The sequence below is a fragment of the Mya arenaria genome, chromosome 9, assembly GCF_026914265.1.
Source record: "Mya arenaria isolate MELC-2E11 chromosome 9, ASM2691426v1".
NCBI classification, from domain to species: Eukaryota; Metazoa; Mollusca; class Bivalvia; order Myida; family Myidae; genus Mya; species Mya arenaria.
In genome coordinates, this window is record NC_069130.1 from 47,694,685 (window position 1) to 47,800,610 (window position 105,926).

The 105,926-nt window shown below is 36.5% G+C and overlaps 4 protein-coding genes across 7 annotated transcripts; 1 reads left to right on the forward strand and 3 right to left on the reverse strand.

The window, feature by feature from the left end:
• Positions 1–24,422: 24,422 nt before the first annotated feature.
• Positions 24,423–46,120, reverse strand: LOC128202854 (metabotropic glutamate receptor 7-like). Its single transcript, XM_052904012.1, has 13 exons — positions 45,244–46,120; positions 44,847–44,988; positions 42,640–42,739; positions 38,436–38,548; positions 37,320–37,448; positions 36,360–36,439; positions 35,278–35,488; positions 31,386–31,549; positions 29,396–29,581; positions 29,153–29,275; positions 27,225–27,394; positions 25,929–26,895; positions 24,423–25,008 (listed from the first exon to the last, which is right to left on the reverse strand). The coding sequence occupies exons 1-13, from the start codon at positions 45,494–45,496 to the stop codon at positions 24,515–24,517; spliced, it is 3,132 nt and encodes a 1,043-aa protein (XP_052759972.1). The 5' UTR covers positions 45,497–46,120; the 3' UTR covers positions 24,423–24,514.
• Positions 46,121–51,358: 5,238 nt separating this feature from the next.
• Positions 51,359–61,100, reverse strand: LOC128246940 (chromodomain-helicase-DNA-binding protein Mi-2 homolog). Of its 3 annotated transcripts, XM_052965503.1 has the most exons (12): positions 60,983–61,100; positions 60,531–60,649; positions 59,875–59,937; positions 58,664–58,878; positions 57,428–57,489; positions 56,928–57,060; positions 56,379–56,574; positions 55,513–55,704; positions 54,873–54,938; positions 54,160–54,370; positions 53,369–53,408; positions 51,359–52,375 (listed from the first exon to the last, which is right to left on the reverse strand). In XM_052965503.1, the coding sequence occupies exons 1-10, from the start codon at positions 60,988–60,990 to the stop codon at positions 54,201–54,203; spliced, it is 1,224 nt and encodes a 407-aa protein (XP_052821463.1). In that variant the 5' UTR covers positions 60,991–61,100; the 3' UTR covers positions 51,359–52,375; positions 53,369–53,408; positions 54,160–54,200. The 3 variants fall into 3 exon arrangements, with proteins under 3 accessions (XP_052821463.1, XP_052821465.1, XP_052821464.1); XM_052965505.1 differs by lacking the exon at positions 54,160–54,370; XM_052965504.1 differs by lacking the exons at positions 53,369–53,408; positions 54,160–54,370.
• Positions 61,101–61,151: 51 nt separating this feature from the next.
• On the reverse strand, positions 61,152–86,980 carry LOC128246939 (chromodomain-helicase-DNA-binding protein Mi-2 homolog). 2 transcript variants are annotated; one of them, XM_052965502.1, is made up of 32 exons: positions 86,814–86,980; positions 83,881–83,987; positions 83,417–83,497; positions 83,111–83,269; positions 82,354–82,513; positions 81,784–81,984; positions 79,744–79,877; positions 79,002–79,092; positions 77,394–77,584; positions 76,680–76,823; positions 76,154–76,357; positions 75,703–75,810; positions 74,662–74,742; positions 73,966–74,174; positions 73,406–73,534; positions 73,029–73,158; positions 72,476–72,667; positions 71,878–72,014; positions 71,210–71,414; positions 70,517–70,638; positions 68,892–69,065; positions 68,216–68,354; positions 66,541–66,672; positions 66,014–66,131; positions 65,592–65,716; positions 65,176–65,268; positions 64,653–64,788; positions 63,587–63,747; positions 63,006–63,303; positions 62,431–62,602; positions 61,900–62,086; positions 61,152–61,436 (listed from the first exon to the last, which is right to left on the reverse strand). In XM_052965502.1, the coding sequence occupies exons 1-32, from the start codon at positions 86,878–86,880 to the stop codon at positions 61,164–61,166; spliced, it is 4,860 nt and encodes a 1,619-aa protein (XP_052821462.1). In that variant the 5' UTR covers positions 86,881–86,980; the 3' UTR covers positions 61,152–61,163. The 2 variants fall into 2 exon arrangements, with proteins under 2 accessions (XP_052821462.1, XP_052821460.1); XM_052965500.1 differs by having other exon boundaries at positions 77,394–77,585; positions 78,994–79,092.
• Positions 86,981–89,745: 2,765 nt separating this feature from the next.
• LOC128246111 (uncharacterized protein K02A2.6-like) lies at positions 89,746–92,672 on the forward strand. Its single transcript, XM_052964313.1, has 2 exons — positions 89,746–89,925; positions 90,372–92,672. The coding sequence occupies exons 1-2, from the start codon at positions 89,746–89,748 to the stop codon at positions 92,670–92,672; spliced, it is 2,481 nt and encodes an 826-aa protein (XP_052820273.1).
• Positions 92,673–105,926: the final 13,254 nt, after the last annotated feature.

Below are 105,926 nucleotides of genomic sequence, written 5' to 3' on the forward strand. Positions count from 1 at the left end.
TAGTTTTAAACGTTTATATATTACAGTTGATAATAACTAAAATAGAGATGTTATTTCAACCATGAAGTAACGTTATCTTTAACTGAGTCTCCTCCCACTACCACAGTTGTCCCAACCTGTGCTGATATCGACACTCAGGCGTGTGAGCTGATGCATGCCGGGAATCCCAACATATGTGATGAGCCGAGTATTGCCGAGATCGCTTGTAAAAGCTTCTGTGGAAAATGCGGTAGGTTTGTCTCGTGATAAAAGAGTTGTCGTGAAACAATTATAACTATTATACGGGAACGTGTACGTGTAGTGATCTTTTTGTGTAGTTCGCCATCTCATTTTGTGCATCGAATTAGAATCGTATAAAGAAAAAACGTGTTATGCTAAAAAGTGAGTCTACATGTAGATGTTTGAGGATAAATGTCGCAAACTTCATTTAAATCCAATCGCAACTTGCACCAGTACATGTATCTTTACGCATAAATTCACATACATATACGTAAAAGTTAACAAACCTATCCTTACCGGTCCACATACCTACACGTAAAAGTGAACGTTCACACATATACAAATAAACGTACCTACACGTACATGTTCACATACCTACAAGTTCAAGTTCCTGTACCTACATATAGAAGTTCACGTACCTTCACGTACACATTCATGTACCTACACATACAAGATTACGTTCCTACACGTACAAGTTCCCGTTCATTCACGTACAATTTTGCCTACACGTACAAGTCCACGTACATACACACAGAAATTTCCCGTTCCAACACGTACAAGTTTACGTACCTACACGTACAAGTTCACGTACCTACACATAGAATTTCCCGTTCCAACACGTAGAAGTTTACGTTCCTTCACGTACAAATTCACGTACCTACACGTTCAAGTTCACGTACCTACACATAGAATTTCCCGTTCCTACACGTACAAGTTCACGTACCTACACGTACAAGTTTACTTAACTACACGTACATGTTCATGTACCTAAAAGTACACGAATTTTCACTTACAAGCTCACGTAACTACACGTACAGGTTCAGGTAACTACACATACCGGTTCACGTGAAAGTCCGGTTTTGCAACCTCTCCTATAATATAATGACCAGTACAGGGACGATACATTTCGCTTGCTGATAGTTGAACTACTAGCATTCAGTTTGTGATACTAAAACAGACGTTACTTACCCTTTGGAAATTAAGCAATTCCGTAGTAAGTTAAGGGCATGCGCTGAAATTGTTCCCATAGTAGTTCTCAGTTAATTCTTGGTCTTTATATTATTATTTTTTAAATGCCAACTTTCACGGTTTTCGATCTGAGCAAGGCACAACTGTAGATACGAGAAAAGACTTTCATTCTAAAAATAAACTAATTCTAACATATACGTAGTTCCATATCTAATTGAACCACGTGGCATTCAAATACAGACGTGATGGTGTTTTCTAGCATTGTAATTAACATTTATATTGAAACAGCTCTGACGTGCCATTCCTGTCACAGCCTTGTGGACAATATGTCACAGTGCACTCAGACGGAAGTGTGTCAAATGGACCAGGTTCGTTTATCCATTCATATAGTTACATGCACATTTATTCAGAAGTGGTTTTTGTCCAACAGTATAAAGAATGTCTGGATATAAATTACCAGGCTTTAATTTACTGTTTATTTCCCTGGTGTCACAGCACTATGGCAGTTGCGTTGCGTTTGCATTTTGGTAAATCACCAGCAGGATGAAAGTTATGTTGCACTTACATTTTGGTCAATTAACAGCAGGTTATGTGGCACTAACATTTTGGTCAATTACCAGCAGGATGAAAGTTTTGTTGCTCTTACATTTTGGTCAATTAACAGCAGGATGACAGTTATGTTGCACTTACATTTTGGTCAATTACCAGCAGGATGAAAGTTTTGTTGCGCTTATATTTTGGTCAATTACCGGCAGGATGAAAATTTTGGTCAATTACCAGCAGGATGGAAGTTATGCTGCACTAACATTTTGGTAAATTACCGGCATGATGAATCTTTTGTTGCACTTACTTTTTGGTAAATTAACAGCAGGATGAAAGTTTTGTTGCTCCACCATTTTGGTCAATTACCAGCTGGATGAACGTTTTGTGCACTTACATTTGGTCAATTACCAGCAGGATGGAAGTTATGCTGCACTAACACTTTGGTAAATTACCGGCATGATGAATCTTTTGTTGCACTTACTTTTTGGTAAATTAATAGCAGGATGAAAGTTTTGTTGCTCTACCATTTTGGTCAATTACCAGCTGGATGAAAGTTTTGTTGCACTTACATTTTGGTAAATTACCAGCAGGATGAAAGTTATATTGCTCTAGCATTTTGGTCATTTGGTTTTTACAGTCGAAGTCAAACCGACGCTGCAATGTTAAACCTTACAGTGTATTTTTTTTTATCAATGACATACAGTGAAACTGCGATCGCTCGAGGACGCCGGGGACCGAGCTTAAACATCTAGTGATCCGATGCTTCGAATGACCCTAGTTTCCATTGTAGTCCGTTATGAAATGCCTATCAATGTATTTTCAAAAAGTGAAGTCGTCATACTGGTTGTTTACGTTGTGGAAATCGCTGATATGTTTAAAGGCTGTCGTAATTTATTCGTCGCTCATGAGCGCATATACGTTATTAAAAAAGTATTTAGTTTAAAATCAAATCTTTAAGAAGCAGCACTTAGTTTCGAGGATCAAACGAGAATACAGAAAAGAGCAAATTCAGTAACACTTAATATCATATGAGGGGGGAAAACTACAAATCATTTTGACAAAATGACGTCTAGAAACTCACCCTTCATTGTTTCGTAAGCCAAACATCTCAGGATTGTTTCAGGATTGTTACACGATGGAAGTTTTTGATTTCAACAAGTCACATGGCTTTCGAGGCGGATGTATATCCAAGGACGTAAGTAATGACTTTATCTTCAATGAGACATACATTGTTTTCAACGTATTGTATAATCTAAGACAAGGAATGTTTTTATATATTTGATGACACGGCGTATTTTCTCGTACATCTGTATGTACTCGCCACTTGTTGGAAAGCGAATCATTGCACAGCGTGACCGTTATAAAAGTCGCACGGTGTTCCTTCTACTGTGTAGATCTTTATTTTGTGCAGTTGGAACTCCTCGGCCATTTTCAATCGAAAACAACCTAAGATATATGTCGGTACATCAGTAGAAATAGTTCGTAAAATTTAAAAAAAATATTATTAATTAATTCTAGTGATTAAACGTTAATTTTGTATTACTAATTTTAAATTGATTGCCAGTGAAGTGTAGTATTGCATTAATAATTAAAAATCAATGTCATTAAGTTAAACTGCTAAATGAAAATTACTACGCGATCTACTTGCAACGTAGTTAAATGTAAAGATTTCTGACACTGTAAACTGTCCATATACACCCGAAGCTGTTTTCGCTTGAAAATGCCGTTAAGTTCCGAATCTTGTTTTTGTTTTGAAAATTGCCGAGGAATTCCGAATGTTGTTTTCGTTTCAAAATAGCCGAGGAGTTCCGAATATGGTTTCCGTTTGAAAATTGCCAAGGAGTTCCGAATGTTGTTTTCGTTTGAAAATGGCCGAGGAGTTCCGAATGTATGTTTTTGGTCCTTCGAGATGCTTGAAACTAGAATGCCACTCCGGTCGGTGCTAGGAGCGTTGCCAGTGTTTTATACCATTGCGGTATTTCTGTTCATAACCACTCAAAATCAAACAAACCGATATTGCTATCTTCATATTTTGAATACATTTGTCACTGTCAAAATAAACGTTTTTCACCCTTCAGTTATGTGTGCCTCAAAGCTACGACCCGGAAGTCTTTGGACGCAGCACAAGCACGGTGAAAATGACATGTTGTGACACGAACAGGTGCAATAAAGGTATACAAGAGATTTCAGGTAACATTGTGGAAAATCAACAAATTTCACTCCACTTTAAAAAAGGTCTCGAATTACCATTATCCTGCGGATAATGTCGGAGACAATGCTCAATTTGTAATTACCACCCGGACTATCGTGCAACTCGTGTCATTTACGGTTGGAACAAAATTTCACAGAATGCACACATTGCTATGAACATCGGGTGGAGACCAAGCAGTTACAACTCTTTCTAACTTTCAATTCTTCTTTTCCAGAAATAGCAACAACAACATCATCAACAACAACAACAACTACTACTTCTACTACTACTACAACTGCAAAACCAACAACAAGACCTACCAAACCTACAACAACTAAAAGTTACTGGAGCCATCACAATTGGGGACGTAAAAGAAATGCATAAACTCAAATGCATTAACTCATGTTATTCCTTGCATATTCCTTCCCTTTATAATGGAAAGTTATACCGTACTTATTTGTTTTGGGTAGTATTGATAGTTTGAATTATTGCCGTTAACTTTCACTGAAATATTATGTTTACGTTTTTTATTAGAATTAAAACATAGAATATAGGCTTTGTTGTTTTAAGTATTTCATGGGCTCTGGGGTTAATCTTATGAACACGTTTGAACATACCATCGCCAGTGTGTGTATACCACGTGATAAATGACGTCATAAATGCTACATCGGAAGGCAAAAAATTTGCTTAAAATGAAGACTTAAATCAAAGATAACTTTTCATATACAACACCATTTTAAATGAAACAAAGGGCAGTCTATGCTGCTTAAAGAGCCCCGCATTTGTTTTATTACCAAAATTTGATGAGGTCATTAGTTTCATCAAACACTTCGACAAACCTGTTTCCAAAATAATGTTTTGACAGTGCTCCGTCAGACGGCCGTATTGTGAAAAGGTTTGTCGAAGTGTCTTAAGAAACTAAACTTTCGATAAAATTCTGGTAAAAGACCGAAGGTGGGGCTCCGTAAGAAGCGTAGACTTCGCTATGTTTCATTTAAAATGGTGGAGAAATAGTGAAGTTATCTTTGTCTTTTTTTCAAATCAAAATATTGCCTTCCGACGTAGCATTTATGACGCAATTTATCACGTGGTATACACATACTGATCGCTGTTCTTAAGGGAATAATACAATACAATTGCATCATTAATCTTCGTTGAATTAATGAAAATTATTACCTTTCTTGGAACATTTGTTAAAGCTTTGCCCGCAAGCTACTAGAAACTCCGTAGAGTTTGAAGACCACATGTTTCTGGTAAACTTTGTACCAAAATGTGAAATCTGGTTACCTGGCGACGCCATATTAGTTTTGACATTTTAAAGAGTTTTTTACGTGTAGAAAAAAATCCCGTAAGATATATTAAAAGCGGATATCGCAAAAAGGTTTATATAACATGTTTGTAATCAGTTATAGTTACCATTTTAAATGATACAAAAATAATTATCACACTTTATCATTAAGAATAACATGACACAACGACAATCTTGGTCGGTTGTCCGGTAAGCGCAGTGGTTAGCGCTCTCGCTTCTCACCAAGGCGTCCCGGGTTTGATTCCTGGCTTTGGTGCATGTGAGATTGGTTAATGGTCACCAAGTCTGACAAATGGGTTTTCTCCGGGTACTCCGGTTTCCCCACAACACAAGACCACACTGTCGCGCAACATCGTGCCAACAAGAAAGTGACTTAGTAAAAGTTATCATAATTCTTTTCACAATCTTTGTAAGATTATAATGTTTAAACTAACGAAAATCTTATTTGTACATCGGAATTCTTAGATGAAAGGGGTTCACTTTATACTATGTGTATAAACAACACACACTATTTTTATGATAATACACGTTATTTACTAAATTGAAGTGACACGCAAGTCCGCTTTAAAGATTATTAATATCATTTACGTGTATAAATACTTATAAGATGACAAACAGTAACACATTAAACGATTTTTATGCTCTACAGATGGTTTATGAATACAAATAATCAGTTTTTGTGTTCACATTTGCTCTTTCTTTCAAGGAAAACCAAGGCAATGCAGTCATACCATTAATTAGATAAAACAACAACAACACATAACCACAACTACGTAAACAAATTGCTTAAACATATTTGCTTTAAAGGGACTAGACACCATATGGTTCCAAAATTGGCACAGTATGTCCTTAAAACAAGCCTAAAATTGCCAATACGAACTAGTATGAGGCCGATAATACATAATATTAAATGATTAAAAAATATTTTTTCACTGTCTCAGCTGAGTTGACCCTCTTAAAAATTGTGCATAATGGTTTCCCAGTTTATAGTGTGTATATTTAGCATGTGAAAACACGTGATTATTGCACATGCATATGCCGACGCTAATTTTAAATAAACTGGGAATTATCTAGTATATTTTCGAATTGGAAAAATACGCAAAAACTTTGAAAAGTCCATATGTCGTTGGCGTCATGAAAATATGTTGGACATTTATTTAAAAAAACAACAGTTAAAGACTACTCCCATATGAATGTATTCAAAACTTTAAAACTTACAATACCAGAGTTAAACCCTTTCATTGTTTATCATAAGTTATGAGGCCAAACTAGATGTTGACTTCTGCTCCTTGAGTAATAGAATAGCGTGAGGATCCGAATATAAAACCAAAATATCATAACATTGATATTCCTCACTCTGATGTATTTCTGTACTCGTCCAATAAACCACAATGATAAAATTATTTGGATTTGTTTTATTTCACAAAAGAACAATTAAGCTGTATATCAAGGTATGGCATAGATATTGACGTTCACAACAGCTATTGGTAAGTATAAAACAAGTACGCACGTAACGTTTACACGGACACGCGAGATTGTTTAATGTGACGCTCTTATTCAAAACCATTTCATACACATGTATAACAAACATAAATTTTGAGTGATAAACCTTTAACTACTTACTAAGTAATGCATTTATGGAAAATAGTAACAACTGATATCAAGAGTGTAACCGTGTATTAAAAAGCAGAAACTGCAAAAATTAAATGATTGGTGTTTGCTAAAATATTTACTGTGTTCTACTATAGTCTCATAAGGTAGAAATACTGTGATTTAAGCTCATTCTATTCAAATTAAACTCTGTATCCTTCATAAGAACCATTGATTTGAACATTTATTCATCATTTTTGGAATACTAAAACAATATTATTAATTGTAGTAAATCTTTAAAAGTACATCTTTAATATTATGTATGGTTCAAAATCGCTTTCATGAATGTTAAACAAACCAACTTTTAGATGAACAAATACAAAATAAACTCATTTATAATTAATATATATTTTCAATATTCGTTAACAATAACAGAACCCAACGCCGGTGAGAGGCGGACTGCCACCTCAACCATTAGACCTCTCTCACGAGTCTGAAACGTCTCTAAGCCCATGATACCATCCCTTTATCGTACAAGAAACACGTTCTTCTGATGTTGCGCTTCTATACCACTCCTGTTTGCATCCACCACAATAGTTGGCTCTACAATATAATCATTAGTGCAAACAAATATGAACTTAAATAATTATGAATAGTTTCTCTTCATGTGATGTATTTCAGTGAAAAGAACATCAATATTTCGTTACCATTAAGATAATAAATGATGACCTACTTTGTCACAAAAATGGTGTATGTACTGGAGTGTTATAGGTATAACAATAAGACGATTCAGAAAAAATACTGTTAGACATAAAGGGACGTCACAAAAAAGACGTATACAGGGAAAGATACTCAGAGTAAATAGATCTAAATAGTAAATCTCAGAAAAACTATGAAAAATTCACGGCGAACCCCAGTAGACTACAAATTGATAAATAGCATGTTTAAAGAAATAAGAACCAAGGACAAACAAACACCAAACACAAGTCACATAACAACAAAACAATAAAAAACAAACTATAGCCACCACGCAATCATTGATACAGACACAAAGCAAAAGTCACCACGCAACAATACAACACACTATACACAAAGAAACGACGCAACAACACAAACACACAGACAAGGTGAAATTCTTCTTCAATATCATTGGAATTACAACAAAGACGATATCGTTGGTTTCGTACAATATTATTTCTGGCATATCTACCGGTCTGAATACGAAGTGGGTGCACAGAAAGTCGTAGTCTACAAAAGAAAAATCGTAAACTTACTGCCTCCGCTGAGACCGTTGCTATATTCGCGACATACTTGCCACCGCTGCGACGTTGCAATTTTTTCAACCGTCTGTCGACCACTAAGACCGTTGCAGCATATGCGACAGATTGTCGACCGCTGAGAGCGTTGCAACATTACCGGTACACTGTCGACAGCTGTGACTGTTGAAACAGTTGCGCAATACTGTCGATTATTAAGACCGTTGCAACATTAAAGGTATACTGTCGATCGCTGATTTGTTGACCACTGAGACAATTGCAACAGTTGCGCCATACTGTCGACCGCTGAAACCGTTGCGACATTTGCAACCAACTGTACACCGCTGAAACCGTTGCGACATTTGCAACCAACTGTACACCGCTGAGACCGTTGCGACATTTGCAACCAACTGTACACCGCTGAGACCGTTGCGACATTTGCAACCAACTGTACACCGCTGAAACCGTTGCAACATTTGCAACCAACTGTACACCGCTGAAACCGTTGCAACATTTGCAACCAACTGTACACCGCTGAAACCGTTGCAACATTTGCAACCAACTGTACACCGCTGAAACCGTTGGAACATTTGCAACAAACTGTACACCGCTGAAACCGTTGGAACATTTGCAACCAACTGAACACCGCTGAAACCGTTGGAACATTTGCAACCAACTGTACACCGCTGAAACCGTTGGAACATTTGCAACCAACTTTACACCGCTGAGACCGTTGAAACATTTGCAACCAACTGTACACCGCTGAGACCGTTGGAACATTTGCAACCAACTGTACACCGCTAAGACCGTTGCGACATTTGCAACCAACTGTACACCGCTGAAACCGTTGCGACATTTGCAACCAACTGTACACCGATAAACAGTTGCATCATATTGAAAAGACAGGTGACCGCTAAGATTGTTGCAACATTTGCAACCAACTGTACACAGCTGAGACCGTTGCAACATTTGCAACCAACTGTACACCGCTGATACCGCTGCAACATTTGCAACCAACTGTACACCGCTGAGACCGTTGCAACAGTTGCAACCAACTGTACACAGCTGAAACCGTTGCAACATTTGCAACCAACTGTACAACGATAAATAGTTGCATCAACTGTACACCGCTAAGACCGTTGCAACATTTGCAACCAACTGTACACCGCTAAGACCGTTGCAACATTTACAACCAACTGTACACAGCTGAGACCGTTGCAACATTTGCAACCAACTGTACACCGCTGAGACCGTTGCAACATTTGCAACCAACTGTACACAGCTGAGACCGTTGCAACATTTACAACCAACTGTACACAGCTGAGACCGTTTCAACATTTGCAACCAACTGTACACAGCTGAGACCGTTGCAACATTTGCAACCAACTGTACACCGCTGAGACCGTTGCAACATTTACAACCAACTGTACACAGCTGAGACCGTTGCAACATTTGCAACCAACTGTACACAGCTGAGACCGTTGCAACATTTGACACCAACTGTACACAGCTGAAACCGTTGCAACAATTGCAACCACCTGTACACCGATGAAACAGTGGCATCATATTGAAAACACAGGTGACCGCTAAGATTGTTGCAACATTTGCAATAGACTGTCGACCGCTAAGACCGTTGCAACATTTGCAACCAACTGTACACAGCTGAGACCGTTGCAACATTTGCAACCAACTGTACACCGCTGAAACCGTTGCGACATTTGCAACCAACTGTACACCGCTGAAACCGTTGCGACATTTGCAACCAACTGTACACCGCTGAAACCGTTGCGACATTTGCAACCAACTGTACACCGCTGAAACCGTTGCGACATTTGCAACCAACTGTACACCGCTGAAACCGTTGCGACATTTGCAACCAACTGTACACCGCTGAGACCGTTGCGACATTTGCAACCAACTGTACACCGCTGAGACCGTTGTGACATTTGCAACCAACTGTACACCGCTGAGACCGTTGCGACATTTGCAACCTACTGTACACCGCTGAAACCGTTGCAACATTTGCAACCAACTGTACACCGCTGAAACCGTTGCAACATTTGCAACCAACTGTACACCGCTGAAACCGTTAGAACATTTGCAACAAACTGTACACCGCTGAAACCGTTGGAACATTTGCAACCAACTATACACCGCTGAAACCGTTGGAACATTTGCAACAAACTGTACACCGCTGAAACCGTTGCGACATTTGCAACCAACTGAACACCGCTGAAACCGTTGGAACATTTGCAACCAACTGTACACCGCTGAAACCGTTGGAACATTTGCAACCAACTGTACACCGCTGAGACCGTTGCAACATTTGCAACCAACTGTACACCGCTGAGACCGTTGCAACATTTGCAACCAACTGTACACCGCTAAGACCGTTGCGACATTTGCAACCAACTGTACACCGCTGAAACCGTTGCGACATTTGCAACCAACTGTACACCGATAAACAGTTGCATCATATTGAAAAGACAGGTGACCGCTAAGATTGTTGCAACATTTGCAACCAACTGTACACAGCTGAGACCGTTGCAACATTTGCAACCAACTGTACACCGCTGATACCGCTGCAACATTTGCAACCAACTGTACACCGCTGAGACCGTTGCAACATTTGCAACCAACTGTACACAGCTGAAACCGTTGCAACATTTGCAACCAACTGTACACCGATAAATAGTTGCATCAACTGTACACCGCTAAGACCGTTGCAACATTTGCAACCAACTGTACACCGCTGAGACCGTTGCAACATTTACAACCAACTGTACACCGCTGAGACCGTTGCAACATTTGCAACCAACTGTACACCGCTGAGACCGTTGCAACATTTGCAACCAACTGTACACAGCTGAGACCGTTGCAACATTTACAACCAACTGTACACAGCTGAGACCGTTTCAACATTTGCAACCAACTGTACACAGCTGAGACCGTTGCAACATTTGCAACCAACTTTACACCGCTGAGACCGTTGCAACATTTGCAACCAACTGTACACCGCTGAGACCGTTGCAACATTTGCAACCAACTGTACACAGCTGAGACCGTTGCAACATTTGCAACCAACTGTACACAGCTGAAACCGTTGCAACATTTGCAACCAACTGTACACCGATGAAACAGTTGCATCATATTGAAAAGACAGGTGACCGCTAAGATTGTTGCAACATTTGCAATAGACTGTCGACCGCTAAGACCGTTTCAACATTTGCAACCAACTGTACACCGCTGAGACCGTTGCAACATTTGCAACCAACTGTACACCGCTGAGAGCGTTGTAACATTTACAATCAACTGTACACCGCTGAGACCGTTGCAACATTTGCAACCAACTGTACACCGCTGAGACCGTTGCAACATTTGCAACCAACTGTACACAGCTGAAACCGTTGCAACATTTGCAACCAACTGTACACCGATGAAACTGTTGCATCATATTGAAAAGACAGGTGACCGCTAAGATTGTTGCAACATTTGCGATAGACTGTCGACCGCTGAGACCGTTGCAACATTTACAATCAACTGTACACCTCTGAGACCGTTGCAACATTTACAATCAACTGTACACCTCTGAGACCGTTGCAACATTTACAATCAACTGTACACCGCTGAGACCGTTGCAACATTTGCAACCAACTGTAAACCGCTGAAACCGTTGCATTATATTGAGTAGACAGGTCACCACTAACATTGTTGCAACATTTGCGATAGACTGTTGACCGCTGAGAGCGTTTAAACATTTGCGATAGACTGTCGACCGCGAAGACCGTTACATCATTTGCGACATACTGGGGACCGCTAAGACCGTTGCATTATATGCGACAGATGGGTGACCGCTGAGCGTTTGCAACATTTGCGGTAGACTGTCGATCGCCAACATGTTGCAACATAAGCGATAGACTTCCAACACTGAGTGCGTTGCAACAGTTGCAGCCGAATGTCCACCGGTGAGACCATTGCAACATTTGCGACATACTTGGGACAACTGAGACCGTTAACACATTTGCAACCAACTGTCGATCGCGGATACCGTTGCAGTATTTGCGACATACTGACGACAAATGAGATTGTTGCAATATTTACAGCCGACTGTTGACCACTGAGATCTTAGCGGTAGACTGTTGACCGCTGAGACCTTTGCAACATTAGCGACATACTGTCAACCGCTGAGACCGTTGAAACATTTGAAATAGACTGGTGACTGGTGAGACCACTGCACCATTGACGACATAGAATTATTATAGAATATGTAATAAAAACGCTTGAATACGTTTGGAATATCCCAAACGAGCGATGTCAACATTTGCGCTCTTTCTTTTTTAACGTTGAATCTGATATCATTTTCAAAATCTGTATTTCAGTTCTGAAATGGGTGTTTTATCAATTCACGGACATCAAAACGGTTCCTTTACAATATGGTTTAAGAAAGGTGAACGAAAGTGATATTGACAAGTTGAGAAGTATTCAGTTCTCTTACAATCTATTGTGAACATGTATCTTATAGACGTGGTCTTCGGGTTGCGTCTAATAACTGTAACTGTGAAAACATTTGCGAATAATGAAATAAAATCAGATGAAATTTCTTAATCGAAATACAATTTTATTTCTTTGCGAAAACATGGAATACGGTTTACCGCAGAACTTTCAGCGCTTTGATTATATAATGATATAGTGGATTGTAAGTTTCAATTAAACCACACGCAAGTTTTATTATTTCTAAGAATAAAAACTATTTTTACTTTAACAGTTTAAAAGTTGCTTTCATGTCGTGAAAAGCATGTATCATTTGACCCTTTGACGTCACTTTACTTTAACCAATGTTATTGAATCAGAAATTAACCTATGGAAGTTCGGTGTACTGAAATGATATTTGATATGACGAACAGTCTCCCTGACAAGCATTATGATAAAAGTATTTGTTTGAATTCCGCTGTATAAGTTTTTTTTAAGAAAAAACTCTATGAAGTTATTGAACACACCTCGTAGTAATTATCATTGAATGTATTTAGCTTACAGTAAGGTAGAAGAGGAAATTCGGGAATTAGCCACTGTTGAGTCAACTGGTAGTGGCACGAAACAGAGATAGCTGCATTGTGCTTTATTCTCAACACACACCAATGTTCTATGTATTTCGCATATATTGGACTTTACAAATTAAATGATCCTCACTTTCGTGTTTATATGCATGTTTCTCATTAATTTGGATTAAAAAATAAATCAAATTCCCATCATCAATATCATAAATAATTTAACAACTTCCAAAAAAGATAGAAACAGAGGAAATATGAGACATATGAGCGATCTTATCGTACAATTGACTTTTCGAAACGTTAATTATCGTTCTATCTATTTTTCGAACATTTATTTATTTTTCGATCGCTTTTTCGAATCGATATTTATCGTTTGATCGCTTTTTCGAACCGATGTTTATCGTTCGATCGCTTTTTTTCGAATCGATATTTACCGTTCGGTCGCACTTTCGAATCGATATTTATCGCTTGATCGCTTTTTCGAATCGCTATTTTAATGAAGTAAGTATATATATTTCTAAAGTAAAAGCTACATTTATCAGTTCAAACCAAGTTTATTTTATGTTGTAACACTGGCATAATTAATGTTTCACTGAAAAACACGATCTTATTTTCGTACGTCAATGGAATGGATCTTTTATACCGTTGGTGATGTTGAATAATAAATGCATTGTTCGTAAATTACTTCCTCATCAAGATATATCTAATCTAAAATAGCTCTGTTCTTTTTTTAGTATGAATCATCCGAAGCAAATCACGTTCAACAATGTAAACAATGTTTGCATGTTATACTTAGTGTAACTTTTGGTCTACTGAGCAATTAAGTTGGCAGGCCGGGCGCAGCTTGTCGAAGTATATTTATATATATATATCAGGGAAAATCACAATAACAATAAAATATATTATGTAATAGCAATGGGTGGAGTGAGCGTAGCGAACGATCCCCTCTTTATCATTAAGAAAATACTTCAGGTCATCTAACTGACTTAGAATACAACCTCATTGTCTGATACACTGACAAAGCAAAATCTGACGCAGGGAATGTGTATCGGATAAGTGACAGTAGGCGGACCTCTAAACACCCGCGATAGGTGAAATTCTTAATGATAAACTCTAGTACTTAATGATTGCCTATCTGCAATTGAATTGGCTTAAAATGTAGGTTGTATTCTAAATATATACAGGATTTGCCCTGATAAGCATGATGCAAAAATGGTTGGCAAAAAAATAAAGGATAAACCAATGTATATACTTTTATTTGCATTTAAGGTAGCACACCCCTAATGTGCACCATTTCAAACTATGATCAGCTTGATAATTTCTTAATGTGTAAACTTTCAAAAACAAAATTAAAAATAAATTTACCGTCAAATAACAATTTTATTTAAATTTGAATTACCCTACCCCCATTTCAGAATTGTTGATAAAAACGGCATCGCCCAAGGGACAAAAACAATCCTTTAATTATTTTTTTTTAACATTTTGGTAATAATTTGGTATCAGAGTAACAATAAATAGAATTGCTTTCAGAAATAATACATTATTGATCACAGCGCCAACAAATATAATATTACCGTACTGAAACAGCCATATGGTATTTCAATATTAACATACTGTTTTGACCGCGTAAAATTGGAACATCAATGTTTAAAAGCAAAAATAAATAAGTTCTAGAAATACTAATGACCTGTTCTTTATCAATAATTATCTTCAATCTTTTGGGAACATTATGCCAAAAAATCAAAATGTTTTACCGTCTCATTTAAAAAAAAATAAAGTTTGTAATTCCCAACCACCTATTTCAGCCGTGCCTGCAAGTTAAAAAATATTCACAGAAGCTAATATATATGTGTAAAAATGTATTTAATTACTTTTTACTAAAAAACAATATTAACTTTTGTAAAAAAATGTTGGCTAATGAAAACAAAGAAGAAGAAAATATTTGTGCTTCTGGGTAAATTCTAACCACTTCCTTGAAACCGTCAAAAAATTTGTAGTCCTGAGCTTAACAACATAGGCTAAAGCATTAAAATTGAAGTGTTTCAAGTGAAGGTTTTCATTAGGAGTGTGCTACCTTAAAATTTGATTTTATTATATCATCTTATATTTCTATTATTTAATATATTTTATTATATAACCATATCTCATTATATAATTATATTTAAATAAGGAGTGTGTCAATGTTGGATTATAAAAATAACTATCGAAAAAGAACAAGTAAAAACATTTATATATACAATTGTATATATTTGTCAATCTTGTTTAGACAAAAACATTTAAATAATTGATTGTAAGTCGTTCTCTTAGCGCATGCAGTTTGACGTAAAATAAAACCAAACAAATCACAAACATTACAGAAATAAGCTGTCAAGTTCTTCTTTGCTTAAATGAAGATGTAAAATGTACGTAAGATATATTTGCCTCCAGTGTATAAAACGTTTAAAATCGTGAATGTGTTGAACAAAGTCGTTGCGTGCAGTTTACAACGTATAAACCGGATCTTAAATATATATGTATAATACTTAAATACTCTTTCGCATCTTGATTAACAAATATAGTCTTCACAACGTTTTTACAATGCGATCCATCGTTCTTATATTTAGTTTGTGTGCCATTTCAGGTAAGTTATTCATTTAATCTAATATTTTTTTTTATTTTGATATTATTGATTGATGGATTGATTGAGTGAGTGATTGACTGAGTAATCGATTGATTGATTGACTGTTTGACTTACTATCTGATTGACAAAAATGATTGGTTGTCTATATAATCAAATTGATTTTTCGATGAATGTAAGACTGTTTATTGATTGATGGCTAGTAGTTAACTGAATATCTAAATATAATCTATCGTTTGTCATAGCGGCTACAGGCTACTAAATAAATTCCCTGTATATTTTATTGTCATTTAATTAATTTGCATGCGATATAACACTGACTGCTTATGTTTCACGACCCCCAACACAATATATATCGAAGACTGTTGATTCCATCTACGACCATTGACTTCTTTCTTATTTTTAGATTTTAAAGCTATATGGGAAGAAAGTTCCACATGTGTACTAAACACAACGTTAGAAAAAAATAAGTTTCTAATATTAAAGATAAAATTGGTTGAACGTAACCACGGCGTAAAAATAGTGACGATATCCGGTGCAGGAGTACAAAAATGCGGTGAAAACGTAAACCCAAAAAAAGTAGATCAAGTAGATCCAGCATGTTAAGGCACTTCCGAATTGGTGAACTCTGCCCTTCACATTGCAATTATGCACCGATCAAGGAATCAGGTCGCCGAAAAGGCTTTGCTTACTTTTGTATGCGACAAATCGCAACTTCTTTATCCAGCGTAAACTTGGGGAGAGGCTGTATGTATAGGTTATTTTGTTATTTGAAGGTATTTATGGAAATTAAATTGGCAGGCCTAGCACAGCTTGGCAAACGTTTATTTTTTTATGTAAAGGACCTCCATATATGATAATGATAGCGTGTAAAATGTTTAAAATCATTTCAGGGGCCAAATTCATAAAGAATTCCTAACTGAATTCTATTTGTTAGAATGTTCATAGTCAAATGAAAAGAAATGTATAAAAGTTGTTAACATTTAGGTATGTTCTTTTCCAATAGGGTGAATAAAAATAATCAATTTCAGAAATTCAGAATCATCATATCACCACAGAGATATTAAATAAAGGGTAAATGACTTAAAGGCTTAGTTAATGAATGTTTGGCATGACAATCCCCTGCTGTGCATCTCCAGCTAATTGCACTGGTGTCACAGTAGGGGCCAATTTCCTGTGTATTCGGTTATTGGCTCAGTGCCATTTAGGGTCCATTTCTATAATAAAACTTCTAAAACTGCAATCAATGCAAGTAGATTAAGATCAATTAACAGAGGTTGTGTACTATACACAGTTTTTTAGGGGTCACTTATAGAAGGCTTAAACTAGACCTTTAATTGACTTATGAATACCAGCCCTGTTCACTGATAAGCCACGCCTCTTTCAAACGAACATGCCTCCGCTGAAATATGTACGAGTAAAAACGGAAGCAATTTGGAAACATGCACGTACTATGTTTTGAAATTACAACATGTCTGGTGTTTGACATATTCTTTTCTTCTTTGTTTATTAAGCTTTGAGATACAAACTACATTTTCAGCTAATGAAATTGTAGATAGGCAATCATGAATACTAGCCTTAATCAGAATTTTGACTTATGCTGGTACTAGTTTAAACGTCCGCCAATTGGCTGTCGTTCGATACACACTCCCTGTGTCAGATTTGGCGTAGATAATGTTTTAGCCACTGACGTTGTATTTTAAGTCAGTAAAATGACCTGAGGTAAAATCATTATGATTTAGAGGGGCAAGTTCGCTCACTCCGCCCATTCTTTATCATTAAGATTTTACTTCGTATCGTATCTTACGAAATACGTAGTCATTGAAATAAGATTGGGATCTTTATTGACTTTACCGCATTAAACAATGTTGCTGTGTTGTTGTTTTTCAAGATAATCTTCTAAGGGCTCGTCTTTCAGGCATAACAGCCACGCTGGCATTGTTGTCGCCATGAAAAGATGTTGAGCGTTAACAGTTAATGACCTGTCACATTACTAAGACTAAAACGAAAATGTTCCATATAAGTGCTCCTTGACTTACGGCATTCAGAACCCCTCGGCTATTTTCCATCGAAAACAACCTCAGATGTATATGGACGTTTTACAGTTTCAGAAATCTTTACGCTGCAAGTAGATCGCATAGTAATTATAATTTAGCAGTTTAACTTAATGACTTCAACCTTGTGAATCCAGGCCCCAATTTCTCGAAACTTCTTAAGCTTAACAGGCTTAAGTCGCTTATTTCAATTAGCCAAAATACATACTGAAAATGGATTTTGATAAATGAAAAATGGTTTATTCTGATAATCATACAGATTTTTCCTACATAATTTCTGAAAATTCTTTAAGAAGTAAATAGAACACATTTTATAGAACAACAAAAATAGTGAGATTAGCTTAATCCTGTTATAAGGGACTTAAGAAGTTTCGAGAAATTGGGGGCTGATAATTTATGCAATAACATATTTCACTGGCAATCATGTTAACTATTAAGTATAAGACCACGCCCACTTTAATCCAACCAATCAGCAGTCGCTATTTCATTGCTCCATTTCTCATATACACGTTGCCTCTTACCATCAGAAGTATCTATACAACTCCTAAAACACGATTTCCTCGACGCAAAATGGATCTCATTTGATGAACTGTTAAGCATGAAACTGTATTCATAGGCCAAGAAAAATAATATGTAATTTATCAGGCACCTACTTTTAAAACTTCTTTCATGGTCTAATAAAAATCATTGAATATATTTTAAAAGCATGTTTTGGTTGAACGAACTTTATACAAACTGGAAACACTATTTCATATTGGAACAAACTAAAATGGGACGTAAATAAAGGAATACGGTGGTACCTGAGTGGCTAAACATTATTTTATATGGTCTCCACTATTTAAGTGTCTAAAAATTAGTTGTTACCTCTTGTGGTTTAGTTACTTATTCAAAAAAGGTTCAATGCTAATTACTATTATCATAATTTACATTATAGTTCATACAGTTCACATTCCTAAATTGTATTGATTTATGTATATGCTTATAATGAAAACTTTAAGTTTTATGGTTTGACCGTTCATCAGTAGGTATCTGTTTCGTCTCAATGAAACCTTAATACTGTAAACAGCGGCTATATAAGATAAAGAACAATGAAAAAAGATCCACTGCCACTTGCAAATTGATTATATTGATCGTGGTGAATTCCATCTAAAAGTGTAATATGAAAAGTATTATGACACACGTATTGTTATCAAAACCCTTACTCGGGTCGTTCACGACAAAACTATTATTTAAGAGTACGTAATGCACCTACAGATGTTTTGCCCCACCAGGTAAGGGTCGGGGCATAGTGAGTGTGGCTGGAACGCATAGGATATTTAGACAACCAGATGATTGCGTAAAATCCTCTAGGCATTAAGAAAGTCCAAGGACGGCGTTCTCAATCCCGCCTGTGGTGTATCGTCCGATGTATAAATATCAAGTTCACTTTATCCCCCAAAGACCACCATCCCCCGTCAACTGCACTAACCATTGTGCCATATTTACGAAAAACACTGACTTGTGCATTAGCCTTTTCTCATTTTAGACATGTTTTACTTATCTCTATTAGTAGACACTAGCGTTGGTAACTAGTTCAATGGCGATAATTATACATCCAAACAACAGTTACTTATACTGAAATAAACACACTTTTATTTGTAAGGCCATACCAAATCACGTTTTCGGTTAGTTTTAGTCCAACATCTGAAAACCTTTGCACGCGTAAATAAAATAAAACCATCCAAAACATGAACCCTTTTTGATGTAAAAGAAAATAATAGGGGTACTTTTAATATCGTTGTCAAAAAGAATTATATTAATGCAGAAAATAATGTTCAATTTAGTATTTCGACCACCCGTTTCATAACCAATCTGTCCTTGGACTCTGAACGGAATTCCGATATGGTCGCTGCGCTCGGGTGTATATGACATAGATACGTCCCCTCGTTGTCTATCCTATACATACAAAATAAATGTTAAAACACTCCGATTAATTAAGACTTATATGTCAAATTTTACGAACTACTTTTACTGATGTACCGGGATACATCCGAAGTGGTTTCGATGGAAAATGGCCGAGGAGTTCCGAATGGACTAACGGAAAAGCGTTGTCTGAATGCAGCACTCGTGTCTTTGGTTATTCAGTCGTAGTTTTATAAGTCAGAATCAACACAAAACGAATTTTGAATTTTGAAATATTATGTAATCTACGAGTATCAAGCAGAATCGCATTATGGCAAAAATTCTCGTACTACTTACTTGTTACACTGTGATAGAGGTTAAAAACTTGCGTCATAAAATATTTTTTCAGTCAAATTATTCCGTTTCAAATTTCCTGTGAACGCCTAATAGTTCAGCGACTCAACCACTAATTACGACACGTAAATCGTCGATCAATATGGAATTTAAAAATCGAAACTTTTAAAAAAAAATATACTTCAATGATGAGTTAAACCAGTTATTCCTTGTTTGTATGCCTTAGCTTGCACTCTTGTGCACCTGACTTATGCTATGAGGCCCATTCTTTGATGTCAACTGTCAGGATTTCAGTTATTAATTAGGTGTTATTGGTTTTGGATTAGGACACCATTCTTTGTCTTACGTCTGATTGTTTTGGAGACCAAAAACTATCCATGTATAAGATAAATAACACGTATTCAACTTTGATTATTTCAAAATGTTAAGTTTTGGTAAATATTTACAGTTAATTTAAATGGATTCGCTGTTTTTCCCGGATATGCATCTGAAACACTTATTATAACTATTTAACTCTTTGGTACCGAATTTGCAGAAAAGAAGTAGACTTAAAGCATGAAACAAATATTCTGGTTTTAGTGGGAAGCGATCCAACACCGGTACATTCAAGGAAATATTGAAAATCTGACAATAAAACCACACACCCACAAGGACTCAAACACAAGCATAAAGATAACTTAACCTTTAAGCCTTTTGTTAAAAAGCGTTGATAACGATATTCAAAATCGTGGAGTTCAAGGACAATATTTGAGCATACATCAACGTTTGTTGAATGGTTCAAGCCGTCGGTATCTTAGTTTTAACACTCCTAATGATTTGCCGCACTTAATTTCGTCATACACAAAAAAACGTATTTTACAAAATCATATGCGAGTCCCTTAAATTATGTTTTGAAAGACGTATAAATTCATTTATACAGTTTAACTTTGAAACATTTTGAACCTTCAAAGGTTTAAATACACTGCTTGAAATCTTATATTTCATAAGTTTTGCATATGTAACCCTGTCGAAAGATGATATTAAGACGTTTTATTTTCAACATTTCCTTGTTTTAGTATAAAAATAAAGATGGGCTCTCATTTGACACTTAGATCGTGTGTATTTTAAATGACGGATGGGGCATTACTTCCAAGATAATTTCCCGATAGCTGTTGTGGCTTTTATTGTGGTTGTTGTTTTTTGTTGTTGTTTTCTTTTGTGAAAGCAGGCCAGTTAATTTTTGATTAAATGCTAGGTTAAAGCTGCACTCTCACAGATTAACTGTTTTTATTGTGTTTTGGTATGAGCCAATTAGTGTGTAGTATTAGTAGTAGTATGGGAACCAATAATATAAGATTGCTGAAAAAAGATCGCAGGTATTCATAATTACGTTGCAAAAAGATGTTTAAGGCCAAAAATATATAAATAGAAAAACACGTTTTGCAATAAAACATTATATTTCTAACGTAAATATGGAAACTGCGAGCTATTCTTTTATCAGCAATCTTATATCACGGTTTCCAGACGTTGACGCAAAAATTGGCATATTCCAAGACAAAAATAAAATCAGTTGTCAAAACAGCTTTAATCCTAGTGTAATCAAATTTAAATCTTTCATGTTTATGTACCAACTAATTGTCCAAATATGGAAAGTTGTTCCAGTTTTTGTAATTTTAAACACGCATTAACACTGTCAATATGATTATATTTAAATGTTAACATCAATAAAGAATATCTTTATATTATAAATAGCTCATTTTTGTTGTATAAAGCATTGTTAAACATATGTCCCACATGCTACATTTCGCTTTGTACGAGTATATTTGTGTGTTCCATGATTTTTTTTTTTAAAATAGCCTCGTACTTATTATGTATTTTCGTCTCATATACTCATACTGTCATCCCATCATGAACTTAGTTCTTTGAATAAACTTTGAATTTGTATTGGAAAAGAAATACACATGTAGTACCTTAACTTACATGCACGAATTGCACTAATTTCACGAATCTCACATTTTTGCAAATCTCACATTTTCACGAATCTCACAATTTCACGAATCTCACAATTTAAAGAATCTTATAATTTCAAGAAATTCCACAATTTCACGAATCTCACAATTTCACGAATCTCACAATTATGCGAATCCCACAATTTCACGAATCCCACAATTTCACGAATCCCACAATATTGCGAATATCACAATGTCGTGAATCTCACAATTGTGCCGATGTGTTATTCTTACCCTTTTTTCTCCTTTCAGGTGTGTTCGGAAAACCAAAGAGTGAATGTCCGCCATCAACGCCTGTCGTCCGGTGTAAAGAGAGCCCATGCGCGAACTATGTATGCAAGGACCCAGAAGGGCTCGTTTGCAGGTAAGCCTATTGAAGACAAGATTTAAAGCCCAATATTTTACTTTTAAAAGTTAATTAACACCAGAAATTTGACAGACTATTAAAATGATACGAGCGACACATGTATCATCGTTTTCATGTGAAGCGCATACATAGTTTTATGTAGGAAACAGGAGATTTATGGGGAAACCAACTTGTCCGGCCTTGTGACCGCTAACGAAACTCACATATGCCCAGGTGGAAACTTGAACTCGGGACGCCTAAGTGAGAAGATAGCGCACTGATTTCTGCTTTTACGTTTCTTTACATCATTGGCTTTTATCTATAGCATTGTCTAATATATTTCATTCTTTGTTGTTGTTTTTTTCTGTTTTCAAGGGAGAACTTTTGTGGAAGTTGCAATCGACATTGGTACAAGCGATTATACTTGGGATTGATACGAGAAGTTTGTAATCAAGAAGAGTACATTTCAACACCAACGCAGTGATCTTCCCTAGCTTACGCAGTGATCTCCCCTAGCGTACGCAGTTATCTCCCCTAGCCAACGCAGTGATCTTCTCTAGCTTACGCAGTGATCTCCCCTAACAAACGCAGTGATCTCTCCTAACCAACGTAGTGATCTCCCCAGCCAACACAGTGATATTCTCAAACAAACAGTTTTCTCCCCTAAACTTACGCAGTGAACTCCCCTAACAAACACAGTGATATCCCCTAACCAACACAGTGATCTCACCTAACCAACGCAGTGATCTTCCTTATCCAAAGTAGTGATATCCCTGACCAACGCACTGATCTCCCCTAGCCAACACAGTGATCTCTCCTAGCCAAAATATGAAATCTCACGTATGTCTGACTCATTTTGACTTGACGATACATAATATGTAATTTTTGACAAAGAAGCATGTGTTAAAAGTTCGGAATTCATGTACTTTCCTTTTAAGGACAGAAAGTAATCCCTTCTGCAGCCAACTGTATAAAATTGGATAAACCATCTACTAACAACACTGTTTGGTTGTATAAACATTGATTAATATATACAATTGATTTGACAATAAACTTTTTTATTTAAAAGGAGGCATCATCCCATAAGCTAAAAATAGATCTACTGCTAAGCTCACCCTAGAAACAGAAACAAACGTATGACGTTTTCTCCTATCTATATAGGTTTTCATTATCATCCCCGCAGAACCGAATGTATCGGGAGGGGAATATTGTGTTGGCGTTGTCCATCCGTGCCTTTTTTATTTTGTAGGGATTGGTCAGATATTGTTCAAACTTGGTCAATTATTGTCCTTGATAAAATTTCGACCGCTTATAAAAATGAGTCATGGGATCAAAATAGGTCACTAGGTCAAATCTTAGAGAAGCATTTTCACAACACAATAACATTATATCAAACCAATATTGATGAAATTTTAACAGAATGTTTTCTTTGATGAACTCTTTGATGAGCCCTTGGACAAATTTAAAACTGAGTCACATGTGATAAAAATGTAGCTCATAAGATCACATCTTAGATTATATTTACCATATCATGGTAATGCTTGGTCAGATTATATTCAAACTTGGAAAAACAGAGATAATATATCCGCTCCAATCTTCATGAAACTTATACAAAAAAAAATTCTCGATGGATTATTTTGGAATCAGGTCACACGTGGTCAAAAACTAGGTACGTCTGTACGTCAAATCTTACAAAAACCTTACAAAAACCTTGTGAACATTATTGATGCTATACATTTTCAATGTTTCTGTCCAATACGCATGAAACTTCGCTGGAATGTTTTCCGTGATGAAATATTGTATTTGTATGATACTGGGTAACATCGGTTTCAGAAAGCAGGTTACTAGGTCAAATATAAATGGTACACTGTAAAAAATATTTTATTTTAAACAATTGCAAACATTTCAACATCAGCTTAAGTCTGTGAATGAGTTATTGTGGGCGTGAGGTTTTGTTTTTTATTTTTTCCTTGACTAAACCGGCATGGGTTCGCTACCAAATAAACACGGTGCACGGTGGTTTCGACCGGTACCGACTTTCAAGACACCAGTCTGTAGATAACATGAATTTTATTGCAAAATAAATATGTATATATACTAGTAGGTAATTTATAAAATGGTATGATGATACAATACAATGCAAAGTTTGTCAGAGATGAATAACTCTGACCATTTTAGAATTATCTTCCTGCGACGGACACGTGACCATAATATTTGGCAAATGAGCGGCATCCATACTGCGTGTCCTCTTTACCGTCCGTCGCTGCTTCCGGCGGGATCTGAATGTCCTTAAGGAGCGTCTCGGGACGCCTGTACTGATACCGTTTCCGGTATCGGCCTCTTCATCAATGTCCGAGTGTGAATCGATACTGTTTTCTAGAAATTGTTGTAATCTTTCGTCGCCCAAGTCTGTGGAATTTCTCGCCGCGAATTGTGTTACTTCGTCTTCCGTAAACGGTCGATGCACTGGCGGGGCTGATTTAGTGGAACGATCCGAGTAGAGGCTATTATTTGATTGGTTGAGGATGTTTACGGAAAGAGCCGAAACAGACAATGCAGTCCCGAAACATTGCGGGGGTTGTCCGTTCATAATGGAGGAATTATCGGATCCAGTATTTGGATGCACCGAGTGCCAAGTGGAAACTGTAAAAAATAATAAAATGAATGATTGGTAATAACGTTATTCTGTTTCATATGAGTTGTTATCGAATTTGATCAATCGATTAAGTAAAATAAATATAAATATCGCTTATACATTTAAACAACCTGCTTTATATGACATAATAACTATTGTGACGTTAAGACAATGAAGAATGCTGATAGAGAAAGCTTTAAAATGTAAATCGAACCGTTTGAACACCTTCATGTTTTGAACATTGCCATTGTGAGCGTTGCCATTGAGAACATTTAAGGCAGTAAATTTGGAAAACAAAACATTAATCATGTGAATATTGAGATTATTGAAATACGTAATAGAAGGTAATAAAGAGCGTTCTATTTGCTATAGTTGAACTATGTCGATGTAGGAAAAATGACAATTTCGCTTAAAGAATTGTTGTGATTATTAACGTTTAGATACGTCATTGTAAAATTTGTAATTGTGTAATTACGTGTTCCTTGCAATAGTTAGATTTTGTTGAGATTACGAACGTTAAATATGTAAACGTTGACCTCGAGACCGTCATCATTAGGAATGAAATCGTTAGCATTTCTAATGTAAACGTTCATGTGTGAACGTGGACATATTGAGGTAACAAACTTTCCACATTAAACGTGAAGTTCCTTTGAGAATTACATTTTCATTTGTGCGAGAACACTGAAAGCTTACTAAACCTAATTCAACTATCAAATACCTGCATTGGTCATGAACGACTTTGTTAGCATTGACAATGTGAACGTTGACGTGTGAACGTTGACGATTGAACGTTGACATATTGAGATATCAAGCTTTAAGACATTATACGTTGAGGTAAGCTTCAAAGGGCATGTACATACATGTATACATATACGCGATCACTTCAAGCTTACCAAACCAAATTTAGAAGTTTCCAATTGCTAAATACCTGCACTGGCCATTCTACTGAGGTTACTCAGGTTGTTAATGCTGACCGTCTCGTAGCTCTGGGTGCGGCGCCTTGACATCACATTTTCTCGGGTGTTTTTCTGGGGTCGGAAAAGGACCACGTACACTTTTGTGATGAACAGCGTAATTAACGTCACAGTAGCGTTGATAAATGATGAAAAACACAGCGCCACTATCCTGATAGTGTTATCAGTCACTGAGAAGTAAATTGAAATGAAGGCTATCCAGAGGACGCAAAAGGAGTATGATCCAAATGTGATATAGCGAGTTTCGTTAAACCCGTCGGGTGTTTTTCTAGTCTTAAATGCGTAATAGATGCAAACTATCATCAATAAGAAAGGATACACTAACGCTCCAAGATAAGTAAAGTCTTTTGCATCCTCACAAACTCGCACGTTGTCCGCACGTGTCGGGTGCTCGTGAATCACTGCTGGTCTGTCTGATATCAGCCACGTGACAAGGGCAGCTAACTCTACAGAAACAATCGCTGACGTAATAAGAAGCTGCGATTTCGCACTTATGTATTTAACTTTTTTTGGCTTGCTAGTGTGTATATTGAACACTCGATAAATTCTGTTAGTCTTCACTAAGATGGCCGCGTAACAAACAGTGTAGCTCATCCCTAGCATAAACCGTGTCGTACCGCAGGACACTGGCGTAGGGTAAGCAACGAATGCGAACGTGGAAAGGTAGGACATTAAAACACCGAAAAGTAGTACAAAACTAAGTTCTTTCCCCGATGCCATAATAAGAGGTGTTTCCCTTTGCCAGTGGAACAATGCGGCGATGAGGCAGGTGATTATCGCCCCTAGGCATGACATTATGATCGCTACTATGGCAACCACGTGACTCATGTCAATCGTATCTTCCGGTATATCCGAACATCCGGTTTTCGACTGGTTCGTCTGTTTGCCAGGAGGACAGTCTAGACACGACTGGTTATATGTCTGAAAAGGACGGTTTTTGTAAATTTATTTGAGCAGTATGTATTCAAACAATTTAAGCAATTATAATATTTTAAAAAAAGAAGTTAAGAATTAAGGAGTAAATTAAAGGCTTATTCGACGCATCTCTACTACAGAAAATGTTAAAATGAACAAAAGGTGGAAAGAATAGTTTCATTATATGCAAATGCTATGAATCCCACAGGGACCGATCTGCCGTATACCTCAAACGGGCCTTAAAAATGTTTCTTCTTAAACTGGGCACCATCTTTGTAATAACCTTTTGCCGAATCGGAACTCCACGGCCATTTTTTTAATTATCAAGCACTTACGTTGAGATATTGATATTCCGGGCACGTGTGACACGTCCAGCAGCACTTCCGGTTTGGTAGCGTATGTGTCGCCTGGCCGGCTACGCATGGTCTAGAACAGACCGAAGGGCGGTAGAGCGAGGAAATGTCCTTAAGCCAACGTATGTTCTTTTTGAATCGGCGCCGGTTCTCTGGAGAAAAGATGTTTTTAACCGAATGAAATAAAGGAACCAAAGGCTTCAAGGGCATTGAGGGAAATGTATGGGTTATCACGGATTAATGGGAGAGGAGGTGGGGTGCACACGATATGCGTCTCATCTTAAACTGACATAGTGATTTTTCCTGTAAATCCAGTCCTGTTAGTCCAGTGACTAATTGAATGTTATATTTAGGGTGTGTAGGGTACTACTTCTTGATGACCGTTGGCACACGTTCGTCTTTGTACGATATATATTTAGTTTGTAATTGTTTCTAATAGAAGAACATTTCAAACGAATATATATCACCCCTATTTAACTTGACCTGTATTCAAAGAGAAGGGACGCGACCATTGAAAAGGCGCTTATATTTTGAAATATTAGTATTATCTAACCTTATCAAATGCTCAGTCTGTCAAACGCTATATTTCGTTTGTAAGTGAACGTGATTTTATGGTATTTATAAGCATTTTTAGATTGTAGTTTGCATTTCTTGCATGACAGTGTTTTAAAATTATCAACATTTTCCCTTTGCTTAACATTAAGTAAAATTAAGAATGTCAAAAATATGTATTTCGGATATGCTTTCAAGTTCGGACAATATACGACTATACGGGAAACATATCTGATCTGCAACTTATACTTTACTTCATAATTGTTCAAAAGAACAGTTTATATGGGTTGCAGTGCTATATATGTTCGATTCAACTGATGTCAAATCATTATTTTATTCTGTGACATTTTACTGTAAGAATCATGTAACTAGTCAACTAAAACTGTCATCCTTTAAATGCTAAAGTGCATTTTCGGTGTAAAAGTGCCAAAATAGTTCCAGCAAATATTTCACATATTAAGTTTGCCTGGAAAGGTACCATATTCCGTCGTGGAAAGTAGATGTAACTAAACTCTCGTTTCGAATATTTTACTGAATTTCGGTAAACCTCGTTTTCGTAAAATATCTTGTTCTCGATTCGTTTACATCTATAATCCATCAACTGCATGTTTCAATCTAAATTCAACAAAACTGTATCGGAGGAGGTACTCCAATTATCCATACCGCATTTGGAGCCTACCTTGTTCATTCTGGGCCGGGGGTGGGGCACTTATTGCACCACCTCCAAGTGCACCCCTTAAATTACCAAGCCTGGAGCCGCCCACGTTAACATCCCCAAATAAGGAAAGAAAGTGTGCCTTTGAAGTACATAACTCAGACAAAAAAGTGTTGGATCAATGGTGTTAAAACAATGTTATTCCGGTGTCCTTCTATACCGTACCTTAACCAAAGGCTTAAACATAAAGGCGAGTCTAACCGTCAATGAATCCAAGACTAAACATAAGGACGAGCCTTACCGTCAATGAATCCAAGACTAAACAAAAGGACGAACCTTACCGTCAATGTATCCAAGACTAAACAAAAGGACGAGCCTTACCATCAATGTATCCAAGACTAAACATAAGGACGAGTCCTACCGTCAATGTCTCCAAGACTAAACATAAGGACGAGAGCCTTACCGTCAATAACTCCAAGACTAAACATAAGGACGAGCCGTACCATCAATGTATCCAAGACAAAACATAAGGACGAGCCTTACCGCCATTTTCTCCAAGACTAAACATAAGGACGAGCCCTACCGTCAATGTCTCCAAGACTAAACATAAGGACGAGCCTTACCGTAAATGTCTCCAAGACTAAACATAAGGACGAGCCTTACCGTCAATGTATCCAAGAATAAACATAAGGACGAGCCTTACCGTCAATGTCTCCAACCTCTTCCCATTTATACGTGTTGGTTGTTTTGTTATGAATGTACTGCATGATGCTGTACCGTGCCGGGCCACTACTGTTGTGGAACTTAAAGCGGAAACCAGCAGGGTCTGTTAAAAAGTTAAAAATCAATTTAAAACTATATCGAAGAATATAAGCATCGCAAATTGCAACAAGGTAGACGACTGCATGGTTTTGGGTCAATCAACTTTCATTCATTCAACACTCACCGTCAAAGGAGACGTTCTTTAGGTAACCTTTTGTCATAAGGTCTTCAGCTTTTGCTTCTTGAAGTTGGTAACAGATAGTATTGTCTATGGTTCCGCACACACCTTCATGCCAGGCCTTCAGCGCATACGCAAAAGCGTACACCGCGTCCATTACAGCGTACGTGTTCAAGTTCCGGTTGTAAGTGCCTTACATTGAGAAAGATAATTTAGATAACCAGTTAAATTGTCAATGAATTAATAAACAATGGATAATAAAATCTCGGAAATGCTATTGGTAGTATATGAATCCCAACAATGTTTTAAAGATAAATTGAAATCACTTATACTTTGTATACCGAGAGTCAATATGACACGTAACGTTCACTTTGTTAAAGCGGGACACGGTCATGGTTTTGGACCAAAAATTAGTTTTCCCGGTAATGCATCTGAAAACACTTATTTTATCATTATTTTACTCTATGATACGGAAATTGCAGGAAAAAGTGCAATGAAAATATAAAAAAATGGTTCAAGTCAGGTGCTGACCTACGCCTGTAGAGTCAAGAAAAAACTAGAAAACCGATGCTTAACCCACTAGGCGACGTGGATTTTATACGCCCGGAGGGCCTCCATCGTCTGTCCGTCTGTCTGTCCGTCCGTTAGCAATTCCGTGTCCGGGCAATAACTTGGTAACTAATAAAGCGATTTTCAAATAACTTTATACAAATCATCACTACATTAAAAGGATGTGTCGCGCGCAATTTCCAGGTCCATACCTCAAAGACTAGAATCACCATGGGGTTGCGTTAGCAAATCCGTGTCCGGGCCACAACTTGGTCACTAATAAAGTCATTTTCAAATAACTTTATACAAAGCATCATTACATTAAAAGGATGTGTCGCGCGCAATTTCCAGGTCCATACCTCAAACACTAGAATCACCATGGGGGGACGTTAGCAATTCCATGTCCAGGCCATAACTGGGTTACTACTAAAGCAATTTTCAAATAACTTTATACAAATCATCTCTACATTAAAAGGATTTGTCAAGCATGCTTTCCAGGTCCGTACCTCAAAGGCTAATTTCACTGGGGGGCGTTAGCAATTCCGTGTCCGGGCCATAACTTGTTAACTAATAAAGCGATTTTCAAATAACTTTATACAAATCATCACTACATTAAAAGGATGTGTCGCGCGCAATTTCCAGGTCCATACCTCAAAGACTAGAATCACCATGGGGGTGCGTAAGCAAATCCGTGTCCGGGTCACAACTTGGTCACTAATAAAGTCATTTTCAAATAACTTTATACAAAGCATCATTACATTAAAAGGATGTGTCGCGCGCAATTTCCAGGTCCATACCTCAAACACTAGAATCACCATGGGGGACGTTAGCAATTCCATGTCCAGGCCATAACTGGGTTACTACTATAGCAATTTTCAAATAACTTTATACAAATCATCTCTACATTAAAAGGATTTGTCAAGCATGCTTTCCAGGTCCGTACCTCAAAGGCTAATTTCACTGGGGGGCGTTAGCAATTCCGTTTCAATATTGGAAGTTTAAGCCTTTGTTGTAAACACTTCACACCTAGTAAGCAGTATACTAGCATAACCTAAATGTTTATTAAAGACCTCAAGCCGAATCTTCTTCGGGCGTATAATGCTCCGTTTCGCGGTGCTCTTGTTTTATAACACTATACGGATATTTTGACGCGTTAAGAATACAAAAACATCGATAATATCACGTGATCATAGTCAATCAACCAATCACGCTACAACGAACCGCTAAATCCTGTAAGTAACGCCATTGAAAATTGTGGATTTCAAAGACAATATTTGAGCTTGTATCAACATTTGTTGAAGGGTTCCAGTCGACAGTATTTTAGTTTTAACACTCCTCATGATTTGCCACTCTTTATTTCTTAATTAAAAAAAACGTTAAGTGCATTTTACAAACCATGAACGGGTCCCTTTAACAACAATGTTTGAATGAAGTGTAAAATCACAACCTCTCTCCTCAGACAGGTTCAGTTTTGGATTACATGTTCTTGCTAAATGGGGCGTGTGTTTTTTCCCCGTGTCGATGGTCTCATTTGCCTGGGTTGAGCAGTTGAATACTTGGTCCCAATACTCCCTGAACCAGGGGTCTTGTTTGTGGCTGTCAGGGCGTAGTCTGGACATCAAACAAAGAACGTATATATATATGAAGGTTTGGCCCCTCTCGGGGTCCGATATACCAAATACTTCGAGAGGAAGCGGACCTACCTTTTATATCAATATCGAATCAATAAAAAGTATCGATTATATAATCGATGATTGATCGAAATGGCTATTCTGATTAGGCATTCAGATCACATACATAAAGCCTTTACAAATTTGTGGCAGGTATTCAGATCCCTTACATAAAGCCCTTACACATTTGTGGCAGGCATTTAGACCCCTTACATAAAGCCCTTACACATTTGTGGCAGGCAATTAGACCCCTTACATAAAGCCCTTACACATTTGTGGCAGGCATTCAGACCCCTTACATAAAGCCTTTACAGATTTGTGGCAGGCATTTAGATCCCATACATAAAGCCCTTACACGTGTATGACAGGCATTCTGACCGCTTACATAAAGCCCTTACACATTTGTGGCAGGCATTCAGATCCCTTATATAAAGCCCTTACAGATTTGTGACAGGCATTCAGATCCCTTACATAAAGCCCTTACACGTGTGTGACAGGCATTCAGATCCCATACATAAAGCCCTTACACGTGTGTGACAGGCATTCAGATCCCATACATAAAGCCCTTACAGATTTGCGGCAGGCATTCAGATCCCTTACATAAAGCCCTTACAGATTTGTGACAGGCATTCTGACCCCTTACATAAAGCCCTTACACGTGTGTGACAGGCATTATGACCCCTTACATAAAGCCCTTACACGTGTGTGACAGGCATTATGACCCCTTACATAAAGCCCTTACACGTGTATGACAGGCATTCTGACCCCTTACATAAAGCCCTTACACGTGTATGACAGGCATTCTGATCCCATACATAAAGCCCTTACACGTGTATGACAGGCATTCTGACCCCTTACATAAAGCCCTTACACGTGTGAGACAGGCATTCTGACCACTTACATAAAGCCCTTACACGTGTGTGACAGGCATTCTGACCCCTTACATAAAGCCCTTACACATGTGTGACAGGCATTCTTCTGACCCCTTACATAAAGCCTTTACAGATTTGTGACAGGCATTCAGACCCCTTACATAAAGCCCTTACACGTGTATGACAGGCATTCTGACCCCTTACATAAAGCCCTTACACGTGTGTGGCAGGCTTTCAGACCCCATACATAAAGCCCTTACACGTGTGTGACAGGCATTCAGACCCCTTACATAAAGCCCTTACACGTGTATGACAGGCATTCAGATCCCATACATAAAGCCCTTACACGTGTGTGACAGGCATTCAGACCCATACATAAAGCCCTTACACGTGTATGGCAGGCATTCTGACCCCTTACATAAAGCCCTTACACATGTGTGACAGGCATTCTTCTGACCCATTACATAAAGCCTTAACAGGTTTGTGACAGGCATTCAGACCCCTTACATAAAGCCCTTACACGTGTATGACAGGCATTCTGACCCCTTACATAAAGCCCTTACACGTGTGTGGCAGGCTTTCAGACCCCATACATAAAGCCCTTACACGTGTGTGACAGGCATTCAGACCCCTTACATAAAGCCCTTTCACGTGTATGACAGGCATTCAGATCCCATACATAAAGCCCTTACACGTGTGTGACAGGCATTCAGACCCATACATAAAGCCCTTACACGTGTGTGACAGGCATTATGACCCCTTACATAAAGCCCTTACACGTGTATGACAGGCATTTTGACCCCTTACATAAAGCCCTTACACGTGTATGACAGGCATTCTGATCCCATACATAAAGCCCTTACACGTGTATGACAGTCATTCTGACCCCTTACATAAAGCCCTTACACGTGTGAGACAGGCATTCTGACCCCTTACATAAAGCCCTTACACGTGTGTGACAGGCATTCTGACCCCTTACATAAAGCCCTTACACGTGTATGACAGGCATGTTGACCCCTTACATAAAACCCTTACAGATTTGTGACATGCATTCAGATCCCATACATAAAGCCGTTACACGTGTATGACAGGCATTCTGACCCCTTACATAAAGCCCTTACACGTGTGTGACAGGCATTCTGACCCCTTACATATAGCCCTTACACGTGTGTGACAGGCATTCTGACCCCATACAAAAAGCCCTGACACGTGTATGACAGGCATTCTGACCCCATACATAAAGCCCCTTACACGTGTGTGACAGGAATTCAGACCCATTACATAAGCCCCTTACACGTGTATGACATGCATTCTGACCCCGTACATAAGCCCCTTACACGTGTGTGACAGGCATTCTGACCCCTTACATAAAGCCCTTACACGTGTATGACAGGCATTCTGACCCCTTACATAAAGCCCTTACACGTGTGTGACAGGCTTTCTGACCCCTTACATAAAGCCCTTACACGTGTGTGACAGGCATTCTGACCACTTACATAAAGCCCTTACACGTGTATGACAGGCATTCTGACCCATTACATAAAGCCCTTACACGTGTATGACAGGCATTCTGACCCATTACATAAAGCCCTTACACATGTATGACAGGCATTCAGATCCCTTACATAAAGCCCTTACACGTCTGTGACAGGCATTCTGACCCCATACATAAAGCCCTTACACGTGTATGACAGACATTCTGACCCCATACATAAAGCCCCTTACACGTGTGTGACAGGAATTCTGACCCCTTACATAAGCCCCTTACACGTGTATGACATGCATTCTGACCCCTAACATAAGCCCGTTACACGTGTTTGACAGGCATTCTGACCCTTTACATAAGCCCCTTACACGTGTATGACAGGCATTCTGACCCCTTACATAAAGCCCTTACAGATTTGTGACAGGCATTCAGATCCCATACATAAAGCCCTTTCACGTGTATGACAGGCATTCAGACCCCATACATAAAGCCCTTTCACGTGTGTGGCAGGCATTCAGACCCCAGACATAAAGCCCTTACAGAATTGTGAAAGGCATTCAGACCCCTTACATAAAGCCCTTTCACGTGTATGACAGGCATTCTGACCCCTTACATAAAGCCCTTACACGTGTGTGACAGGCATTCTGACCACTTACATAAAGCCCTTACACGTGTATGACAGGCATTCTGACCCCTTACATAAAGCCCTTACACGTGTGTGACAGGCATTCTGACCCCTTACATAAAGCCCTTACACATTGAGACCCCATACATGAATCCCTTTCACGTGTGTGACAGGCATTCAGACCCCATACATGAATCCCTTTCACGTGTGTGACAGGCATTCAGATCCTATACATAAAGCCCTTACACATTTGTGGCAGGCATTCAGACCCCTTACATAAAGCCCTTACACATTTGTGACAGGAATTCAGATCCCTTACATAAAGCCCTTACACATTTGTGACAGGCATTCAGACCCCTTACATGAAGCCCTAACACATTTGTGACAGGCATTCAGGCCCCATATCCATGTAACTATCAATACCTAATGTAACATTCATAGCAGGTGTTACGATTTTTAGATGGTGTTGTGACAGGCATTCTGATTTGAATTATATCCTTACAAATTGGCAGGCATTGGAGTTTTGTAAATATGGCAGACATTTATATCCCTAATATAAACTACATACATTCGTGGCAGGCGTTCGCATTAATATGCTTACCGTTTGTGGCAGTTATTTCGGACCAATAAGCCACATGCACGCCAGGCTTATACTCAATAACAGTACAATTTTAAACTGTACTCACCCCAAAAAGTATTTGTCAAAATCAGGCACTTTTACTATTTTCGGCTGCACCCCGATAGCTCCCTCGGCGACTTGACTTGATCGGACCGTTCTTCCAGTCCATGCGTCACTCCCCACCCACCGGAAACGGTTCTTGAGATTGAGGTCAGAGGTCACACTGAATACTGACTCTACAATGTCATCGGAGGCGAACAGAATCACCACTGTCTTACCTGTAATATGGTTTAACTTAAATGTAAAAAATGACAGAATATAGCTATTAACGGTCGGACCCCATTGGCTCGAACTCGTTTGGTTCGATTTTTTCTTTGGCTCGAACTGGATGTAAATTACCGATTTCTTTATACTGAAGAAAAGCATTCCCGTTTTGTTCGAATTTTTCGTGCTCGAGATACTTTCGCTGGTCCCTAGGAGTTCGAGCCAACGGGGGTTCGATTGATGTATAAAATATCCAACCTCATACTTGTCCCAACATTTATCAACAAAGTGTTTACATGTGCGATAGATTGATTACAAACGAGGACATCGCAAACAATATCCATGTACGACCAAGGAACAATTACAAATGTTACAAATTGTTCATTGTTAAATATTGGGTCAAGCCTTGGAATGGTCAATGAAAACACGGTCAATGGCAAAGTAATTTTACCCCTAATGTCAAGGGAAATAACCAATACATTTTTTGTCTTATCTGGTCTGTTTTGAACGACTGATAAGTCTGGAAATGTTTTAGGAACCACATTTCTTAGAATTCAAAATGTCATAGTTACATGATTGACATTTTGTTCGACTCCCTGGATGTCCAGGTTCATACATCAGGGGCGTCTCCAGGAATTGACGTTAGAGGGGGCGTAACTTAGGGGCGAAAGTACATGGCATAAACCGTTTGCATGTAGATTTGGGGTTACTCAATCAAGAAAATTTTAACAATTTGTCGTCGAAAATGATGCATTATAGGCGTATTTTTTTTTTCTCTATTATATTGACATAAAAAGTAAACTTGGACGATTTTAAATCCGCTAGTGGACATCATGAGCAAATGATTACATCCGAATTAAATATTTATTTGAATTTGTTACTTGCCTTCAGTGTTGTTGTGGACAAGTAGAGATTTTACCACGTCTTCTATTTCCGCTCGGTTGATGTCCTCCGAATCAATAAATCTGCAAAGGAATTAAATACTTGAATATACAATTCAATTCCAAACGTTATCAAAGAACTGACAAATTACGTTCTGCAATGACATACGGTCATGAGTAAATCACACTAATAGAAAAGCAATATTGTGATGGTGTAACATGGATGATAATTAAGTTCCTTATTCCTTTTTCGAAAAGGAATGAAAAAGAATAATGAACTAACTTATCATCCGTAGGCGTAACTTAAAGTTGCTAGTCTCTGCATCCCAGCGTATCATAACCTGGGATGATACGCGGCACCCCAGCGTATCATAACCTGGGATGATACGCGGCACCCCAGCGTATCATAACCTGGGATGATACGCTGGGGTGTCGAAGATGAGTCTCTGAAGATTTCACAGTGTGCACAATTGTGCAATATCATGGAAATCGGGAATATGGGACTTAAAAAGTGCCGTTTAATTCCTGAAATGTTGTTTCCTACAGTAATGCCTTCATGGTTTCAACAATGTGGGTTTATTCATCTTTATGTTTACCCGGTGCTAGTTCAGGCACTTTTTGAGACCTAATTCCATTTAATAGGCACGTACATGTATATATAATGCCATGTTGTATGACATATTGAAGAAAGAAGAAGTTATAATTATACCCCTTTGTTTTAAATGGGAAATACAGAAGTCAATAAACCTTTTGAGAACGTCAGGGCTAGTATTCAATGTTGGATCTAAGAACGATGTAGCTAATCGGATTACTTGTTATTGATAATAAACGAATGGGATGAATGACGTATGACCATAAAATTAACATAAGTTGTATTTTGAATACCAAACAGGTGAAATATGAATTCTAGTGCTTTACCTTAAAGGACACGTTTTGTGACATGTTTAAGCCATGCTATACCTACCGTTTGACCTTGTACGCTTGTGCTATACATATATCGTTTTGTTGTGCGTATTTCTCTATCTCTCCATATCCCATAACCCCGTAGCTCGTGTCCTCATAGATGACCGTTACGTACGTCCATTCCATTCGCCTGTCGAATCCACAATAGAGAAATACTGTTAATCTATTAATGTATTAAATCCACAATAAAGAAATATAGTTCATTAATTGTTGCCTCATATCCACAATAAAGAAATATAGTTCATCTATTGTTGCCTCATATCCACAATAAAGAAATATAGTTCATCTATTGTTGCCTCATATCCACAATAAAGAAATATAGTTCATCTAGTGATGCCTATACTCCACAATAAAGAAATATAGTTCATTTATTGTTGCCTCATATCCACAATAAAGAAATATAGTTCATCTATTGTTGCCTTATATCCACAATAAAGAAATATAGTTCATTTATTGTTGCCTCATATCCACAATAAAGAAATATAGTTCATTTATTGTTGCCTCTAATCCACAATAAAGAAATATAGTTCATCTATTGTTGCCTCAAATCCACAATAAAGAAATAAAGTTTATCTTTTGTTGCCTTAAGCAATATAGTTTAGCTATTGTTGCCTCAAATCCACAATAAAAAAAGTTTATCTTTTGTTACCAAAAGAAATAAGTAATCTATTGCTGCCTCAAAACCAGAATAAACAAATACAGTTTATCTTTTGTTGCATAAAGCAATATAATTATTTAATCTATTGTTTCCTCAAATTCACAATAAAAGATATAGTGCACAGGCTTATTATTCTGGGCCGTTCCACCAAGAATCCCAAGAGTGATTTTGAGAAGTTTCAACAGTAATCATGCACTCATGAAAAAAAAATCTCCAAAGTTCACAACCGAAATTTGAATTTACCAAAATTGGAAAGATAATGTGCTTTACACGGTGTTTTGGTATTACAAACTTGAAACCACGTGACTTTTTTTTGTATATTTCTGTTGCAGATTAGATTGATGTTGTTATCATGATAATTTAGTGATCATAAAGTGGATACAGGTCACCGTACGGCTTGTTTTTTACCCACCTTTCTTCTCTTGAGTGTTTAACAAGGAAACAGTACGATGAACTCACGTCAGTATCTGCACAATGGCTAGCGCCTGGTGACGGTCTGACGGCACAGTACGCAAGAAGAAGTCGTAGCGGCTCGTGTCGCTCAGCTCAGTACTCGTGGCTCCGTAGCTAATCTGGAAAAAAAGCTTGTTCGGTTGTAAATTGAAGACAACTTCTCTAAATAGCCAATATATTATTGTTAAGGAAATAACTTAATATTTGGACGATCAAATTTAATGTTACCGGAGCGTGTCCAGGATTTTACGTTAGAGGGGGCGTTATTTAGGGGCGTAACCTTTTGACTTGCACCACTTCCCTCATAACCAAGTTTATGACATATATTTTTTTTTCTCCGTTAAACATATGAACTCACAATCCCCAACTGCAGAAGTCCTTCTCAGACAAGGAAGTAAGAAAGTAAGTGCGATTACTAACATCATTTATAGAAGTGGCTATAAAGTGGTACTCTCAATATTGTGTCCGCAATCCACTTAAAATGCAGGAATAATAATATAATGCTAACATCATCTAGAAATATTCGAATAAAAACAACCGGCAGAAAATTGTATAAAACTTGGATAAGTTGTCAACATGCTATTTCTAGGCTAGTTTGCACAAGTTGGCTTACTTTAACGAAACTTAAGAATTTACCAGTTATATACAATTGGCTACAGCCCCCAACATCACGAAATACTTAAAGCTGCACTCTAACAGAGTGATCGTTTTGACAACTTTTTTGTCTTCTAACAAGTTTTGCGAATGTGCATGGAAACAAGTGAAATAAGACTTCTGACAAAAAATCAAATCGCAGATTTTCATATTTAAGTTTAAAAATTGAAGTCTTTTGCATTTTTCTTAAACCGTTAGTAACGCTTTTAGCAATAAAACATTATTTTTTGAACGGAAATATGCAAATCTGCAATCTGATCTTTTATCAGCAGTCCTATATCACTGGTTTGCAGAAACTGACTCATTGCAAGACAAAAAAAAAGTTGTCAAAACGGTAAATCTGTGAGAGTGCAGCTCTTTAAGTGGACTCCAAATCTCAACTCATTTTACTATAAACATCAAAAGTCAATAAAAACGTATATATATAAATATATATATTAATCTTTTTAAAAGCGAATTCCCTATGCTGATTAATGATTTTGGACAAGATTTCCAAGAAAAAATATACTACAGCAAAAAAATGTAATTGAGCTCAACTCGTTTTTTAGCAACAACTCAAATTATTTCTAGCTCTATAGTAAGCTTTCTTTGAAGCATTGAAAACAAATCCACAATTATCTTGTCACCCGTCCGTGTAAACTTTTTTTTTATCAAAACATGGGATGAGAAAATTCGTTTTTAAAATAAGTAGAAACATTTTGAATCATACAATGCTTTTATGTGGTAAAATGAGTTGATATCTTGATTAAGTAATTTTGTGATGTTGGAGCGTGATGCGATGCATGATTTTTATATTAAGCATATATATTCTGATAAATTATAGTATAAAGTAAAATTAATACATTCAACACATTTGCCATGGAGGCAAAGTATATTAGTCAGTAAAATAAAAGTTGAACTATATTAATATAAATAGTATAATGATAATTAAGAACTGATTCGATAAAAACAAGAACATACTTTTATTATTTCAACTTAAAGCCGCACTCTTACAGATTGACCATTTGGACAACTTTTTTAAATTTGTGTCTTTGAATGAACTAATTTTGCGTAAATATCTGGAAACCAGTAATGTAATACTGGTGGCAAAATATCAGATCAAAGTGTTTAACATATACGTTCGAAAATTGAAGTTTTATGGCCAAAAGCGTTACTTACGCCTTCAGAAAAGAATGTTTTTTTCGACAAAAACATTTATTTTCGAACGTAAATGAGTAAAACTGTGATCTGATCTTCCGCAATCTTATATCACTGGTTTCCAGACCTTAAAGCAAAAATTGGCTCATTCTAAGACAAAAAAGTTGGCAAAACAGTCTGTGAGCGTCCAGCTTTAATAACATTAAACTAAATAGATGTTTGGCGGTACAATGGCGTACATGTACAATACGTCATCGCGGTAAACCGCTGACCACAAAGTCCTAAACGTACTGACAAAGGTTCAATGAATAGGCTAAACAACAAAAACCTCGAACAGTAGTGTTTTAAATTCCATCCTTATGTATAGTTTACATATAGTTTACATTTACATATCTGTGTAAATACTTTACATAAGTTGCGTATCATTGAATATGATATTTATTAAAGCTGCACTCTCACAGATTGAACGCTTTGACAACTTTAGTTTTTGTCTTGGAACAAGCCAATTTTGGCGAAAGACCATGGAAACCAGTTAAATAAGATTGCTGACAAAAAATAAGACCGCAGATTTTTATATTTAAGTTTAAAAATTTATGTTTTATGCATTTTTCTTAAACCGTTATTAACGGTTTAAGCCATAAAACATTAATTTTCGAACGGAAATATGAAAATCTACGATCTGACTTTTTGTCAATAATCTTATATCATTGGTTTGCAGATATTTATGCAAAAAATGCTCTTTCATTGACAAAAAATAAAAAAAGTTGTAAAAATGGTAAATCTGTGAGAGTGCAGCTTTAAGACAAAGAGGATTGGTTTCAGTTTAAGACCGTTATATGTTTCACCGAGTGATCATCATAACCTATATTTCACGAGTGATGTATCCACAAGTGTCACGCTTGTTCTTGGTGTTCAGGAAGTGAAATGCATTGCGGTTTCCCCTTAAAAAAACACTTCTTTCTTTATGATATGCCTACACATGATAAAGTAAGTAAGAGCTGTCATAGAGACAGAGCGCTCGACTATTCCGCCGCTTTTAAGTTTAAAGGGGCGAGACACCAGATGTTTCCAAAATCGGCAAATACATTATTTCCACGAAACAAGCCTTGAATTGTAAATGCGAGCTTATATGAGGCTGATTATACATAATGTCACATGCTTAAAATGATATGTTGTCACTGCCTCAGTTTACCCGTTTAAAAATAGAACATAATGGTTTCCCAGTTAATAGAGTGTATTTTTAGAATGTGAAAGTCACGTGATTACAGATACATATACCGACCCTATATTTAAATTAAATGGGATTAATGTGGTATACAAACCCAGTCAATTTAGATTTGGAAAAATGCTCAAAAACTGCGAAAGATACATGTGTCGTAAGCGACGTCATACATAATATTCAAAACGTTGTACACAACGATATCAACTAACTTTAAGTCAGTTTGTGACAATTATCTTTTTTCTTGCACTAGTATCATCTGGTGTCTAGTCCCTTTAAGGATTGCAAAGTTTAGTGAAACATGCATGTATCACTGTTAAGAAAGATTAAATGCAAAACCTTTACCAGAATTTCAAAGCCAAATAATAAAGGGCAGATATTTGAATTATATTCAAGATAGAGTTATACATCTTGATAAATTAATTAAGTTGTATAGTTGGAATAAATATCTTAAGTTTCAATGCAATACATGATGTGTTTGCTGAGATAATGACTTAGCTCTCTTTATTCTTCGAATAGTGGAGCTAAAATGAAATTTAATTGTAGTTTTAAATGATCAGAACGTAGGTCAAAATATACGCAAACGTAACGTCGATTAAATATTGTCCCAGCCCTGTATGCGCTGAAGTTTGATATTAACGCGAGGACGGGCTAAACATTCAAAACAGTGAAAACAAATTCATATTTTCACTGTTTGAAAAAGATATTTATGAAAAATTCAAGAGTTCAACTTCACAATTCAGGATTTCACGATTTCAATAGTTTGATATCACGATTTCACGATTTTGTGATTTAACGATTCCATGGTTGGACGTATTCAGCAATTTCACAAACTCACGAAGTAGTTAGTGAATTCGTCAACTCATGAAGTTGAAATCGTGAATTCGTGCAATAAAAATATTGAATTCGTGCGTTCATGAAGATGACATCGTGAAGTTGTGAAGGGGAAATCATGAAATATTGAATTTGAGAAGTCACCATCGGTCTTTCGTCGATTTTAATTAACATTGGACTGATAAAACCACCGGAAAAGAATACAATAAAGCAGTAAACAAATGAAAATACTATATGAGATTGTAAAATGATTGTTGGTTTTTCAAACAAAAACACGCTTAGTCTACATTTGGTTATGTAACAAAAACAATCCATTTTCATCATCTTATATAAAACGAATTAGCACAGACGGGAGAGGCTTGATACCTGTGGAATCTTGAACAAGCGGAAGAAGGTGGCTAGCTGAATGGAAACTCCGGAGGTGGCGGCTCCAACCACGCCTATCAACTTGCCCTCGGTCTTCAATCTGAAATGACAATCTAGGATCTATAGGCGACTAATAAGGCCAATCCAAATAGATGAAACGTTCTACGGATTTACCGCATCTATATTTCTTTGTCGGTATTAGATAATTAACTTCGTATTTATTTAAGTGTCTTCTTTAATTGAGACAATTAACATCCACCAACATGTTATAAACATGATTTCTCGATGAGTAAACACGCATGAAAATCGTGTGATGTTATATGTATTTTCATTGGACGACGGATATATCCGAGGCCGTCGTACTTTTCCGTATACTACAGTATACAATTAAAGCTGTGCATTGGGAAAAAGATCTAGCGGAAGTGTCAGTGACAAGGGATTAGTGGCCGCTAATAAGTGTTTATATGGCTTCACGGGGTAAAAAAATAGTGGCCGCGGCCGCTTTACACAGGTGGCCCCTAATGCACGTCTTTTCTATAGTAAAAACGTACAGGGTGATTTTGAGTGGCCCGATAAGACAGGTGGCCCTTTAAAGAGGTGGCCGTTCAACCAAGTTTGACTGTATATGCAAAAAACGTCTGTTAATATTTTTGTTTCCTATAATAATTGTAATCGCATATCAGCCTCCAAAGGGATAGGGCTAGGTTAGCTATAGCCACAATAATGTGAACTTCTAGTGAACTTTGTTAACATTTGGATATTCATTTTGTTCCCTTGGCATAAGGTGGCCAAAACAAAGATCGTCAAAGACTTTGAAGCCGCTGCTTAAATGGACTATGTTAGCTATGGCATGATGTCATAATATTGACGATCGTTTTGCCAGTTGCATCATAAAGATTTTAAAATATGTTAAACTATTACTTAAAGCACACTAGGCATAATGCGTATTGTTTGCGAGAAGTTAACAAGGCACACAACATCCAGCTTTATATCAAGCCGTGGGATGATTATTATGCAATGTCGACAAAACATTTTAAAGATCAAAGCAACAACATGTTACGTATGTTGAAGGTATGTCTCTGTTGCTTTGGACATGCAGATAGGAATGCTATGAGTCATAAATTTACACATTCAACATCGAGAAACATAAACATTCTTTAGATACATAAGTTTGTTTTGTTTATAATTTTGCAATGCATATAAAACAAACATAATACATGTATCTGTTCAGTCAGACTTTCGCCAACTATTAATATCGCAAAACATTGCCCACTTTATCATACTGTAAGACGCACTTGAACAAATATAAAATCGTTTTTGTAATTGATAACAGTTTGATAATTAAGTACACAAGCATCCGAAAACAGGTACAATGAATATGATTTTAATTAACGTTTACTGACTAGACATCAGTGGCTGTATGCAATAAGCAACTTAGATTGAACTTAAAATCAAGATTAGAAACAAGTGTTTTGATTGGCCTGTATATTTAGCTGACCAATAGGCTGAAGGGAATCACTGAGACATGTCTATGGATAAGAATAAGATCAATATTGAATACTGGCCCAGGGCTGGTATTCAATATTGGTCTGAATTGGATCTAAGAACGATGTAGCTAATCGGATTACTTGCTTACCAATACAGTGAATGAAGTCAATGATGTATGCCCATAAGATTGACTTGTGATGCATATTGAATACTAACTCAGACAGTCTCAAAATCGGCAAATGCAGTATTGCCTCAAAACAAACCTAGATTTGCCAATGCGAGCTAGTAGGAGGCCGATAATACATTATTTTTAACATGATAAACGCACCAATCATGTTGCTGTCTCAGCTGTGTTTCCCCGTTTAAAGGAGGAATAAATCATATACGAGTATGGGTACAGATAAACATACTGAAGCTATTTTTAAACTTACGAGGATTCACATGGTAGACAACCCTAGATGAATTTCAAATTGGAAAAAAAATGCGCAAAAACAGCGAAAGATACGTGCAAAGTAAGCGATGTGACACATCAGTAAGAAAAATTCAATGCTTTGAACTCAGCGATGTCAAATGTATGTAAGTTTTGGAGAATAACCTTTTTTTCTTGCAATCGTATTATCTGGTGTCCCTTTAAAATCAAAGTTCAATTAGCTCGATGGTATTGACGTTTCGTTACAATGTTGATATATAAAAATTGTGTTCGTAGAATTTCAAAATACCTTGGTGTGGAATCGTCCGTGCACTTGAACATTGATTCGAGCCCCAATGTGTAAGTTCTGAAGGTTACGTATTGCTGTGCGCGCCTCAGAGCCTCTGTGTCACTATAGCATGTGTCGTAGGCAAGGGTTCCCAACTTGAAGTCTAAAAATTGCAAGTGTTTGAAATTGTAGATTCAATAAATCATAAAGCAAGGGGTCAGCTTCTCAGCCCAAACAATGAGACAAATTCTTACAGAATTGGAAATTAAAATAGTCTTTTAAACAAGTCGTGTTAAAGTTTAGTTCAGTACTATTGTTTCGATATCATATATAATATTTATAGCCCAGAAATAGACTTATTTTAGAAATACAGGTAGCAGCTGAATGCAAAATATTCACATTTTATATCACTACTTACTTTTCCATTTTAAAATCTCTGTATTAACTTTATTCAGCGCAAAAAGTAGTGCCTCCAGATTTTGTATTCCTGACTGGTCCTGTATGACGTCACCGCACGTGCCTCCCTCGTGAAGGTTGTGAATTGGAAATAGTGCGCCAATTAAGAAGTCTCCACGTATGTCAACTTTTTGGTTGTTAGTTTGCTGGGATAAGCACCTTGTAAATAATGTAACACAAGTTGCAGCCACTAAAATTTTCCAAAGAATCGCCATTTAACTGATGTGCACTAAAACATAAAGTAGTCAGTTAATGTGACTATTGGCCTGTTCTAATGTTGGTACCCGTATGGCCTTCGTCTTTTACCTCATGTATTCACATAAAGAGTGTGTTTGTATGCATACAGCGGCCCCGAAAATATATGCATATTTACACGAATAATTAAAAAAAAAATGATATGCTTGTGTATGCACACAGAATTAAGTAATCATAATACATGCACACCAAAAATCAATCCTCAGAATCCGGTCAAGTGATAATTTATAAGCACGTAAAATGAAAACGGTTACTCCAAATGCACAAAACCTCTTTAACGTAAGATGTCCTTAGATGTTGAAGCGAAAGTCCTTGTCCAAACAGTTGGATATTAATCAAACAGCGAACATACACAATCTACTTTTCATCATCTTCCGGAGCGTAAATAAGTAGTGTCACTTGACGGACACTTGATGCACCGTTTTAACTTTTATACACTTCGAATATCCGAATGACTGTTTATCTTTACAACTGTTCCGGTATGGTGTTTGTGACATATACATGATGTTAAGAGCTGTTGTTGTGCACTCACAAGTTCTTCCTCGAAGATTTAAAATTAAATCCATGAACTTTCAGCGCTGTGTTCCTTGTTTGGTGCTCATATGGCCTGGATCCTTGTGGCTTTAAAGCTACACTCTCACAGATTGAACGTTTTGACAACTTTTTTTTGTCTTGGAACGAGCCAATTTATGCGACAGTGCGTGTAAACCAGATATATTTATAAGACTACTGACAAAATATTAGACCGCAGATTTTTATATTTAAGTTCAAAAATTGATTTGTATGCACTTTTCTTAAACCATTAGTAACGCTTTTGGCCAAAAAACATTAAATTTCGAACGGAAATATGAAAAGTCTGCGATCTAATATTTTGTCAGGAGTTATAACTATTTTACTCTTTGATACCGAGATTGCAGAAAAACATATACTTAAGGTATCAAAAACTATTCTAGTTTCAGTGGGGTGCTTTCCCATCCCGGTAGTGTCAAGGAAAATGTGAAAACTGACAATAAAACCTCACACCCACAAGGACTCATGCACAACCATAAGGATAACATATCTTCCAAGCCTTGTTTGAATTGCGTTACTAACGCTATTAAAAATCGTGAACTTCAAAGACAAAATTTGAGCATATATCAACATTTGCTGAAGGATTCAAGCTATCAGTTTCTTTGTTTTAACACTCCTAATGATTTGCCACACTTTATTTCGTCATACAAAAAAGTGCATTTAACATAAAAAAAACCTGAGCTTGTCCGTTTAAACAGTACCTCAGTTAAATTCTACTACTCTGCTTGTCCCTGTAGTTAACACTTGTTTCTATTAAATCCATTTGCAACTTTTTTCTTCTAAATAATTATTTTGCCGGCAGTTTTTTTTCGCAAGGTAGTTAATATATTTATCAAATAAAATTCTTTCACTTCGCTTTCTTTCTTTATGTGTCACGGAATAGTTTACACACTTCATGTATTCTCAATAAAAAGTCGAATAAATATATAACTATAAATTCAATTTAAATACAAATAACGTCTAACACATATTTTTATACTGAATACTATAAAAATATATTTACAAACATTTGGCTAAACCTTACACGTAGATTACCATACAATATACTAATAATAAATATTTATAATCATAATATTGAAACCATGTGATAAATGTTATCACAGCATATCTGATAGCAGCGCAGATTTTTCACTTTAATATTGATACTTATTCTGTAATCATTATGTACATCGTGGGAGCCCTGATTATATCAATGTAAGGGAAATGGCCATTAACTTTAATCATACAGTTATTTGAAGTTATTGCTCACAATCGTTCATAACGAAGAACGAAAAACACACTGTAGTCGTATTAAGGGCCTTCTTCACTGCGGAAGTTAGTTCGAAGAACCAAAAAATTTCAGTTTAAAAAAAAACAAAACATTTTTTATTTAGTTTTGAGGTGTAATATTTAGCAAGCAGAATACTTATATCCTTTGCAACTCGGTAAACCTCGTTTCCGCAAAACACGCTTCGCTCGGGTCGGAATGAACCTTTCTCCCACCTCAGATAAGTAGATCCAATAATTCAACCATGCTAGAAATTCTTATCTTGCCCACGGGCGAAGATAAAATGCCCGTATGGAACTTCTTTTAATGGTCACCACATTGTAATGACCTCCCTTGTTGAGGACTGTCGTTTGTAGCGCATTATGGAAACCTTGTCTGGTGGCAATATTTTGAACGCGAGTTAATTATTTCTCGCTTCAAATGTCACCTGAAAACAGTTTTCACGCACCTTTCAAGAAATAATGCTTCACTCTTCTTAGAACTATTTAAAGACCGATCAGACCATTCACATACTCTGAGTCACTGCGCGAATATCCATGACAACCACGAATTATTGCACATCCGTACGCAATTATTTTCACTAAGCACAAAAGAGTTCCGGCAAAAAAATAGATTTTTACTTATTTTTGTTTAACTGAGGTGGGAGAAAAGCATCTACCATAGCCGCTCGTGTAAGAAAGGTTCATCCCGACCATCGCGCAGGGTGTTTTGCGGAAACTCGGTAAACCTCGTTTCCGCAAAACACCTAACGCTCGGGTCGGAATGAACATATCTTACACTCTCGGCCATGGAAGATACTTATAATCTTACACTCTTGGCCATGGAAGACTTATAATCTTACACTCTTGGCCATGGAAGATACTTATAACCTCACATGTAGAAAATCATTTAGTACTCTGTACCTCATATGTAGACATACATAGAGTATCCTTTATTTCGCTCGAAGACCAACATTTAGTAACCTTTATCTCTCATGTACACAAGGATTTACCACACTTATATGCCAACAATTAAAAACCTTCATCTCACGTGTAGACACACCTTCACCCTACATTTTGACAAACATTAAGTACCTTTACCTCACACGAAGACCAGCATTTGATACCCTTTACCTCACACGTAGACACACGTTTAGTAACCTTTACCTCACACGTAGACACACATTTAGTACCCTTTACCTCACACGTAGACACACATTTAGTACCCTTTACCTCATACGTAGCCACACATTTAGTAACCTTAACCTCACACGTAGACACACAATTAGTAACCTTTACCTCACTTGTAGACACACATTTAGTAACCTTAACCTCACATGTAGACACACAATTAGTAACCTTTACCTCACTTGTAGACACACACACACAATGAGTAACCTTTACCTTATATGTAGACACACAATTAGTAACCCTAACCTCACTTGTAGACACACACATTCAGTTACCTTTACCTCACATATATACACACATTTAGTAACCTTAACCTCTCTTGAAGACACACAATTAGTAACCTTTACCTCATTTGTAGACACATATTTAGTACCCTTTACCTCACACGTAGACAAACGTATAGTAAACTTAACCTCTCTTGAAGACACACAATTAGTAACCTTTACCTCATTTGTAGACACATGTTTAGTACCCTTTACCTCACACGTAGACAAACGTATAGTAACCTTAACCTCACATGTAGACACACATTTAGTAACCTTTACCTCACATGTAGACACACATTTAGTAACCTTTACCTCACTTGTAGACACACAATTAGTAACCTTTACCTCACGTGTAAACACACATTTAGCAACCTTAACCTCACTTGTAGACACACATTTAGCAACCTTTAACTCACTTTTAGACACACACATTCAGTAACCTTTACCTCAATTGTATACACACATTTAGTAACCTTAACCTGTTGTATACACACATTATTAAGTAACCATTACCTCACACGCAGACAAACATTTAGTATTCTTTACCTCACATTATGATAAATGTTCAGTAACCATTACTCGAATCAAGACAAACGTTTAGGTGCAGGCCATCATTTAGTACCCTTTGCCTCACATGAAGGCCAATTTATAGTAGTACCAATTACCTCACATGAAGGCCAATTTATAGTAGTACCCATTACCTCACATGAAGGCCAGTTTATAGTAGTACCCATTACCTCACATGAAGGCCAATTTATAGTAGTACCAATTACCTCACATGAAGGCCAATTTATAGTAGTACCCATTACCTCACATGAAGGCCAGTTTATAGTAGTACCCATTACCTCACATGAAGGCCAGTTTATAGTAGTACCCATTACCTCACATGAAGGCCAGTTTATAGTAGTACCCATTACCTCACATGAAGGCCAATTTATAGTAGTACCAATTACCTCACATGAAGGCCAATTTATAATAGTACCCATTACCTCACATGAAGGCCAGTTTATAGTAGTACCCATTACCTCACATGAAGGCCAGTTTATAGTAGTACCCATTACCTCACATGAAGGCCAGTTTATAATAGTACCCATTACCTCACATGAAGGCCGATTTATAATAGTACCCATTACCTCACATGAAGGCCAGTTTATAGTAGTACCCATTACCTCACATGAAGGCCGATTTATAGTAGTACCCATTACCTCACATGAAGGCCAGTTTATAGTAGTACCCATTACCTCACATGAAGGCCAGTTTATAGTAGTACCCATTACCTCACATGAAGGCCAGTTTATAGTAGTACCCATTACCTCACATGAAGGCCAGTTTATAGTAGTACCCATTACCTCACATGAAGGCCAATTTATAGTAGTACCCATTACCTCACATGAAGGCCAATTTATAGTAGTACCCATTACCTCACATGAAGGCCAGTTTATAATAGTACCCATTACCTCACATGAAGGCCAGTTTATAGTAGTACCCATTACCTCACATGAAGGCCAGTTTATAGTAGTACTCATTACCTCACATGAAGGCCAGTTTATAGTAGTACTCATTACCTCACATGAAGGCCGATTTATAATAGTACCCATTACCTCACATGAAGGCCGATTTATAATAGTACCCATTACCTCACATGAAGGCCAGTTTATAGTAGTACCCATTACCTCACATGAAGGCCAATTTATAGTAGTACCCATTACCTCACATGAAGGCCAATTTATAGTAGTACCCATTACCTCACATGAAGGCCAGTTTATAGTAGTACCCATTACCTCACATGAAGGCCAGTTTATAGTAGTACCCATTACCTCACATGAAGGCCAGTTTATAGTAGTACCCATTACCTCACATGAAGGCCAGTTTATAGTAGTACCCATTACCTCACATGAAGGCCAGTTTATAGTAGTACCCATTACCTCACATGAAGGCCAGTTTATAGTAGTACCCATTACCTCACATGAAGGCCAATTTATAGTAGTACCCATTACCTCACATGAAGGCCAATTTATAGTAGTACCCATTACCTCACATGAAGGCCAGTTTATAGTAGTACCCATTACCTCACATGAAGGCCGATTTATAGTAGTACCCATTACCTCACATGAAGGCCGATTTATAGTAGTACCCATTACATCACATGAAGGCCAGTTTATAGTAGTACCCATTACCTCATAACATGGCCAACACTGTCTGGTATCATCAATACAAGTAACCAGCATCATTCTTAGAGTAACCAGCATCATTCTTATCCGGTATGTTGCATGCGGTTTTATTTTAATAACCGTTTTTGAAAGATGACCCCAATTGTTGTGGAACCTTGTGGCCTTGACCTTGGTTAGTTGATTCGTTGTAGCGATGCTGGCCCCCATCTTTCTCAATTTGGGATATTTTAAATTTCACTCCTCTTATTCTTGTTCCACAGCCACAATTTCTGAAAAATGTAGCCAATGGGTGCAGGCAGCCACCACGTATCTATATTAATTATCTACAACATTAAGTGGTGTGTTCAAGAAATTAGTTTAAACTGAACGGAGCAACGTCCCATTTTCACTAGTTTATTATTACAAAACAACAAAAACGTTGCCAAAAAGATCAACGGATTCAATAATCATGCATATATAATGATGTCAATGAAAAACAAACAAGCGCTTGAAATTGTTATAGTTAATGAAATAACATTCATTTTACCTTTAAGGTATTGTGAATAGACCTTAATTTAACAGTAACATAATATAAAACCATGATTTTGTTCCTGGAACACATGCAATTTGAACAATATGCTGGAATAGTGAACATTATGTTTTTCGATGGCTGATATAAATACATGTTGATTTGATGAAAGAAATTTAATGATGAGCAATTTATAAACGATTTCACCACTAAGGGCGATTATTAACCAATGGAAAGACATTTCTACAATGCAATATGGAACAAATGATACTTATTATGATTATTTTGGTACAGCAATAACGTACATGACTTAAACCACACTTCCTATCACAACAATGACACGTTCATTTTTAAAAACAAAAAGCCAACTCATCCAAATAATATTACTTGCATGCCTACAATTATTCTCTTTATTCTCTTGTTTATAAAATAATAAAATTTTCACAATCACAGTGGAAGAAAATCTTTTAACTTATATTAAATAATAATATTATTATTTGTAGGTCAGCGTTTATGTTTATAAGTATATAAAGTGAATTACTTATTATCAAAATTGAAGCTATATATCTATATTTCAACATAAAACCAACAATGTTCCATAAGAAGTGGCTCAGCTGTCATAGCAACCGTTGTAACATAAGTGTGGGTATGAAAATATGTTTTGTCTCATTCTCAAAAGACTTGGACTTATAGCATTATTGGTCCAGGGACAGTATTCATCCTAGATTGGTCCAACATTTTAATGTTCTAGAGACAACATTCTTGTAAGTCTATTTTCCATACACATCATTCCCAGCACAGCTATAGTTATAGTCTATAGAGTTATTTCTTTTCCCTGGCTCTACTCTATACAAATTGCCTCCTTCGTGCATCCTCCAATAGTGGGATCTGAAGAGTGTAAATAACAGTTCAGTTAAGAATTTATTCCATATCAAAATCATTACTTGTACTATTGTGGCGGACAAAAATGAAACAATTGTCCAATACAGTATTTATCTATCAGTAAAAAATCAAACAACTGTCCAATACAGTATTTATCTATCAGAATTCTATCAAGTACTCGAATTGTGTACCTGGCACACACAACTTGACCTGGCTGTATGATAATTAAGTCTTAATTAAAATAGAACATAATGCGTTCCATAAACATTTATGAAGAAATAAGTCATTTTAAATGACATGTGCTGGACAAAAATGAAATTAAAACTGGCAACATCTAAAGAGTCAAAATATGCTAAATAATTGGCACCTTTCATAAGCTATTTGTATCAAAATCTTTTTTGCAAAGCATTATACAGCATGTGTGAAAATTGTATGTTATGTCTCTAGACAATGTCTAACACAAGCAATCTATTGGCAAATAAATTATGCTCAGCTGGATATCTAAAACTACTACTTGGGAAAGGTACAATAAAATAAAAACTAGCATGTTAGGTTAGTTAATTAGATGTTTTACAGCCAAGACACTTAAGTGTATCGGTCTGAAAAATCATTTATGTCTGAGGAATATCATTCTACCCGAGGTCAAAGTTGTGGGATGTAGTTGAACTATGTAAAGGAACGAGGCCCATTTACAATGTACATGTTTTCAAAGAAACAACTAGCATATCTTATAAATTATTTAGGGCAAATACCAATTTGTGCAAGCAGTCAACAATTAACAGGCATGTGGAATGTAGTTGCCAATTCTAGACTTCATCAATATGTCTAGTTCATATACTATCAAGTTAAACGTCTACAAAATGCTTAATAAAGGTTAAATCAATAAAGGTGACGCTAAATCAATGTTTCAATAGAAAGAAGAAGCAAGAAGCTAGTCTACAAAGCAAGCAAGGTTATACAGAGAGGTCACACATACACAGAAGCGGGTAACATACATACCTATACTCCATAAGCCTTAAACTTCTTTATTGACCACTCACTAAAAAGTACAAGTTTCATGATACACCATCAATATTTGAGAAATTCTTGCAACTAAACAGACCAGGGGAAAAATGTCCATCATGGCACTTTAAACAGTTACCAGTACACTTCCATTCCTTTCTACTAAATAAATCTTACTAAAAAATTAAGAAATCTCAAATTTCAAGTGTTTACAGACAATAAATTCTCTATTGCATTGAGTTTACCATTGGAAGCAGGTTTTATTTTTTTATTCTTTCGAGTATATCTTCACCCAAAAAGGAAGGAAAAATGAATCTGTGCAGTATTAAAAACAGTAACGCTGGAGTTTGTGGCCTGACTGATAAAAAAAATGCATTCTTGAAAAGCATCCATTACACCAAACATCCTGGAAAATGTAGTCTAGACACATGCAACACCATATTGCTTAGCAACAGAAACCTACACCCTACAAAGTAACTTCCTGTCAGAGCACAAAAGCAGCTGCCCTACAGTACCACTGCACATCAAAAACAACCTCGAGCACCAAAAGCATCTAAACAGGGTCATTGCCAAATATAATGATAAAAGCGGCAAAGGAGAATAAAATGATAATGAAAATATCCGGCTACTTGAATAAAATCTCCACAAGAATATGCATAGCAGTGAGAACACCAGCTACTATATAATTCAAAACATGCAGGTAAGAATACCACAAAAGCGCCGTAGAACTTTCTGTTCAAAACTAAAGATAGTGTAACACCGCTGTTATTTTGCTGTAGAACAAGTACCCAAAAAGGTGACAGTGGTATTGCGGGCGCTGTTCAACGATTCAATGATGCGTTGACATGGGTGGAAGCCCATGGAGGTCAAGCCCAAGGGAGCGGGCAACTTCTGAGCTCCAGAAAGCGGGTACATCACCCCCTGGCCCAGAGATTGGCCCATATAGTCCATGGGGTGGGGCCAAATTGGGTGCAATTTGGAAGCCAGTTTCCAGCGAAACTACCAGAGAAGAGAAATGTTATGCTGATACTGATATTGCTAAAGTTTCTGTTGCTATTATTTTCAAGATGAAGGGAGAAATGGGAAATGCATACATATAATTCTTAGAGATATGTTTATATTTTCCAAACACCAGATTTGAATTTACGATGAAAGTCATTTGAAACATATGCTCAAAGTTAATAGTCGCATTTGAAGTTTAAATTATATAAGCAGCCAGTGGGAAGCAGTTCAATTAGATGGAGAACCAAGGGCAGAATAAGTCTCAAAGACTGAGAAATTTCATCGTAATAAATGCAATATATTTGGATCCTTTTTTCCCAGATTTTCATTACATCATGTGGGTAAAAATGAAGATGTTCGAAGTGACATTAGATAAAGAAGACAGAACATTTTCACCGCTACCCCTTGAATATTAATTTATTAATGGTTTTATACATCTCTGGCTGCTTACAGAAGAATCAAACAGTAGAATCAAATGAAAGAATTGTTAACTAATTACCTGGGGTGCCTGCTGCTGACCGGTGCCCAGCTACATTAGGAGTACCGGTACCTGACTTGCCTCCAGCTAAAATCAAACCACATTTTCTGTTGTTAATACGCTTCACAGGTACCAAACAATATCCGAAATATTGTCTGAAATATTTCTGTGATAATATAAAAATAAACTAAAAATACTAGAAACAAAGATACATGTAGCTGTTTTTTCTTAAAAATTATGTACCTACATGTATAATGTAAAAATTTTGAGGCATTAGTGGCTATGTTTACTCTGCCTAAACCCCTCATTGTCTGCTGAAAATTTTTGTGAAACATTTGAAGACCGCCAGTAATGGTATAAGCATTATGTGACAAACCTGATAAATTCAAACAGCCAAACACAACTAAAACAAGACATTTGAGTGTGCCACTATATGATTGACAGTCAACAACTGGCACAAATGTCAATGCCATGTTTTGTTTATGTTTTGAAACCCATTCAGAATGTTGAGTCTGGCTGATCAAGTTTGGGGTTAATAACATGACCCTTGTTTTCAGAGCACAACTGTGATATGAATGTGCTTTGTTTAAACGGTTTAGGAGTATGCTTCACCAAGTTCATTTCAAAAGGGTGGGAACGCATATGGTAAACAGTGACTAACCTGATGTGGAGGGGCTGGGTGCTGCTGGGGCGGCAGTGACAGGAGCCTGACCAGGGTTGACCAGTCTGCCCAGAATAGACCTCTCTGACATCTGTAGTCTCTGTGTTACAGGAGGGACCCTCGCCAGTGTGGCTGGTAACCGGCTAACATCTTGCTTCATGTCCGATAGCAACTCTTCTAGTTGATTCAGTACTGGAATTAAAAAATTATGATTTTTTTTAGATTCAGATCACAGTAAGATATGAAAATAGATGAGGCAGTTAATTGGATTTTGATATCCATGGGAGGGTAAATTACACTTTCAACATGATCAATTATCATCATCAAGTTGACTATTGCAAATACCTGTATACTAAAATATCCTAGACATGTTTTTTCCAGAAAATAATACACTGTGTACTTGTACAAATCATTTTGAAAATATCAATTAAAGAGATCAATTCACACAGTATTTCACAATCGGAACACCTCTGCAATTATATAAAAGTTATGACTTTGGAAATAATATGAGTCTTTAAAAATAGTCCAGCATGGCAGCACCCATATTGAAAATGTGATGTTTGTATTTTCAATCGTCAAAGGACATATTTAATGTTTTAGGGCGGAGAAGTAGTGACATTATACTGATCTGATATGGATCAAATTCAAGTTTCTCCAAATCATAATTAAGACATGAATCAAAATCATTCATTTCAGTAAATTGTTAACAGTATCGAATAGGTCTTCTTAGCGTAATGATAATTCAGTTAATCGCCGGTGCCTCATCACATTTTTGAATATTTTGAAGCCTATTGATGGGATCATCCCAAAGGTTGTCAGAGATGGCCGAGTTAATACAATTGAGTATTTCACTTATATTTTCCTACCTTTATGCAATACTGCATTTGCAGGCTTATTGCCAGCCAAGGACTCCTTGGACAGATGCTGATGAGATTCTGCAAGGCATTCCAGCTCGGCAAACCTCGTATTCAGAGCCATGGCAGGGTGAGTGGGGTCCTGTGTAAGGTTCAGGTAGGCAGCCCGTCTCAACTGCTCTTCTATGACCAGACCTTGTTCTAGGAGCTGTGGAGAGAGAATGCCTTTATACACACACGGCCATATTCTTACATTTAAGTTATTTCTTAACTTGAGTCAATACCTAAGATATTTGAAGCCATATTTAAAGAAATGTACAAGTGTTTGTAACATAAAAGTTTGAATATTCAATAAAATCAAGTATTTCAAATATCATAAGGTCATTAAACAATATAACAAGCGAGATACTTAACATAAGAAATTGACTTACCGGTAAGTTCAGGTATGACTTAAGATGTTTTATAAATACTGACAAAAGTCTAAATGCACTGTAATCATTTGTATAGGGTTAGATATGTGACTATAATCCTAAATGGATGCAAGTCATTGAAAAGTGTTACCTTGAATCTCCTTGCCAAAAATTTGTTCTTAATCTCGAGGAAGTTTCCTTTTCCCTGCTCTGAGAGGAAAGGCTCGTTGATAACATGGAAACGGGTGTCGTTCTGCATATCCTGCCAGCGACCATACCCGTGACTGAGAACCAGGGTTAAGGTAAATACATGCATCAACTTCATAGTTTTCAATAACAATTCCATGATTTAAATGCCAATAAGTCAAATTATACTCTCAAACAAATGAAGTTCAAGATAAAAAAGAACTTGATTTTGAAGTTAAAAAACAGAAAACCCATGTGTAGTTTCCAGATTATATTTCAGATTTATTAAAGTACCTACATATTAAAACTAATTGATCTGTTTAAAATATTCTCTGAAAAGAAATCATAATATTTCTTTTAATTAGATTTGATTATTGATACCATTTCGGTTCCTATTTTGCAATACTAGTATTGAATGTAAAAAGGAATGGACAGGAGATTTACAATTCAGCTATGAAAGGATACGTGACAAGTCCTGCCAGAAGCCAGTAGTCATGACGACGGTGCCAGACTTCATGTTCTCTGCCCTGGAAGAGAAGATTTATGCATTGCTTACAAGGAGATTTTTTATATTTTATAATGAGGTTGTTGTTTTATTATATAAACACTAGTGATGAAACGATTATCGAGAACAATCGATTAATCATCGCTGACAATGCTATGTCGGCGACAATCGATAGTAGTTAACCAAAATCGATGTCGCTAATGATACTTCCGGTAACTAAATATTGTTTTTTTTTGGTATAATTCGAGTAAATGACAATTTTTCTTTCCAGTAAATTCGTCGAGTTCAATTTAACAAGGGAGGTCACTCTTTTACACAAATGCGGTGAATGTAAACCACTTTGCTTAATAACTTACAAGCTCTCCCAATTTTTTTTTAATTGTTTATATATTTCTTAAAACCTTCTTCAATAACCTGTCTCTATGGTGTAGTGGGTCCAGTCTTACCTGTAAATACCTGGGATCCTTGCTCGATGCATTCCGTTTTTGAAACCTTTTTTGGTATCGCTTGTAATTTATTAATTTACTTTTTAGCGACAGTTATTTGAAATTAAGATATTCTAATGAAATTTGCAATATAGCAGGTTAGTGAATGTTAAGCTAGTTCACAAATATTTAATATGCTTTTACATGGATAAAATGCTAAGATAACTTACTTGATGTGGTGTGCGTCATTTTGCAATTGATGTGCAATTATTAAGTATGTGTTTTGTTGTTATGCTTTTTCATTAAGTTATCAAAGACAGAAAAAGGTAATGGAAATTTACTTACTGTTGCAAAAAGCATGACTATAGCATCACACGCACTGATTGCAGGTTTAACCATTAAAATGATCATGATGATACTATGTATAAAGAATGTATTCCTTACTGATGTAATGAACTTCCGATTATTATTCGATAGTAAATCGAAATGCTTAGTCCGATTCGATTCGATTATCGATAGCAAATGGAGTCCAATTTTCAAACACTAATAAACACTGTTTTTTTACTACATAGAATATTCCCCTCAGAAGTTTCCTTCACTGACCTAAGAGAATTACAACCCTAAATTACATGCAATTTAAACATGGCAGACTTTACGAGCATTTATTGAAACAATAATTGCTTTTATATCAAATAACATCCTTTTTATATCATTAACAATCTGTCACTAGTCAATCATTCAATATAAGATCATCTAATAGCTGTCACTCACCTTAACAAGAGCTCTCTGTTCATTCTGCCAGAGTGTATGAAGCTCGGTAAAACCTCCGTCGGCAATGTTGAACATAAACTTTTGATTTACTTCCTCTTTCTTCGTCCCGTCTTCAGCCTTGTCACTGTCTGGTTTACCAGATTCTGACTTAGTGTCCGACTTGGCATCACTGTCTGGATTCTCGGCCTTCACCTCTGGCTTTTCATCTTTTTCTTCTGAAATATTAAATAGGGTCAATAGGGTCCTCATTTGTAGTTTCAATGTAGTTTCTTCACCTGATCATTTAGACCATATGATGAAGGAACCTGCATGCTCACAAGATAAGGCCAAAAAAAAAATGATTTGGTTAGTGTAACATCTTACATCCTTTTTAAAAACAGGTAGGGTAGGCAGGCTTCTTTTTTTATAAGGCTTTATATAAAAATGTTATCGTTAAAATTGGGAAATGGTGTTAAAGTAATCTTCAGTATAAAGCTTAAAAGGTTTTAAACAACATTAAAACACACACAAAATCAACTGACTAGAAGAACAGTAGGGGCGGAACTAACCTCATAGTTAGGGTTGGGAAAACCAAAACCAAATGAATTTTTTTCTCGGCCTTACTAAAATAACCAATTCAGACATTCTTTGTCCAATTGCGTGCATATGTCATACAAAAGATACAATAAATAATAAAATGTAAAACTGAATTATTGCAAGCTTTCATTAACATTGTTAAGGCATGAAACAAATCAAAGATTAACATAAAAACTGTTTTGAACAATTTCCTAAGTAGCATATTGAATGGCATATTGTAGGAAAGTATCACTGTTAGCCTTTAATGTAACCCAGTGCCTTAAGAGCCTATATACACTCTAAATGGGCCCCCTAAAACTGGGCTGATTATTTGCCACACAGCTTTATGCAAGAAAAACCAGTAGATCATTTTTCTGCTTTAAGCCAATGTGGGTAGAATTTCATGCAGCAGTTATACAATAAAATCACCATTTGTTTCACAAGTGTGAGGTTTTGTGATAAAAGATTTGATAAGGCGAGTGTAAACATGTTCTCTTATTAGCAACTACACATAAGCTAGTGATAGACAACCAGCCACTGTCAGCATCCAGTCACTGGGCATCAGCATCCAACCACTGACTATAAAAATGCCCTTCGTCAAAGTAGCAATGTCAATTGCATCAATACAACAGCGAATCTGATGAATGTGTACCGACCTTTCACTTCATCTTTACTGGAATCATCCTTCTCTTCCTTCACCTCTTCTTTATTTTCTCCCTCTGCAAAAACAAACTCCATCTCGTTAGTTTCAAACTTTTTCCAAGAATTTACAATTTCCTGATTTTCAAGGATAATTAATCATACTGTTATCTGCATATCATAACATGGGATCTCTTCAGACAGAACACAAATAAGTGAGGTATTTTAGAGAACTATATGCCAACTTATTTTAACATTTTTCTCACAAAAACAAAGTGTTTATCATGTTTGCATATGAGAGTTCAGAGTATCTTTACAACCAGATAAGCCTCCATTACTAGAGCTGATGATGATGATATATCAACAAAAAAATGCAGAAAAAATAGTTTTTCAAACATTTTGGGACATATACCACTGAATAAAAATAAAAAAAATGTGAAAATTGCAAAATTCAGGTAATGGTATACATGCTTCCAATACACTGTGTTGCTAAAGAACTATGGGTGCTGGGTTGAGATATGTTTTTGCTTTCATTAAGTTGCAATTTTTAAAGACATTTCATTTGTTGAAATTTCCAAATGCTGCAACAATACCTGCATTGTAAAATGATTAAAAACCAATGCAACCAGGACTTATAAACAGACAAAAAACAGAATACAATTCTGATACTAACCAGCTGTTTTCTTGTCCTCAGTTGCCTCCTGTCTCCATGGGCTCCTGTTTAGTTGCCTCCCCTGATGGCTCTTCTTTTGTCTCCTTGGATTCTCCCTCCTTCTCTTCACTCTTCTCAGGCTGAAAGTATTAAAAAAATTAATATATTTCTATATTTTAGAATCGAGAACCAATTTATATTTATCATTCAACTATATGAATAGCCATGAAACATTGAATAACAGTAAAATATTACTTTTATGTTTAAGTTTTCATCATCAATTCAATATTCGTTTTTCATCATTAATTCAGTATTCGTTGTCAATACACTTTTTGTATTTATTCAACTTCTGAACTGGTTCCTTAGTCCAAATAAAGGGTTATCTTTCTGGTTTACATAAAATTATACAAGTGTAAGCTCTAACAGAATTGACTGTTATTTTATTCTTATTTTACTAGTATGGCAAGATATACCTTTTCATCAGTTTCCATCTTCTCTTCTTTACTCTCCTCTGCTTTCTCGTCTTGTTTTTTCTCAATCTGCTCTCTTTTTCCTTTCCAGCCTCTTGCACTGATTTCCCCTCTCCCTCACTTTTCCCGGTATCTCCCTCCCCTTTGTCACCCTCAGTTTTTTCACTTTCTGATTTTCCATCTTCTAATTTCCCACTTTCCGCTTCATCTTTCTTGCCATCACCAGCTCCATTGTACTCTCAGCACCATCAGCCTTTTTCTCTCCATCTTCAGCAGCCTTCTGAGTATCCTCAGTTTCCATCTTATCATTTTCCACCTTTTCCCCTTCTTTGGTCTCTGCGTTAGGAGCAGGAGAGGGGGCAGCTGAGTCTTTCTCTTCTTTTGTTTTCTCAACCGCCTCTGTGGCTTTCACATATGGCATACTGTTGATCCCATTGATAGCTTCAAACTCTTGTACCTGTATAATACACATATAATATCAAAATCAAAACAAATACAAGAAAATACAGTCATATACAGATACAAATGAAGATAATATTCAGCAATCTATGTGCACATTATTTGACTTTATTTGAAGTAGCAATGCCATTTAATCAAAACACAAGTTTTACCATTAAGATATCTATGATACTTATACAACATGTTAATAAGGACAACTTATGGTAGTATCAAAATTTGCAATTTTGTGGTTTTATGCCTGGGTATACAATATTATTTTTGTTTCATTTAAAAACGATGTCATCTAAAAGAAGGAATATGTGCATGATTGTACCAAAAACCATATAATACAAACAAGGTTTTTGCTTGAGAAATAGATCATTCAACTTTCTAATTCTGTTTAAGATTCCTAAAATTTGTAAAATGGGTAGACTGTACAAAAACAGATACATGTCTAACAGCATGTATAACATGTATCTCACCTTTTTCCTGACCAATGACATGATCCCAATCCTAGTAAGTACATGTTGCCGTGACAGCCCCTCTCTGGGAACACCGTCAGCGAATGTCTCCGCATTGTCGGCTCCTGGTTCACACAGGTGGCGCATAAACAGGGATACGTAAGCCCTGAATACTTTCTCTGACTTGCCTCGCAGATCTCGAACCAACCTGAAACAGACAGCAGTTCTTTGAAAAAACCCTGGTATGTTGGTACATAACATGATGATGTGACAGAATTATCACACTGATTTCTTTTTTTTTTTCCAATAAAAAACAGCATTGCATGCAGTCTTAAAAGTAAACTAATTGGATATGATCAATGGCCATAACTCCATCACATGATTATATCGGGCAACTATTGTTTCACATATACTCAAAGAGTTAAATGTATCCTGTTAGGGCATGCTATACCTCATAACTGGATTCAGAAAGGCCTTACGAAACCTGGCATTTAATAAGAGGGCCTAACTCTACCCCATATAAAAAACAACATTCTCACATATGTAACTTACCATTGAGAGTTAAATGCATCCTGTGGGGGCATGCCGTATCTCATGACAGCGTTCAGGAAGGCTTTCCTTTGTCTCGCATTGAATCCCAGGACCTCAATCTGTCCATTAACCCTGGCCAGCAGTGGTGGTAATGGTCTGTCTCTCTCACGACGCTCGGAGCGCTTGCTTCGGCCTGGACAAGAAAAAGAACAATTGATTGATGGAAAGAATTGCATACAGAATGAACTTTCAACACTTATATTAACATTCCCTACATAAAGTTTGCAAAAGAATGTTAAAGCATGTTTTTCATGCTAAAATGTTGATAAGCGTATGTTTTTAAAACAGTATCTTTTTTGAAAGTCTAAATATTTATACTGCATTTAGTCTAGGGAGTCTGTGTATTCCAGATATTAGAGGGACATAAAACTCCTTATAATAAGACTTTGATAATTTGACAGGCAGACTGAACAGATAATGAGTTTTATAGAGGTTCAATACATAACTTGAATATCCATTTCAATGCCTTTAAACATTCAATATTATGGTAAGAACTGGAAGTTTGCATTTAATCATAAGTAAAATCATGCACTCACCAGCTCCGTCTTTCTGGCCCTCCCCTAAGAATTCTTCGTCATCATCATCCTCATTCTCCCCATTATGGCTGAAGTCGGAATCATAATCCGACATGGTCTCCTTCCAAGCAACGTCGTCCTGAGTTCCAAGGGTGGCATCGTTATAGTTCACCTGTTTCCTGACTCGTTTGCCCTTTCCAAGGGTTCGGGCAAGATCCTCCTGCTGCTGCTCGTAGTGGTGACGGAGCAATTTCTCCCAGTAGGCGGGGTCAGCATGCTCTGCCTCCTGTTTCAACACTTCTGTCTCTTGTTCCTCCTCCTGAGATAGTAAAATAAGAATAAAGAACTGAAGAATAATTATTGGTCCCAGTAGCAGTGTGTGTATACAAAATGAGAAGCTATGTCATAAATGATATGCTGGATAACTTAACTATTCCTTCACCATTTTTTATGGAACATAGCACAGTCTACGCCACTTAGGGAGCCCGGCCTTCTGTCTTTTACCAAACAAGCTTTTTCACAAAATTGCCGCCTGATAATTTGGGTGGAACGTAAAGTTACTTAAATGCAAATCCAAGCAACTTTACCAAGCTAATACTTACATCACTTTCGCCCTCCTTGACATTGTAGGCAGCCACCTTGAATGAGTCAAAGTAATCATTCATAGCTATTTCCTTTTCTTCCTGGGCTTCTTTAGATCTATCCAGAAGCTGTGAGATAGCTTCGTCAGTGTACACAATACGCTTTTCTTCGTCATCATCACCTGAGGAATGATAAGACACCAAATAATTAAACAAAATATCAACAGTTAATGTAGTCTACATGTATCTGAAATTCATTCACAGACATCATGCTTCATGTCACAGTCATTGAAATTAGACTTTTGGAAGAGCAAGCCCGAATTCCTATACTATAGCTTGGCATCAAATTTTTTAACAAGCCCTGCTATATAAAATTCAAAATTTGAGCAAGCCCGGAAGACATTTTTCCAGTGCAGGTCTTGCGGGTTTGTGTTAATTTAGACCACTGATGTCAATAGCACCATTAAGCCTTCAATAAACCCCAATTCTTCAGTTAAACATGAAGCAATAACTCATCAAATATTAAAGCCAGAGTATAGAGCCTTGTATGTATTGTCTCTGGAAATATGTGTACCAAGTTTCATTTGTATATTTTTAATGATTTGTTAGATATGGCAAATGTTAAAACAGACATCAATGCAACCAAAATCCTTGACCATTTTATCTTCAAAACAGACAAGCTTACAATACCCTCAGGAAATATAAGTTTCAAAAGTCTTTACTAACTTCTGTTATTAAGTCTATTTGTTTAAAAGACTTTACATGGAAATTAATGCAATATTTAATAACTGTTGACAAATCACTAAGAGAAACGTTTAGGTGCAAAACAATTATACCATTACATTTCATGACACTTAATTATTTTACATAAACTATAAAATATTTAATTATTCACCTCGAATATGTCAAAGTTTACAGGTAGTCACTTCCGTAGGTAACCAATATTGTATCAATTCTGATTGGTTGCTTTATTTTGCTATAGTTTTGGTGCAAAAATTTCCGCGCTAAAATATTAATTCGATCTTTGTTTGTGTGCGCCTGACAGTTGTCTTTTGAAATAAGTTATTTAAAAAAATAGTCTTCATACCCTCCACTTCTTTAAACAGTTCTTCTGTTCCAAATTTCAAGATATCATCCAGCTCTTGTTTAGACATGGAAGTTGTCTTGTTGCCAACTCCTGGTCGTACCACTAAATGCTGCAACATCATCTTTTTCTTTGCTACCTGCAGACAGTTCAATAAAGAAACATAAATACTAAAATATTGTGTTGAAACTGAAAAAATACCCTTACTTACAGTCATTACTTTAAAGACAAAGCTATTCAAAAAGAGTTATTGATCAAGCTCATGTCACAGTTGTGTTCCCAAAGGTGTTGGATGTGCTTTGGTTTGTTCACATTAGTGTGCAAATTGGTGTAGGCTGGATCCAGTTTTTCTAGACAGGTCAAAAGACATTACCACACTTATTCTGTTGCCATAGCCGGACAAATTAAAGTGGGCTGGAATTTCTATGGGTAGGTTGGGAAACACATTTTATAACACCTTACTACTTCAATTGAACTTTTTTTGAACTGCTAAGAAAAAAAGTTGAAAATTCTTGTGAGTGCCTACCTGTGTGATTCTCTCTTCCACTGAATTCCTCGTCACGAACCGATAGATGAGTACCTTGTTTGCCTGACCAATCCTGTGGGCTCTACTGAATGCCTGAAACATCAAATAACATGTGTATTCATGTCAAAACATACACTGCAAAACTCATTGTTCTGAGAATTATACTTGTTTGCTATGTTCCAATTCTGTTTTTAGTCTTTTCATACTAAATGCTATGTTACTGAAGATATTGTGTGCCCATAAATTATTGGCAATAATATAAATTATTTTTTATCTTTTGTTGAGCAATACTTATGTTGATGCAAGAGTAATGTTTACAATAGCAACCACAAGTTGCTATGCCACAAGTGAGAAAGTCTTGGCTCTTATTAAAAATCTCATGTGATCTAATTAATCCTACATTACAAAATGCTCACCTGTATGTCATTGTGAGGGTTCCAATCAGAATCGTAAATGATGACGGTGTCGGCTGTAGCCAGGTTGATGCCCAGACCACCAGATCTTGTGGATAACAGGAATGCAAACTGTTCTGCTCCAGGAGCTGGATAAGGAAATAAACATGACAGTAAAAAGTTCTGCTCCTGATGCAATAATTATTAAAGCTAGAATTATGGGGCTTGTCATACATGTATGTTCTTTACCTGGAAACATGTGTACCAAGTTTCATAAGAATATTTTGGAAGGCTTTCGAGTTACAGCCAAGGTTAAAATCTAGCTTAAAAATCATCAACACAATATAGATTTACCATTCCCCTTACTTTTTTTATCATTTTTTCCTACACCCACTGACCATGAAAAGCAACATTTACTTCTTATGGATTTCATATGTCACACATACCATTAAACCTGTCAATGGCGTCTTGTCTCTGAGATCCCGTAATAGCGCCATCAATACGCTCGTATTTGTAACCCTCGTGTTCCAAGAAATCTTCAAGAATATCCAACATCTTTGTCATCTGTTTGCGAAAAATAAATAGAGAATATTTGTAAAAAAATGCCGGAATTGTATTATTAGGTACTCACTGAAAGCATATGTCAGGGATGAGATTGACCTGGCAGCTGGAGGGCTGAAACCATATCAGCGAGGGGTTTGAACAGGGCTTTAGGCATGAGATAGGGGTAAAAGGGTGTGAAGCACCCTGCCACAAAAGCAAAGTTGGCTTTTAAGAGGCTCTTTTGAGGGCTGTTATGACTTCAAATTTGAAACAAACTGGAGTGTCAATACTTACAACAAATAAGTTACACCAAAAAGCAAACTGTAGCCATTAGACCCGCTGAAATCTACGGACAAATCACATCCATGTATTTCTATTTCGCAAAAATCATCCTATTGGATGAGGCCTGCATTTATATTGATTCACTCACCTGTGAGAATATAAGTACTCTATGCCCGTCCTCTTTCAGCTTACTCATCATTTTGGATACCAAAATCAACTTGCCAGACGCCTTCGTCAAGGCTGTGCCTTCATATGCATTATTGTGCGTGCGAGGAGCCTCCTATAATATCAGGTAATTTGTTCATAAAAGCAGTTTTGCAAGAGTATTTTGAAAATTAAGCATTGCTAGGTTATTTGTCAAAATATTTATGTATTTAGTTGATAAGAACACTTTAAAAGTGTAAAATCTGTTTTATTTTCAAACAACAGACAAAACCCGCTGTCAAACTCTGTTATCTCAATAGTATGGTTATGTTGGATTTTATTTTGAAAGTGTTTGGTTTAGTTACACAGGTTCTGTTTTTCAGTAATATCGAATGTTTGTTATCTCAAAGTATTTCCCAGGGTCCCAATGAATTTGACATAGCGAGTTTTGAATGTTTATAAAAATGGAAAAACATCATCCTTGGATAAAAAAACGTTTTTTATGTATATGACATCTAAAGAATCTAAGAATGCTTGGAGGCATGTTTCAATAAGAACCTGTAATTCGTTTTCAACTGGTATTAGCTGTTCAGATGTCTGCCTCTCACTAAAGAGGTTGTCACATGTTCCATACCCACCAGTAGAACTTTCTAGGACTGTATAAAAAAGACATCAGAACTGATTCTACCAAGGAAATGGACCTAACAGTGATTCTGTAAGTGATAAGCCTTAGACCCAATGGAGCTTAAAGATATCAATATAAACTAGTAATGAAACGATTATCCAGTACAATCGATAAATCGTCCTGACAATGCTATGTCGGCGACAATCGATAGTGGTTGTCCAAAATCGATGTCGCTAATGTTTTTCCGGTAACTACGTATTTTTTTGTCTTGTCGTTAAAGTCGAGTAAATGTAAATTCTTATTTCAGGTAAATTCTCGTTTAGTTCATTTAAACAAGAGATGTCACTCTCTTACGGTCACGCTCTCTTACACAAATCATGAAATGCGGTGAATGTAAACACTTTTGCTTAAAAACTTACAACCTCTCCTAAAATTACAAATTAATCATAATTGTTTATATATTTCATAAAACATTCTTCAATAACCTGTCTCTATGATGTAGTGGATCCGGTCTTTCCTGTAAATATCCGGGATCCCGGCTCAATGCATTCTGTTTTTGAAACCTTTTTTGGTTTGGTGTGTAATTAACTAAATTACTTTTTTGTTGAAAGTTTTATAAAATTAAGATGTTCTAATGAAATGATGAATTTAACAGGTTCACAAAAATTTGATATGCATTTACATGGATAAAATATTAAGATACTTAAATGTTCCAGTGTGCATCATTTTGCAGTATAATGTGCAATTATTAAGAATGTGTTGTGTTGTAATGTTTTTTTTCGTTTAGTTGTTAAAAGACAGAAAGGGGTTATGGAAATTTACTTTCTGTTGCAAAAAGCATGTCTATAGCATCACACGTACTGAATCCAGGTTTAACCATTTAAATGCTCGTGATACCATGTATAAATAATGTATTCCTTACTGATATTATGAACTTTCAATTATTGTCCGATAGTAAATCGAAATGCTTGGCCCGATTCGAATCGATTATCAATAGCAAATGGAGTCCGATTTTCAAACACTAGTATCAACTACCTAAATCCAGTGTTCTTACCTGTTGTGCAGTTGGGAAGAGGTACGGATGATTACAGCATTTCTTCAAGTCCATCATGATGTTGAGCAGGGAAACAGAATTACCACCCTTGATGTTTAGGGCTGAGAAGTTACGTGTCAGAATATATTTGTAGTATTTCCTGAAATGTTAATAATCATTGGGTAATAAGATTTTAATACAACTAATAACATTTATATATATCAACGAGAGTGCCATGGGGCAAATGTTAACTTCCCTCTCTTGTTTTTCAGTCGAATAAGGAGCATTACTTAAAAATTACTGAAGTCAAAGATTTTTGCATTGCTGTATGTGTGCATAATTTCTAGCAAAATATGAAGTTAGAACTCAGATTTTTTTTACAATATCCTGCGCATGTTATGGCCAAGGTTTAAGTTTTGCATGACAAAGAAGTTGGAAACAACAAAGCTATGATAATACCTCAACTTTTTTTTTAATAAAAAGATGAGCTAAAATCTACTTGAACGTTGATCTCCAGAATCCAGGAAGTCCTTTTTCAAACATTCAAATAACTTCATTTATCCCAAAACAAAAAACAATCATCCAAATATTGTTCAAGTTGTTGCAACTTTTTACCACATGTTTACAACTGACTGATAAGAGGAGTTCTTAATAAAACCTTCAATTTCACAAGATACACAAAATGATGTCAACTTACTTTTGCATAGGGCTAAGCTCCACTCTGACAATGAATTCACTCTTGCCGGGCATTCCCTTGAGTACATCAGCCTTCAGACGACGCAGCAAGTGAGGGCCCAGCATGTCGTGGAGTTTCCTAACTTGATCGTCCTTGGAAATGTCCGCAAACTCACTCTGGAAGTGCTGTAGATCACTGAAACAATGAATACTCAATAAAATATAATTCCAGGGTTACTTGCAAGATGAGTATATATAGGATCTGACACGAGTTGTCATTTAATACAAGATTTTATTAAACAAGTTCATGAAATTTGTTAGTAAGCGAGCCTCTGGCGAGCTTACTAACAACTTTCATTGACAAGTTTAATAAAAATCTTGTATAAAATGACAATGAGTGCCAGATCTTTTTTATCACATGCTTTAGCAGCTTTAAACGGTGTTTTATTACCAATTAAGTTCCACTTTCTGAACTCATTGTTTGACAGCCAAAGTACTCAGAGTGGAATGTCAACGATGCCCCATACAATTAGTTCCAAATGAAAATCACAAAAATAGCTAGCAGTTACCAGGTTTTAATTCTGATAAAGCGCTTAACAAGTCACAAATATCAAAATGTGTAGTAAAATATCCAACATGAATAATGAACAATTCTAACAAGAAAACCCAATAAGTACACATTTTAATGACGTCACACCGAGAGTATATGCATTTACGCGGTTTATTATGTGACCTGTATATATTAAACTGGCAAGCAAATGGCGGGTGTTTGTCAAGATGGAGATGTTTGAAATGTTCTTATGTTGTTTGTCACTTTTAAATGTGGCTGTATTTGTTGACTGGAATTTTCTGTGACTAGTGATCTGAATTATCTGGTTGGTGGAACATTGTTATCAGAAAGGTTTTGAACAAGATGCTTTCTGGCACTATGATTCGTTAGCCATTTGTCTCCCGGAAGTCCTACAGCTTCATTATTGAGGTAAGTATTTAGCGTTTAAACCACTTTGTTTACAAACAATGCGGAGGGATGTCTAGGTCACGTGTTATTAGTCTAGCCAATAGAATGTCTGATACGTTATCTTACACAAGTGTCAGATAAAAATTTCCTAATGGGTATATTACATCGAAAACAAGGGTAAGCATGTGATAAAACTCCATATAAAAATATGAGTTTAATCCGTTTTGCATTTCAGCTCTCGATCATAGTCCTAGTGCTGTATTCAATCAATCTTTAACTTGACAAATTTCAGAGGGCGAGAGTTGTCTAGTGGTATAGGTGTCCTCTTGGTTGTGTGTATGAACCCCATCTGGGCTTTTTTCTCATGGCCTCTCAAAATGGACACCAGCACTGGTTTCTACCCAGAAAGCAGACTCAAGAGCGATTCTATAAGCTATCAGCTTTTGTCACAATCAAGCTATAAGAAATTAGTATAAACTTACTTGACAAATTAGTTATCAGGGGCCCATATACAATATATGACATTAGATTTAACTTAATTTTGATTGGACAGGATAACTAATTGGTCAAAAGGCTTAATGGAATAACTGAAGCATGTCCAATGATAAGGATAGAACGATATTGAACATGACCCCTGAAGGCAGTTTGTTGTGAGACCTCATTAACAACTCATTAGGGGAAAGACTTACTTGAAGTTATCCGGAGACATGAAATTGAGCAGATGGAACAACTCTTCAAGGTTGTTCTGTAGTGGGGTCCCTGTCAGTAGCAGCTTGTACGCAATGTGGTAGTTGGACAGGATACGGAAAAACTAAAATGTAGATACAGAAAAAACTGAAATGTAGATACGGGAAATCTGAAATGTGCATACTGAAAAAACTGAAACAGGGTAGTTTGACAGATACAGAAAACTGAAATATAGATGTGGAAAACTTGTTATATGGAAGTTGGTTAAAATAGGGAAAAAAATGATATTTAGCAAAAAAAAACTGAAGTAATGTAGTTGGACAAGTTACGGAATAAACTGAAACGATAGTCATTTGTGCTCATGATAAAAGTAACTAGTATGTAACACACCTGTTAAGTCATTTCACGGCATAAAGAAAGTGGTTATTTGCAAGTGTATAGACAGTAAATATGTTTTCACTTTATCTCAAACTTGTGTTTTCCTATTTATCATTCCTTTATGAATAAGCAGTGTCAAAAATACACTGATTGCTTGTAAAAACCATTTTCCAGTTAAAATCTGTCAATACTTAAAAATGACAAGCAGGGCCATTTTTAAAGAAACCTATTCCTGTGATAGATTTTGAACAGGTTTAAGGTTATAGTGGAACAATGAAATGTCACGCCCCCGCAGATTAATAACACTTTTTCCATACCTTAGACTGGTTATTCTTCAGCCTATGAGCCTCATCCACAACTAAGACTGCCCAGTCTATAGATCCAAGGGTCGCTGTATCAATACTGATCAACTCGTACGACGTCAGAAGGACGTGGAATTTCACACTGCTACCCTGCTTCATTTTCGAAGCTTTACCGCCTATTGTACGTACAGCTCCCTCATCAAATGAAAATTCATTTTCTCTGGAAAAATCATAAGAATGCCACATTACAAACGCTGTTAGTCTTGGGGGTTTTCTTAGCTAAACTAGGGGCATAACTCACCACTAAGTAAAGCAGGAGTTATAAAAGCCTTGCAATGCATGTGTGCACATTCTCTCACAATGTGTCTTATTTGAATATCTTTAACGGTTTAAAAGTAAAAAGGACATCAAATAGGTTTATAATTGATAGAGGTAAAAACAAAATTTAACTGTACACAAATCATACACTTTTTTTAGCTCAGATCAATAAAGTCAAATAAATTTATTAAAACATAATAATGCATTAAAATTAAAAAAAGATCTATCAAGAGTAAACCCTGTTTGTGCCCTACTACATCAGATTGCTTGAATTATTTTTAGCTTGTTTTTTTTTCAAAAAATATTATTCAAGACATGTATTGAAAACAAAATGCCAATCAGCAACAGTTCAGCCCGTAGTTTACCTTATGACTGCACGGCAGTCTTTGTCTCCTGTGTATGTGACCACATAAAGATTAGGAGCCCAGAACTCAAACTCTCTCTCCCAGTTGATAATGGTTGACAGTGGTGCCGACACCAGGAACGGACCTTTACAGTGGCCCTGTGGATGATATATGTAGATTTTGAAGTTGCACAAACCTTATGAAGTATCTTAGCACTGAAATTTCTATTCATTTATTTTCATCCTTTTCATTGGTCAAATGCGGTCACATGACGGCCCAAGGAAAATAATCACTAGCAATACGTGATATTTGATAACTAGCCTGCATGCGTAGCAGGATGTGTCATAAGTGCAAATGTACATGTATGCTATGATAAACACAAAGGACCAGAAATTTTGAAATTGTATTAAGGGGCATAGATTTCAAATGTGTAGTGTAAATGAGCTTGATGAAAATTAATTATTAAAGCATATCATAAAACACTTACAGACCGATTACATAGTCTATAAAACGGTTTATATTCCTCACTTTATAGTTAAATGTTTTTGCCCTTTTATCATGTGCATAAAGTAAAATGTGAATATTTGACAACTTTTAAAATGCTTCACCACCCACTTACTTCATTATACAAGGAAGAAAGGAATGAGATGGTCTGAATAGTCTTTCCGAGGCCCATTTCATCAGCCAAGATGGTGTCTGTGTGGTTGGCCCAGGAGTATCTCAGCCAGTTGAGGCCCTCCAGCTGGTACGGGTGTAGTTTGCCACCAGTTTGTTTAAGGTAATCTGGGTCATCAGGTAGCTGCTTACGCATCTGTGGAGGTGGAAAGAGAAAGATTTTTGATACTAGCATACAAAAAGAGTTGCTCTTAAAACAGAGCATGATTACGAGTGTATGCACGTATTTATGGACCAAAGAGAAACGAGTATTTGGGCTAGTCTACTTTGTGTAAAACATTAAGAATATAGACTATCATATAATAATGTAACAGACTTGTGCATTTTTGTTTAACATTCAAATTACACAAAATCATATGCTTAAGTATAAGGCTCGACTATTTGGAAGGGGGATCAGTATTGATCGTTTAAACCTTTTTATTACAGTGGGGGTGTAGTAGGTTTGAGGGTTGCAGTCTTTTAACAGGGGGCGGGAGTATTAAGGGTTTTATACTGACATCAGTGACTGGATATGCAGGCGGCATGCCCATAGGTCGAGGAGAATCCACGCCTTCTTCCTCCCCTTTCTTCTTCTTGCCCTTCTTCTTACGCGGCTTCTCTTCCGCCGGACCACCCAACATCACCCTCCTGCAATACAGAGCACACATATCTGAACCATTCAAGTAGATGATGTTTCGACAGGGAAATAATAATCAAACATTCTTGTGGATTTATTCATTATATATTTTACAACAATTGTGACGCTAGTTATGAGAACTTAAACTAAGTCACTCTCGTTGGAACAATGCTGATGTATAATTCATTAAAACTTATGCAGCGTCTAAGCCCAACAATAAAATTAATTTTTCAGTACCAATCAAATAGCTTTCATTACCTGAGGTTGTCATAGTAATCTATTGAAGCTTTGAAATCGGGCACTTCACTGTCTTCGGGCTCCCATGTTGCCATATCGTAGTTTAGGTCTCTCCATTTTACCAAATAACTAGTCTGACCGTGTTCAACTCTGAAGGGGCATAAACACACATTATTACTATAATGATCAATCATAGTGATCAACTTAACCTTCAAATCAGGTATCGCCACATCAAAAGGAAGCAGGTTACACGTCACCAGAACCTTTTTAGGCACTTCAGAAACATGTAATTGTATAATATTGTAACAGTAAATAGAAGAAATATTTTTTGGGTCTTTCATAGTGTTTTATTTCTTTTCTTTCTATTTTTTTCCACCAAGTTTAAATAAACACATAAATGTTCATTATTAAATAATATAACATTTCAATGCTTTTTCTATCAGTATGGTTAGACAAAAAAAACACATACACCCACATTGATTTAATTCTTAATGTTTTAAAGAAATTATGTAAATAAAAACCATTTATAAAGCCAATAAATATGTGAATATTTAATCGAGACACTGAGGCCAGGTCCTCACCTGTGGTTGATAATCCTATGTATCTGGAGCCACTCAGGCCGCACACCGTACTTGTAGAATCTATCTTCAAGGTTATCTGTGTCCTGATCAGCAGCGTGTTTGCGCTTCTCCTTATTTCCCCAACTACTACCGTCCTCTAACGGCGGGGGTTCATCCATGTCATTTTTACGCATGTACATCCGGATAAGAGCTGATTGGTATACATCCAACTGAAAGATTTAAGAGCATGACTATACTGTGTTTTTCTTTAAAGCATTTAGTATTACTAATTAACATTAAAACCTATGGCTTCATAGTTAGTATATTCTAATTCTGGTCTTATGTAACATTACATTATTGTAGTGCTATATCTGTAAATCATCTTAGTTTGATATTTGAATTTAATTAATGAAAACTTGATTGTATTTAATAAACTTTGTTTCTGCTGCTTCCGTACTTTAATGATTATAACCCCACTAATTTTTAGATAGCATCTACTTGCTGATGTAATTTGTAATCCCCAATGCAAGAATGGTTTTTGTTGTTGTTGCTGTTGTTGTACAAATTTTCAGCTAATGGAAATTTTTCAAATCCATTGCATGTTTGTTACCTGGAGGAACATAGTGATACTGTCTACAAAGGCTTGAAAATTGGACACAAACCAGAAGAAATATTCTGTGTGAGAATACAAATTAAAACAAATGAGATCATCTGTACCTGAAGTTCTGAGATCCACTCACAGTGCCAGAAAGACAGCCCCACATACCGCACAAAGAACTCCCTCTCCGGCTTGTGATCCTGCAACAGAATAGAAAGTCATTTAGCCATAAAAACACATTTTTTATTATGATAATACACTGATAGTATTTAAAATTCATGGACAATTATGTGAATTTTGGATGCCTTGGTGGCCTCCTATTATTATGGTAAGAATTGAAATGGTTTTAGGAGTACTGAAAGAATATATAAAGCAAGAATAAACAACAAGAATATCTAAATCAGACACTGAAAACAATATTATAAATGAGCCTTTTGGCTTTACAAAAAGGTCAGCTCATATCATCCAATTTCTGTTGAAATCAATAACAATAACACTCATTACGGTCATTTGGCCAAGTCATTAGGCCAAGACAGGGCAACAATAAATGTGTAATTCTAATAAGCTATTAAATATCAGTGATTTGCTTCATTGATAAGCCCTTGCTAAAATTCATCAAGCCTCTCTGATGTAAAGACTTAGAGCTATTTAGAATACAATATGCTCACTTAAGTCATTTTCTGTTGGATACTTTAATATTCTATTCTCATTGATGTTAACTTATCAAGGGGAAACAACTTGTATACATGTTGACAGCAATTTTATCAATTGTTGTCTCCCTTTGTTCTTACTCTCGGAGCGAAAGTGAAGAAATAAAAATCAATGGCACATATCTCAGAAATAAATCAGATTGATAACTCTAAAGCCGTGGACTGATTCAGGCTAAATTGGCAGGAATAACCAAATACAAACTTCAATAACTGTACCCATAATGTGTTTTCAGTCTAAGCACAAACTTCCCTTTCAAATGATACCAAAATTGTCAAGGTATGTCACCAGGCATCAAGATTTACAGCTGGACCAAATGACGAGCTAATCTCTGTATCAGTATATTGGATACATTAAACAACACCTTAAGTAACATAATTCAAGTGGTAAAAGAAAACATGTCTCTAGGAACTCAGGCTTATACTTGTTGATGTATAACTATTATAACATACCGGTGTTGACTTGGGCTCGAGGTGATGTTCATGGGTGTGGTCCATCTCCTCCATCTTTTTCTCCGGCTCCGGGGGCTCCGTCCACTTCCACGTCAGGACCTTGGCCACCTACAAGGAAACATTGGTTGAAAATCGTTGTAAATAAAAATTAATATTACGGGTGGATTATATAATCATCTGAGTTCTGACGTCCCAAGAAATAACAAATCAATGTTGGATGATAGAATTTTTAATTTGTAAAGTATTACAAACTCACAGTGACTCTACGTAAATATAGATTTCTATCATAATTTTACTTGGCAGATCCACAATACCAAATGAGTACACTTCTTGGTACATTTCTGTATGAACAACACAAAAAAACTCAAAAAAAAGAGATTTTTTTCTCCACCTAAAATGGGGTCAAAATTGAGCCACATTCACATTTCAGAAATGTAAGCAATTGTCATACCTTTGCCTTCATTGGCGGGCATGAACACCTGGGACATATCCACTCCCCTTTGGGAACCTCTTTCTTTGGGGGGTTGAGACAGTGGGGGTGGTAAGATGAGGGACATCTGTCACAACACATCAGCTCTCCACCGTCTTTGCAAACGCGACAAAACTCATTGTGGTCGTCATCTTCAACCTCTGGGATGGCGGGACCTTCAGTTTCCTGAATGGTTAAGTCTACACTTCAATTTTCTAGACAAACAAAGTAGAAGTAATACTGGGGTTTAGTAGATATGCAAACAATTGGTCATGAAATTGTTCTAGATTGAAAAAAAATATTCGAACATTCGCTGAGAATTAAACATTTGCATTCTTCAAATCCACTGCCTTTTCACTTTATATTTTCAATAACATCAGCTACACATATTTCTCAATCTCATAGATTCTGAGCATATCATTTGGTGCAAATTTGACCAAATCTTTTGAAACTGGCTGCAGCTTCTTCAAACTCTCAAGTGACTACTGAAAGCTAACAATACACATACGCAGTGAGGGCAGGACCATTTTCCCTCCGGGGCTTCCTCCAATTCGGGCTCAAGACACACAAGATGGTAAGCCCGGGGACAGGTGTCACACAGGATGATTTCCCCTCCCTGCTGGCACACCTCGCAGTAATCCTGGTGTTCTGTCTGTAAAGGTAAGAATTACAGTCACAATGAATGACAAGTCACTCATATACTGTGGCATTAAAAATATGTCCACATTTAAAATATGCTTTGTAAATGTGATTAAGAACTGTTTATCATTGCTGTGTGATAACATGTAGCAAGCATTGTCAAAGTTTAGAGTTTGGGATTGAACCCAGTACCATCTGACTCAGAGTCCATAATGCTATAAACTCGGCCATTGCCACGCCAAGTATATAAGTTCTGTTTGGTCAGATGAATGGCAAATTTCAACAAACATTTTCCTTGTAAAGAATGGTATACACATTTAAACACCATGCTTGCAGACCATAATGTCCATTTTCAACAAAAACCAATAGATTTCATTCCTTTTTGGCACTTCAGCCTTTCGCATGCCAAATTTTGTGCAATTTTCCTACCTCAGAATTATCCTGATCTTCCACTCGCAACAAATGACTTAGCTTAAGCTGTATCTTAACCGAACCAGCATACATTCCCTTGCAACACATTTTAGTTTCTCTTTAACCTTGTAGGCTCATAAATGGCAAGTAGATCATATTTTATTGTTCTTACCTCATAACCATCTTCCTCCCCTCCAAAAGAGCGACTCAGCTTCAAACGTTTCTTGCCCTTGCCGGCTTTCTTTCCCTTCTTTACACGCTTCGGCTTTTCCTCTCTCTCCTGTTCGGCAATCAGACTAGCTTCTTCTAGTTGCCGTTCAAACTCCTCGTCAGAGGTGTTGTTGCCACCACCATCACCGTCATCCTATTATGGGAATAAATGAATAAATTATTTTGAAATCAACTGCAGTTACTGCAGATTACTTGAATTTCAAAATGTCCTTCGAGTTGCAAATTTTTTATTTTGATCAATATCGCTGGGTTAAAATCAAAGATTCCATTATCTTACCACTGATACGTAAAGATATATTGATTTTAATTGTTTGACGTTAAATTTATGACCTGATCAATTTTCAATTATTTACAAATACTCAACCCTCACAAAATTCCATTAGAATGCAAGGTATATATGCGAACAAATGGTGTAAATTTAGCATTGAATTTCACTAAGTAACCACTTAAAAGTATTTCATGTAACTGAAGTCTTGTCATGTATGTTTGATAATCATGGTCAAGACCTATCTTCTTTTTAAATAAATGAAACAGCTCAAACACTGACATTAGCTGCAAAACATTTTATATGTTTTATTATGATCAATAATTATTTAAAATGAAAATACAAGGATCGATCACATTTGTTTTGTGTAGTCATACTGTATTGTGAGCGTCATAAAATTTGCTCATGTGCACTCATGGAGTTATCAAAATTTGACATTTGGATAAACAAGGCTAAATTCTTATACAAGTGCTTGACTTTATTTTTTCCAACAAGCCTGGCTATATAAATCCTAAAATTGAGCAAGCACAGAAAGCGTTTTACCAGTGCTGGGCTTTTGGGCTTGTGCTACATTCCAGCACAGGTTTACAGCATGAACACACAAACAAATCAATATTCCATGCACACAATGAACTGTATTATAAGACTAAAGCACTTTTTCACCATTTTCGGCAAAGGAATCAAGCTAGATATTGAAAACAGAAAGAAGTTCATCCCAAATTAAGGAGAATTTTTAATCAAACATTTTTTACCAATTTCATATTAAAACAACTTCTCCCAATGCCGATATTGGGAGTTGTTTAATATACAAGCTAAGCTTTGTTTTCTCAAATTTCCCTGTAGCCTGATCCCTGCTGAATGACTGACCCATTCATCACACTGTCAAAATATATGCATCTATGTGTGCAACTAGTCAGACAAGGCAAAGAAAAATTAATTTTAGTTTCTTAGACACTCATTTAAAAAAAATATTGATATTATATTTGTTACTTTTCATTTTCTCAATTTATTTAATCACTATTCATTCATGGATTTTCAAATTAATTATATGTTATCAAGCTAAAAATAAAAAGTAAAACGGACATAGACTTCATTGCAAATTTTACAGAATAACTCATAATAATTATTTTAATACTTTCTATGGCTAATAATACAAATTTATAAAATTAACAAAGGTGGGAGTAAAAAATGAATGCGACAGTGTCTAAGAACCTAACCATTATTTTCCTTTTGCCTTAAACCTGCCTAGCACATCAACATATCCACATATACTTACACTACTCCCCTTTCTTCGGCGCTTCTTCTTTGTAGACAGCTTGATCTTGATTGGAGCCACAGACTTCCCCTTCTTCTTCTTACCACTACTCTTGGCATCCTAAAGCACATTCATTCATTATAGTTTAATAATCACCATTGAATTTTCACGAGATTGGTGAGCCAGCTACATAATGAATGTGTCAACATTAGACTGCCATCGCTCGTATATTGTCATACTTACAGTAAAAATATGGGCAAACTATACAATAATTAAAGGTGAGAGTTATGGGCCTTGCTATACATATTATTAATGGTATCATGTGTATAAAATGTCCCATTTTAATGCAAATGATAGGTCTCAGGCAATGGCTTTGGTTCAAGTTTTCATGACATTGCCAACACCAAGCCAACAAGAGCTTAACTTTGTTTCTTTGAAATATTGAAGTTGATAAAAGAGAAAGGTACCAAACAGTCTTTAAACTTCTAGGGATATTTTGAAAACATTAATTTACTCTTGAATCCCACAACATATTTTACCATGACAGAATCTATATACATGGATATGGAACCTTCCCAAAACCAAGCCTCTTTTACTTATCAATATATTAACTTGTGTGTCTTCCATCAGTGTGTAAATTGAACAGATACCCAAAACTATTTTGGAAAAAGGTCCCTACTCATAATTGGGAAAAAGTTATAATGTTTCACTTCAAATATAGACTAAACTGCACTGGGAATAGGTCCAATATTGGCCAAAACAGTCCCCTACCATGTAAGAGTCCTCATCCTCTTCCTCCTCCACGTCATCATAGTCAGCCCCTTTCTTCTTTTTACCAGCACTGCCCCGCTTCTTCTTCCCTTTGGCACCGAGCTCAACGTATTCTTCTTCTTCAAAATCTTCTTCTGTAACAGATAATGTATGGGAATAAAAATCAGTGAAAATCATAATTGTCCATCAAAAAATAATTTATCCAAGTCATATTGATCAATTTTCAAATGTTAAGTAAAAATAAAATTCCTTCAGTGGTATAAAAAGAATGATAAGAAATGCAGCAATGCAACATAACCAGGTTTCAGCATTTAAAAACAATTTTGAAGCCTAATTCAGCATTTAGAAACATAGAAACAAGTAAAAGCCTAATTCAGCATTTAGAATCAGGTTTACCGTATTATATCATGCATAGGACGCACTTTTTACCCCCAATTATCGTCTTAAAAATTGCCTGCGTCCTTTCTATGCTATTAGAATTTCATCTGTTTTTTTCCAAGTCCATTCCTGGTCGAAAATATCGGACCGGGGGAAGAACGCGGTAATAGTAAGTATCTGTAAGGAACTGACATAGGTAAAATCACGCAAGTTAACACACGCAGAAATATATTGAATGTTTACTTTAAAATGATTTATTGAGAAATAAATTGAAAACAAACACGAGTGTTTACTTTTTTACAAAAGGGACGCTACTCACAAAAACTCGATGTGAGTCAGCACTTTAACTGGATTGAGTTACAAACGGCAACGGAATATCGGGAAAGGAGGTATTTATCAATTAATCGTTGTTCATGATTTTAATGTTTCGATATTTTACAAAACATTTTGTTGTATGTTACTGTTTTAAAAGATTAATAAAGGAATGTGCATAACGCAAAGCAGCATTATTGTCACTATCAAATCTTTTCAAATGTGCGAAGGTGTGAAAAACACCCGCTGTCTGTCATTAAAAAACATCAATAGAACAAACTATTGCGATGGTAATACCGTATTGTTGTTTGTTCGCACTTTACCCGAGGTGCCTTCTTCTGGCAAGGCTAATTTCCGACACGCAATAATTATGCTGACATGCTTTAATCCGCGCAGCGACAAGCCTTATCAAAACAATCATTAGTTTTGACAGTACACAGTTTTGCAACGGTTGCAATGGTTGACTGTCATTCAGAAGGCATGTCGGGAGATGCAACGGTTGCAACGATTGACTGTCAGTCAGAACTAGTCTATTACAGCATTTGTACAAGTCTTATATTATGCATGAATGTTCTCAAAATGTCAAGACATATATCATTGTTGTGTACGCTTAATTACCGAAATAAGACGATAATTATCGAAATACACAAGACACTTATCGAAATATGCCTTATATACAATTTTTGTTTCTTTTTTTACTTCAATATATGTTATAAATACTTTACCGACCTCAATTTTTCGGCTCCGATTTTGACATTTTTCCGCTGCGTCCTATTTATATATTAAGGGGTTTTACCTATTGGGTTTTCTCGATATATTTTTTTGCCTGCGTCCTATCTATGCTAGCGTCCTATACATGATATAATACGGTAAGCCTAATTCAGCATTTAGAATCAGGTTTTAGCCTAATTCAGCATTTAGAATCAGGTATAAGCCTAATTCCACATTAAGAATCAGGTATTAGCCTAATTCAGCATTTAGAATCAGGTATAAGCCTAATTCCACATTAAGAATCAGGTATTAGCCTAATTCCACATTAAGAATCAGGTATTAGCCTAATTCAGCATTTAGAATCAGGTATAAGCCTAATTCCACATTAAGAATCAGGTATTAGCCTAATTCAGCATTTAGAATCAGATTTGAGTCTAATTCAGGATACAGAATCAGGTTTTCAGCCTTTAGAAACAGACTATAAGAAATAGGAATAAAATAAACAATTAAATCCTTGGCATTAATCCACTTGGTTGTATGTTTAACTAGCATTATTAATACAGAATTAATTAATCTGAATAAAACATAACTGACATTTAAACGATGCTGTGTTTCAATAAACAAGGCAAGAGTACCAACCCTCCATAGCATCCAAAGCTTTTTTGGATTTCTTAGCTGCCCTACGTCGTTTAGGTTTCTCCTCAACATACTCCTCATTTTCAACTTCTTCTTCGATCTCTTCTTCAGGTTCAATTTTTGGCTCCTTAGGTTTTCGACCCCGTTTTTTCTTGCCTGTGCTGGCTTTCTCCTCAGTGTAATAGTCTTCTGCAGTGTCTTCATCTGAAAAGTGTTCAAACATGTTGAAATTCTTCTTGCCATGATGGTCAAATGAATACGTCTTAATCTTCAACACCTTTAGTTCTTAGCAAGTTAAAACTCATACTACATCTTTCAAAACCTCAGCGGGAGTTTTGACAAATAACTTGATAATTTAATTTTGGTTCGTTCATACCACGGAATCAATAGATATGCAAGTGCTCATTGTCCTGTTGATGTCCGTCATAATGCTGATTAAGCATCTCAACCAACTCTCAAGATGTCAGGAATACTGGCTCAGAAACCAACGAAAGTACCAGATTTCTTGGCATTATAGTGTATTTGAATGATTAATCATTTCTACTTGATAATTCTTACAACACTTCAACATACCTGACTCCTTTGCCTGTACGGGCGTCTCGGGCTCTGCAGGTATGTGTTTCTCGGTACCATCAGTAGTTGGGCTTACCACCCCGAGTTTATTCTTCTTGTATTGACCAGCTGCCTGGGCAAACTCCCGCCATTTGGCTGCTATAAGGTTTATCAGCTTGGCCTACAAAATATATTGTTAGAATGACATTCATCAACATGAAAGCAACTATCAATTGTAATGGGAATGGGAATTTCCTGAAAATCAACAAAACATGAATGCCTGCAAGTCTCAGCGTGTTTATTAACGCGACTTAAAATTGCATTAAGTTCTATGCATTAATTAAACACAATCCATGATGATGATCCCACTCCTGTTGAGACCTGCAAGATATCATTCTCATGCATTTACCAACAAGGCCATGACAAACTTGATTCTATGTTTGCGTCATTGGTTGTAGGTTTAGGCTTCAGAAAGCAGAAAAACATACAGCCTGCATTTATTTAACAAACATACTAACATATGTAACAAGTTTACAGAACAAAGCATAGAAAGAACCATAAAACCAGATTCAGAAATCAATGAACCTGCAATTGTATATCTTTGTTTTGAAGTTTTGACACTGCAGGGTATCTCGCCTTAGCGTATACTGCGTTATTTCAAGATGTTGAATGGAGAGAACTATCCTTGATTTTCTTTTCTTTGTTGTGTTTTTCCAGCCTGATATATAGGTTTGAATTGTAATAGTAAGAGCATGTAATATTTAATAACAGTATTTACCTGTGCCGCTTTGGGGTTCTGATCAACCAGTAGCGGTTGAATATGTTCTCTGAACAGCTTGTAGTTTGTTAGGGCCTCAAAATCTTCAGCTGTGTATTCCAGCTCAATGTTGGCTAGGCCAAACTTGGCAGCAATATCTGCTGATGTTTCCTGTCCTGGCTGCAGAGAAGAAGAAAGTTTGAATATTGATGTTAACTTTTATAAGCATTAACTTCATAATTAAAATTAAAGGTTAGTATGTGAAAAACACCGGCTGTGGACATGTGGTTTATGACCATTGAATACTAAGAAGGTTTTATCCAATACCCTTGGTCTGTCTCGAGGTGTTCCAAGATCTGCCATGCCTTTATCTTTCTTCTTTTTCTTGTGTTTCTCACCATCCGAGCCCTGAAGGGGAAAGGAAGAGAATATAAATATGTCCAGTTGCTGTATTGCAATATAAAACCTAGAGATTTAAAAAAACAACAACCTTCAGTCATGATTTTTCAAATGTTTCATAAACTGAAAGGTTACATCATGTTTAAGTTTGCAAGCTTTATTTTTAAAACTGACCCAAACTTGTGATTTTTCTCATGTTATACAAACCAGATGCATATTTGCTATTATTTTACCAATATAACATTAACATAAATTATTCCTCTAATCATTAAACCCTTTTATATGATACAAAATAATACAGTGTCACCAAGTATCAAAATTTCACATAATAGTAAGTCCAAAATGATAAGGAGGTAGGATTCTGTAAATTGTAATACAAGTGGCTAATTTACATCGTCATCATGGTGATGCTTCTTCTTCTTCTTTTTCTTCTTCCCACTGCCATCTTTCTTTTTTCTTTTCTTTCCTTTCTTTTCAGCGTCATCATCTTCAACGTCATCTGAAGGCAAAAAAAAATTAAACGTTTTCTTTCATACTTTCAACTATACATGTATAGTAAGCTTAAGACAATGTTTTCACATTCAGTAACTGTTCATCATATCTGCTTAACTATAGCTCACAAAAAATGTCATGTACACAATTATAAAGATGGAAACAACAGAGACGTTACAATAGTTTTATTTATGTAAGTTCTGTTTTGGTTACAATCTTTAAGCTGTAGATAAGTCACAGATACATGTGTTTTAAATTGAGAGCGAAAGAAAACATGCAAAGCATGCAATAAACTAATAAATCTCCATCCCAGGGGGACTACAAGCCTGATAAAACAATAAATCACCTTCTCATTGGCTCCAAGCCACCTAATTTGACTTAGGAAAAGCAAAATATCAGCATGCATCTTTCACCTTTGTCGACATTTAACTACTCTTCTTTTTTTGGAATTGATGAGATCAACATTGAAAAACAAAAATTTGAAAACAAGTAAGGCCAAATTCAGCAATGGCTGCAGTGCAGATATTAATACCATGAACGCCATACAGCAGTATTTAAATCAGACTTTTATATGAACAAACCCAAATTATTACATTAGGTTTCGGCATAAATTTAAAATGTTCAAGCCCTGCTATATGAAATTCAGAGTTTGAACTAGTTCTGCTAATATCAAGAATAGACTGTATTAAATTTATTTACCCCCCTCCCCACCAAAAAAACAAAAAAGAATGACTGCAGCACATAACAATAAACAAACAATGTATCACTGAAAACAATGTATGCTCCTCTAAAGCAGCAATTGTTATACACACACATATATTGAAAGGTAAATAGTTGTGGCATTTTTATGGACAGGTGAAAGCAGCTCCAGTATAAATGCATACTGTAAAAGTAAGAGGTGGATATAATTCTACAATGAAATAAGGTAGAGCATCAAGTTTCATTAAAATCTCATCAGTATGGTAGTTTTACATTTATTCATCAGGGCTGACATACCAACATTTATGGACATATTACAGAATGGAAAAGCGGCAATTCCATGCTCTTCCTTCGGGTAGCAAAATAAATGAAGGATACAGCTTATAAACTAGCATGCAATTTCCACATTTTACAAGAAACTGACCACATACTTAAATAAACTGCTGGGGTAAATGTGTATGCATTGATGACAGGATGAAATGATGATGATAAAATAGGCAGCCATACACCACTGGTTTACCATACAAAAGCTTGGACATTGGCTTGATAATAATCTCTTTGAAGGAGAAACACTGTGTGCAAGGCTTAAACTTCTTGTCCTGGCATTTGTGAAATTTCATTCAAAATAAAAAAATAACTTTATATGAAGCTAAAATATCGAGAAAACAAAGCCAAATCAAGTTACATGTAATAGCAACTTCAAAAAAATGCCAAGGGCATCACAGACTTGTTTCAAATTTATAAGCCTGGATCATAAATTAACCAGTCACCAAACCAGATTACATGGTGCAGAACCACTATTATATAAAAATTCACAACTGTTTAACCAACGGAACCATTTTCTAGTCATGGGATAAACCTACAAAAACAAATGCATATAGATTTGGATTAAAGATATCATGATTTTGTTTGATATTTTCAAGGGGGTATAAATCTGAAAAAGCAATATGTCAATTACTAGAGCTTGACAAGACAGTTTGTGGCAGGTTCTCCAGTTCATACACTCGATAAATATACTCTACCAAGAGCTATTATTTTATAACAAAATATAATCCCATGATTGGTTAACTAATTGTTTGGTTTACAACTGGCGACTGGTGAATTTAGATGATGCAAGCCTGGTAAAGTTAAGCCTGCACAGTTCCTCCCTGACTTACGGGATTGACGGTCCTCTCCCCTCCCGGGGGAAATGAGGACTGAGTGGTGTCATCTGCAATATTTATTTTTAATGATGGTTATGTTGAATACAGTATGCTTATGATGGCTTATTTAATACCTAAAAAAATCATCATTTTTACCATAGCGCCTAAAAAGTTATATCATTAATTTATACTAACATAGTACATGATTATGCACTTAAACATTAAATACATCAAAAAAGGTTAAAAAATTTACAAGAGTTTTAGACCTACAAGAAAATTATGATACAATCATAACATTTGCATTGTACTACATGTGATAAGTACTGTATTAAGTCGATGTTATGTTTAAAACATTTTGTACGTATAAGTTCAATTGTGACTAAAGCTATTTTCAGCATTGCAGACAATGTCATGCAGCGTTAATTAATACATTCTTCTTTTTAAACAATGAGTTTGATTAGTTTGAAGATACCACATTCTTAAGACTAAGTAGCACAGATTACAAGTGAAAGTAGAACCCGGCATGTTGACCTATATTTATATTGCGCACGCGCACTAACCGACTTGGATAAATCTAAATATAGATGCTCAAAATATCACCAAAAACTTCTCAAATGCAACTTTTAAACATATTTTGAGGTCCAAATCTCAGCCGAAACGTGCCAGTTATGTTGATTAGTTTTACAATATTCGAAATTTGTTTCTCGGTCTCTTCTAAGTTAGTCAAAACCGAAACTGAAATGATGTCGCGTTTTATTGACAAAGACGGCATGCGAAAGTGCCGAAACCACAATGAAAACAAAGCCACCAAATAGCAATTAAACCTGCAAATTCGTGAAATATTTGGCCAGAGAATACTTCAAACTAATTTAATTCCGTAAGATCAAAACTAACTCTTCAAAATTATATCTTAATTTTTGCTGTCCTAATTAATTATTCTTACAATGGCGATTGGATTCGGTGATTGATCTTCCCAAAATAAATCCACCTACCTTCAGCGCCTTCAACTTCCATATTCTCCTCCATTATTTCTTCGTCACTTCTATCGTAACTAGCCATTTTAATCTACAGCGAATTTAAATAAAATTCATTCAAAACACTGTTATTTTGTCATTAATTGCACCTCTAATGCAGAATCCTCGACTGATCAAAGGCGCGTGACGTCACAGATTCAAAATTCTATCCCGTAGTTGTACGCGCATACTAATGAGTCACGTGGTATTGATTTTATTCAGTATGCAAATACCAAGTTTTATCAGGAAAACTTTTTAGTTTTTATATAGGTCTAATCATTAACGAAGTGGTATTAAAACATTTTACGTTTAATACTTATATAAGACTGCAATTTAACCCAAGGTCCGCAAATTTTAAGTCAGATATGTACAGTACTGTACATATGTAGAAACAAAAAGTAATTATAAATACTGACAATTGGGTAAAAACTTAATTATGAGATTTGCAGTTGTTAGCTCGCAATTTCTTTAAAATATTGATTGGTGTTTGCTTCATATGGTAATATTCAGCAAAAACAATAGTTATGACATATTATAAGCGTCTATACCGTATATGAAGATTATAAGGATCGGAGCAATATACTCTTACAGTGGAACCTGTGCATGCACCATTGCAATAATGATGATTGTTCACTATATATTACTTAAGTTTTCCCGTATCTGTGCACAGTTACATGTAGTTGCATATGAATGGCTCCGAGTCGACACACGGACCTATAATTTATAAAATATAACCACGGTCCGTACTGGTACCGACTTAATACATTTTTGCTCGTCATTTTTGTACTCGTTTAATCTCTCAAGATTTTAACTATTTCAGACTTGGTAAGAAGCGCCATCATTTCCACCGGTTTCTCTAGCAGTTTACTACACTTTGAATCAACCTGCAATTTCGTCGATCTTCAAGTTCGTTTCCCCCTTCTAAGACTCTATGTCCCGGAGTTACAATAAACCAAGATGAAATTACCTTTGAAGTGTACTGTATGCAGGATATTTCAAGTTCTTTTAATGGAACACTGCATTCAACGACGAATGGCAACCCATACCATTGCCGTAGCCAGACCTGGGACCAATAATATGTAATCTTACTCCCAGGTCAGACTTAAAAATACACCGAGACAGAACGGTCTATGGGGGTCCGGGGCATGCCCCCTCCCCCCCCCCCGATTATTTTTTTGCAAGAAGCGATTTCCTGCATTCTGGAGTATCTTTGGTCGATGGATTGTGTACATTGAGACAAATGAAGTAAGTCGAAAAAGGTTACTTTTAGAGATATTGAAATTGTTATATGTACCCCAAAACACCGAGGCAGCTCAGTGTAGCTACGGCACTGCATACAAATGTATATGTTCATGTTTGATGGACCTGCGATCTTCATCATGTAATAAACCTTCATGTAAAATTATCCCTGGTATTTTTATTTACATCAGCATTTTTTCTGCATTGTTTTTGTTCCATTGCCCTTACCACTATCCCGCCATAGAATCGTCAATTTCGCATTCATAATGACTCCAAATCCCGCCATAGAATCGTCAATTTCGCATTCATAATGACTCCAAATAATAGATGCATTTGAATCATTTTGATGAGATGTACATGGCTATAGGCTATTTAGATCTACACATGATGTTGTTGACGATATTTCGGGAAAATCATTCATCTGATCTTATTTCACTAAGAAGCTTTATGAGCACGGCCCCACATCACTGTGTTTTAACTGAATGACTGCACCAATATCCCCGTTGTTAGTGCCGCCGAATGACTACATGCAGTAATTGGACCGTCCGTCAGTCTGCCGGTCAGTCCCCGCGATTTCCGATCAATAGCTGAATAGTGTATGACACAAAGAATCTTAAGATTGGTAGGCAGTTTGGTTATGACCAGCAGACGACACCTGTCGATTTTGAGGTAGGTAGGTCGAAGGTTAGTGTATGTACATGTATGAAAAAAGGGTTCCTCAGGCCAATTAAACCTCAAACTTAGTAGGCAGGTCATGACCAGCAGATAATTTCTTTCTATTATGAGGTCAGTAGGTCAAAATTCAAGGTCACGGTGACCTTGAGTTGGAAAATGATTTCAGCCAATCAATAACTGAATAATGATTGGACCCAGAAAACTCATACTTTATGTTCTATTATGAAACAGACTATAGACCTATTAATACTTGTACCCTTGTTTAACCACTGGACTTCACTTGTAGAATAAACTTAGTAGCAGACTCACGTCTTGTGTTTGTCTTTCACTACTATAACTTGAATACTTGTCAACCAAAACATAAAACATGGTGTCAGAAATTATCGAATTCACGTCAACAAAAATGGATATTATAAAATAAAAGCTCTTATGAGTGAACACTAATCAGCAAAATGGCTCTGTCTGGAATATCTCCACCTGTGATGAATTGGGACAGTACAAACTTGCCGACCACGTGGGAAAAATTTGAAAGGCACATAAAACTGACCTTTAAAAGACAAGACCGAAGAAGAAAAAGTAGCATTCTTACTTATTTGGGTCGGAGAAAAAGGACAAGATGTTTCACAATCATGGACATTAACAAATGAAGAACAGAAACAACTTGACACATACTTCACAAAATTCAAGAAACATGTTCAGCCGAAACTAAACCCAGTATTCGCCAGATTCCAATTTAACAACGAAAGGCAAGGAGAGGATAGCATAGAACAATTCGTCACCAGACTAAAGTTAAAAATAACGGAATGCAAATATCAAGAAAATACTGTGGACGAAATGATCAGAGATACAATTGTATTTGGTATTAGTAATCAAAAACTAAGAGAGAAACTAATCAATGAGGGCGAAACACTCACCTTAGAAAGGGCCATTCAACTATCTCAAAATTTTGAATATTGTAAACAACAGATGAATATTCTTAATGCAAGATCACCCCAAGATGTCAACTACGTCAACAGCCGAGGTCGTGGACGTGGACATGGACGCAGACCTGAGATGCCAAGAGCGCAAAATTCGCCGCAGAATAGGAGGAAAGAACCGACTTGTGGAAAATGTGGGACAATACACAACCAATCAGACAGAAGGAAGTGTCCAGCATATGGAAAACAATGCATACGGTGTAAGAAATACAATCACTGGAAAATTGTATGCCGGTCGAAGAAAGATGTGCACCAAGTGACAAATAACGTGTCGCAGATGAGTGTGCATGACAATTCAGAGGAGAAGGATTCGTGGATGGATAATTACTTTTTAGATACGGTAAGTCATACACAATCGTCCGCCCCAGATCGTGCATTTGTAAATTTACGCATTGGTCCACATTTTCAAAACGTTAGTTTCAAAATTGACACAGGAAGCAGCGTAAATACTTTGCCAAAACGCCACTTTGAAAAGCTCAATGTCAAATCGCCATTAGAGGCCTCCGAATCAAATCTAACGTCTTACACTGGTAACAAAATACAAGTCGACGGTAAAATTACACTCGCGTGCAAATATCGTTCGAAAACCGTGAACACAACGTTCTATATTGTAAGCAGTGATGCACCGCCGTTAATTGGGCTACAGACATCTGTAGATCTAGGATTAATACAACTGACTTACGCAATTGACCGAGAGCATGGCCAGCCAGTTAACAAAGAATACGTCATGTCAGAATATAGTGACCTATTCAAGAGCGTAGGTATACTACCCGGAAAAAGCAAACTGTATTTACGTGAAGACGCTATACCGGTAATAACGCCACCCAGACGCGTACCGGAAGCTTTAAAGTCGCGTTTAAAAGCCGAACTTGATCAAATGGTCAAAGACGAAATCATATCGCCAGTTACGGAACCTACCGACTGGGTTCATCCAATTGTAGTGGTTGAAAAACCGAACGGAAAGCTACGGATCTGCCTGGATCCAAAACCTCTCAATGACTCGATACGCAGACCGCACTACGCAATGTCAACGCTAGATGATGTGACCGTTAAACTCACCGGCGCGACACAATTTAGCCTATTAGATTTGACACATGCATACTGGAGTGTACAATTAGACGAAGAATCTTCTTACCTAACTACATTCGCAACGCCGTTTCAAAGATATCGATTCTTACGTTTGCCGTATGGATGTAAAGCATCGTCTGACATTTTTTGTCAGAAGGTCAACGAAATATTTGAGGGATTATCAGGCATTCACCCGCTTGTAGACGACATTTTGATTTGGGGACGAACCCCTGAGGAACATGACAAAAACCTAAATCAAGTCTTGCTACGCGCACGCGAACGCGGGATAAAATTCAACGCACATAAATGTTCAATCGGTGTGAAATCAGTTCCATTCTTTGGTCACGTGATCACCGACACTGGACTCATGGCCGATCCTAAGAAAATCGAAGCAATTACGCAATTGCAAAGGCCGGATTGCCGCGAAAAGGTTGAAACACTATTAGGATTAGTTAATTACCTATCAAAATTCGCCCCGAACCTAGCAGAGGTTACCGCGCCTATCAGAAGCCTCCTGAAAAAGGACGTAGAGTTCCTGTGGGACGCCCCACAAGAGCAAGCATTCTCAAAGGTCAAGGAAATAATAACACAGGCCCCAGTGCTAGGTTATTATGACCCTAAAAAGCCGCTTGTCGTCGAAACGGATGCAAGCAAATATGGACTAGGTTGTTGTCTCATGCAAGACGGAAAACCCATCGCGTACGCAAGTAAGTCATTAACGCAGACTGAAATAGGTTACGCTGTCATAGAAAAGGAACTCTTCGGGATCTTATTTGCATTAAAAAGATTCCATCAATTAACTTATGGCAGAGAAGTTATTGTGCACTGCGATCACAAACCAATCTCAGCGATAATGAAAAAGCCATTGTCGGCTGCCCCACCGCGCCTTTCTAGAATGTTACTCGCACTGTCAAAATACGAGGTAAATGTTCGCCACGTACCCGGCAAAAACATACCTGTAAGTGACTGTCTCTCGAGACAATCATTACCCGATACATTTCCCGGAATGATCGACGGTTTGGACTATCATGTTCATACAGTGCAAAAACAATTACATGTCACAGACAAACGACTCGAGATCATACGCGCCGAAACTGCTAAAGACCCACAAATGATAAAATTGAAACGGGCTATAAGTCAAGGCTGGTCAAAGAGTAGGTCAAACTGTGATCCAAGTATCGTGGAATTTTTCAATCATCGCGATGAGATAAGCACAGAGGATGGTCTGATATTTCGAGGTCATACGCTTGTTATCCCGAAATCAATGCGAAATGAGCTTGTAGCAAAGGTTCACTCATCCCACCTGGGAATTACAAAAACGCTTGAACTAGCGAAAGACTCATTATTCTGGCCAGGCATGTCTAAACAAGTTACTGATTATGTAACAAACTGCCCAATCTGCCTTGCCCACAGGGATGCGAATGCTTCGCTACCATTGATCACAACTGAATTCCCAGACAGGCCATTTCAAAAAATCGCGACGGATCTTTTCCATTTTCATGGAAAAGAATACCTATTGACAATAGACTACTACAGTAGATTCTTTGAAGTAGATTATCTACCAAACACAAGGTCACAGACAGTAATTCTAAAATTACAAAAACACATGTCGCGAATGTCAATTCCCGATGTATTGGTATCAGATAATGCTAGCCAGTACACCAGCGCTGAATTTAAAAACTTCGCGAAAGAGTGGGGTTTCGAACACCGAACCTCATCTCCAGGTCACCCGCAAAGTAACGGCCTTGCCGAAAAAGGTGTAGGTATCGCGAAAAAGTTAATGCAAAAAGCCAAGGACACTAAATCTAATCCTTATTTAGCGTTACTAGAATATCGCAATACTCCGTTGAAATGCGGATACACACCAAGTCAATTATAATTAGGGCGCCGAACAAAATCAATCGTGCCGATAACAAACAAAGCATTAAAACCAACTTTGGTGAATGATCATGAAGTACGAAAAAGAATGATCGAATCGAAACAAAGACAAAAGTCAAATTTTGATAAGTCAGCACGATCGTTACCACCATTATGTGAAGGTCAATCTGTCCGTGTAAAATTCGGAAAACTCTGGAAATTAGGAAAAGTTGTGAAAGTTCACAGTGACCGATCATATCAGGTTCAAATGCCTGATGGCAGCAGTTATCGAAAAAATCGGTCAGTATTACACAAAACGCGCGAAAACACGAATGACATTGAACCGTTCCAAGCGCAAGTTTTGCAACATGAGCAAATACATGTTACCCCTGTGTCTCCCCCAAAACACTCAAATGTTCCAGATAACAATAATGACCCGCCAGTAAACTCTGGATATTCAACAAGGGCTGGACGATTAGTGCGTGACAACCGAAAATATGTAGGAAGTGAATGGGTGAATTGAGAATGAACAATAACATCAGATAGTGAAGTCTAAATAAAAAGACAATGTTTTACTTAAAAATGTATTTAGATATAACACTTAAATTAAAAGACACATATATATGTATGTATCAAATTAAAACACTGTTGAATACTGTTAATTGATAAAACATATAAATAATGATTTGATGAACATTATGTATATCATATATGTTTTTCTTTTTAAAACAGGGAGATGTTCTATTATGAAACAGACTATAGATCTATTAATACTTGTACCCTTGTTTAACCACTGGACTTCACTTGTAGAATAAACTTAGTAGCAGACTCACGTCTTGTGTTTGTCTTTCACTACTATAACTTGAATACTTGTCAACCAAAACATAAAACACTTTACAGGTGAAAGGAAAAGGTATCGGTAAAAACGGTTTCTGATAAAAAAAAAAACACGATAAGAACGCCTGAGACAAAGAACCTCAACTTTGGTGTGCATGGATGTCATGACATTTTTACTCATGACGTTTTTAAGGACTGTATGTCAAAGATCAATGTCACGATGACTTCGAGTAAAAAAAAAAGGTTTATGATCATGCATACCTGAAAAATACTTGGGCACAGGAGCCGCAAGCATGGTAGCCACTTTGATAATGACCAACAGATGACCCTATGGATTTCGCGGTCAAATGTCAAGGTCGCGGTTAAACATTTTCCGACCACTATTGGGGGATTCGTGCATAATCAAAGCTCTTGATTTTTGATGTTTCGTGCATAGTTTTAAAACTTAGTTCACAACAAATCGAATATAGCATCATAAGATATTGGGTATTCGTAGCAAAATCGTTACAAAAGTATGACGCTTACCTCTGTTCACGTAAAATGGCGATCATTATGGAATCTATAAAAAAAAATTCAAAAATATTGTAATCCGGTTGGCTCAAAAGTGAATTCAACCATTATAAAATAGTATCGCATGCGGATCGGGAGTTTTCAAAGCTGGTTCTCTCGTTCTGTTTGGCATGGATGTCTCCATTATGTGGGGGTCGTGGGCAATATAGGGATTCGCCCTTCATGGTAGATTCATTGTTCTTTTCGAATCTTTACACCAGAAACACTGTTAATTGGGTGAATCTCCTCTGTCTTTACGGCGGTCAATGATTGGAACCATAACATTTTGTTATGCGTTGAAATTGCTCCAACGCATCTTATGTTGTAGTGCCAATGAGTGGAAGTGGATGTTAACAGTGAGTAAGGTTTCATTTTTTTTTTAAATTTAGAGGTTTATAAATGTAAAATGAAAAGATCGGGGAATGTAGATCCACAAACGATTGACTATGGGTTGTGTTCAATGTAAAAGTTCTGTACAAATTCATATTCTGATCGTCTAGAACTTGCATAACTTGAAAATGTTTGATGTTGACAACGTAAATATCTGGATTTTCAGGAAAGTGTTATCGTATCTTAGGTTTAAGCAATTGGTTGAAATTGATATTGAAAATCACTAGAAGTGACTGTTCGGTGTCTACTAGTATTTAAAGTTCTTAGACATGTATTTTTGTCGGGGAGGGGAGACCCTCTGACCCCAAGCACCATGAGGATGAAATTACCCCACACACTCCTCCATCGATTACATCGCAGCTTTAACCACGCTACGCCCCTGTTTGGCTGTTATGTTTATTCACAAAAACATGCAAATTGGCCCTTTGGAAATTCTTCAGTTTTGGGACTTTTCCGGACATTGAAAAAAGTTATTGCATTTCATTCATGACTATTAAAATTACAAAGTTATACTTTATAAACCACATTGCTTTTACTGTATTAATGTCTTTAAAAAAACTACAAATAACAAGAAAATGCTGAAAATCGGTCCCAAACACAAGTTTATTTTTCGGTGCTTCGGCTCTTGCCTTCTCACCCAATTTAGTATCCCTTTCACTTGACCTTTCCTTCTCTGCCTACGGTATTCCTTTCTTCCAGTATTTTATTCCTATTGTCCACAGGTCCCACTTTCGCCGACATGTGTGTTTATGACACAATTTGTCATAATCAATGCAATCAATGGTAGGGGGTGAAACCATAGATCCATAAGTGACACTTGTGTTTCATAGCAATTGGCCATGGCTTGTGTTTGTGTCAATTGTGTTGATAATTTTGAATGACACAAAATCGAATGCAATATTTAATCTGCAGTGGTTGTTTTGTATTTCATTTTTTTAAGTCTTTATTCTAATGGATATAACGGCAATGGGAGATACATATATAATCTACTTCATTATTTTGTTCAAAGTCGTACATGGGGATGCTTTGGTGCACTTTTTGACGATTATTTGCTAATATATCAGAACAGCGAGTATGATTGGACACGCTTAGAAACGCGCGCCGAGTGCGTCCCGTCTGCATGAGTTCGCTTTTAAAAGCTGTGTAATATAAAAGTTAGTACCTACTATTGGTGGAAGACGGATGTTTCTCCCACCCCAGACCTTCGTATCCGGTCATTTCAACCATGGAAGAAAAACCCACGGGTAAAAGATGTAGGGACCAAGTTTTGCAAAGCGTTGTCACGCATTCCTCTTTTGTACGCTGTATACATAATGTTGTCCACTGTAAGAGCATTTCCGACGAATACAAAATGAAAGAGACACAACAAGTCGGATATCGTGACGGTTAAAACCGAACTGTTATGGTGCTCCACGCACCTTAAGCTCGGATGAGAATCTGATATGGACTTACACTACATGTATTTATCTAAAGGGTGTTACGCATCAGTCAATTGTAACCACGCCCCCCAGGTCCGGGGAATAGCGGGGACTTTGACTTTCGGTCCAGCCAAGTCCGGGCAAAGTGCCCGACCTGCTCGTGAAACCCCCGAAAAATGCCCCCGCACCCAAGGGACTCTAGGTAAGGCCCATTCCCCGCTATATTTGGCGGGAAGACAAAACCACCGCATTCACCCGGCACTGCGGGGCCACCTGGAAGGAAAAAACACGGCCCATTTCCCCGGCTATCCCCGGTATACCCCCGGACCTAGGGAGAGGGGCGTGGTTAAAATTGACTGGTGCATTAGTGCGCTGACTTAACTTATTTTAGAGTAAGAAAATTCACGGACCGGCCAAAACAGCTGAATTGAACTCTTTACGAACCTCAATAAGGAATACTGCGGCAGACAGTTTGCAAATGAAAGATACAGAAACCTCTTACAGCATGGAATTGAAACTAAAACTAAGTTAAAGAACAAGCTGTGTTTGAAATTCCTTCTTCTCAAATTGACTTTGTAACCAAGAAAGATCATGATACCTCCGCCAAAGGTACTTTTTCAAAACTAAAAAAACATGTATTTGTATGGTATCGTAGCGATAACAGAAACTGATTTCTGTATTGGCGCACATTTTCCCTTTCAGCCATACATCGGCGGGTTACCATCACGTTATTATGTATCGAGCAGTGTACTTTCAGATGCCCCTCTCATTGTAGTCTACAAATGGAAAAAAAATCTAATGAGGTAGATGAATATAAAACCACTGTCACCGAACTCTTACAAGCCACTATATAACATTGACTATATAGTAATGCACCAGTCAATTGTAACCACGGCCTCCCCAGGTCCGGGGACTAACGGGGACTTTGACCTACGGCCCAGGCAAGCCCGGGTAAAATCCCCGCCCTGCGGAGACGAACTGATGGTATAATCCCCGCCAAATGCCCCCCCCCCCCCCGCTACCCCAGTGACCCTAGGTAAGGCCCATTTCCCGCTATATTTGGCGCGAAGACAAAACCACCGCATTCACCCGGCATGTGGGGCCACCTGGAAGGTAAAACCACGGCCCATTTTCCCGGCTATCCCCAGTATACCCCCGGACCTGGGGGAGCCGTGGTTACAATTGACTGGTGCATAATAGTAATACTGATTGGGCGTACTCAGTTATTGTTGGATGCATAATAGTTGTCGCCGACACAGTCATGGCGTTGTAACTCTCAAAACGTGGATACAAGAAATTCTTGAAACCAAGCTGGTCCTCATCACTGAGAATTGCAAGAATTGTACCACCAACTCAGACTTTCACACCTTCCATGGTGCTAGACAGGTAAAATAAACGGTTCCCCGGAACATGTAGCAAATAAACAGCTCAAATGTATCTTTCGACTTCAACACATGCGAATGAAGAGGCAGAACTCCGTCGTATCGATAGGATAGCGACCAGAGTTCATTTTGGAAAATAATATATATGGCGTCATATCCATAAAGAACGGCGGTAACTGCTGGAAATGCGCTCTTATATTTGGTTTGATAATAACAATGTTAAATAAGTGTTTTTGAATTGTTTAACAAGTATGGTATTTGCAATGCATTTATACATTACATTCATTTTTGTCATTGTCTTGTTATATAGTGTTCTTTGAATTGTTAACTTGTTGAAGAATGTCTTTTTCGTATATGCTTTCAAGATCGGCAAATTATAATATATAGGACAGGCATACATGTATCTGATATGCGATCAAACTCATTTGATAAAAAGGAATTAAATAGTTTTGTCAATTATAAATGTAACTTTAGAATGATACGGACTTTATTTTGTATTTGTCCAGGTTTATATAAAAAAATTCTTACAAAATGCTCTTTTTGTTATAACAGTAATACTAGAATTTGTCTAGTTTTATAAATGGGGCAACTTAATGTATGTCACATCTTACGGCTTTAGTTCGTTCTTCATTAGCGATGCTTTACCCATACTATTTTAACATTAACGTTCAAACTTTTGAACCTTACTAAAAATGAAGCAATCAACATAATACAATCGGCATTTAAAAACAGTAACAAATTACTGAAGGTATACTGAAACGCAACATTATAAAGAGTTATACGATTGTAAATATAGTTTACCATAGTAATAATTTATATAGTTAGTTCCAACTTATGTTTCTTAATACTAGAAAGCAATCAAAATTGTACATACAGCATTTTAAAAGATGCAGTCTTACTCACAAATAAGATTTACCACACTTAATACAGTTGTTTTATTATTCCAAAAAGGATGAATACATGTCGAAAACAATGGTTCTTATGAAGGATACCGAGTTTAATTTGAAAGAAATAAGCATAAAACACGGTATTTCTACCTTATGAGAATATAGTATACCAGAGTAAATATTTTAGCATTCACCAATCATTTATAATTTTTGCGCTTTCAGCTATTAAATACACGGTTACAATCTTGTTATCAGTAATAAATGATTTTCCATAAATGTATTATTCAGTATGTAGTTAAAGGCTTATCAGTTAATATTGATGTTTGTGATACATGTACGTGTATGTATTGATTTTAAAAAAGAGTGTCACTTTAAATAGTAGAAAACATCAAGTAGACTGAAATACAACATTATAGAGTGCAATACCATTGGAAATGTTGTATTCCTTGGGATGGGTGTGAGATGTACAAAGACACAAGGTTCTGGTTACATGTTTACTGTGTGAAGTCTGATTAACAAGTGCTATGAAAGTGTACAACATCAGTTTATAATAAACATTACATACAATATAGCTTATGATTAAAGGGAAGTAATGCAATTTAACTCATTGTCTATTGTAGTGTTAGAGTAGTGTATATTTTATACAAAATATTTTGTTATACTTTAAATATCATCATGATAATGATTTATCTAATACTTTACCTAGTAATAATTGACAAATGTTTATTGTAAACGTATGTCATGTAAGACTCATGTTCGTTCCAATATACAATGAGCTCTCTACAGGGTATGTACTGATAATTTCTTTTATTTTAGATTGAAAATATAGAACATGTATTAAAATTCATCATATGTAAATAAGATACTGTTAGAATTCTGTTCTGTAGTGTGCTGTTTTATTTCATCTCTTTGTATTTACCCATGAACTTGTTTTTTTGTTTGCCATATTGTAATGTTGTATGTTAACTCATATCCTCAGTTACCAGTATGGGCATTGAGAATAATACAACTTGATACTTGAAACTATATTTTTGTTCTTCCATTAATTTTCAAAAGTATATTTTATATCGGAATGTAGTTTCTTTATTCAAATTATGTGATTTCATTCTTTTTAAGAAACATTCCTGAATTGGTCCTGTCAAGCAATTAGAAGTAGTTAACGATCTTCCATGGCCAATGCTTAGATGTTGATGCATATCATCTACGCATATCGGTACAAATCCAATAAAAAGTAGACCTGTGTCCAAAGGACCCGGATGCCCCAACTTGCCTCACGTGACACAGGAAATGTTTACACCAGTTTTGTTTTGTTTTCGATTTTTTTTTCTATCTATAGAAATTTGTTGTGACACTCATATTTGCAAACAAAATAGTTCGAAAATGTCACTTTTTGGTAACTCAATGGCCATAAGTATCCCCCTACTATGTGCAGCTGCAAACGAAATCCCAAATGCACATTTTCATCATCTCAACAACATTCCTTAAAGGTTTCAAGATCCTACGTCAAACAGTTTTAGAGTTTGAATGAGTTTTAGAGTTCGCATAAAACTAATAGACGGGATCACGGAAAGACGGACGCAGGGCAAATCTTGATGCTTCTACCCATAAGTGGAAGCATTAACTCTTCACATATTTATTTCCTTTAAAAACGGGTTGAGGGGGAGGGAGATATTTTACACTACTCTATTAATACCAAGATTCAAGATTTATGAACATTTATAACAGAAGTGAAAGAGAAAATAATAATGATGTAGTTTATCTTTTATAATTACCATGAACGAATGCGTATGACACATACAAGAACGAAATACACCCGCTTTTTGCGTGGGTAGTGACATTTTACCGACTCACTTTTTATACAAAGAAATACTGTACAAAAAACGCAAGTACTAGTTTACGGTTGATGGACAACATTTATTTGGTGATGAAAGGTTTACATCATTTTTGATCACTCTATTATGAACATTTTATTGAAATATTTGTAGATGAAAGATTAAAGGCTTAGCTTACAGTTGTCAATATACTCAAATATTGGTCTTCGACACGATAAAAATAAAGAAATAAAATACTCTTTATGGACGATCTGTAGCAATGATATTCAATCTTTATATGCGCAGTCTTTTGTGGTTCTTTATTGTTGTGTGTCATCTTGGTCGTTAATATTTGTTATGTTCTAATTGGTAATTACTATTTCGTGTATTCTAATTTTGTCGCTTATATTTGTGTGTGTGTGTGTGTGTGTGTGTGTGTGTGTGTGTGTGTGTGTGTTATTTTGGTTGTAAATATAAGGTGTGTACTGTAATGGTCGTTCATATAAAATGTGTTCCATTTTGGTCGTTAATGTTTATTGGGTGTTATTTGGATATTTTTGTTGTGTTCTTTTTAGGTCGTTAATATTTGTTGTGTTCTGGGTTTTTTTCGTCAATATGTGTTGTGTATTATTTTGGTCGTTAATATGTGTTGTGTGTTACTTTGGCCTTTAATATTTTGTTTTGTGCTAGTTTGGTCGTTAATATTTGCTGAACATGTTACTTTGGTCGTTATTATTTGTTGTGTGCTATTTTGGTTGTTAATATTTATTGCGTGCTATTTTAGTCGTTAGATTTTGCTGTGTGTTATTTTGTTGTGTGTTATTTTGGTCGTTCATATATGGTGTGTGCTATTTTGGTCGTGAATATATGTTGTGTGCTATTTTGGTGGTTCATATATGTTGTGCGCTATTTTGGTCGTGAATATTTGTTGTGTGCTATATTGGTCGTGAATATATGTTGTGTGCTATTTTGATCATTAATATTTGTTGTGTATAATTTTGGTCGTTTTTTTCGGTGTGCTGATTTGTGGTTCTTATTTTTTGTTTGCTCCCTTACGACTCGTGTTTTTTACCTATTTTTGTCATACAAGGCCCTTATTAGACCGATAAACATTTCGTTTCCTCAAAAAGCGTAATAGGTTTTCGTTATTGGCCCTTTAATTAAATGGCGTAATGTAATTGTGTATGCAATCGCAGGGCGATGTCAGCCGGTTTAAAACACGCGTGAAAGAATGTACAAATACGTTTAAACTGGTTGATATTTTTAAATATTTGTAATAGTTGTAAGCTACATTGCTCACACAGTCATATTTTACAAATGATATATAAACATTGAATTTTATGATTAAAGTGGATATGATTAATGATAAATTTTATTTTATTTCTGTTTGTTCTTTAATGAAAATCATTCATGTTCGGACGTGAATTCTATATTTGTTTATAATTACAACAGTTTCTTCAGTATTGGGTCTAACAACACACTTTTTAGCTTTCTGTAAAAGTAATAGCAATCCTTGTTTGACTTATTTTGCCATCCTATTCAACATTTTAACGCAACCTGCCTGTTCATCAAAGCATCACTTGGAAAAAACTATATGATATGTTATGAACAAAACACTCTATGTGAAACTTTGCTTGTATACCGTTTACAGGCTGATGCATAAGTATTCCTCTTATGGGTGGGTGTATAAGCGTATTTATACTTTTTCACAATGACTTTAAATTAAAGGGGCATACTTCAGGTTGATGCAAACATTTTTTTTTAAATTTTAAATGCATCAGTACGTCTAGCTTAGTTGACTTTAAGGATCAAAACACAAAAAAAGCATTATGATTTGTGTACATTTCAAAGAATATTAGCCTTTATAAATGCGTTTTAATGATTAGCTACGTGGCCACAAATTACCCAATTAAAAGGCATTAAAATATCGCTTATATCGCTAGATAACAGAGTTCGACATAGCGAGTTTCGACTTAACTCAAATTCAGCACAGTTTTAAAAGAATCGTAGCCATCACAAAGCCTATGAGTGAGTCCCTTACATGATGGTTAAATCACAGGCTTTAATTATTATTATTATTATTATTATTATTATTATTATTATTATTATTAAATAACAGTTCGCGGTATCTAAAACAAGGTTGTCAACATGTTTTGAAAAACTAGAAATTTGACTTGACATGTTATCATTTAAATATTTTTTTTAACAATGAAGACATCATAAATTATGATATGGCATATTTTGAAATCCTATCTAAATTGATTAATAACTTAGTTGGCCCGTCGAGGGGACACCCGTCTGATACGCCCTAGTCAAACAAGGAAAAAAGTGATTAATAGTACAGTAAAAATATATTCACGCAATTGTCTTTCGTGTATTCGTTAGATATATACTGATACAATAGCAGGAGCGGGTCCAAGACTCGCCGTAAGAGGGGCGTAACTTAGGGGCGTACCCTTTAGACTTACGCCCCTCCCTCAGTAACGAAATCTATTTGGTTTCAAGGGTTGGAGTGGGTGTGGGCCCCCCCATAAAAGTTTAACATAATTGAGTCCGAAATGGTGCATTTCGGGCGTGTTTTAATTCTTTTTCTTCTCCTATATTGAAATAAAAAGTAAACTTGACCCCCCCCCCCCCCTGAATCCGCTAGTGAAAAGTGTTCGTTCTTTGCTATAATACACATGAAACAAATATTTGCAGTAGATAGATTAAGTATCTGAGGGTGTTCCAGACTTTGTTAGGGTGTGATGTTAGTGGAAACAAACAATTATTAAACCCTTGTATCGAAGGGTGTGTATCAGTTGTAGTCATCATGCGGTGGCGCGGGTGGACGTTGCAAAATGGTTGTGGAGCGAACTTAAGTCAATCTTATGGCCATACATCATTCACTTCATTCACTCAATTGATCAGCTACGAATACCAAGTAATCCGATTAGCTATATCGTTCATAGGTTCAAGCAAAGGCCATTGGTATTCAATGTGAGAATTAAGTTAATCTAATGGTCATGCATCATTGACATTATTCACTCAAATAATCAGTTATGAATAACAAGTAATCCGATACGCTATATCGTTCTTAGATCCAATTAAGACCAATAACACCAACTCAGGGGCTCGTTTGAATGAAGATCGTATTAACTTGAGATCGTAAATTTCGAGACGTAAACTCGTTTTTGGCGTTAACTGCATTTCAATAAAATTATTATCATATATAAAGGACATTTAGCGCTTAGATTCTTCTTGTCACTTTACGGGTGTACCAGACCACTTGTTAGCAGCGCCCTGGGCCCAGTTTCAATAAAGAACATAAGGTTTAAGATCGTAACTTTCTATGCATATATCCATTTGTTGGTGTCAATAAAATTATCCTAAGGCCATTTATCCCATATATTCTGCCCGTGTCTTTTTAATACGCTTGACCCCGAGTAATCCTATGCAACCTAATGTTGACGACTAAGATATCTTATTGAAAAGCGGTCCCAGGTGCATAGCTATCTATACACAAAATGCGCATTTGCGTGCAGAAGCTCCGTAAGAAGAAAAAACATTATGTTCTGCAGTGTGCTGTTTCATTTCATATCGTTGTGTACAGTCGAACCCCGTTGGCTCGAGCTCGCTTGGCTCGAATTTCTCGTTGGCTCGAACTGGATGTTAAGGACCGATTTCTTTATACTGAATGTAAGATTTCCCTCTTGGTTCGAATTTTCTGAGGCTCGATGTATTTTTGCAGGTCCCTAAAGTTCGAGCCAATTGATTCGACTGTATATCATACATTTGTTTCTTGTTTGCAACTTGGTATTGTTGTATGTTAACTCATATCCTCAGTTACCAGTATGGGCCTTGAGAATAGTGAAACTTGTTACTTGAAACCAGATTGTTGTTCTTCCATAAATCTTCAAAATAATAATTTACATCGGGATGTAATTTCTCGATTCAAATGATGTGAAATCATCCTTTTTAAAAACATTTCTGAATTGGTCGGATTAAGCAAATAGAAATAGATTCTTCCATGGCCGAGAGTATAAGATATGTTCATCCCGACCCGAGCGTAGGGTGTTTTGCGGAAACGAGGTTTACCGAGGCTCGGGATGAATCTATCGTACACGAGCGGCTATGGTAGATGCTTTTTCTCCCACCTCAGTTAAAAAATTAAGTAAAAATGTATTTCTTGCTGGAACTCGTTTGTGCTTAGTGGAATTGATTTCGTAAGGATATGCGATAATTCGTGGTTGTCATGGATATGCGCGCAGTGATTCAGATTATGTTAATAGTCAAATCGGTCTTTAAAGTGAGTTTAGTTCTAAGGAGAGTGAAGCATTATTTCTTGAAAGGTGCGTGGAAACTGTTTTATGGTGACATCTGAAGTGAGAATTATTTAATTAGCGTTCTAAATATTGCAACAAGACAAAGTTTCGATGATACTACAGACGACAGTCTTCAACAAGGGAGGTAATTACAATGTGGTGACCATTAAAAAGGAGTTCCATGCGGGCATTTTATCTTCGCCCGTGAGCAAGATAAGAATTTCTCGCATGGTTAAATAATTGGATCTACTTATCTGAGGTGGGAGAAAATGTTCTTCCATGGCCAATGTTTAGACGTTGCATACTACGTGTACGCATGTCGGTACACTCCCAATAAAAAGTAGACCTGTGTCCAAAGGAACTTTTTACACCAGTTCTATATTTTCGAACAAAAATGAATTTCTATCCATAGAAAGTTATTGTGTCACTCATATTTGCAAACAAAATATCTCGAAAATGCTTGGTAATTCAAAGGCCATAAGTATCCCCCTACTATGTGCAGCAGCAAACGGAACCCCCAGTGCACAACTTCATCTCAATAACATTCTCCAAAGGTTTCAAGACTCTAGGTCAAATAGTTTTTGAGTTTTGAATGACACAAGTTCGCATAAAACTTACAGACGGGATCACGGAAAGACGGACGCAAGGACGGACAAGGGCAAATCTTGATGCTTCCACCCATAAGTGGAAGCATTAACTCTTCACATATTTCTTTCCTTTGAAAACGGGTGGTGGTGGGGGGGGGGGGGGGGGCGTGGGGGGAGATATTTTACACTTCTCTATTAATACCAAGATTCAAGATTCATGAACATTTAAGAACTGAAAGTGAAAGAAAAAATAATAATGATGTAGTTATCTTATATAATTACCATGAACGAATGCGTATGACACATACAAGAACGAAAAACACCCGCTTTTGCGAGGATAATGACAAATTACCGACACACTTTTTATAAAAAAAGAAATACTGTACAAAAAACGCTAGTACTAGTTTACGGTTGATGGACAACATTTATTTGCCGATCAAAGGTTTACATCATATTTGATCACTCTATTATGAACATTTTATTGAAGTATTTGTAGATGAAAGATTTCATCAACTACCAAATCATTAAAAAACCCTGAAACAATTAAAGGCTAAGCTTACAGTTGTCAATATTTTCAAATATTGGTCCTCTACACGATAACACAGAAAGAAAGAAAATACTCTTTATGGACAAATTGTTGCAGTGATATTCAATCTTTATATGCGCAGTCTTTTGTGGCTCTTTATTGTTGTGTGTTATCTTGGTCGTTAATATTTGTTTATATGTTCTAATTGGTAATTAATATTTCGTGTATGAAAACTTTGTCGCTTATATTTGTGTGTGTGTTATTCTGGTTGTAAATATAAGGTGTATACTGTAAGGGTCGTTAATATTAAATGCGTTCTATTTTGGTCGTTTATGTTTTTGTAGTGTTTTATTTGTTGTGTTCTTATCTTTTCGTCAACATGTGCTGTTTGTTATTTTGGTCGTTAATATTTGCTGTGTGTTATTTTGGTCGTTGATATTTGCTGTGTGTTATTTTGGTCGTTAATATTTGTTGTGTGTTATTTAAGTCGTATATATTTGCTGTGTGTTATTTTGGTGGTTAATATTTGCTGTATGTTATTTTGGTCTTTATTATTTTTTGCTGTATGCAATTGTGGTCATTAAT

What these genes read in the sequence shown, in the direction of transcription:
- LOC128202854 (XM_052904012.1), bottom strand. Translation starts at nt 45,496, where the DNA reads ATGGCGATTCTTTGGAAAATTTTAGTGGCTGCAACTTGTGTTACATTA. An exon ending in ACGGACGATTCCACACCAAG is followed by an intron (nt 42,740 to 44,846) that starts GTATTTTGAAAT and finishes TTGTCATTTCAG; the next exon opens with ATTGAAGACCGAGGGCAAGT. An exon ending in AGAGGTTGGAGACATTGACG is followed by an intron (nt 27,395 to 29,152) that starts GTAAGGCTCGTC and finishes TCTTTTCTCCAG; the next exon opens with AGAACCGGCGCCGATTCAAA.
- LOC128246940 (XM_052965503.1), bottom strand. An exon ending in AACAGAGAGCTCTTGTTAAG is followed by an intron (nt 57,490 to 58,663) that starts GTGAGTGACAGC and finishes CTTCTCTTCCAG; the next exon opens with GGCAGAGAACATGAAGTCTG. An exon ending in TTTTGGCAAGGAGATTCAAG is followed by an intron (nt 56,575 to 56,927) that starts GTAACACTTTTC and finishes CTCTCTCCACAG; the next exon opens with CTCCTAGAACAAGGTCTGGT.
- LOC128246939 (XM_052965500.1), bottom strand. Translation starts at nt 86,880, where the DNA reads ATGGCTAGTTACGATAGAAGTGACGAAGAAATAATGGAGGAGAATATG. An exon ending in GCCGAAGAAAGGGGAGTAGT is followed by an intron (nt 77,586 to 78,993) that starts GTAAGTATATGT and finishes TTCCCATAATAG; the next exon opens with GATGACGGTGATGGTGGTGG. An exon ending in CTGCATATCCAGTCACTGAT is followed by an intron (nt 72,668 to 73,028) that starts GTCAGTATAAAA and finishes CCACCTCCACAG; the next exon opens with ATGCGTAAGCAGCTACCTGA.
- LOC128246111 (XM_052964313.1), top strand. Translation starts at nt 89,746, where the DNA reads ATGTCAACTACGTCAACAGCCGAGGTCGTGGACGTGGACATGGACGCA. An exon ending in TGGAAAACAATGCATACGGT is followed by an intron (nt 89,926 to 90,371) that starts GTAAGAAATACA and finishes ATTGGGCTACAG; the next exon opens with ACATCTGTAGATCTAGGATT.